The 107,453-nt window shown below is 41.0% G+C and overlaps 2 protein-coding genes across 2 annotated transcripts; both read left to right on the forward strand.

Annotated features, from left to right (window-relative positions):
- The first annotated feature begins 255 nt into the window (after positions 1-255).
- On the forward strand, positions 256-6,219 carry rpl13 (ribosomal protein L13). Its single transcript, XM_080425739.1, has 6 exons — positions 256-291; positions 1,193-1,310; positions 3,404-3,545; positions 4,234-4,407; positions 5,696-5,752; positions 5,995-6,219. Exons 2-6 carry the CDS (start codon positions 1,207-1,209, stop codon positions 6,151-6,153), a joined length of 636 nt encoding a protein of 211 aa, XP_080281865.1. The 5' UTR covers positions 256-291; positions 1,193-1,206; the 3' UTR covers positions 6,154-6,219.
- A 10,280-nt stretch (positions 6,220-16,499) lies between these two features.
- On the forward strand, positions 16,500-66,278 carry cpne7 (copine VII; the record flags this gene model as incomplete). The annotated part of the gene is made up of 15 exons (XM_080439038.1): positions 16,500-16,673; positions 32,589-32,771; positions 33,142-33,216; positions 36,992-37,066; positions 41,888-41,971; positions 42,060-42,149; positions 43,605-43,703; positions 43,898-43,984; positions 44,841-44,900; positions 47,191-47,324; positions 55,459-55,513; positions 56,798-56,849; positions 62,278-62,411; positions 64,263-64,499; positions 66,126-66,278. 15 exons carry the CDS (start codon positions 16,500-16,502, stop codon positions 66,276-66,278), a joined length of 1,692 nt encoding a protein of 563 aa, XP_080295164.1.
- Between the last annotated feature and the right edge of the window lie 41,175 nt (positions 66,279-107,453).

Genomic DNA, 107,453 nt, shown 5'->3' on the forward strand with positions numbered 1-107,453 from the left:
ATTCATAGGAACTTGCTTATTTAGGCTTGTTTTCAAAAGATGTTTCATTATTATTTAAACCCGTGGTTCTCAAATATTTTCATAAATATGTTGTGCCCATTTAAAGTGCTCATGTGGTGTGGTTGCTTCTTTTGGGCTTGTTTTCCTGGTTGCTTATTTCTCTCATAAAATATGGCAACACTGGAGGAAGGAGAACGAGTATTCTACCCTACCATTGGCTGGCTGACATATATCCCACAATGCACTTCTTTGACACTTCCTTTTTCGTTCGGCCATTTTCCGCCCCAGACGGTATGCCAAAATAATCTCTGCTGTTTTCAAACAAATCTATCCCAATCCTTCAATTTGTCAAAGTATATCACAGTTTTATTTACTCGTAACAAAAGTGTACTTTGTCATCTTTATAATGATGTGATTATTAACGCTGACAACTTAGAATTAATGTTGCTACGTTTCCCCTGAAATTGTGACGGTGTCTATTCGCGCAGCATTATCATGCGAGGTGTTTGCGTTGCCGTTTCAGAACAACGTGTGACATTAATGTATATTAAAATGTGCAAATATGTAATTGGCACGCGCTATTAATAATGAAGTCAAAACTTTGGCAGTTTTGTCCTTCTGTATCCTTGTTTGTAACTTAGCATTGGTTGCTAGTCCAGGTAGCTACTAGCTATCAAAGTGGCCGGCATGTTAAGTGACCAGTGTTGCCATGTGTGCTTATTATAAGAAACTTTGGGCTTGTTTTTCTGTAAAGATTCTTGTAAATATTGGTGGTTGCATTTTTTAGACTTGTTTCTGAAAGTAGTTGCTTATTTTGGCTTGCTATCTAAATGTTGTGTAAACCAGTGGATCTCAAACATTTTCATGTCAAGGACCCCCCCCCCCCCTCCACCCCAAATTGTATGTATTTGTCTGCGGACTGACAATATTTTGTGCCAGGGACCCGTGTATTGTATTTGTGTTTTTTTAAATCATTTTTACACCCCCCCCCCCCCCCCAATTTTGTCCCCAAGATTATTTTGAAAATGGCATATCTACAAGCGACGCGCATAGGTTTAAAGTACTCATGTGGCCTAAGTTGCTTCTGTTGGCCTTGTTTTCCTAGACCTGGTTATTTATTTCTCTCACAGAATCTGACAACTCTGATGTGAAGTGACCCATGCTTCTTCTTGTCTGCTGTTTACTCTTCCAGGAAAGTGAGCAGCCATGGCACCCAGCCGGAATGGAATGATACTGAACCCCCACTTCCACAAGGACTGGCAGAAGAGGGTGCGAACTTGGTTCAACCAGCCCGCCAGGAAGCTCCGCAGGTGAGGAACAGGGCTGTTGTTGGCCTGCTTGCTAGCGTGCGATGTTTGGAAAGCCACAATATTACATTATACTGAAATGTTAAATTTAGACTTGTAATTTTTATTTGATTGTTTGAAAATGTCTAGACTGGTGGTTCTCTAAAACGTAAAAATGTCAAGGACCTCCCCCTTAAAGGAGAATTCCGGACAAATTAAGTGTTATCTTTGATGTCTCGTTACTCACCTACCGATGTGAAAAGTAGCGTTCTTTTTTTTCATATATTCCCCTGTCGTCATTTTTTAAACCCCCTCCGTTGTCATAATGGGAGCGCGTGGCTAAGGGAAATTCGTCTATTATAACCGACGCAAAGTTGTTTTTTTCACTACTAGTATTCATAGTAGAGTCTCATGATAGTCAAACATGCGTTGAAACTATCTGCGAGGCTGCCGTCAATGGCGAACGATTTAACACTGGTTGCTTGTTTCCAGATTCTGGCAACACGAGTTGCCAGGTTCTGGAAGAACTACTATGAATACTAGTAGTGAAAAAAACAACTTTGCGTCGGTTATAATAGACGAATTTCCCTTAGCCACGCGCTCCCATTATGACAACGGAGGGGGTTTAAAAAATGACGACAGGGGAATATATGAAAAAAAAGAACGCTACTTTTCACATCGGTAGGTGAGTAACGAGACATCAAAGATAACACTTAATTTGTCCGGAATTCTCCTTTAACTCTTGACAGTGTCAAATGGAACCAAATGGACCCATTTGTATACTGTCAAAGTTACCCTTAACTCTTGACAGTGTCAAATGGAACCAAATGGACCCATTTGTACACTGTCAAAGTTACAGACCAGTAAGGGCCAATTTCGAACCCCATTAAAGAGCCCAGAGTCTCTGGACCCCACTTTGAGAATCACTGGTCCTGACGAGGGGTTTTTGAGGTAACTTAACACATTCACTGCGAAAGTTTTTTCATATTAAAATCACCCACTGCCAGGGTTTTAATCATTTTTTTTATAGAAACAATGTGAATTATTTATCAGTTTATTTTTTAACATTGAAGTGAATGGATTTTATTTTTATTTTTATTAATTCGTTAGGGTTAGGGTTATACATTTATACCCAAAAATTAGAGAAACTTTTTAGGAATTCAAAAACAATAAAAGAAAATAATTAAAAGGGGAGAATTCTCCCCTTTGGCGGTACAGACCATTGACTGAAAAGGGGAGAATTCTCCCCTTTGGCGGTGAGTGTGTTAAGCATATTAAACTAAATTAAGATTAAGTCTGACTGGGACATGTTCCGTTCTCCCATACATTGAATAGCACATATCTGTAGCATAATAGTCTGGTATCCTTATCTTGTCGCAGCAGTCAAATGATGACAATTCTCCGGAATCTCTGTACTTCCTTGATGAATACCTTGAACCTATTTTCTGATGACTGTCTGCTCTAATGATTCATTACAACTCAGAACTGTTTAGCTGATGGGCCTACTATTTAGAAGCATATTAAGTCTGCTTTAATGTTGGTTTTCACAATTATTCAAAGAGGGGCAAATGGTTAGCTAGCTAAGCTACTAGTTACGCTTACTAAAAAGTAAAGGGACACACTAAAAGCTCTTAAACTACATGTTACGACATTGAGTGATTGGATAAAGTACACAACTGTAAAAGCTACAGATGGATGGAGAGATGGACACTTATCTCTGATGTGATGGACAAAAGCCATCTGTTGTGCTGTTATGTTGACGTGCCACTAAATATGTAGCGATGTAGCTTTTTTTCAAGCTACCCAGCTTCATGATTAATAAGATGAAGCTTATTTCTTGTAAGCCACATCTAAAATTATTGATGTGAGCTGAGACTACACATCAAAAAGCAACATAATGTAATATAAAGCTAGGAGTAGCTTTGCTACTTATAGATATGCTACTGCCCAACATTGGCTTTAACTGTATGAGGTCATTTCGCTCGACATGGGTGGAAAGATGCCAGGGTACAGAATGAATCTGAGTCCTATTGGTGTGGTAGTATTAGTAGTATGTCTGTTGTAAGAAAATATTGCTTAGTAGTTGTGGGCTTATTATGAGAGGTCTTGTTTCACAGGCGAAAGGCCCGTCAGGCCAAGGCCCGTCGCATAGCTCCACGTCCTGTAAACGGACCCCTGAGGCCACAGGTTAGGTGTCCCACCATCCGGTACCACACCAAGGTTCGTGGTGGTCGTGGCTTCACTCTGGAGGAGCTCAAGGTAATGAGAACTTGATATCTTTATAAATAGATGGATTTGATTTGAAAGCATGAATAACTTAACTTAAAGGAACTTCTTATTTGTTTATCTCATGGCCATCCCAGTCCAAGAGTATGAATCTTGTTCTGTTCCACTCCCCAGTTAAGTCCAAGTTTTGGCCTCTGATTTAAAGTCCACATCTATGTAAATGGCTGTATGAATGAACTATCAAACTCATTATACAATATTTAATTTTAAGTACTGAAACATTCAATTGAAATTTTGTATTTGATTGTCTGGAAATGTAAGCTCTTGTCTTTACATTTCTTTTGCTTCAAAAGGCTCCTGAGTATATTTAACTAAATATATATGAATTCTGTGACTTGGACATTCTCTCCCATACATTGAATAGCACTTATCTGTAGCATAAAAGTCTGGTGTCCTTATTTTGAAGTTGTGTTTGACCTATTGCAGCAGTCAGATGATGACAATTCTCCGGAATCTCTGTACTTCCTTGATGAATACCTTGAACCTATTTTCTGATGACTGCCTGCTCTAATTACAAATCAGAACTGTTAAACTCATAGGCCTGCTTCTTAGAAGATTAAGTCTGCTTTAATGTTGGTTTTCACAATTACGGTGGGACATATAACACCATTATGTTGTGGGTTTATTTTCTAAAATGTCAATGTGCTGTTTGTTCCTGCAGGCAGCTGGCATTAACAAAAAGACAGCCCGTTCAATTGGTATTGCAGTTGACGCCCGCCGTCGTAACCGATCTACAGAGTCTCTGCAGGCCAATACTCAACGCCTGAAGGAGTATAAGTCTAAACTCATCCTGTTCCCCAGGAAGGCTGCTGCACCCAAGAAGGGCGACAGCTCTGTAAGTGTCTGTTTAAAATATGTTTGCTTACTAGGACAACAGGAGCTCCCACTTGTTTTTGTTTTGGGGATCAGTTTTGTGTGGACTTGGAGATTAGGTGAATTAAATCCACACTACCACATTACCACTGTCAGCCTGTTGAATGACAATCCAGGTAAATCACTGCATTGTGCTTAAACAGACTATGGCCTTACTCTGATAAGATGGCATTAACATTATATTTACTGTAGTAAAGTGTTCATGTGTAGAGCAATTTATTTTTTATAGTTTAGTATAAAGGGCTGTGTAATTGAGACATATTGCCATATTGGTGACATAATATAGTCACACCTAGCCAACATATGCTCGAAAGCAAGTTTTTGCATACTGGTAATTTGTTTAGAAGAACTGCCTGTCAAACCACAGATAGTGGAAAACTGGAACAGGATGCTCAGCACAGCAGGCTCTGGAAAAAAAGAGCGTGATTAGGTGGTACTCTGCTACAACCATTTTAATGAAATATAGCCTGCATGATGCTGAACAGTGTATCCAACAGTATGCATACATGTTAAGAAACTATCGAATCAGTCACAAAATGGTGCATTAGGTAAATGGTGCATTTATATAGGACCTTATCCAAAGCCCTACATTATTGTAGATTACATTCACATAACACATTCACACGCCAATGGGGAAGGAAACCATGCAAGACACCACCCTGCTCATCGGTTTTAGTTGGGGGTTAAGTGGTCTTGCTCAAGGTCTTACACAAAGCCAGGAGGAGCTGGGGATCGAATCGTGAACCTTCCGATAGCTCCCGAGCCAGTGCTCCCCTGCCCCCCACAAAAAACACCTTTCAACCGTGCAGGTTTTCCAGGTGTCATTAAACGTCATGAATTGCTATATAAATTCCCTTCTTGTAAACTGTCTATACAGGCAGTGCAACTTAAAACAAATGTCTACCCTTTTAAACCACGCATGTTTAAGCTGACAAAGCAACTAATTAGTTGGTAGTGTCATCATGACTCAATATTGCCTTCAAATATTTTTTTTTAATGCCCTGTGACTATCAACATAAACAATGTACCTTTTGATTAGACAGCATCTCCCGTGGGTATCAGATTTATGTGATGTTATTCAAGAGCAGTCAAGTGATGACAAATTCTCCGGAATCTCTGTACTTAATTGATGATTACCATTGAACCTATTATTCTGATGACTGCTAATGTTAAGTAGTGATTGCGACTGCTTTCATAATCATCTGCCATGCTGTTTAATATGTAACTTTCTTATATTTTCCCATCTCTAGGAGGAAGAACTCAAGATGGCCACTCAGCTCGGGGGTATCATTATGCCTATCAAAAATGTAAGTTGTCATTCATGTTTAAATGCCTAATGGTATGCTGTGGAATTGGTTTATCCTTAATAAAATCATTCGTTAAAATGTAAACCCAAGTGATCCAAAATAAGTTGCAGTGCGTACGCGACATATTTTGTGTTTACATTTCAGCTTACTGATAAAAATGATTGATAAATGCCTGGTTTATATTTTGTGCCACATGATGCGCCTGTTCTTATTGGTGAACTCCTTGTTCCCCTCTACTACAGGTACACAAGAAGGAGAAGGCCCGCGTCATCTCTGAGGATGAGAAGAAGTTCAAGGCCTTCGCCAGCCTGCGTATGGCCCGTGCCAATGCTCGTCTCTTTGGCATCCGTGCCAAGAGGGCAAAGGAGGCTGCCGATCAGGATGTGGAGAAGAAGAAATAAACCTTCAACACACTGTACACAACACAAATCCTATGGAACTTTGCAAAATAAAATGTACAAAACGATCACTCTGGTCACTTTTGTCATGACTTAATTGTTATAGTTTTTGTTGACCCAGTACTGGATTTATTTAAATAGTTTTCGTTGTCACTATTGGTGGATTTATATGGTTATAGTTTTCCTTGAAAGCATTGAATTTATTGGTTTTATACACAGTTATGTTAGATAAAATGGTTGGTTCATAGGATTCTGCCATTTGTCCGTAGTGGAACTAAACTATTTCTCCAATAAATACTATTGAACTGCAAAATAGGGCTGCACAATATTTTGTTTCGGCGTCGACACACAATGTTCAATGGTGACTTAGCTCAGGCAAATTGGGTAAGTTATTCTGAAACGCTTGATAGAATACAAACTAGGTTTCTCTTTTTTTAAAGCACTACATTCCCATAGTAATCATTGCTAAATTGCAATTTTCATTTTTCAACCAACCATTGAGAGTATCAATTTATCAGCTAAAAAAAAAAGCTTAAAGGAGTAGTTCACCCAAAAAATGACTTATTTTCTATCAATTACACACCCCATGAAGCTTTGATTTCATAGATTTATTTTTGTTTTTGTGGCATTCCAAAGACAATAATTTGATGACCGTGTGTATTTCCGGTAGGAGACACAAATAATCTATTTTGTGTCTCCTACCGGATACATTAGCCGGTAGGAGACGGGAATCAAATTATTAGCTTAGGAATGCGACAAAAACTAAAAAGAATCCATGGATTCAAGGCTTCATAGGGTGTGCAATTGATAGAAAATAAGTAATTTTTTGGGTGAACTCCTCCTTTAAATGTTATATTCTTTTTCCGATTTTGTTTGCTCATTTCTTTGTTATCACTTGTTTATCCTGTATGAGTTCTCTATCCTGATTGATAAAATTGGTATCCCGACCTGTTTCTGTTTACTAAAGAGATTGGGAAACTCTTGTTACTGATCAAACTAGCAATGATTACTATCAGAACATGTAGTTTCACAAAGTAATATCACTTGCTGAGTAATCTGGAAGAAAAACGGTACATTCCATCTGTTAACTTATTTAATGACTTCTTGGTAACTGGTCTTGTGTGCACACAAGTGTTCATAGAGGTGTCGTGTTTGAGTCAACGAAGGTATTGAACCACAGTGTTATTAATCCTCATCGCTATTGATTATTTCCAAACAGAGCTATTGAAGTTTAGTTTACTCCTATTTTATGTTGCGATACATATTGTAAACATTTTTAAAAATCACAATGTAATTCTTAACCGTATTGTTCAGCCCTACTGCAATTTGTATTTAAATCATTGGGACCAAGTCAAGTTTATTTATATAGCACATTTAAAAACAACAGCAGTTGACCCAAAGTGCTTTCCAAACAAAGAACAAATAGACCTTAATCTATTTACAAAGCAGAGTAAAAGGCATATAAAGACAAAGTGCAGTAGCAACAATAACAATAACGGAACAAAACAAAGAAAAACAAGGCACGGACAAAGAAACAACAGAAAATGACCTCAATCTATGTTAAAAGCAAGAGTGAAAAAGTGGGTCTTCAGTTTGGATTAAAAAATCTCAATGGTGGGACTTATTCCAGAGTATAGGTGCAGCCACGGAGAAAGCCCGGTCACCGTAATGAGGTTTGTTGGGGGAACTGAAAGGAGTTTCTGAGTGGATGATCTAAGTAACCTAGTGGTAGGAGGTTTATGTAGCAGATCAGAAATGTATGGAGGGGCTAGGCCATTGAGAGACCTATTTCAAGCACCATGACATGCAGTGGTTCCGAAAGTGGAGTCCGGGGACTCCCAGGGGTCAAATATAGCATAAACATTAGTTTAAACACTTTGAAATTGGTGTCTGCAGCCAAATATCAGTTGGGGACCCTTGTCATTAAAAAGTTTGAGAACCATTGACTTAATACATGAAATGGTCTTCAGACCTCAGTAAATAAAGTTACACTACATTTTACTGTCAGTAGGTGGTGCTATTGATACAAATTTCAGCTGCATTCATATAAGACTTTGAAAGAAGGATGGATTTATTGTAATGGTTCAGAAGCTTGAATGCAATATAACAAGTTTAGCAAAGTGGTATTTTGTTCAGCTTTGTATTTTAAAAGATGGCAGTGGTAGCATATCTCAGGTCATCAAGCAGTTTGTTCCCAAGTAGTCCACTAGATTTGTCTTCTAGGTACAATTAGGAGACCAGTGTCTGATCTGAGAAGTCTTGAGTGGTTTATAGGCAGCAAGCAGAAATCAATGAAGTGTAAGTATTCTAGAGAGGCAATTAGTAGTCTTGTACTACCGTATGTTGACAATTAAACAGTAAGAATTAACACTGCATGTCACAAACGGTACACTACACATAATACATCAATACAGAGAATACACAGCTAGGCTACTTTAATAAACAGGGTCCCCACGGTCATGAAATTTCTGGAAATATTTTGAAATTATAAAAAACTTTTTCCAGTCCTGGAAAAGGTTTGGAATTCACCAAGGGTCCTGGAATATCCTGGAAAAATATTTGGCTATTGATTTTGTTTATAAAAAACGTTTTCCAAAACATGTATATAACACGCAATATGTAAAAAAAATCGGCGAACGGGCTGCGTGATTGCAGCCTAATGTATACCGGACGTGACAAAAAAGAACAGATCTACAAGCTTACAACATGCTGCAGAGTGTTGCGTAGTAAATTTGGTACGAAATTTGGAATGGAATTATACCATTCTATATTCTATGCTTTATTTTTGCTACACTGCCTGTCTTTAGGCATTGCACATAGGAGTAAGAGATTCCTTTATTGCGCTGAATGATTGTTATTTAGGCCTGGAAATTTGGTTAAATATTCTGGAAAAGTTTTGGAGAAGTTTTGGAAAATCATTGGTAAAAATGTGTGGGAACCCTGAATAAATGAAGAGAGTAACTGCACAGTCCCGGCAGCCGTAGCTGAGTGGATACATACAGAGTCCTTGTGGTAAGCAGAAGGTCACAGGTTCGCCAACCAGCTAGCCAGCTGTGTCGAAGTGTATCTGAGGAGAAGACTCCCCCTCACCCCACTCCAATGCTCATCATAACCTCATCATAACCATGTGAGCAGCCGTCAGCTGGGTGAAGCTGAACTCTCCCGCCATTTTAACAAATGCCATTTGTTTTAGGTGTTTTTGTGCAACCATTGTGATTCAAGACACTGGTGTTGATGAGTATCACAACACTGAAATAATTTTGTTATAACTTTGATCCACACCATGTTCGTAGTTCACAAATAGACACGTGACGACAACGTCAGTGGAGAACCCTGGGAGATCATGTTTCTATCCACTGTGCCATAGTAAGAACATAATCCTACTGTAACCTAAGCACAATGGTTGATTGATTGCCATTAGTGGAGATGTGCCAGTGGAAAACACTTTATAATCGATAATGTATTGAGACTTTCCCCCTAAAAAAATACATTTAAATAAGTGTAGCCAAATATATCTCTCCTCCAGAGAATTGATGGTGGGAAATTACATATGAAATACCCCGGTCCCTGACACCTACATACTAACACTTAAGCCTGATATGATTTATACTTCATCGTAAGACGGAATTGCCGATCCACTGTACAAGCTTAACCAAACTAGCTGATCTACAAGCTCACAACGTGTCGCATAGAGACGTGTTGTGAGCTTGTAGATCTGTTATTTTCGGTGAATGACGTTGTACGATGGAGTATAAATTAAGCATCAGACTCATTTTCCTGCAATGCTCTAAGTGAACAATTAGGCTACTGTACATCCATTAAGAAGTAGTGCGCTAGACAAGTGGAAGCCAAGTCTTTTGGGGCTGATAAAAGCATTTTGCGTTTGATGGCAAACACATCACAGGGGCCTGTGATGTGCTGACTTAGGCCTTGTGCAGCAGATGGCTGTCATAATAGGGCTCAGGTGCATGCCCCAGAGCAGATGATTCCTACTCTGTCTGAATTCCCATGGGAGAAGGGTCATAAGGGTCATCTTGACTTTTGTCTTAGAATTAGATGTGTGTCTCACACACACACACACACACACACACACACACACACACACACACACACACACACACACACACACACACACACACACACACACACACACACACACACTATATCTCACCTGAATGAACTAGTATTTACTGTACTTACTACTTTTCTTTCCTCTTACATTTCATGAGACTAGAATGTATCTATGTTGGCCTACACTCTATATCAATGTACATACAGGCGGTAGCTACCGCCTGTATGTACATTGATAGGCGGTAGCTACCGCCTGTATGTACATTGATATAGTGGCTCAGGAGGTAGAGTGACTGTTTGGAAAGCGGAAGGTTCCAGGTTTGATCCCCAGCTCCCCTTGAGTTTGTGTCGAAGTGTCCTTGAGCAAGACGCTGAACCCCTATCCACTCCTGAGCAGATTGGTACCTTGCATGGGTTTCTCCGCCGCAGGCGTGTGAATGTGAAGCGCTTTGGATAAAGGTGCTATTTAGATGCACCGTTTACCACCGAATATTTGGATAAGCATAAAACAACATTAATATCCAATAGTTGACATTTCACGTTTGCACGGTTCTGGCAGAAACAGTAGCTTAAAAAAGATCACCAGCGCTCACTTGGTCCTTTTAGGATATCTTATTTATTGAGTAGCCCCAGCAGCAGATCACTCACGGACGCTTCGGCCAACGGCCTTCCTCAGCATGACTCATATGATAGCTCCTCATCATGTTGTTATAAACATCTTTCTTAGCTCAATGACTAACCTGCCTCTCTACATTGGCTCCTACCAGGGGCATTAGGCACCATCAAATTGTGCCTAATGTAAAAATAATAATGGCCATAGCTACTGTAACTGGTAAGGACTCCGGAGGTCCCAGGTATGATTCCAGCTCTCAGTAATGTGTTGAAGTGTCCCTGAGCAAGACACTTAACCCTGAACTTCTCCCCTCTCGGTGCTCCTCTGTGGGCAGCACTCAGCTGGGTGAAGCTGAAGTGAAACGGAAGTTCCCCCGTGGGATGTGATAGGTATAAAAAAATATAATAAAAATAAAGAAAATACTAGAAAGCTTCTTGACTTTCATTCTGAAACAGCTCCTATAAGAATTAAGTCACACATCCTCTTGAAACCAGCATCAGAGCCCTATTGCTGTGTGGGTCTGATGGTGTTATGTTTCTTCTATTTTGAAGAAAATGCATCAGTCATTTCTGTATTCAAAATTGTTGCAGCCTCAGGAATAAGATACAATCATAGCTTACTGTTTTGTTTTCATATAAAATTTGATATTGACCACAGATGGAGACAGAAAGTTGTTGGTGGATAAACATTCTGTTATTGACTCATTTATTAGTTTTTTGCCTTTTGTTACAGCCTTCCTGTTATGTGCTTTGCAGAAACCTCATACTTCTACTCCTAATGTTCCATTGAAGCTATAAATCTTATACAATGTCTAGAAAGGCATTTGTGAAACCTTTGTGGGTGTAAAGTAAAAATGCAGAAACAAAAACATGTTACTTGTGTATGTTACATAATGTTATGTAACACACATTGGTCTCGATCTACTGGTTGAAAATGTCTAGGTGAGCTGCAATTTAGATATTTAGTCATATTCCTTTAATTGATTCATGGTTTTGCATATGAGTGTCTGTGTTATGTCTATGTATAGAAGAGAGAGTGTGTGTGTGTGTGTGTGTGTGTGTGTGTGTGTGTGTGTGTGTGTGTGTGTGTGTGTGTGTGTGTGTGTGTGTGTGTGTGTGTGTGTGTGTGTGAGAGAGAGAGAGAGAGAGAGAGAGAGAGAGAGAGAGAGAGAGAGAGAGAGAGAGAGAGAGAGAGAGAGAGAGAGAGAGAGAGAGAGAGAGAGAGAGAGAGAGAGAGAGAGAGAGAGAGAGAGAGAGAGAGAGAGACCCACCAGCTCCCACACATACGTAGGTTATGTTTTGATGCTCTCACATAAGGTCTGTCTATTTTGCTTCCACTTGTTTGGCTGTGAGCTGCTTTTGTTTGTCCTTGGATTGGCATTATACAGTAGTTGTTTTCTTTAAAAAGAAGAAGACAAATGGCAATTACAGTCTGATTACACAAGTACAGTCTCATCTCAGCCTAGTATAAATTCTCAATTTCTCAAAGTTTATCATTGGGCAACTTCTTTCTCTTTCAATGTTCTCATGTAAATGGCATCTTTTCAAACGGTAACAGATTCATGACAACCGGGAACTGGAAAGGTTCTGGCGTACAGAGGACAGTGTCATCAACCCGAACCCATAACCCTATCATACAGTAGGTACTGTAGCTGAAATGAGGGGTAGAGCCATAGAGGTATAATATAACGGGTAGAGCCAATAGTCATTTAAAGGAACACTTTCACCCAATTTCCAACCTGGTCCTCTCTATTGCTCATGAGAAGATGACACCATTTCCATCTACTTGCTCTGTGACTCAGAGGTTGGCTGTGGACCACTTAGAAACCTGCCAAACGACATAAAGTAGTTAGTAGCCTCGGGAACCATGAGGCACGTAGCCCATAGGTCAGGAGCCTGTCTCCTGTTACTGTGGCGTGAGGCGGATTGATCCCCCGGCCATGATGTACTGTATTCCCCCTGGATATGATGCTAGTAATGTGCAGGGACTTACCCCCAATCCAACTCTTGATGCTGAGTGCCAAGCAGGGAGACATTGGGTACCATTATTATAGTCTTTGGTGTGACTCGGCTGGGGATTTAACCCCGACCTCCCAATCTCAGGGTCGACACTGCAACCACAAGGCCTCTGAGCTGGTCTCCCAGTGACATAATCAGGGCTAATTTCAAACAATGCGAGAACAATGGCAATTCTATTTTAGCATGCTAACTTTCCAGGAAGAGAAAGGCTGTAGATTCCATTAGCTTGGAAACTACTACTGATGATGTCATTGGTAGGCAGTTTTATGAACTGTCCAAAGCCCACCTCTGAGATGCAGACTGAGTAGATAGAAATGGGCCATGTAATAAGGAGCATTAGTGAGGACAATTATGAAAATACGGTTGAAATTGGGTTAAGTGCTCCTTTAATATTTTTCAGCGCTCCATTTGTTGTTACAGTGATGTTGCATAAGAAATCTGTTGACAATTGTTTTAATAGTCAACATATTAGGCTACTGCAACCCGATACAAATTATGCAGGTGCTGCACTGCATGTAGTGGAGTATTTAGAAACATATGTTGACATTTTGTTTTGTTTGTGGAAAGGAGTTGGCCACTAAAACCTTTCTAGAGCCAGGATAAAAAAGGCAAATGTGTGTTAAAACTTGAGTGCAGATATTTAAGGACACGCACACGAAGGCTAAGCCTATAATACTTTACTTTTTAGGTTTTATAGGCTAGCCCACTCTTGCCCATCTTTTCCATACCAGTTCAAACAAAACAGCTTGTACCAAACCACTTCAGTGTGTTTCTTTGCAGTATAAGTGAAGCTTGGTCACTAAGGAGAGCCACCAGGCTAATTGAAAATTTGTAGCATTTTATATTGTTATACTAAACCCATTGACATAGGCATAGCCTACCCTCCAAAGACCTACATATCTGTTGGCATGTCAAGATTCTTTATGCAGTACATATAGCCTAGGAAATAATTTTGTCCTAAATCCATTGATGGAGTTATGTGGGCTCCTGGTATCATTTTTATAGGTGAAATTCAGGACCCATAAAGTGTAGCCTATATAGCATTGGTTCGCAAAAGCTGTTAACATAGCGTCACATCACATTTATATGTTGGCTATTCAAAAATAACAGATCTACAAGCTCACAGTGCATCACTTCGTATATCTGCTATTTTTGAAAATATTTGAAAAATATCGAAAATGTTTGGAAGATTTTGAATAATTTTGATATTGTTTTTTTACACAAATCTTCTTGGGGTCCCTGGCACAAATCTTTTTCAGATGTGTGTCCGCGGCCATTTGGGAGTCCTTGATACGAAAAGGTTTGAGAACCACTGGCCTTTAGTGTGGAGTTTTTATACGTAACCTTCTGTATCATCCAGCCCTGTCTCTTCAAGCCCAGCCCACCTCCCTTTCTTTCCACAACCACTTTCCACCATGCCGTGACCCCCCAAATTAATCATCTATGAACTGGGGACCCCCGACCCTGACAAGCACTTGGAATGTAGGAGTTGAGACATGACATTTTGTTTGACTCGGTTCCACAGATATAGTGAAAATAGCCGATCTACAAGCTCACAATGCCTCACAACGCCAGGCATTGTGAGCTTGTAGATCGGCTATTTTCATTTATTTTTGCCTCTTTCTTATGCTATTTGACAATTTGGCCAATGTTTGACCAGTTAGTTTGTTTATTACTTAAGATGCAGTAATGGTCTTTTTCTTTTTCTTTCTTTCTTTTTTTTTGGTATTGAAAAGGTCTTATAAAGATCCTTAAAGTGTCACTTCACTGTCATCTGATCTGGGGACCCCCAAAAAATCATGTGGGGACCCACAGGTTGAGAACCACTGGCCAGTCTGGCCTACATAACCTTCTGTATCATCCACCCCCCATGTCTCTTCAAGCCATAGCCCACCTCCCTTTCCCTCCCCAAACACTTTCCACCGCCAATTTCCGAATAACCACGCAGTGTGCTGACTCTGAGTGACTGAGGGAGAGGATTAACACCAGTGTGTCAGTCTAAAGATCCACGCCAGGTAGGAAGAAGCTCTGATTTATCTCTTTTTGATCTGAGTTTTGCACATTTGGGGTTAGACTTTTAGATAATAACTCAAGGAATTGTGTGCGCTTGTATGCTTCTTTCCGAAATGGCCAATCGCAGGCTATAGATCAGAAGTGAGCAACAGTGACGCGCGATTCATAAAATGTAGTTTTTATTTCGACGCGATGGTTCATTTTGAGACTAATTTAGTCCTTAAACGCAAGTACAAATATACTGTAACATTCATTCAATTCGCAGAAAAACCTTTGACTCTCAGTCTCCATGACTTTTCTGATGTGATTCTCTCCGATAGAGCCTAGAAATAGCAACCAAGACGTGTTGCTTTAATTGTTTATAGCAGAAGTTTTTGCTTAATATTTGGTACTGATTGTGCGACATAATCTACTTGTGCTACATCGATTAGCATATTTAAAAAATGACTTAAATCAGTTAAGTTTAAAGTAGGGTAGGCTATCTATCTAATAGGCTACACGTGCGAGACCCTAGAGTCTCTAGTCAAAGGCGCTGTCCTTGGTTCTGAAAGCGCGGTGAGGATATTGCAGAATCAGAATCAGAATCAGCTTAATTGTCACATCACAGGTTTACAGAAGTAAAACAAAGTGGGAGAAATTCGTTTTCGTGCATAGTTCCCATCATATTGTTATTTCCATACGATGGGAACTATGCACGAAAACGAATTTCACCCACTTCTTTACTTCTGTAAACCTGTAATGTGACAATAAAGCTGATTCTGATTCTAATTCTGCAATATCCTCACCGCACTTTCAGAGCCATGGACAGCGCCTTGGTTCTGAAAGCGCGGTGAGGATATTGCATGCTGTCAACAACATCACTACAGGCTGTGCCTCAACATAATCAACCATTACATCATGTTACAATAGCTGTTTTCATCAGCATACGGTCCTGCTACTGTGTGCTACAGAAATAAATACATTATAAATAAATAAATAGAGGATGATTTTTTGCCTTTACTTTTAGTGATGGCCACAGGGTAAAAGGAAAACTACTCTAATAACACCTTGTGTTTCATTCATAATTCCATTAACCACACCCACTATTTTAAATGGGAAATTGGTTGTTGAGGTAGACAAAATGTGTATAGATAACTTTGATAATAGCAAGGAAATGGCTTGGTGCTAATCCTCTGGCATCTGCCATTTTGTTTTATAATGCATTTTTGGGTCATGGGTGGGATGGCCAACTAGGGCTTTGCTCTTTTTCACATTGGACTGGACAACATGTAAGGGTGGCCACAAATCCTGACTAACATTAAATGTCTTTTTTATTTATTTTTATCTTTCCAGTGATCTAATCAGGTGTCAACTTACAACCACACCATCTTTCCTGTAACTGTCAGTCATTTTTACCAAGATGAGATGATTATCTCCTCAAAGGGAGAGCTTTGACAGGCAGTTATAACTGTGTGGGTTTGTTCCCCATATACTCTCTTTTTTTGTGACATCTGGAAAGATCCAATCTACTGTGAGAGTGGCTTACTTGACTGTGATTTTCCAACCCTCCGACACATTGCCCATCCCCGTGAGTCATCAACTGCATCGCCTCTTATCGGTTATCTGGTTGGCAGCTCCTGTTATCCTGGGCTAGAATGAATGACATCCAGGAGGCCACCTCCCCAGCGTCCGGCCTCGCCGGTCCAGCTACCTGTGTCTCCAAAGTGGAACTACGTGTCTCTTGCAAAGCCCTTCTGGACAGAGACACGCTGAATAAGTCGGACCCCTGTGTCATCCTCATGGTGCAGACCCAAGGACAGTGGACAGAGGTAAGCCTCCTTCTTTTAAGTCATTGAGTCCACTGCTGGACCTTTTGGGCAATGCCTCAATATTTGTGTAAGCCACATTAATGCAGTGTGACAAAGCAGTCAGTCAAAGATCAATATTAGAGTAAACTGACTTCACACTCTGGAGTGAGCGAGTGAGTGCTAATGAGTGATGAACCTGATGATTTGAATTTATCGTTTAACAAAGCCAGTCCATTGTTCAAATGTTTTAAGCAGTGTCACTGTGTGTTGACTGTATCCTATGGATGATAATCCTGAGTAGAAGATCTTTTTCTTTATGTTTGGAATTTGTCTTACTATGACCAGCACTTCCCACTTTGGATTCACCAGTCTCTTCCATAGATCAATATAGTGTGTCAGTGTAGTAGCAGAAATTGTGACTCAAACATAAAAACATTAACCCATTCGTACACACATTCAAACACAGATGGCAGAGGTAATCGTACAAGGCATCAACTTGCTCATCGGGAGCAGTTGGTGTCTTGCTCAAGGACACTTTGACATGCAGCCAGGAGGAGCAGGGGATTGAACCGGGAGACTTTCGGGTTCCTATAGCCAGCAGCTCTACCTCCTGAGCCACTGCATTGAATTGTCACACAGCCAGACATAAAAAGCACAGTGGGAGGGACACGCCTATCTGTATTTTCTGACGTCAAGGCTGAATCACTTTGGAGCTGAAAAACGATTTATATGGAAAGGCTCTCGTTTATAGTAGTGTGCACTGGCAGCAATGGTGGACAGTAACTAAGTACATTTACTCAAGTATTATACTTAAAGGGATATTTCACTTTCAAAAGAAATTTGGGTCATTTTATCGTCTACTCAGGCTTTTGTGAGCCCCCAGACAGTTTTTAAGTTGCTTGATTCAGTATTTAGACATTTGATTTTTATTTGATCAGACACGCCCCCTTCCTATACAAACCCATTATAACTTCAAACTCAATTTTTGGCCGGTGTAGCCGCCCCTATAAGTGGGGTTGGGACACCTCATTAGTACACCCTTCGCTGTACTGTGATTGGCTCATAATTAGTACACCCCTAGCATTAGTACACCCCTAGCTGTACTGTGATTGGCTGACTCTATTGGCTGACTCTATTCAGCACTGTGATTGGCTAGCGAGACACATGATGACATTAATAACTTATAAATAGGACTATGCACTTAAAAAAAAACACTTTTTTTTAAAAGTGAGCTTCCATCACTGTGATGACCACTGTGATGACCACACCGCCCACTTCACACTGGGTGTGATTTTTAAGATGTTAGATTCATCAAAAACACCTGTCCTTGGTTCTGGTGACTCATCCTGCCCTCCAAATACGTGAGGGAATTGTGTTTTTTCTATTACTTTTTTAATTTTTTTTGTTTAGTTTTTTTCATTTTCCCCCAAAAATTTCAAAAATAAACGAAAAAAAGGACAATATCAGTCACCAGAACCAAGGACGGTGTTTCCGATTAGTTAAAATGGAGTTTGAAGTTACAATGGGTTTGTGGGGCGTGTCTGATAAAATGAATATCAAATATCTAAATACTGAATCAAGCAACTTCAAAATTGTCCGGGGTACTCCCAAAAGCCTGAGTAGACGATAAAATGACCAATTATTTTGTGAAAGTGAAATATCCCTTTAAGTACATTTTTTAGGTAGCCTACTTTTACTATACTTACTATACAATTACTTTTAAAGGGAGACTAGGTAACTTTGAGCCTAAATGAAATATATATATATATTTATTTAGTATTTTTCTGAAAAGTCTGTGGGGGGAGAGGGGGGGCTCGGCCGGAGCTCTTAATTGATCCCTTTGAACTTCAAAAGGGTTGTGCACTGAGTTGATTGATAGGGCCATAAAAATGACAACCTCGTTAGTGCTCTCTCTAATCAATGAATGCATCAAAGACAGCAATCACTTTGATACCTGTCAGAGAGGGGAGGGGGGAGTGTGTGTGTGTACAAACACAGATCTGCGAAGTTACCTAGTATCCCTTTAACAGAGTATTTCTACATTGTGGCATTACTACTTTTATTAAAGTAAAAAAGTGGAGTACTTCTTCCATCACTGACTGACTGGCAGTGTGAGAGAATGTCATACTAGAATCCCATTCCCATTATCACAACACCTGCATGTATGCAATGTTGAAGATCACACAGAACATAGTGGAGCCAAGCAAAGGTAGAAGATTGGAACTGTATTGGTAGACTTGCTTCCTCCGCCCCCTTCTTCTTCTTCTTCTTCTTCTTCTTCTTCTTCTTCTTCTTCTTCTTCTTCTTCTTCTTTAAAATAGAGCCCTGTTTACAGCTCCCTGAATAAAGGGTATAACTATATCATTCACCATTGTCTTAGTTATAGTTGTGGTGTGGACCTTGCCATTCACTTGAGTTAGAACAATTTTTAAAACTATATCTTTATAGTTATAGTGCTTGGTGTAACTGTGAACGTACCTTAAGAAAATAAAAAAAACATCTTCATAAAAGTCATATATTGTTCAAACCAGCAGTGTGAATAAGAACACACATTTAAAAAATCCTCCACAATTCAAATATAGCAATATGTTATGTATTGATATAGGTATGATAGCATAATCCACTTCTCTACAGGGACAAAGCTAGTTATTATGTATGATGATAAATCCAGTTTTTGTTATGCAGTGTTTCTTATTTGAGAGAAGTAGATTGCTTTCTCATACACAGTAAAGTCCTCAGTGTTAATGTAACTCTGAGAGTATACAAATGGAACCAACTTGGCTCCATTTGTATACTCTCAGAGTGAAATTAATGCTCAGGATTTGACAGTGCATCAGTCCCAGGCTGATCTGTGGTGTAAGCAGTAGGTCGCTTCTATCATTTTTAATTAAGTCACAAGGTACGTGGGGAACATGAAAAGCACATTTAGCAGTGAGTATGTCAACAAAATGGTATGAGAATATTACATTATATGCAATTCCTGCTGCAAACCTATCAAATCAAGCATATTCTCTTGTTTCAGGAAAAGGTTTTATTAACTGTGACGTTAGCAAAGTGAAGAGGCATTGGGAAACATTTGTTGAAGGTGCCCCTGTTTAGACCACTGGTTCCTAAACCTTTTAGCTCAAGACCCAAAAGAGAAATTAGACGTTTGCCCGGGACCCAAAATAGAAGAACTACAAGCTTGTAGATCTGCTATTTTCACTACTTCTAATTTGTTTAAATTTTTTTATGGATGGAAATTATTAGATTTATTAAATTTTATTTGTAAAATACTTTAGAAATATGTTGGAATTTTTGTAAGCTTTTTAAAATCTTTTGAAATAATATATATTTTTTGAAAATGGAAGACACAAAAAAGGGGATATTTACTCGCGACCCATAAAAATGTATCCGCGACCCAAATATGGGTCACGACCCACTGTTTGGGAACCAGTGGTTTAGGCTATGTGAATATCGTTGCTGTCGAGTGGAAACCTTGTACGTCCAAAAACAGCTTGGACGTACTTTTCAAGAAACTGACAACCTGTGTTCCAATGGATCCAATGTAGTTATTTAGTCACAAGTTCTCGTTAATACTTTTCATTGGTTGAATATTTATAAAACCAACAGACTGACTTAACCACTTCAACCTGGTGTCCCTATTTTGGGCATGTCATTATGTGTGGCAATTTAAAAAAAATGTCAAAAAAGTATTTTCTTTTTCAAATTGAGCAAATAATAGAAGATCTACAAGCTCACACCGTGTTGTATCGCGATGTGTTGTGAGCTTCTAGATCAGCTATTTTTGCTACTTTTGTGTGAGACACTGTCAATGAATTATAAATAGGGCATTCATTTATGAAAAAAACAACAACATAAGATTTCTGCTCCGACAGTGACGCAATGCTCTTGTTTCAGGAAAATATGGTATTAACGTGTGATGTTAGCAAACTGGAGAGACATGGAAACAAAATTAGTTGAATGTGCCTCAGTGATGTTTTTTAGGCTATAGAACATGAGACTTAATTGTCCTGTGTGTAATATGATGAGAACATTTACCTGGGCAGGAAGGGAGAATACATGAGCAGTTGTTTTTATAAATAAAGTCTATTATTTTTCATTCTATATCGTTGCTGTCGGTCGGAACCTTGTATGTCCAAGACTGTTATTAATGGAAAAAATTAACCTGTTCCAATGGATCCAGTGTAGTTTTTGTATTCATTTCTTCTTCAAAAATAGCAGATCTAAATGCTCACAACGTGTCGCAGTGTGACGTGTTGTGAGCATGTATTGAGCTTGTGAGCTATTTTTGCTGCTTTTGTGTAACACTGTAGTATGACTAAGGGTATTCATTTATGAAAAAACATAAAAAGTTGAAGTATGGAGATACTGTACAAGGTTTCTGCCCGTCAGCGACGAAAGCACACACGCATAAAGCAGACATACAGTACATTATAATTGACATCAGCTGTCTATTAGCAGATATTATGGCTATACTTAACCACCTTGCAGTGTAGCTCATCCTGTGCTGTTGGGGTCTTCTGTACAGTACATGTGTGGGTGGGGGTTGGATGCACACTATGTAAGCACAGTGAAGATCAATATATGCTGAACCCAATGACCTTAGCTCCGGATCCAAAGGAGAAATCTAAAAATAAATGTTCACCACTCCGTAAGGTACTTTACAACTGTTTGTTATGTTTGAATATTTGTTAATGGAAATGAAAGATGAATTACTGGTCTTGGTTTAGTGTGATTAGTCATAGATGGATAGATGGGTGGATGGATGGATGGATGGATACATGGGCGGATGGATGGATGAATGGATGGATGGATGGATACATGGGTGGATGGATAGATGGATGGATGGATCAATCGATCGATCATGGATTGATAGATCCTTCGAACCCTGTGGAGAAATTCAGGCGTCGGAGCAGCAACAGCAGTAAGCATGAAATGCTGCGACGCGTTTTCCGGCAGCATAGGCGGAAGCGAAAGTAAAAGTGCATGCGTGTTTAGAGAGAGAGAGAGAGAGAGAGAGAGAGAGAGAGAGAGAGAGAGAGAGAGAGAGAGTTTTTTTTGTTTCATGACACACTTACCGACAAGACAGCAGTAAACTAACTTTCATTTTATTTCATACTGTAGGATTAATGTACTGTAGGAATAAGTTTTGAAATGCCACCTAAATTTTAAATGAAACATGAGTCTTCCAGTTTGGATTGGATGGATTGATACAGAGTGAATAGGGCTCTGGCTGCCTATCATATGCATGTATGCGCTCTGTGCGCCCGCCGCTGCCCGACACTTGCTTTTCGCCCTATAGTGTTTGATAGAGGGCTAATAAAATCATAAATGTATACACCAAATTAGCATAGACACTTCACCGATTATAGAGAACTTTGAATTATAACAATCGCTTGAGAATTGGCCGAGTATGGCTTAGTTAAACTGCCGGTGTCCTACAACCAAATACATTTTTTTGCACTTAAGACGTGGTCCAGAGACGTCTTAGATACCGCATGGGTCCCTTAATTAACATATAAACACTCCCCAGGCACTAAATATGCTGACAAGTCTTCAGTCTAAAGTGTTAAAATAGTGATTACGCATAAGATGGTGGCGTTATTACTTAATTACAGTCTCAGACCTGGAATTAAGATAAGCAAAATAGGGCCCCCTGTGTCTAGGTGAGACATGACCTTTGACACGATCTAAATGTGTCAATAGAAGAGCAGGGAGACCAAATACAACCACCCCAATTGTAATTGGGCAAAATGTAAATGTATTAATTAAAAAAAGTTACATAGTGGCACTTTAACTTGAGTCTTAACTTATTTAGTTTTAAGCATGCGGCCACACACGCGCACAAGCACGCAGGTACACACACACAAACAAACAAAAACTCATTGTCTGGGACACATAGCTCTAGAAACAAGTGGCCCATGATAACGCCAGTCAATCATTTATTGTTTGTTCTGCAATGCATTTTATTGTGCAAAGTGTGTGTGTGTGTGTGTGTGTGTGTGTGTGTGTGTGTGTGTGTGTGTGTGTGTGTGTGTGTGTGTGTGTGTGTGTGTGTGTGAGTGTGTGTGTGTGTGTGTGTGTGTGTGTGTGTGTGTGTGTGTGTGTGTGTGTGTGTGTGTGTGTGTGTGTGTGTGTGTGTGTGTGTGTGTGTGTTTGTGTTTGGGGGGGCACTCCTCTGCTGTCAAATCGATCAGAACTGGGAGGCAAAATTGCTTTGCAAGTTGTTTACTGCTGCCAGCTATAAGCCCACACACTGTATAGTGTGTGTACCCCTCCTCTTTTCATAAGCTCTGAAGGCCTCAACAATTCTTTTTATAGCATTGTTTATTTGGACTTAAAGTACAGTACTAGCTGAATTATCCTGCTGCAATTCCTACACAGTAAAACCCATGTTTAAGCCCTATTTCAAAACGATCTGCAAACTCACAAGTCACAACGCATCATATCGCAATGGTAGTGTCTGCATTCTTTTAATTCAATGTATTTTTTATGTCTGTCATTTTTGACAGTCTTTTGGGGGGAAATGTAAATCTTTTGAACGTTTTTGCCTATATGCCCAAAATAGGGACAGCAGGGTGAAAGTGGTTAATGAAATGTTGCTCTGTATTCTTCAAAAGACAAACCTGTAGCTTGATTGAAATGACTTGACATATTTACCTACAGAAAATTTACTTCCTGTCTTTACAAATTGGACTTGGACTGCAATGTCCCATCATAATGAGTTTATGAAGAATCCCCTCTTTTGTTGTTACAGTAATGAGTTATAATTTGTTATGATTGAACTACAGAGACAATAACCCACCTGAAGTAACTGACTGGAAAGAGACTACGCTGATATCCCATGACAGTGGTGTTTCTAGTGTATAGCCTGACACCAGCAACAAACATTTAGGCTTAAATGCCCTCACGTCATTTTAATGTTTTTAAATTCTTGTGTAGCGTTGTCATGTTTTATACAAATATTAATCCCTTTGTAGCACTTTGAGATTTGTTTCAAATGTAAAGTGCATTATAAATAACATGTATTATTATTTTTATTAAACATTTTATTATTTTTAAAAACAGTATTACAATAATCAATATCGCTATCCTCCATAGCTCTGATTAACTGTTATAATACAGACTCTGCTCAAATGTGTTCAGCCAGATGGCACAAACAGAGCAAGCCAGTGTGAAAGACAGTTAAGAGTATAAAGGAGGCTTATGCAACCATGTTGTATCTGGGTTTGCTTTTGTTATGTTTTACACACCAATAATGAATAATAATAATAATACAAATGCAAAAGTAAATTAGTTTGAAGTCAGAATAACAAGGGTATGAGATATTTAAGCTGTGGTATATAGCAGAGTGACAACAGTGCAGAGGTGTTGTTAACTTGTTAGAATTTTGAGAGATTGGGGGCTTAGCACAGCCCAGAAAGTTATTTCAGAGTCAAATAAATATAACATTAGAGACACTCTGAGTGTAGCTGACTTTCACAACTTGAAATCAAAACAAAACTAGAAAAAGTGCTCCTCGGAGCACAGGTCTCCGCCAGGTCAGGTAGGTTATTGTGGCCTCCTGGTGGCGCTATAATAGGCCAATGTGAAAATGGTATCATTTCTTGACATGACAAGTATGACAAGGCCAAGGGAGGGATATGGCAGGGATTCAGGGTTCAAGGTTCAGGGGTTCTGGGACACATCAGGGGCCAGGCACAGCAAATTCAGTCCTCTATTTCCGAGTCAGTCAAGTCTGCTCTGTGATAATCAGGTCCTCTTTTTTCTATAGACATTAGGAACATGTTGGTTCTCAGCACATACTTTCAAATTGGGGATATTTGCAAGACTTATTTTCTAATTATTCGATTTGTGTGCAAAATCTTGCATTACTAAGCCATTTAAGCATATATGGAAGTATTGAATATGTAAAATAACGTTTTCCAATCAATTCCCCATACTTGTGCAGAAAAGTGTGCTCATAGCAAAAGTTGAGCTATATTTGCGTGTGATAATATAGGGGTCCACATATTCAATGCATGATAACTACCACTAAGCTACTAGTCTGCAATGGTTATCATGCCAAACTGTGAGTAGATATTTACAGCAAGTTTAAAACAAGACCAGGAGACCTGGTTCTACCAGACCCAGAATAAATTCCTTTTCCTTTTATGCCCATGTATGGACGAAAGGGGGACGAAATTGGCTGACTGTGATTGGCTAGCGAGACACATGATGACATTAATAACCTATAAATAGGATTATGCACTTCAAAAAATCAATTTTTTTTAAAGTGAGCTCCATCACTATGGGGGACGAAACTTGAACCCTCTTTTATGCACATGTATGGACGAAATAGGGACAAAGCCTCATGTAGGCCGACCCCTTGGGTCTGGCAAAAAAATCACACCTAGCTTTGCCCACCCATTTTATAACCATGGCTCAATTTTAGGGCCCTGGCTCATGTTATCACATTAACAAAATAGTGTTTCTGACTGTATCTCTATAGAGTTACAACCACATGTTACCACTCAAATTAAAGCTTAGAATGGTGAGCAGTTTTCTATAGCCATTAGGAACATGTTGGTTCTCAGCACAGACTTTCAAAATGGGATATTTACTAGCCTTATTTAAAATTATTATATTTGTGTGCGAAATCTTGCATTAAAAGGCCATTAAGCATATATGGAAGTTTTGAAGAAGTAAAATAACCATCCCAATCAATTCCCCATACTTGAGTTATGCAGGAAAGTGGGTTCATAGGTCTCTACACAAAATAAGGTTCAAAAGTTGTTCATACAATTTACATGTGACAAATATAAGGGTCCACATATTCAACACACGATAACTACCACTAAGCTGCTAGTCTGCAATGGTTATCATGCCAAACTGTAAACTAGAGATGTACAGCTAGTCAAAAAATCTAACCTGGATTTGCCCACCCATTTGATAATCATGGCTCAATTTTGGGGCTCTGGCTCATGGACTATATCTTTCTCTCTCTCTCTCTCTCTCTCTCTCTCTCTCTCTCTCTCTCTCTCTCTCTCTCTCTCTCTCTCTCTCTTTCTCTCTCGCGCTTTCCTTCCCTCTCGCTTTCCCTCCCTCCCTCCTTGGCTTTCTCTTTTGCTCACTCATACAATGTGCAAAGTAGCGTCTTTGATCTGGTACTTCAATGACAGGGAGGACCCACAAAAAAACATACTTTCTTGGTCAACAATATCACAATTATTTTGCGCTAATGCATGATTGACACGAGCATGCATCTAACAATATTTTTTATAGTAGATTAATGTGTTGATTGTTTTTATGTGTTATTAGTATCTGACTAATCTACACAACTAAAGCAACCATAATGGTAAAATGAGATAATAGAGTACAAAATAATGTAAAAAAATGTTTAATTTGTATATTATAAAGCAGTCAATGTTCCTTTTAGTATGGATTTTTTAAATATTCTTTGTTTAATATGGAACAAAGACAAGCATTCATATGTTCAACCAGCCTTGTTGGACTGCACTTGCATCCAGGCAGGAGAACAGAGGTGGATGACGTGGCATGTGATTTTGGGAAGTGAACTTGAGCGTTGAGAATTGTTTGGGTGATTGTGTGAGGGATTGTGTACTAGAAGGGGCATACACTGATAGGATAACTGCATTGAGAGGGTAGTTAAGTTGTGTATGATGTGCACACCGGTCAAATGAACAGTAATGGCACCATACCAGAATCTGTCCCCCAGAACTCCAAGTAATTTTTCAAAATAAATGAATGATTATCTTCTCAAACTGAATTGATAATCAATAATAAAGATGTCACAAGATAAGCTAATAACAAAATAAGATGTGTGTGTATGTAAATGTAATGTTCATGGTTTCATTGGCTTGCATATTTTGTGTGCAAGCAGCAGCCAAAGAGAAGGTAAACAGTGGGATTATCACATTCTAATGTGCAGCTGCTACATTGCTGGGAGACATCTCAATGGTGCACAATGTGTTCCTGCCAGGTGGTGACACTATAAGAGGTTTTGGAGACTTAAAGGGAAATCTTGCAGATTTTGAACCTAAATCCCATTGTTCAGATGTGAGATCATAGTGTGGTTTTAACCTCCGTTACCTTACTAATTGTATACCTAATTCATTTGTAAAAAAAAGAAAGAAAATGTTATGACAGTTTATCCTACACAGCTATGTTCAGATATGGACACCGTTACATTTTCTTAGCATTACAGTTGGTACTCGTTCTTTTTTTTAAACGGCCACTTAATTAATGCATTAAGTTCAGGTGGTACGGTCTCTCTCTCACTTTTAAAGCATGCTCGCTTTACCCACGGTCTCTGTCGCTCTACCTATTACCATCTCTCTCTCTCTCCCTCTCTCTCCCTGCAGCATAGGCTACTTGTACAATTGTAGAAGTTTTTACATGAACAAAGGAGTGTTCAACTGTTGAACACCCCTCCATCAATGTAATATATATATATATATATATATATATATATATATATATATATATATATATATATATTGAACATAAGTCACACATCATGATGCTGCCGGCACGGTGTTCAACCTTGCATTCGCTAAGACTTTGCCTGCAATGTTGAAGGTCCCAAACAGGCATGAATGCCGAAACAAGATGGCCACCGCTCAAAATTCTGAGCACGTTCACACATGACACCAAAATCAAATATGCCGACAAATTGCCTGCAAATCTTGTATATCTGAACGGGGCTGTGTCAGGACTTTCAAGTGAAGAAGTATTGATGCTTTGTTTGGCAGTCTCTGACAAAGTTAGGAACACGTTGGCCAAGTTTGCAATGACAATGAACTCAAAGTCTAACTTTGGAAACTGTGACAGATCTAGGTTGCCCAGGAATATGAGCACATTTGTGACGGAGCAGAGCCCTCACTTATTAAACCCTAACCAAAAACTAGAAAGGTGCTCTCAGTATATTTGTTGAGTTTCTTTCTTGTTTGCCTTTAACACCCAAAAGCCTCAAAATGTCCACCATAATTGCCAATTGCTTTGAGCAGTTGGTGAGGGACTACATTTGCTCCATGCTTCCTACCAGGCTGGAATCTGGACAATTTGCGTATCGTTAAAACGTATCCACCCCCGACGATACAATTGCCCTGGCTCTTCATGCCACCACCCTCTCTCACCTGAGAGAGGATGAGACGGCCCACAGGGATGAGGTCAACAACCTTACTCTCAATGTCAACAAGACCAAGGAGTTGATTGTGGACTTCAGGAGGCTAAGGAGATAGCATGCCCCATCTGCATCAACAAAGCTGCTTTCACTAGTAAGAGACCACACCTTCTGCTCAGGTTAAACAGCATTTATTGAACCAATGTACAATGAAATATATGTGTATTGCTGGGGAGCCCGAGGCGGGGCGAGACTCAGGGTGGGGGTATAGTCTCGGGAGCCAGGCGACCGCCGCGTTGCTCTGCTCAGGAGCGGTCTGTCTGCTCAGGAGCGGTCTGTCGCCTTCGCTCCGACACTGCCCCGCCCTAGGGCTCCTGGAGGATGGAGGAAAAAGTTAGATGAGCAAAATTGGTGAGAAAGGAGGTGGTTGGGGAGGAGGAGGGAATTTGGATTTGCGAGCAGCCAAATCAAACAGGTAGTTGAAACAGTTGCAGGTGTATTTATACTGTGGTGATTGCAGTGTGGATTGGCTGAGAGATAAGCAGCGCAGCTGAACTTGGTAAGGTGATTGCCTTATCAAGTTGAGCAGAGGTTGAGCAGAGGGAGGTCTCTACTCCTGAACATGCGTTGAATACAACTACATGTGGAGAGGGTCAGGGATGTCAGGTTGCATACACATCGCTGAGGACCTCAAATGGTCGCCTTTTTCACGTGATGAAAAAGGCTCAGTAATGCCTGTACTGCCTCCATCGCCTGAAGAAATTCAATGTGAGCCCCTGCATCCTCAGGTCGTTCTACAGCACCATCGAGAGCATCCTGATGAGTTGCATCACCACCTGGTAAGGGAGCCATATCGCCCTAGATGGCAAAGCACTACAGAGAGTGGTGCAGTCGGCCCAGCACATCGTCGGATGTGAGCTTCCCTCCCTCCTGGGAATATGTGAGAATCGGAGTGTAGCAAAGGCTGAGCGGATAGTAAAGGACATTCATCACCCCATGTCACAAACTGTGCACGGCCAAGCAAGCTATTACATGTATCAAAAGCTATTACACCAGACTTGTGCATAGCTTTCAGCTGCTTATCACTTGTGTATACACGACTATGTCTACACGACTATGTCTACACTCTCTGCTGCTGCACAACAATACACTGACAGTTGATATCATGCACAAGGGATTCAATATCTGCTACTTTACAATTGCTTTTCTTTCCCATGCCACTATTAAGTCACATCACATGATTGAGAGAGAGCCTATTTTAGACAGTTGGACTCTGGGTGAATTAGGCTCTCTCTCTCTCCATCTCTCACTCCCTTGGTCAATCTCTCTCTGCCTCTCCCTTCCTCCCCCTGCCTATCCCTCCCCCTCTCCCCCTCTCTCTCTCTCTCTCTTTGACCCCCCCCCCCCCAACCTCTCTGTCCCCCCCTCTCTCTCACTGATCAAGCTCTGGTCTGATGTCACAAACAACCACTCTCCAATTCTACAATGTATGGGTGACTGGGTGTGTGCACACAAACCCACAGACAACTTGATTGAATTAATATAGATTGATGTCTATTGTCTATGTATGGCAATAATGCCATTGTCTTGTGAAGACAATGTGCAAGCTAGCCGTACAGTTATTCAGTACCATCTGAAACAGTCGGAACTCCCACGTGACTTCAGGTGGGAACTGGCAGCCATGAAAGCAACAGATGACAACGGCAGAGAACAAGATCTAGGCAATAGAACAGGCGAAAGTGAGGAAAATGTGTGTGTGTGTGCGTGAGTATGTGTGTGCGTGCATGTGTGTGTCTGGGGGCGGCCATAGCTGAGTGGTTAGTGAGCCCGCCTAGGGAGCCAGAGGCCCTGGTTGCCCCAGGTACGATTCCAGGCCACGCCAGCATATGTGTCGATGAAATGAAATTTGTCCCTGAGCAAGACTCTTAACCCCTAATTGCTCACAGGCCCTCATTGGAAACAAGCCCGCAAGGACTTTCATGAACGTCCTGTTAAAAGGAATTATCCTATCCTTATCCTTGTTTTGTATTTTGACATTGATTGTGGCAGAGAGGTCCAGAGTGAGTATTTGTCATTTGAAAGTATTGGGTCTGCTGTACTAGAGGTGACCGGCCCTCTTCCATCTGATCTGAGTCACGGGGCGACACCCCTATAGTCACTGGTTTTGCAGGTTTTGTAGCGATGTGAAGCAATTGTAGAAATATCATGCCTCTCCGTCTGATGGATATTTTATGGCAAACAATATGGGTTTCTGAGATGCTTTTTTTCCAGTGAGTAGACCACCGCAGAGAAAAAGCTTTCAACACTTCAAAACTGCCTTTGTTTTATCAATATTGGTCAATGAGGAAATACATGATTAACTCCTACAATCATCCGGTGCATCCGGCTTTGTCGAGCGTCTACACAAACACAATTGGTTCTAGGGAGGGAAGCCGGGTAGCGTGATAATAGTCCCTGTCAGCAGGCTCTACGTCCTTAAGGCTCTGCGTCCTCCCGGTGGAGGCTCCTCACTGGTATGTGAGGCAGTAGGATACAACAGCAGTGACAACACAGAAATGTGTGTGGGGAGGAATCAATTGGCATTAAGACTACATTGGGGAGAAAAAGGGGTAAAAACAACAACAACACAAATGTATTCCTACAAACCCTAACCCTAAAAACAATAGAATATTAACGCTGAAATCAATGTCTGCGTTCGCTTGCTCCTTTGTTTTGTTTCATCGGTTTTGGTTTTGGTGCTGGTATTGTTTGACGATTGCGTCTTCTCGTTTTGTTTAGTTTTGCTTAGTATAGTATCGTACAGTTTAAATCAATGTTGTCTATTTTTTCTTCCTTTGTTGTGTTTCTGCTGTGGTTTGTCGCTTGTTTTTTCTGTCTTGGCATCTTAATCACATCAGTGTACTGTACTGCCGTTTGTGTTGTGTGCACCCATGCGCAGGCTTGCAATGGATGGGGGTGGGGAGTGGGCTCCCAGGCCTCCCAGGCCAAGGGGGAGTTGCCAAGTTACTCACGCCCTTGCTTGGGCATGCGATGGCTGGGGCGTGGCCTTCCATGGTTCCCAGGCCAAGGGGGCGTTGCCAAGTAACTCAGATCGGGTGGGAGAGGGCCGGTCGTGTACTAGGTCGCGTACTAGAGAATATCTGACATATTGATGTCAGTCTTGCCCAAATATGGAGTTCCACGCGGCTCCAGATTGGCCTTCCAAGTACAGCACTGCATCGGGAGCGGGATCCCGCGGTACCCGCAGGACCCAACACAAATCTTGCGGGCGCGGGCGGTATTTAAATACCCGCGGTCGGGAATAGGCGGTAAAGATAAAACCTACGGGACCCGCAAAATACCGCAATAAACCAGATATAGAGCTTATATATATACTTTAGCAAGATATAAATATGTCTACATGCAGAGGAGAACATAATTTCCCCTTCTGTGCTGCGGACAAGTTACAACGCAAGCAGAGTCTCTCTCTCTCCCCCCCTCTCTCTCTCTCTCTCTCTCTCTACCCCCTCTCTCTCTCTCGCTCGCTCTCTCTCTCTCTCTCTCTCATTCTCACGCTGTGCGTGTGCGCAGCTCGTCATGGTGTCACAATATAATATACCTATATAATATGTGTCCCGTCGCAATATAAACACTTTCTTTCTATCTGTGAGAAACTCCTCCTCACCAGTAAACAGAACCTCTCTCGCGCACGCCCGTGGGAGTGCCGCGGGCGCCGCAGGACTAAATGGCTTCTTCTTTTTTTTTGCGGGAGGGAGCGGCGGACAGAAATTAACTGCGGGCGGTCAGAAATTAAATCATTGCGGGAGCAGGCAGGAATGGCCAGAAATCCAACGGGAGCGGGCAGGAGCGGGATTAAGAAAATACTCCTGCGCAGGGCTCTACTTCCAAGTACTGGGATTGTAAATCTCGGCATGGTGGATCTGACATTATGAATGCGTGGGGGAACTTCTTTGGCCTACAGGCAATATACGGGCAATATACTGCTAGATTAGCACCAGGTAAACATACTGACAGACGGACACACCCAGACCGACCCTCTTATAGATGGCTATCTTCCTGCATAGTCGTGCCATATACAGTTATACAGTTGTTGGTGGAAAAATATGATTGAGTTCCTTGGCCTGCTGTCAGTGTGCACAAGACATTTGACACATCGGTATAGCTGTTTGCAAGATTAGATATAGGCCTACATACAGACACACAGACTGGGGTGAAAATATAATCTCCTCCCTACCTTCGGCCTCACAGAAATAACAAATGTATACTTGTTTGCAAAGTCAGTCTCCAGTTTATAGGCAATCGAACAATGCTAGATTCGTTTTAGAGACAGATTCTGCTCTTGGCTCTTTGATTAGAGAATTGTTTGCAACAACAAAACAATATTCTTACTGTCAAAGACCACATTTGTTTCTTTTTAATTCAGTATGTACTCATTCAGGTACCTACCAATGGAATATGTAATAATCTCTAAAGAATTAGTAGACTATGCTCAGTGATAATGTTTTGAAGATGAAGTCATGAAGCTGTGTTGGAGATACCTCATGGGTCCATAATAAACATTCAGATATCCCTTGTGTGTTATGAGCTAAGATATTGGAAATTAGGCAGAGGTTTGATATGTAAACTGTATAACAATGCTTGGTGTCCTACTGTACTGTGTTTGGCTTTGGTTAAGTTCTAGCACAGGCATGAATAACCTTATTTGTCTCAGAGCATACACAATCTACGTGCTATGTTATTATTATTTTCCATAAATACATATACAGTACAGTGTTTAATTCACTGTGTTCTCCCTTGTTTCAATTTAGATGGACAGGTCGGAGGTGATAAAGAGCAACCTGCACCCAGTTTTTGCCAAGGTCTTCATGTTAGACTATTACTTTGAAGAGGTTCAAAAGCTGCGGTTTGAGGTCTATGACATCCACGGCGCACATAGCATTGGAACTCGAGAGGATGACTTCCTGGGTGGAGTGGAGTGTACTCTTGGTCAGGTACGTACAGTGTTTTGACTGACCTCATTGGGGATTTTTAATAGCGGTATTTTTCAGAAATCTGGTTTGGGATCCAAATCCTCAGGAAGAGTGAATAATATACAGCCTATCATAGGAACAATGTTAGTTTTGTTACTTTGTACTATTTGTCTCAAGTATTGATCAAAGTAGAAACAAACCGAGCACAACTCAGTCCATTCAAACAGCAGTTGACCGGGTGCACGGCTCAACAAGAATAAATGTATAAAAAAAAGAATAGCCAGCACAATTACAATTAAGGCCGTCTTCAGCTTGAACAAGTATTGACTCACATCCATCTGCACTGGTCAAAGGCTCAAGGACAATCATGTGTTTATTCTGTTCCTTGCAGATTGTGGCCCAGAAGAAGATGGTCAAGCCTTTGCTGTTAAAGTACGGGAAATACGCAGGGAAATCCACCATCACGGTATGTCCCATACATCATGGTAGTGACCTTACTGCTCTGTGGAAGTAGAAGCAGAAGGGTGAGTCAAGTGCAGTTAATGTCATTGTTTCATCCAAGTAAATGATCTTGTGTGTTGTCAGAATGCAGGGCCTTATTGTGGCATTGTAGGAATTATGCAACAGAGTGAACTTAAGTCGTGGGTTGCAGTCATTGTGATTCAAGGAATCAGTGTGGTAAGAGTTTCCAATTTCCATGACATAGGTTTCAACTTGTCGTATTTGTGGCGCACTCTATGGCCAGAAGTGAAAAAATATCTGTATGGTGTTCAATGGAGAACACCATGGAGTCACCAGAGAGACTGAGCTATAGATTATTGAACGCACGATGAAGAGCTCGATGAAGACAACAACTGCTGTTATCTCTAGCCAGCTAGCCCAGCTAGCTGCTGAAATAAACTGTTGTGATGTCGGGCTCTTAACTCTTCGTATACCGAGATCTTTTCCCACTGCTGGGCCTCGGTCCTTTTTCACAACGCACACTTTCGTCTGTGTTTCGTCCGTTTGTGCATTAATATAGACCATATTCTGTATAATCTGAAATGGGCGTAGCCTATATGGGTAGATGCTTCATAATCTAGAGAATCCAGAATTATTTTTAATTAGATTCTATGTCTTACGGTCCGAGACCATAAAGTGGGCTGTTATAGCGCCACCATGAGGCCTCTGAAATTTAACGTCTCTACCAAGTGTGGAACTTAACATTTCTGAGATAAACATACCTTAATGGAAACTGTCACATTTCCCATACACACATGGGACCATGTAATACAATTCCACTAATAAATTAAATTATACCACTATAAATTATGCCATTAAAGTTTTTGTTTAATAAGTTACAAGCAAATAATTCCTGATGAACCCAGTTTTAACATATGATATAACTGCAGGAGGCGTGGTGAATCAAACTTGTGGATATATAAGAAGATGGAACATGTGCAATCACTATACTGTCTATACTGAAGTCTGACGTCATTTACACATCCTTTGTTTGTCTACCTGGTTTGCAGTTTTCCACCCCCGTTCTGAATCCCATAGACGTATTGAATATCGCGTCAAATAAGAACTGTGTTCCAAAAATAAACACATGACCCCGGCGGGTTGACTCTTATGGATATGAAGCATCAACTGACGGTGAGAAAACGATAATGTTACTTCCGCCGAATTAGTTACATTTTCGCCAGAAACAGACTGTATCAAACATAAGTGACTGACTATCATAAACGATATAGAACCTCCTCCCTGACAATAACGCCGACACGCGGTGTTTATTTTTGGACCACAATTCTTATATGAGACGATTCTAAGATGACCCAATGTTATTCTCCATAGAGAAATTACTTCCGCAAACCTGGGGATGAACGAGTGACGTCAGGACTTCGGTGCTCTATAGATAAACACAATAACACAGAAGTTATTTTCCACAGTGATCTGAGAATAGAGTCATAGCATAGCAGGCAACACTTTCTTCATCATACTGAAGAGGAGCAGAGAGAGTATGGCAAGAGAAGAAGGGTTTAAATCCTTGGGGGTGATTTACCTTTGGCCATGGTGATACGTATCTGTATTGATTTTACTCTAATTCAGTGTACACTGGCTGTACTGCTGAAGTGGAGAAGCCTCGAGCAGCACAGTAACTGTTGAATAGAAAATGACTTGTAATGATTGAGGATCAAGTGATAGAGATGGTTTATTCCTCCGGGCTTGTTCGTTTACCACTTAAACTCTATACTTCATTGTACATCAAATAGCCTATTTTTGCCTATCATGACACGCCCGATTAGGGACGCCAGGGTTCATGTGTAAAACATGTCTTCACATAGAGTAGTGTTGGTTGCATACTGTAAGCACCTTTGACACATGCAGTAACTCCATCTGCTACACTTATGGTTGATTAAATTTGAAACAAGAAAAAGAAAAAAAAGATGTTGCACCATGCACCCGCTGTGATTTTACTGTCAGCTCATCTCGATCGTTGCTTCAGTGCAGTGGAGCAGTGAAAAGAACAGAACAGCACCTTTACTCAGAACAACACCTTTACTCCCTGAAAGAGAGTAAAGGTGCAACGCTGTTATTTTCTTTTCCAGATCTGAATTATTCTTTACATTTTATAGAGTCGGTTAATAAGCCTGATCCAACTGAAACTGGCTCTTACTGCTACTATCCACGATTGACTGAAATATGTAACATGTAAAAAATGAAATATATCTATAAATCTATATAATAGCTTAATCTTAAGGTTTGAATATACAGTATCCACATAACATTATAATGTATTGACCCCAGCAGGTTGACTCATGCATGTGCTACTGTTCATATGTAGGCTATATCTTAAAATACACATTTCACGGCTTCAACATGAACTTGGTATAAAGATTTCACACATGAACGCAGACATCACTGGAGCTCTGCCGTAGCCAGTTTTGCATGATCCATATTTTCTGCATGGGCTCAATGTGAACCATAGTAATGAGTAGGGGGAGGAGGAGAGAGGTTATTCTTCTATGAGATAGATGGTCTAGATCAGCAGAGGGTGCTGTGTGGTTCTTTTTATTGTTATTCTTAAAGACAATCCTGACTCAAGTGACTTAAAAAGAGAGCCGACACACAAAACAAACAAGTAAACAGTGAAAACAAACAGCAGACATACTGTAGTTGCGAATTCACTAACCTTGCATACGGCCTCCTATCATGATGGTTTTGTGCGTTATGCGGCAACGTTTACTATACAACACCAGAAATGTAATTTGTGTTTCCAGATACCACCAGACACCACAATCAAAGTTAAGCCTGGCCCGAACCACTTGTCCCCGAGCATCTATTTCTGTCTTAATGCAAATTACTCTCTAATAAAGGAGTCTGTGAAAGCTTCTGGACACACAACTTTCTAAAAGCTTCTGTCAGGGTTGCATTTTCTATTTCAAGTTCAAATTGGAAATATGTATGTATAAATTGCTCTTTCAGTGAAGAGCTGAAATGCTGTATAAATCTTGACAAAGGGGTATTAAAAGCTGCTCACTGACATGTTCTTCCTTTGCGAGTACAGACACTCTGTAAAACTTAAGTCTCCAAGCTTCACTATAATCACATGGTGTGATGGAAAGCTAATCTGGAAACATGTGGCCTTCTTTGTTTGGGGGGGAAACCTTCTCTATTAATTTTAACCTAATGTCTGTTATGCCAGCATGTGTAGAGAGTAGTGTGGCATAATTTACACCCACTAACAACAACATGCATTATAATGGCTGGATTTCTTGTGTGTGGTGTCATCCACCTGGATGTAATAAAAAAAATGTAATAGGATTATAGCTAAATTAGGATTAACAGGATTATAGCTTCATGTTCAATCCCATGAAGAAATTACATAGACATATGTCAAAAGGAGTTGATGTGTAGAATCAGCTCTGAATTGCAGTGACAACATCAGCATTTCTGAGCTTCAGACTTTATATATCGTTGCTGTCGGGCAGAAACCAGCTAACTCAATTTCCCCCCATAAATCAGTGCTATTGAACACCCTTTAGGTCTGTGTGTTGATTAAACAAATAGTGAGCTTTACCCAAGCTGTGTCAGTAAAACTGTTGTCAGTATAGATATTGAAATGTTTCACCATAGTAAAATCCTCTGTGTTGATTCAACTCCAACTCTATGAGTCACAAATGGATACATTAACACTGAGAATGTTACTGAGTAACAGCCAGAGGAAGAAATGTCACTGATAAATGTAATTTCTTTCTCAGGTGCATGCAGAGGAAATTTCTGGCAACAATGGATATGTGGAGCTCTCCTTCTGTGCCAAGAAACTGGATGATAAGGTACAAATTATAGATTTATCATGATAGAAATACCAACATGGTTCATCCTCAGATGCCTTTTATTAAATATGGTTTGTGTTGCATTCACACTCCTACATAGATAACATGACAGCTGTGACAGGCTGAGGCAGGCTTTGCATGAATAAATGTCTGAATGAATGTGTACAGTACTGTACATGTGGGTACATCATATGGTGGCAACTATACCTTTCATGGAGATTAATGTAATGGACTGATGTTTTGTGAATGTTGAGAGGGAGATATTATGTAGCGATGTGATACTCTATGCCGTGACCAAGTATCCATAATGCATCACTTCCCCTGGAGCTCTGCAGGTATCATTATCTGTCTATAGCAGTAGCAATCCCTTCAAAAAAAAAATCTCTCTCTCTCTCTGTCTGCTTGTAGGTGGTATGGACCATATTGATCTATATGCACTATATCAAGGTGTAATCAATTCTTACATATTCTACAGCTGTACAAAATAAAGAAATCAATATGGCTGCAGGCACCGCACGGTAGAAGATACAGAAAACAACAACAATATTGGCTGAGATACAAGTGTCATAGAGATGATGACAGTATGAAACACCTTCTTTGAAGTAGTAATTTGGAGATTATTTTGAAAACTGGACGGATCGGATACGCAGTAGCCTACATTAAACAAACATGCAAGAAGGCTGCAACTCTATTGAGGGAAGAATTGAGATGGTTTATTTTTCTGCTGGTCTGGCATGCCTGAGACAGATACACATGGCGCTGTCCCTGGTACTGAATGGAGCGGAACACATCCCTTCCATTCAGCCTTGCTTGCTTTTTATGGTTATAAATAGAGCTTTTGGCTCTAATTCAGATGTTCTTTTCCAGTGTAGCAATCCACAGAATGGAAAAGACAGGGAAGTGAAGTTTTGGTCACAGAGAGAGAGAAAGAGAGAGAGAGAGAGAGAGAGAGAGAGAGAGAGAGAGAGAGAGAGAGAGAGAGAGAGAGAGAGAGAGAGAGAGAGAGAGATAAATGCATGGCATGAGCCACTTAATGACCCTGATGATGTTGTCTATTATTATTTTTTATTTCAGTAGTCATCTCTCAGTGGTTATAATTGTTCACAAATTCTATTATTTATATTTTATTATTTACATTCCGATTGCTCCGATTCCCTAAACTAGACCATACCCAGTGAAGTGCGCAGGCGAAAGTAGTTGCAAACGCGGGGTTATTGCACGTCCTGTCGCGCCTCCCCATCGTGCGTCCCGTCGCGACGTTGGTTGTGAAAGTGCAGGTGGGTGTGGGGACGCGTTGTGAGCTTGTAGATCGGCTGTTTTCCAAGAGGCAATGTATATGTGTAAAGGCGCTTCGTGTGGGCTTCTTTTCATAGACCTTGTTGCTTGTAGGGCTCGCTTCGTTTGGGCTTGTTTTCATAGACCTTGCTGCTTGTTTCTCGCACGAAACCTGGCAACCCTGCTCTCCCATTGTTTGACACATAAACGCTAATAATAAGCTGAGATTTGATGAAATAGAAAAAAGGGCTTCATGGAAAAAAGTTCAGATGGTAATGGTCAATGGCTGTGTGCAAATTCAGATCAATTGCTCCAGCCACTGAGGCGAACCGGGCACACATTTCTCAGAGATTTTTGTTCTCAGAGGTTTGTGAAATTATAGGAGGATTGTGCGAGGACAATTTTTTGCATTAGACCTACCATCAGGCCATTTTAGTTGGTGACATGGCAATCAGCCACTAATATTCCTATAAAATGTTATGGCCATTTCACAAACACATGGAAAAGGTATGGGAATTGTTTACATCTAATTAATACACCACTATATTTACAGTCACAGGATTACAAAAAATAAGAAATAGGCTGATAACCTACAGTTTAACTTCATAGAAAGATTTGCTTGCACACCTTTAACTGCCCCTTCAGTCATAGCATCGACTGCAAGGGGGACATTTATTATTATTTCTTTTTACCTTCAAATCTCTTTATTGGCTTTTTTATAGTTGTAGATAGAAGCAAGGGGGAAATTCTATAAGGCAAAGATCAGAAAGACAATTCAATAAAGTAGAACATGTTCAGTGGAAAGCAATATAGAGAGCATGCGGTGTGCTGCTGACCGTGGGGCTGTACCACAATGACCTTTTTTGGTGTGCATTTTCACACGTGGCTCGAGGCCAATACTTGACATTTCAGTCAACATTGCAACATGGCATCTCTGTACGAGCTGTGAACACAGATGTGACTTTAGGCTTTATTTTGTTTTATTTATCCCATTCAAACCGGGAACGCATCTCTGTCATTTTAGATTTCTCTGGCTATTCAAAAATAACCGCACTATGAGCTTGTAGATCTGCATTTTTGGGGAAAAATCGTGAAAATATGTGCAAATCTTTGAATATATATTTTTTAAAGAGAACATTTGTAAAATATTTTGTTCCAGGGACCTCCAGAAGCAAAGATTTTAGTGACAAACGTTCGCTTTAAAAAATATATATATATTCAAAGATTTGCACAAACTTTCACGATTTTCCAAAAATAGCAGATGTACAAGCTCATAGCACGGCACTCTGTGCCGCGCTATGAGCTTGTATATCTGCTATTTTTGAATAGCTAAAGAAATCTAAAAATGACACACAGGTGCGTTCCCGGTCTTAATGGGTTATTTTATTTACCCAAGCTGTGTCAGCAAGATTGTTGACAGTACTGTATAGATTGACATGTTTTGCTGCAGATTGGCTTGAGGTTCCTGTGTGTCAGTGCCAAGATTCCACAGTAAAATCCTCAGTGTTAATTAAAGTCAGAGAGTGTACAAATGTAACCAAAAGGACCCGAGGGTCCATTTGGTTACAGTTGCACACTTTCTGAGTTACAAATGGTGAAATTATATACTGAAAGTAACAGCTGTAATTACAGCTGTGATTTCAGCTGTGACTGCCAATGCCTGATGCCTCTTCGTGACCATGCCAAGCTTTAAATTTAATAACAAACAAAACTTAATTGTGATGATTACCACAAAAATGTCCACAAGCAGAGAGGGTGTCCTATATATTGGATTTATTACTGTTTACTTCCTGTCAATTGAAAATGTAATGCATGATTGCATCAGCAGGCCCTTATGAATAATTATACATTATGATTTCATTCACCTGTGTGATTCCCATAGCTCATGTTCCTCCACAGGCACCTGATCATTCATTATGGATACGTTATTTATATAACTCCAGATGACGGTGGGACGGTGCATTACTCGTTTTAAACTGAAACAGTTCACTAAAATATGTATCTGAAAACATTTGAGGTGAGAAATAGGCAATGCTGTAGTAACATAGCCTCGGCGCTGCCTCTCTCTGTCATGAGACACAAACAGCTGCATGTGTGGAGTCTATCGATCGCATTGACAGAGGGAACGGGACAGTCGGCTGAGATTGTGATTGGTTGAGGCATAACACGCCTCCGTTTCAGAAGTTAACTTCGAAATAAAGCTAGCAAAAATCCATTTCATGACGTCTTTTAAATAAAATGTCTAATCTTTGTCATTCTAATAGTCTTCAAACTTGTGTACTGTAGTGACGAGAGAGAGAGAGAGAGAGAGAGAGAGAGAGAGAGAGAGAGAGAGCAAAAAGAGCTGAGAAAAGGGCTGGAGAAATGGGGTGAGTGCTGAATTAGACATGCCGGATGTCAAGAGTTCAGGAAGATTAATTACTGGGCTACTATCAAAGGAATCTGTCTGGCATTAAGATGACTTTGCGGAGCCCATTTTAACGATCAGGCACATTATTTACACCACATAAATTCTGCCTTTCTTCATGATGGCAGTCAACACCGATCAACCTTTTGGTTAAGACAGCTTATCTAACATGGGCGACAGCAGCTGGGTGAATCTGCCAAACCCTTTCTTAAGGTCATGTCTATCACATGAAATGAACAACTGTTGAAGACAGTGCTCAGGAGTTTCTTCTTCTTCTTCTTCTTCTTCTTCTTCTTCTTCTTCTTCTTCTTCTTCTTCTTCTTCTTCTTCTTCTTCGTTGACATGCCCATAAGAGGCCAATGTGCCATGGTTGAAAGTGGTTATAAATGACTGCCGTGTATCATGTACTAGTGCATGGTGGGTAGATACCACAGGAAATGATTATAGTAATGGGAGTGATGAACATGTCATATTGTTAATGATGAAATGATGACAGATGTACTTGTGATACACATCAGTCCAAGCTGACACCTCTTGCTGGCTAGTGGTTGCCATGCCGACCGAAAGGGGGTTACTGTGACCTCACACTGTGCTCTAGTCCCTGTGGAGATGTATCTGGCTAATGTGGCGAGAAATGTGACATTAGCTGTATCATTCTCTGTCTCTAAAAGACACACACACACACACACACACACACACACACACACACACACACACACACACACACACACACACACACACACACACACACACACACACACACACACACACACACACACACACACACACACACACACACACACACACACACACACACACACACACACACACTCGGTAATCATGTATTTACTGCCTTGAAGAATCAATTGACCTGAACAAGCTGTGGCTTTTCTGAGCCACTACTTGAGACTCTGTGTCAAGATGACATCCCCTTCCTTATTTCATTTGTCACAGCAGTGAACAAAGATGCAAAATAGAGAGAGAGATCAGCCATGAATTAAACATATATTTTTTCAATCATTCCTATAAGAGACAATTCCTGTGTGCTACTGAGCGGACCCGAGTCCTACTCATGTGAAACACGCTGCGTGGCTTCAATAGACAATAATTTGATTTGACTGTCATCTCTGTTTCCATAGGATCTCTTCAGTAAGTCGGACCCCTTTTTGGAAATATACCGCGTTAACGATGACGAAACAGAACAGCTCGTGCACAGAACTGAGGTAAAGCCTCCACACACCGCCTCGTTTGTGTCTTCTAATCATTTTCCCCTTTTGCTGCAATCAGTGTTTGGTTTTCCTCCATCCACAGGTTATTAAAAACAACCTGAGCCCGGTGTGGGAGCCCTTTAAAGTCTCTCTCATTTCTCTGTGTAGCTGTGATGAGGACAGGAAGCTCAAGGTGAGTGAACCTGAAGACTGTTCTGGGCCTCTGGTGAGACCAGATCAGTCGGATCAAATGTCAAAAGGACAGCATCTGTCTGATCAGCACACTGTAAAATCCTCCACTAACAATTTTACTGTGTAGGAAGAAAACAAATCTGAGTATTCATGCTTTCCTACATGCATCCACACACGGCGTCCCTTCTTTTTTTTCTTTTTTACTCACAATTTTCTCCCCAATTTAGTCATTATGCCAATTGATTCCTCCCCACACACATTTCTGTGTATTGTCATTGCTGTTATATCCTGCTGGCTCACCTGCCAGTGAGGAGCCCCCACCGGGAGGACGTAGAGACTTCGTTCTACTCCTCCCACACAACACTCCCCCGCTGCCAGGTACCGCCCCAGCCCGTAGGTAGTGACATTTGTGTAGTGACAAATATCACCCTCCCTGCCCCCCTCCCCCAAACACGGGCTAATTGTGTTCATATAGATGCTCGACAAATGCACTGCGGTGAATTCGAACCCCCAGACTCTGTGGTGATGGGCAACTACTTTACCGCAGCGCCACACGCAATGCCTGTATCTCCATATTTAAACTTTTTATGTTTTTCGTTTATGTTTTTGTAAATTAATGCCCTACTTTGTCGTATCAAAGTGTTGCACAAAAGTTATAAAAATAGGTGAGCTTGTAGATCTACTATTTTCTCTAGATTTGAAACATTTGCAAATGTTCACCTCCAATGACATTCCCAACATAGGGATGCCAGTTTGAAAGTGGTTAAGTCTGTCTGTGAGTTTTGTAAATATTTAAAGACGGGGTGCCGTGATTTTCAGTGATTTTTACCCGCCCTAAAACATGATCATCAGGTATTATGGTTATATACTAGGAGGAAGATTTTTTTCAAAAAAGTGTACAGAAATTGTTAAAATTATGTTTTTATGTGGACACGCCTCCACTTCATTAAGTATACCTGGTTCTCACCTTAGAACCTCCTCCACCACCTTAGCACCACCCACCTGTCCTAGTCCCTCCTCCTCCTCATGCCCACACCTGTTGTGTTATGATAATGAGGGGGGGGGGTACAATTTTACTATGTCACTAAAGGGCTGTTTTTCTATTGGCACGTTTGACCCTCAAGGTTTCAGCCTCCAGGTAGAAACTCAAAATAGTCAGAGAAGACATAAAACACCATAAAAACACCACCAGGGGGCTTAATAAAGTTCTATCAACCTCATAGACACATGAAAAACAGAAAAAGTGCAAAACCATGGCACCACCTCTTTAACCAATTAAAAGTATTAACAATTGCTTGTGACTAAATAATAACTACATTGGATCCATTGGAACAGAGGTTATTTTTTTCCATTTCCTAAAAACTAACGGTTTTGGAGATACCGGTTTCCAACAGCGATGATATGTAAATGCAAACATGCAGAGAGTAATAAAGACATCTGTCTGTGTGTATTGCAGTGCCTAGTATGGGATTATGATTCCAGAGGGAAGCACGACTTCATTGGCGAGTTCTACGCCACCTTCAGGGAAATGCAGAAGCTCTCCAGCGGAAATAAGGTCAGTGAATAGATAGAGTTGCAGAGCAAGGGGAGAGACCCTACCCAGCCATGTGCATCACTAATGTGCCACTCGCTTTACTCTGGAGAACTCCATCACAGACCAGAGCAATGTCCTGCTGCTAGTGTGATATGAGGAAGATATATTGCCCGGTGCATATGGCATAATGACTTTTTCAAACTTGACTATTTCAGGTGTCATGGGATTGCATCAATCCAAAATATAAACAGAAGAAGAAAAACTACAAAAACTCTGGAGTTGTCATCCTGAATGACCTCAAGGTAATTCCCCTGTAATTCCCATGTCTATTAAAAAGGTCAGCTGTAGAGGAAGCTATACTAATCAATTATCTAGTTTGAACTTTTTTTTATTCCCCTGTCATCTGTGTATCCTTTACTGTGTTTTTTAGATATACTGTTCATTTTTTTAACAAGAAAAATGTTTTTGGTCATGCCACTGCTGTCTTGGCCTCTGCTCAATATCTTGAATTCTAAGTATTTGATTTGGATTCATTTGTGTTACTTTGTGACATAAATTGACATGGGCGCACTGACACATACTGTGCCATGATGCCCTTCAAAAGAATCCTTGGAATGATAGTCATTATCTTGAATCAAATACCACCGAAGTGGAAAAAGCGCCACTCCAAAATAAAGGATGCAAGACTGGCTCAGATACACATTCTCATTTATTGAGAACGGTTACGCATTTCGGCCTCAGCCTTCCTCAGAGCAGATTTTAAAAGTGATAATGGGGGTGTATGCTCTTTTAAGCATACACATCATCCCACCTGTGTAGGGGGAGGTCCATGCTTGGCAGTTGATCAGTAACACCATATCACAGTCACAATCAATAGTCATTAATCATTAATCATTACCAATATGTTTGCATGTGTAAATTTTGTTATTTGCAGATGTACAGTATCTAAACATTGTGCTTCAACAAATGCCTTTGTTTACAACCAAGGCATTTGTCGAACACCTGATAGAACAAGTGCACCATTTAGCTACCCTTCATAACAGTGATTTGTTCAGAACAACACTCCATTTTTACGACTTCATGCTTTTGAAACAGATTCAAAGTATGTACTTCCATCTGACGTCTTACCTTACAGAAGTATTATTTCTTGTCTTGCAGCTCCACAGAATGTATTCATTCCTTGACTACATCATGGGAGGGTGCCAGATCCACTTTACGGTACATTGAGCAGCCCATCAGTAACACATCAACTTCCCTCACCAGTTTGTAACAGTGGCCCTCAACGGGTATATGATTCATCCACCGCACTCCAATTCTCTGCGTATTAAAAGCTTTCCTCCGTGGTTAAGGTGTCATAGGAGATAACTGGCATAGTGGTGGAACCTGCCTGTTATAATTTAACTGGCTGGTCCATAAAAAGGCTTATGTGCTGTCATTCAGACCTGCATTGTGATTAAATGTTACATTCTCTAAATGTGAAAGATTACACATTGTTCAAATAGTTTTTCCTCTGTTGTACATTCCCCAGGCATTATATTAGGTAAATTAATGTTTCCATATGCACCATATGTACAGACAGTTTTATTAGCTGGAGGCTTCTTGGAATGAATTCAAATCTGTCTCCAACACTGGCCCTTTAGTTTGCCCTTCATGGTGCTGTATGCCTCTGTCTTAGTCCCTTGATAGATTACTGAGGCAATGAATATTAATGATGACATCTACATCTATTGTAGATTTAGTGCATTGCAGTAGCTTACATTTCTGTATATCTAACACTTGTTCGCTTCTGTCTCTCAGCAGAGGAATATTGTTTAACGCTTTCCTTTAAAAAAGAATTAATTTGCAAATTACTTATTTTTAGAAGTAATTTGCAAATTACCCTGGATGTTATTTTAATGTTGGAAGTTGGAACACATCAAAGAAATGCAAAATTGTTTACACTTTTTGATTCACACCGTGCAGCAAAGTTGTTCTCAAAAGTTTTTTCATCTCAGTCCTAATTTGACCTCATTCAAATTCAAGACCAACTGTTCTTAGAAAGTCAAACAAGAAAACATATAGGTCTTAACCGTATGCGTGGTAGCTTAAAATATTCTGTCTGATCTTTTTTCGTACGATCCCTCCTACTGTAAGTACACCCACATAGACCGCTACAGTATGAATATGCATTTCTTCAGAGGTCAGAATATATGGTGGCCTTCAGAGCTACATAATGTGGATTAGTTTGGCACTGCCTGAGGCCTCTTTATCCGTATTGTTATCTATCTCTAGGCCTCCAAAGCATCATGGGACTAAACGATTCTCTCATATCTTAGAAATATATGTATGCTCCAGTTTATGTGACCTATGATATGAGCATGCTGGAGGAAATTGAGAAACATTCTGTGAAAGGAGTTGAGTTGTTGGTGTCTGTCAGTATCTTGTTAGAATGGGCTAATGTGGATGACAAACACTTGTGTAAAGTGGGCTAAAACTAGACATCAAGTATAGAAAAAATATGAATTATAAAGGTAAACTGATATAAAGCCTATTATTATATTTATCATATGATTATATTTTATACAGTTAGTTAGGGCATACTAACGATTGTTAATATCTCCTGACAACAGCACTCTGTTGTTTGTACTGTATCTCTGTAAAAGTATCACTCTAACTTATTTACCTTACCTATGATACAGTACCAATGACCACCAGCTGTCAGAAACAACAGTAAGGTTAATCAGCATCACTTACTACTGTGTGAAAATGTATTACAGTTTAATGACTTTGGCAAATCTATTGGTTTCGAACAAATTCGTTTTATTACATTTTTGATGACAGTGAACTGATGAACAGCTTGCACCTAAAAATACGCCAAATGGGCCAAATCAATAGTTTATCAACTTACAAATGAGCGTCTGGATGTGCTAGAAAGGGAAAGGAATGAAGGAACTACTTTCAGAATAAGCTTGAGTCATCACAGTCTTGACATCCAACCATAAATATTGATTATGAAACTGTGGTATCATCGCATATTTGCACTGGAGCTGATAACACGGTCTATTTCATGGTACAGCACTTCTTTTTGTGTATTATTGCTTAATTGTATGTGAATAGCCAATCTATTAATTTTTTTTCAACAATATGTTTATTTATTTTTCCTTTCTTTTCACAAAATATTTCAACATTATATTAAGCCATCTATTAATTAATAGATTACACAGAAGCCATTTTAACCATTTAAGCCTATTTAAACATGTTCTAAAGTAGCCAATTTACAAGCTCACAACGCGGCGCAGTTCGCCTATACTGACATGCCCAAAATAGGGACATTAGGTTGAAAGTGGTTAACATTCAATCACATTGCAAGGGCGAAATTTGCCATTTTGTAGACATACAGTAGCCTAACCCGTATACATTCAGGCCCCAAAAGGTACAGTGGAGACAAGACAACAAAATGAAGTGAAGAGCTCACAATGGATGGACCTTTTCCCCTTGTTTTCATGTTTTCTTTGATCTTTCCTCTCAGGTGGCTATTGACTTCACAGCCTCCAATGGGGACCCCAGGAACAGCTGTTCGTTGCACTACATCAACCCCTACCAGCCCAATGAGTACCTGAAGGCTCTGATCGCAGTGGGGGAGATCTGTCAGGACTACGACAGGTTTGTCAACCTCTCATCTCATATTGTAATGTGTTTTTTTGTGTCAGCGACAGGGCTTGTCAGACTCTCCTGGATGGAGATTGAACTGTAGAGTACACTTTTCATTCCATTTTGTCAGAATATCTTCCTAATCCTAAAGATGAAGTTCACCTCCAAAATGACTTTTTTTCCCCTATCAATTGCTCACCCCAATCAGCCTTGAAATCATGGAGATTTTTAAGTTTTTGTCACATTCCTGATCCAATATTCCAATATTTAATTAGTTGACGTAAATAGGAGGCCAAGCTAAAAAGAGCAGTACTAGTCTCCGCCAGGCCGACGGCGTGGCTGAGACTATGTTTTTGCCCCATGTCCGTCCGTCCGTCCGTGCATGCGAGTGTGCCTGTGTGTCCGGCACTGTTGGCCCGATCAACGTTTTCACATCGGCCTGTTATAGCACCACCAGGAGGCCGATTTTTGCAAAAACATAAATTTAATTGCTCCTACAGATTTTCTCCAAACATCACGCAAATTGATACACATTATCTCTATAGTCATGTGATTAAGACGGATCTGTCGGATATTTCATATTCCATCCTGATTGGCTAAGATTGGCTTCCAAAGTTTGCAGGAGTGGCCCGTTTTGTACAAAATGCCTCAAATCATGAACGCTAGGCCAAGGAAGAATACTCAATACAAAATCGGCCTCATGGTGGCGCTATAACAGGCTGATTCAAGTTTTTTTGCAAAACTTTTAAAAATATATATTATTCCTACCGATTTTATCCAAACATCACCCAACGTGGTAGGCCTACACATTATCTCTGTAGACATGTGATCAAGATGTATCTATTACATTTTTCGGATTCTATTCGATTACGATTGGTTTTGCTGGAGGGGCCCGTTTTGCACGACATGCTAGAAGCACCGCTGGACCGATCGCCGGGAAACTTTGCACACACATTCCCAGTAGGCCAAGGAAGAATCTCCACCCAATTGGTTTTCAAATCGGCCAGTTATAGCGCCACCATGAGACAGATTTTTGCAAAACACATGTTTTGTTCCTACTCTTACAGATTTTGTCCAAAACTCACACAAATCAGTACACATGATCTCTGGGGTCATGAGATCAAGATGTATAAGTTAGATTTGTTCAGATCCCATTCCAAGTGGCTATGACCAAAGTTTGCAGGCCCTGGGTAGGCAACCCGGCCTGGCGGAGACCCGTGCTCCTTGGAGCACACGTTTCTAGTTAAAACGATCACTTATAAGCTCAACATTAGTAGTGCTCCCTGGATTGCACTGTGAGAGTTGTTTTGGAGTTCATAAATAATTGTTTATATGGTTTTGCCTTGGTCTCCTATTTATTTCAATTAATTAAATATTGGAATAGGCCTATTGGATCAGGAATGTAACAAAAGCAAAAATAATTCCATGAATTCAAGGCTTCATGGGGTGAGTAATAGGGAAAAAAGTCATTTTGGGGGTGAACTAGCCTGGATCGATACCATTTTCGGGTTTCTGAACTTTATCAGTCATCAGGCGGCCGGAACACATGACTGGAACCTCCGGCGCCGTGCACCTCCAAAATGATTCCCCTAGTTTAAAATTTGTTTAGTTTGGTATAATCGTTTAGTTTAATTTGGTATAATAATCGTTTGGTATGTCCATCTTTTATTAGCGCTCGTAGCGCGACTAGCGAGACTAAACTAATTGATTCGCATTATGCGGGTAACAAAAACAATGTGACACCAACCGGAACCAACCACCGGAACTCAATGCTTTTTTTCCTTTTTTCTAAACTGGATCACACGGCTCAGTTTTAGAATGAATACCAAGCTTTCCTCCGTGGTGGAAAGCCTGGTGACACGAGGTTAGGGGGTGAACTTCCCCTCTAAATAATTGCTGCATCTGAGCCCCACCAACAGGGGTGCAATAAGAAACAATGGAGCACTGAATCAGACCGTGAGGAAATTACATAAAGATGTGCTCTCTGATTTGTAGTGGAGCTGACTGAATTGAACTATTTAATATTAACCAAATCAATCAATCAAATGCAATTAAAACGTTTTAATGGAATAACAACGTTTCGGTCTGTTATCTTTTTTGATAAGTGTTGAAATTAGGCAATATACAAGCATACTATTCTCTTCATCTACACACATCATCTACACACGCTTTTTGTGACATCAATATATTCAATATAAATCTGAAGTTGTGGTGGGTGGTGTCTGTCTGTCTGTCTGTCTGTCTGTCTGTCTGTCTGTCTGTCTGTCTGTCTGTCTGTCTGTCTGTCTGTCTGTCTGTCTGTCTGCCTGCTTGCCTGCGAACCATACAATAGAATAAAAGGAAGCAAACAAATGCCTTTGCATCAACAACAAAACAAGAACAAAACAGAATACACAAGATGCAACTTTCTCACAGTATTGACAAATAGACCTATAGACAATTCTTCTGCAACCAGTTCTTTGTGATGGCTTTTTTGCTTGCTGCAAGTAGGATCTTAAGCAGATAGGAATCATCCTGACTGAGTCCATCCAGGGTTTCTCCAAGATACAAGGATTCAAATGTAGTACTGATACTGAAACCCAGAATTATTTAAATAATAATCCTTCCAGAAAGGTTGAATCACAGGACAAGACCAAAAGATATGTGCATGATCAACCATGGTATCATTCTCTCCAGCTGGCCAGCTGGTTACCAGTTTGTTTAGACTTCTGTTTGGGAGTGATAAAGAAGCACATCTGTTTTTTCCAACAAAAGTCTCTCCAGGTCAGGGAATTAGTGGTCGATGATTGTATTTCCCATGTATTCAACCACAAGTTTTCACTACAAGTAATATTCTTGAAGGTCCACGTCTCCCATTTTTTCGTAATTAGTCCTCACTAATGCTCATTATACGATGGTGCCATTTTTGACTACTCGGTCTGTGTCTCAGACGAGGGCTGTGGACAGTTCTGAAACCTGCCTACCAGTTACATCATCAGTAGACAGGTTTGGTCATTTAAAGAAGGCTATAGGCTATAGAGCGTAGAATCCCCATCGGTGATGTCATTGGTAGGCAGGTTTCTGAATTGTCGATAGCCCACCAATGGGACGCAGAGTAGAAATTATGCCATGTTATAATGAGCATTGTTGAGGACCAATTATATGAACATCATGCAGCTCTTGTAAGCCTGCAGTAGGATCTAATGGCTTGTGAATTAAGGAATATAAAAAGGAGGGAGTCTGTGAAGTAGACCAGTCCTACTCTGTTGAGAGCTTTATAAAGAAGTAGAATGACTCTGGAAGATACAGGCCAACTATAAATAACACCCATGTTGCCTGGTTCAGGGGTCACTCACTTTGATAAAGGGCACATAGATATGGGAAAAGAACATGTGTATCCACTCAACAGATTTCAAAGTCTCAGCTCACTGGTGCAGCTGTGAAAGCACTTGTATTCTGTCGTGTATTGCCTATACACAGTAAAATCATGGGTGTTAATTTCAGAGAGTGTAAAGACTGGCGATTTTCAGTGTTAATTAACACCTTCTTCTCACCTTACTAATTCAATGATAAACTGTTCCCTCGCAAACTCTGCTGCCAAATGGACGTGCAGCGATAGGGGCTAACAATGGCACACAAACAGAAATGAGTCACGTGACTTGAGAAATGTCAGTAGGCTGTAGAGTCAAAGTTGAAAGCGGAGGAGGGTGCAACTTTCAATGTGAGAAGAGAGAGGTGTTATTGTGTGATCACACCTTTTCTGTGAATTAAGATTCCTCTCACTCTCTAAATAGTGAAGATTAATTCATTCTGTGTTGCATTGCTATTTTTTGCTATTGTGTCTTGCAGTCATACACGTTTCTTAACATCACTGATTCTTATAAATATCTGGGTATTCTCATGTGTGTTAATTGGTCATGTTAATTAGTAGGACTTTTTTTTATAATGTTGTACTTTTCTGAGAGAAGATCCTGTCATCTGTAGAAACTACACCAAATGAGGATTAGCAGTCGGACTTGTAATTTATGCAGATCCCCGTTACAGGCAGTGTCTGCCTAATTATAGCGTTCCAACAGATAACAGTAGAAACACTGAGAAATAGTAGCTGGCCCATGGAGTTGCATCATCTTTTTGGTGTTTACGTAGGCACTCAAGCGCCTCTTACATCCAAACATGCCTCTGGGTGAACTGCTACAGCGAGCGTGGGAAGCCATCCCCTCATAAGCAGGGATTGTTATTCAGGTACCAACGTGGGCAAGCAAAGCTCTTACAGTATAGTGAATATCAGGTGATGTGGGATTCTAGAGTCCTTACGGGGCAGTGCGTTGTGGAGCTTGAGTGGGTACCTTTTGTCTGTGTGGGCAGAGGCTTATTTGTCCCGCTGAGAGGGATATTATATCGGGCACAACCCACAAGTGAAGCTCACTGGCTCATCCTTTGATGAGGAAGTGAGGAACTATGGGCCGTTCCATTGTGAATTCCTGGGGGTTAATTCTCAATATTTTCCTGTGTATTCACCTTACTGAAAAATTCACATGCAGCAATGGCCCTCTTATTAGCTGGATCAGGAGACTCGTACACTCTCTTCTTTTCGACAATGAATGCGTCACATTGAGTGGAAGTTCTGTATCTTACGAACCTCAGGCGGTAGAGGAAGTCATTAAATCCATATTTGGAAAAGAGCTCAGGGATAAAAGATAGCCCAACTTATTTATAATGATATGTATTTTTGAATACTGTATAATGTTCCCCGTTTTTGAGCTTCATCTCTTTGCATTCAAAGTAAGATGTAATGTGGCTGCCGTGTTGTTATGACAAACATGTATGGGGAGTGAATGACCGGTAAATAACAGCTGAGCTGGAGCATTACATTCTTGGATACTGTACCTCATAGTGTGTGAATTAGGTGACCTAAATCTGTTCTGCCTGTTAGATAATATGCTGTCCCACTACTTATCTGCATTGTGGAGTAGAGCGCTTAGTGTCGCCCCTGCATGGATTGACTGATTATTTTTAATTTGCTCTCAAAGGAAATGTATAATGTATTGAATTACTATTCACTTTTGCTCAACTTCATCTCCCCTGCTACTGCAGGCTATTTTAAGCATTTTCTGTGGGAAATCTGGGGATCCACCATGGGATTCATTAGAAGCTGGATTTACCATTAACAGCCACTCCGTGAATGCTCTGTAAAAAACCCACCTGGCCTACATGGGATCAGAGATTTAAAGCACTAGTAAAACAAAAGAGAACAAGCAAGTCCAGTCTGCTAGGATAAAATTATACAAAATATGCCTTTAATTATCTTAACAATATTGTGCTTGTAAAAACGCCCTGCTCTGTGTTGTTGGAATGATAATCACAACAATATCTTTGTTGTTTGCACATTAAGAAAGCAGAGTTACAAATTGCTTCGCAGAACATAAGATAATTCAACGATGGGGTTCTTTACTTTGACAAATGCCGGAACGTATTCATCCTAATTTGGAAAATTGCCTCGGTGTAACAGGGTGTAATAATAGTGTAGCTTTACCAATGGTGCCCTTGGTGTTTCTATGCTTTTGTTGTTCTTCTGTTTAGTTTTTCTCTTTTTACAGAGAGCCTCAGAGTAGGCAAGTGTAGTCCCATGGGAAAATACATGGAAACATGGACTATTAGAGCTCTACCTTCCAGCATTCATGAGATGAATTAGATCATTTTCATGCCAGGAATTAGTCCATGGGAAAAGGTCTTGAGAATAATAGTAGATTATTAGCCTCTCTATTGTGATCAATGGCCATGAATGAAGAAAACCAGTAACCACATATGCAGTGGAGAAGTCCCTTTTAGTGTAATACATGCAGAAATGGATTGTAAATGCAAAGTGTTGTTTAGAAAACTCTCATTATGGGATCTTTATTTTGTACAGTATGTTATGCTCTGGTTTAATTAATTACTTTACAGCACTCTTTGACTAATTGGGTAGTGCTAAACCAGCAAACACATTTTTAGATGAGATTCCACACCAGTCCCAACTTCACAGAGATCAGCATAATGACCTGATTGAACAAGCGACTGAACCCATACTGCTGCTTGTTTTGTGAGATGTTGGATGCTGTGGCAAATACATGAAAAGATTCAAATGCAGAATGAGCGAAAACAAATAATACTATAGATCGCGTTTCTACTAAGTTGCTACTGTCACCTTTCTTTCTTTTTTTTCTCCTTCGTTTTTTTTTTTTTAAATCTGTGAAGTAGACATGACCAACAGCCTCAGGTCAGGTCTTCAGTTTGTGCTGAAAGCTGTCCTTCCATAAATCACCTTATTCCTGGCCATGCCCAGGAAGGACAGCTTCCCTGCCATGCCCATATCAAGGGGTTTTCTGTTTACCAGCAGCGTTGCATAGACCTGGCCGCTTGTTTCTCTTGCAAAATATGGCAACACACTGATTACCTGCATTACACCTGTAGCCTACTAGGGAGGAAGTGGACAGATATTGAATGAAGCAGAAAAGGGCAGTGGCGCCGCCCGGAGAAGGGCGAAGAATAAGGTGACTTCATGAATTCCTCTTCTAGGTCTTACTTGTGTCTTCCAAATCCCCACTGCTTTGTTAAGATACTGTATGCTACAATAAGATAAAATACTATAGACTTTTACTGTCCCTGTGGGGAAAATTATTTCTGCACACAGTGCTGCTGTACAAGTGTATTACACAACCAATGACATCATACCTAGTGCATCACATAAACACAGAGCCAAAGATCATTACACACTATGACAGATAGGGACATTCACATGGAAAACACACCTGTTTCTTTGCTTTCAGAGCAGTAATTGCAAACAAGCCCTTACTGAGGCACACAAACTGATTTAGCTCCGTTCATAAACTATTTACTATTTCCTGCCATTTCAGCTGTTTTTGTTAGTCCGCGAGCGAAAGGGTTCAGTGCGGGGACGCTGGAGAGAGCAACCTGGTATAATATGACTGTGTCATATCTAGTTTTGTTCTTCTTTACATACTTTCTCCTCTATTAGATAGGATAGATGCCCCAGCTCATGTGGCCATTGGCAGAGCATGAGGTACCCATACACTGTTCTGTTGATGGTCATATATCGTACAGCAGTGGATCTCAAACCTTTTCTTGTCAATGACCACCAAATTAATATGTATTTGGCCGCAGACCCCCATCTGAAAATATTTTGTGCCAGGGACTCCCATACAAGATTTATATTGCTAAAATGTTTGAAAATTATTTAAAGATTTTTTTTTGGCTATGTATTGAAGAGTTTAAGTGGTAAAACTGCTGGGGACCCCCTGGAACCCCCTCAAGGTCCCCTGGGGGTCCCTGGACCCCCTTTGAGAACCACTGATATACAGAATGTAACAACATACATGTACAGTAAAGTTGGATGATATACATTTTAGTCAAAACTGCACTGATGTTGTAAAATACAGTAGATGTATTGTAGTTTGAAATACATTACATTGTTGCAACATCTGGTTGATTTTTTTGTTTGTTTGATAACAGTCATATGATATGAGTTTGTTAACAGTCATGAATATCCATAGATACTGCTGGTTGCTCATTCTTTATTCAACTGTAGATTGGCAAAAGTATGATGCATGCCAAAAAGACAAAATACACAGTCATCTTAATGTCATCAAGGTAATTTCAAAGTGCATTTTACTGTGTTCAACTCCCATTCTTCTCCTTGAGCTCACTGTGAGCTGCATGACCAGAATGTACAGTATGTACACTGCTTTCCGCATGCAGTGCTTTGATCTTTGGGCCGTACATCCACACCTCCCCCACTCGCCTTCCTTCCATCGCTGCTTGCAAAACCGCAGCACCACAAAGGATATATCTGGCATAACATAAACAACTGTAATATCAGCTAATCAGAGGGGCACTGTTACGTTAAATCACAAAATTAAAAATAGCACAAGAATCTCCATACACAGGTGCAAATAATGGCTTCAGGGAGAGTGAAGCAAATTTAAAATTGTAATGCGGTGAGTGTTTCAGCACATTTTAATGAATCATTAACAAGCTTGAAAAAGCAGGGGAGTTGGCCTAGGAAAGTCAATAGATGAGTATTCTCATCAATACTTTCCATTTGATCAGTGGGAAAAGTGTTAACTACAGCGACTGTACCATATGACTGCTTCATTTATTTACATTTCAGTGACAAGAGATTTTCGGCTTTGGGATTTGGTGCCAGAATTCCTCCCAATTATGAGGTATGTGTTATATTGGATAATTATTAGTTCATTCATATTCATGTATACACACATACTGCGCAGTACGCTCACATTTTAATATTTTAGAATTATGAACCATGTACACAGCACCTTCAAGCACCTCATAGTGTGCTATTGATTATAATTTATGTGTTGTTGTTGTTATTACTTCTGCTACACAGTTGAGGAACCTAAACCAAATAATTGTACTCTTGTGTAGTCATATACATATACAGTATAAGATAACATAAAAATCTTGAATCTAGCACTGGTATTTTCCAGTGCCCTGTGGACCATGCATGTTGGGATAGCTTGACCTATTTACTGACACAGTATGTCATTCTGTCAAAAATATTTAAAACTCCCAATTAGGTGTATTTATATTCATACACACACCGTCTATTTAAATATCACACTGCCTTGGAGAAATAACGTTTTGTGAGGAAATTACAATATTGGCTTCACGTGTTGATAGCCAGTAGTCATAAGAATTCATGAGGTAAAGGCAATAGTGTTTGTTTAAGAAAATTGGACATTGAAAACCAAGAGGCTACAGTAACAGTCAAACACACGCACGCACGCACGCACGCACGCACGCACGCACACACGCACGCACACACACACACACACACACACACACACACACACACACACACACACACACACACACACACACACAATCCCTCTACATTGTGATGACATTCCGTCTGCTTAGATACCTTCCATTAACTCTAACCGCTGTAATAGCATAGAAGGTGGTTGCTAACTGAAGGGGCAATTGATAATAATGCATTCAATAATTAATTGCATAACATTCACTTTGGCAGTGATTGCCATGGAGTGAAATTACCGTTGCCTTACTCTGAGCAATGGGGTGACAGCCAATTATTTATGCTAACCAAGTGTTGCATATTCAACATGGAGGTTAATGAATGTTAGCCCTTTGTGGATGTTCAAAGGGCCCCAACATATCGAAGATTGAACATGAAAAGCCATATTTCTCATCTACAAAGCACTGTTGGATTTAAAGGTGGTGAGAGGTGGTGCAAAGTTAGACTTTCTTGCAATACTGTATGTGAATAATACATTCAATGTGTTCAATAATCAATCCAAATTCATCACGGTGTGATGAAAGACCTTGATGGTACAGTTTGAAGGCTGCTGTGAACTTTAGAAAGGCAAAAAGTGCATTCAAAACAAGTGTCAAAGAGCCCAGAAACATTAGTGATTCTTGCCTATATTCAGCATAGCAGAATCTGATCATTTGTATTTGTCCACCCACAGGTGTCTCATGACTTTGCTATTAATTTCAACCCAGAGGATGATGAATGTGAAGGTAAGTGGGACATGGCTTCTCTTTATGGATATATCATGTGAATTCACATTTATTCATGTGCAATAGTTTATTCATGTGAAGGACATACTACAATTCAGTGATTTCATTAACTTGGCACACAACGGATCCCTATCTACTTTACTTAAATATTCAACGATGTCTCCCCATACTTGCATTCTGATAAATACTGTGCAAGTTAAAGCCCTGTATGTTGTAAAGCCCACTGTCTTAGGACAAGGCTTGAAAAGCTCTTGGAGAAGGCACAGCTGGCTTGGTCTCGTGTGTTCAGCACTAGGCTGAAGACACTCAGGTTGTGTTCAAGTCTTGTTAGTAACCACTTCCTTTTTTAGTAACCACAGTCCTATTTTATACTACTAGTCATATGTTTTTTTTTTTAATACTTAGTCAAAATTTTGTATGATGGTGTCGCACACAAAATGTTGTATGTACAGTATATATATATATATATATATATATATATATATATATATATATATATATATATATATATATATATATATATATATTAAAGAAAATAAAATTTTCTGAAAATGTTAAATGACATGCCCAAATTAGGGACACCAGGTTAAAAGTTAAAAGTAGTTAAGTATGAGGTTAAGAGTAGTTAAGTATCGGGTTTCCCCGTGGGAGGAGGTCAAAAGGGGGGTGAGTGTAACAGAGTGGTTCACAACCTCAGCCTGATGGCCTGAAAGTCTAATATCACCCCTGAGTCATAGGGAATTCCCTATGGCTTTCCACGTGGGAGACCGGGGTTCGAATCCCGGGCGTTACACAAGGGCAAAGATTGAAAAACTCTTTGAGAACACATATGAGAATATGAAGCAACAGTTAGTGCCGCGCTATGAGATTGTAGCTCTGCTATTTTTGAAAAATCAGGGAAATGTGTGGAAATCTTTGAATATATATATTCTAAAGCAAACATTTTAAACTCAAATCTTTGCTTCTGGGGGTCCCTAGAACAAAATATTTTGAGATGGGGGTCCGCGGCCAAATACATATCATTTTGGGGGTCCCTTGACATAAAAAGGTTTGAGAACCACTGACATAGAAACATGGGTTTTTCAGAAAACTGTTAGGATTTCGAAGACATTTGTAGAATCAGCCTCAGGTCTTGGGCTAATACTGCTGATAACACGACTTTCGAGCACAGCTTCTGTTGATAAGTTCAAATGTCACGGGCATCATTAAACCCTCCTTAGAAACACTCAGGACAAAGCACTCCTCCACGCTTTCTGTGGACACGGCCCCTAACAGAGGCCATCATTCAATAAGGCCCTTAAAATACACCTCTGCTGAGTCAGACTCACATTCCCTTCCAAATGGCCGCCCATTTTTATCTGTTTTGATCAGTTATTGTATTAATGCTGTCCTTAATTTTTTTTTCTTTTTTTTTCTGCCATGTGAGTGTTTAGGAAGTGCTCAGTAAGTGAAAAATATCACTCTACTCTGTCATAAAATAAATGCCATGTCATCCAAAATGTGTCTAAAAAGTGTCTTAAGAGAAATCGATAGATAGATAGATAGATAGATAGATAGATAGATAGATAGATAGATAGATAGATAGATAGATAGATAGATAGATACAGTAGATAGATAGATTAGATAGATAGATAGACAGACAGACAGACAGACAGACAGACAGACAGACAGACAGACAGACAGACAGACAGACAGACAGACAGAAAGACAGACAGACAGACAGACAGACAGACAGACAGACAGACAGACAGACAGACAGACAGACAGACAGACAGACAGACAGACAGATAGATAGATAGATAGATAGATAGTTAGATCCCTGTTGGAAAATTCAGGTGTTATGCATGAAGCACAGGAACTGTACTGGTAATAGTAAAGATATAATAATAATACATTTAAAAAAAGTAATAGTAATTACAGAGGGGGGAGGGGGCGGGACATGTTATGCCAGAACACCTCTCCAATTTCCACCACATTTTGCCCTCAAAATCTATGCCAAACTACCAGTGTTGCCAGATGTACGATAATTATCGTATTTGTACAATAATTTTACCCTCTGTACGATGTACGATCAATAATTCCCAAAAATGCCCAAATGGACGATAATTTCGCCATATCACAAAAAAGTGTGTGAATTTACTAAACTAGACCATACCCGGTGAAGTGCGCAGGCTAAAGTAGTTGCAAACATGGGGTTATTGCGTGTCCTCCCACGCGTCCCGTCCCGTCGCGCCGCCCCACCTACCCCCACCCACACTCACACACACACACACACACACACACACACACACACACACACACACACACACACACACACACACACACACATACACGCACACACGCACACACGCACACACACACACACACACAGACACACACAGGTCGTCATTGTGGCGGGAGGGATGTGGTGTTGGTCGGAGTAGTAGATAGATGGATGTCGTCGTGTCTCTGAAGTTGTTGTGTTGTGCTGTTGTTGTGCTGCGGTGAACGGAACGTAGTGAATGGAATGTGGTCCCCTGGCAGAGTGCAGAAGTTGGTGTTGCCATGTTTGCCTATTGTAAGCAGTTTAGGGGCAATATTGGTGGTAGTGTGTTTTGGCGTTGGTTGTGAAAGTGCAGGTGGTTGTGGGGACGCGTTGTGAGCTTGTAGATCGGCTGTTTTCCAAGAGGCAATGTATATGTGTGAAGGCGCTTCGTTTGGCCTTCTTTTCATAGACCTGGTTGCTTGTAGGGCTCGCTTCGTTTGGCGTTGTTTTCATAGACATTGCTGCTTGTTTCTCGCGCGAAACCTGCCACCTCCTACTTGGAGGCATTAAAAACACCGGTCGCGTCTTTCCAGTCTAGTTTCAGGCTTTTATTTGTGAAAGGTACAGGAAGTTGCCTGCTCCCACGCAGCATAAGTGTTTTCTTTTGTCAGGAGTCTCAAACAAGGTTGTTTATTACACTAAATACGCTTTTTTTATTTATTATTACATATTTACACCTGTGATTTATCTTTTTTGGCTGTGTACAATGTTTTCTTTCAATCCGGTAAGATTATTGAACATTTCCCATCTGGCAACACTGCAAACTACTAACCAGCTAATAGTGTTGCACTTACTTTCCTCCCTGGCAGTCAGTCGCGGTAATGTCCATATTATATACTCCATTCAGAGGTCGTGCTAGGATTTTAAACTGCCGGTCACCGTGTCCGGAATGATTACAATTTATCGGACATCTGATAAAAAATAACGGACATAATCAGTTTTTAATACATGAATGACAAGCAGGTGCGTAAAAGGAACCAATAATAACAGTTAAAGTATTATATTTGGGACTGAAAACTATTTGAATGTAAAGGAGCAGGATATAGGAAATAATTACAGCGCAGATTGTGTCCGTGGTGCGTGCGTAATAATGAGATTTTTCAACAAGCTGTTGCATCATTAGTTTCACGGTAAAGCATGTTCTTCAGAATAATGAGCAATAGTCTAAAAGTCGAGTCTGCGCAAATCATAATGTTGATTGCTTCATCTGGCCAGCAATGAATCAAACTATAGGCTACTCACCATATATGGTCATATAGTGACATAATTTAATCTACAGTCTCCTGACTCCTCATAAACTGTGCTTTCATGTGCTTTTTTCTGCAAACTTCTAAATAAAGTATTCAATCAATCAATCAATCAATCAAAGAATTTAAATTCAAGTGGTGTTGTTTGTTTTCGGGTTCGGACCGTGTGTGAATTCCATATTCCTGGTTTAACCACGCTACGAGACCTGACGCTGAAATGGACAGCTGTTGATCCCTGCTTCATCTTCAATGAAATGCGTGTGCATTGTTCTTGATTTGTGGTATAACATTACTTTGTGTATTCATTTAATTGTCTGTGGCAGTTCCACATGGAACTCCACAGTAGCTCCACAGAGCAGCTCTGAGTGAAAGTTCTCCAACGTCAGTGCACTGCGCAAGAGAGAGCGAGAGAGAGAGAGAGAGAGAGAGAGAGAGAGGGCGCGAGAGAGAGAGCGCGAGAGAGAGTGCGAGAGACAAAGAGAGAGACATATGGCCATAAAAGGGACAAGGACTGACAGACACACAGATCTCCATAATTGGCCATATCTGTCACATCGGCAGTATTTCTAGTAATGTACAATCTATCACCAGTAAATATGAACATATGAATATATGAACATACATCGCCTATGAATGGATATACAGTAAGACTGTGACTGATATGGAAATGGGGTATATGGATAATACAGTGTATGAACAGTGAATCTAATTATACAATGTATCAACACTGAAACGTTCACAGCCGTTATCAATAACAGGTATCTGTCATAGTGCTGAAGTGTACATCCTAGTAGCCATGTGCGAATGTGCCAGAGTCAAGCAGGATTCATTAATCCAAGATCAGAACAGAACAGAACAGAACAGAACAGATCATATGGAGGCTTGGTGGTGGAGCTTGATGGCTCCTGGCGCAAATGTCTGTATAGCCAAGGCAACCTGTACTTCAAGAGCTTGTCATGTCAAGCTTTCCTCTGGAAATTGGCTCCCACAGGTCACACATACTGTACATGGTTTGCACATGCAATCTTGAGTGCTTTTAGCCAAGTGCTGAACACACTAAAAGCCAGCAAATCGTCGCTGGAAATCTTGTCCAGTTACCGTTACTTTGCAGGAAATGGAAAATATATATATATTTTCTAATTGAACCAATTGTTAAAGTGTAGTCACAAGCTCTTGTTAATATGTTTCATTGGATACATTTATAAAACCCACAGTGACGATATTTCAGTCAGGGGGCTTGAAGTTGCAACCTGACACATTGATCCAATGATTGCATTTGATGTGGTCTTCAGACAGCTTTTAACTCTGTCCTCTGCATGTAGGCTTTCAAAATGTACTTAACTTGAACGCAAATTAAAATTTTCCCTGGTATTATCAAACATAAACATGAATATAAGCAAACAAATATTATTTACAGAAAGAAAATTACATAATTAAATCATAGTATTGAGTTCTCAGCCATAGTGTACTATAAAGGCAAACACTGTCTGCTACCTGTATACTAAGTCGGCAAAAAAGACGCCATACTGTACTGTCAACAAACATTTTTTATTTCAGTGGTACCCTGAGCAGGTAGTTCCATACACCCAAATAGTTACATGATTTATTGCACAAATAAATACTCTAAAATGATTCTGTATTTATAAAGCAACCAATTACACGCTTTTACTTCGAAGGCAACACCGACTAGCCTTCTTCATCTTGTTATCCTGTAACATCAAAGATGTCAAATTGACAATGACACTTTGTACCTACCCTTTAAGTTTTCTGAAATGAAAACGTTTTCAGATTTGCTCATTTGTTCAGTGACATGTGGTGTTTTAAGTTTTTTTTAACACGGTTTGTGAACTTTATCCTCCATGTTCTCTTTCATCAGAGATCCAAGGAGTGGTTGAGGCTTACCAGAATTGCCTTCCCAAGATCCAACTGTACGGCCCCACCAATGTGTCTCCCATCATCAGCAGGATAGCTAAGCTGGCAGCAGGGGATGGGACCATTAACGATGCCTCTGTGAGTCCCGTTATACTATTAATAGAGAGATGTAGATGTACATTACAAGGTTTGCTGCTGTTTCCACCGGTGACTGAGTTTCCTGGTTGAGCAACCTCTGCTTCATCTCAGTGTTTATAATTATCATACCCCACAGGAAACAAAAGGAATGAGAACATTGTAGAACAATCCCTTATTCGTTAATCTGTGGCTGGAAATATTTAATTAGTGATTATAATTCTCTATACTTTCTCATGTTTTAAGCTGGTTCCACATGAACACCTCAGAAATCCTTCAATGGAACTCAGTTTAAATTGAACAGAGGCTAATAGGCTTGGATTGGCTTTTAATTTCTTCCATGTAATTTCTGTCTTTCCTTCTGGCCGTGTGGACATTGCATTTTAAATGCTTCTCATACGTACATGGCCCTCAAACGTCATTGCTGTCAGCTCTTCCTTTGATCAGCAAATTCATTAGACCTTTTTGATGTGAGAATTAGTCATATAAATATCTCTGCTGACCCTGTATTCATATTCACTGAATTAGACTTTTAATTATGGTGATTGAGCGTGTTTTAAATTTCAATCGACATCCCAGGGGGGTGTCAAAATTGCACCCAGGAGACAAAAAGTTATATTTTTCTTTTCTTTTTTTCTGAAATGCAAAATGGTGAAATTTGTTCGCCTACCGACTCGCTCTCGAGCCTCACAAGCTACCTGCTATGTTGCTTACACTATACAGCTGGGCTGGAGGGAGGATTCGTCTAGGGATCCATACAAGCTAGAACCGGCCCTGTGTAAAATGCTTCATTGATTCATAGTGAAAAATGTGAAAGTGAAGGAGATGGTTGTTTATTGTTTATTGTTTATTACGGATCCCCATTAGTCCTCACCACAGGGAAGACTACTCTTCCTGGGGTCCAATCATTCACACTTCACAATCCAATTAAAACATAATACAATGGAATTCTACCATTACATAGTTAAAACAAAACTAAACATAACAAAAATGATTGAATGTCTTTACATATTCTATAAATGATTACATAGTATATTACTTTTTGGTTTACAAATCAAGAAATTACAAACAAAAAATTGTATATCCAATTACTTATAGTTCAAACATTAAACAAGCTAACTAAACATAACTTCACGGCTTCCTTCAATTTATTTTTTAAGCTTGATTTATTGTCCATCCTTATTATATCTGGCGGGAGCCCATTTCAAGGTGTTCCTACTCTATTACCGTTCTCTTAAGCACATTAGCTCTTGGTATTAAAGGCGGAGTAAAGTGACCACCCATAGCCTGTCTGGTGGCATAGCCATGGCTAGTATTGGTGGGTTGTATCTGTAACAATGTGCAGGTTTACCAGTATGACAGATGTTAAACAGAAATGTCACAAGGCTACAAGACAACCTTTGATCCACTCTCATCCAAGACAGAGCAGCATGCATCCACTCAACACTACTCCTGCCAGAGCAGCGTAGAGCGAGGCGTGCTGCCCTGTTCTGAGTGAGCTGAAGTTTGTCCAAATCCTTTTTTGAAGCACTGGACCATATTGTTGGGCAATAATCAAGACTGGACAAAACTAGTGATTGTAATACAAGTTTAACTGTTGAGCCAGTCAACAGATGTACTCCTCATTGAAATGTTGCAACTCATTTTACTCACCATTTTGTTCATTTGCATCGACCAAAAAAGTGTTTAATCAATAATCACGCCCAACAACTTGGCCTGAATGGAGCTGAATGGAGCACAACTGAATCAATCATTTGACATAGATACACCTGGAAGCACACTGATATGTTTACAGTATCACCACACACTGATGACAACAATATGACATGATAAAATACTCTTGTCCCCTCCCAGCGATACCATATACTGCTAATCCTCACGGACGGCGTGGTGACAGACATGGCAGACACACGTGAAGCTATCGTACGTGCCTCCTACCAGCCTCTGTCTATCATCATTGTTGGTGTGGGGAACGCCGACTTCACAGACATGCAGATCTTGGATGGCGATGATGGAGTCTTACGTTCACCGAAGGGAGAGCCGGTCCTCAGGGACATAGTGCAGTTTGTGCCCTTCAGAGACTTCAAAACAGTGAGTGGTATCTCTTTCTTCCTCACTCACACTTGAGTCACACCTCCACACCACCACCATCATTATCACATTCACTGGGCTCCCAAGCTGTGGAATGACCTCCTTCCATCAGTCAGGACCACCCTGTCACTTCCCATCTTCCACCACAGTCTGAAAACTGACCTCTTCAGCAGGGCAAGCTTGAGGTACCCCCAGCCCCATGTGGACTTCACAAAACACATGTGATAAAACACAGCATATTCCTGTCAGGTATTTAAAACCAGTGTGCAGTTAAAACGAACATTGTGTAGATATAGGTTTAGGTAATGTCCACACGCAATGAAACAATGGCAAATAAACAGGTTACATGCACTGTACGGATCATATACACACACTGCTCATTGGCAATGGCAGACGCAGTTATGCTTATCACTCTGAAACTGGCGAATTAGTTAAATCTTTCAGAATGGCATCCATTGGCCCTTCAATAATAGCTTTCACAACAGATGTGGTTAGAAAGAAGCTTCTGCTTGACTTGCCAGTGCTATGGACAGCTTGTCCTGGAGCATGGGGTGTTCAGAATATTAACTGCATGGAAATCAGTGGATGATGACCCATGGAGATGGTACCATACTATTTTAGAATAAAGACCTCTGTCCTACCTGCTGGGAATAGATTTTCATTTTCATTTTGCTGTCTTATCTTATCTTCATTTTATTATCATTTTGAGTCAAGCTGTTGACGCTGTATTTCCAAATAATGCAACAACAGCACAAATTCATCAATCCACTGACAAGTTCACAGTATAAAGATTAGCCCCTCCAGAGAATTCAGTGTCGATTGAATCACTTGCAAATTAGGCTGTGCATTGTTTTGGAATACATAAGCAGCTTAATTTAAATCAAACAAATATTTTGCTGTTTTCAGCAGTAGCTTCTGACTGTGGTGTAATGTCATGATGAAAATGCAAATGCTTAAGGCCACTTCTATACCGCATAATGACAAAGCAGATCTATATTTCCGAACTACATGCAGCAATATAATTGCTATGGTTTTGTAACACTGAAAACTTAACTTAAAATAAATAACGACATCACTCGTTGAACATAACAGGAAGAGGAATAATATGATAGCTATAACTGAATCTTCTCCATGACACCACCATAGAAAACATTAGCATATAAGAATAGTTTCAGCGTAGTCTGTACAGACCTTAGGCCAAACAACACTTCCAGTGCATTTCAATAAACCTTTATACAAAAAAAAGGTATATATATATATATGTGTGTGTGTGTGTGTATACAGTATATATATATATATATATATATATATATATACACACAAAAACACTATTATGTCTAATGCCAGCTGCGTCATCCCAAAGCCTATACCGCTTGTGCAAGGACGTTCTGTGATTGGCCAGTAGCCACTTTGAGTGGCAGTTGGGGCAAACGCTCACCCCAAAACATGAGTTACGATTCTGTGCCTATCAGTACATAACTCCGTTTTTGTAGGCTAGAGGCAGTTCCACGTGCGTCACAGAAGCGGGACGTGGTTATAGCACAAGCGGTATAGGCTTTGGTATATGTCACTGCCAGCTCGATGTTCTATGGTATGAAGTTAAGCTCTTCTCTGTCTCTGTCTCAGGCGTCACCCGCTGCCCTGGCCAAATGTGTCCTGGCGGAGGTACCCAAGCAGGTGGTGGAGTACTACATCCACAAGGCCATTCCTCCTATGTGTCCTATAACTGACTTGCCCACACCCACCACACCCCCAACTGCCAACACCCCAACAGAATAGCAACTCTGTATTGGGTACCAGGGTGTAACCACAATCAAGTCGATCAGAGAGATGGAGAGGAAATGTATAACTTGTTGTTTTGGACAAGAAGAAGAATTCTTTATACTGTACAAGTGTTGTCATTCATTTTATTCAATTCTCGCTCTTCACAAGGTGTTTACACAAAGACAAAAAACTGGAACCTTTGGGATGTTTTATTGTGCTCAGATTGGATCCACTCCTTCTGTCCGACTGTGTGTTATGATAATCCTACTGGTTGAACAGCATGAGTGGTCGAATGTCCTGCTATTTGACGATGCATGCAGGCCAGGCACGCAGTTTGATCCATCGAGAATGAAGGCTCACTTGATTTCACAGCCATTGCGACTTGGCGCATCAACTGTTTCTCAATGCCTTCCAAGACCGTTCAATGCTTCAGTCTGCCTTTCTTCTGTCCGATATCATCTGTAGTGTCGATTTTGCTCCTTTTTGTCACTATCTGTCAGAAACATGGCTTTGTGGCTGACAAGGAGAAGCCATCTAACAGGATTCAAATTTTAGAGACTTTCTGTGCGGTTAACTATTTGCTCAATGTTGCACCTTACCTTATAGCTTGGTATTTTGTTATCGGACAAATTGTGGGAAATGGTTCTTTTGTTACGATATGTTGTATTTATCTTCATGTCACACTTTTAAGACACATAATGACCATAAAGTAGTTTGATCAAAAGACTGCAGTTGAACTTAAAGAAACATTATGACCACAATTTGTAAAACAAGATCATTTATAAGTTTACCATGGCCTGGCTGTATATTTGCTTTGGGGGTTCAGTGTTCTCTAATCTTATCTTACTGTATCTTATCTTAAAAGATAAATCAAGCATAGGCTACTGCAGATCCAGAAAAACTGTTTAAGTCTAAGTTTGCTTTTGTTTCATTTCATTTGATAATCCCACAGGCAATATTAAACAAACAGTATATCATTAGATCATTGTTAGTTAGAAGTCAGCCAACATGGACTGCCAACAGCCAACTACAGTCATTGCAAAGTAGTTTGCTAAAAACAAATAAAATAATAATAATCTATGTTCCATGTTCCACATTGGAACAACGTGGCTCCCATTTGGATCTCAGACTTTGTGTGGCCACTGACCAGCCTGTGACGTCAGTCATATCTAGGACACATCTACAGTAGGACGTATGACTCCAAATTTGGGCAAGATTTCCGCCTGATCAGAGCACCATTGACTTCTATCATTAACTTTATAGTCAAATATTTCAGTATATGTATAAAACATGTGGGGAAAAAATAGATGAGGTACTAAGTTTGCCTAAGCACGAATAGTATGGCACTGATCGGTCCAGCAGTTTGCGAGTTAAGCTCCGGATACACAGACCAACCCTATTATAGATGACTAGACTCCTGCAGAGCCACACTGTAATAGTCTAAATGTATTTAAATAATTGAATCTTTTTCATTGAGGCCCAAAAAAGATTGCCAGTCTATGACTGAGACTGCACCCCAAAAAACAATGCAGAGCAAAGGAAGTACTAATACTGAACGTATGTGTTACAATGGACGTGTACATGAATGTGTCATAACTAATCTCACACTTTCTAAAGCCCACAGCCATTATTTTGTTTCTAAACTTTATAAGTTGTTAAAAAGACATCTGGCATGCACCATCTGGCTGTATGATTTAATTTGCAACTCCATTAACATTCATTGGCCTGAAAGTTGGCCTGTTCAAGAAGACATAACCTTTAGAAATTTCCTTTTTACTGTTCAAAGATGCTCATCTTTCGGAGTGGAAATGGTGATGAATACAACGTTGATTAGTATAACGCATGTGCTCACAAAGGTTGAGTCACAATTTACTGCTGGAAAAAAAGTGCACATTATGTGCTGTACATGAAGCTAGAGCTGTAAGTCATGCAGTTGAACTTCCTCTGTGCTTACTTTAAAATGTAAAATTATGTTTCCATAGATTATTATTATGTTAGTGTGGCTTAACTCTATCAGTTCATCATGTTCGACAGAAGCAAATTCTGGCTTTTCTAAAACATTAGACAAACATAGAATGAAAGTTTTGTGAAGATTTTTGCTTATAACATGCCCAAAATAGGGACTCCCAAGGAAAACAAGTAGTGAAAATTAACAAAAAAACTGCTATCAGAGGCCAGGCCATATTCAAAGAATCAATAGCCCTTGTATACTTTGTACTTCTTGTTGATATTTTAAATGATAACGCAACAGACCAAATACAATGCACCGGATAGGTCACGGGAGAGAATTGCAGACCATGTTGCAAGCCTATTTTTTTTTGCCCAAATTCAGTTCTACCATAGTAGGAAGCATGGTATGGGAGGGGAGAGAGAGCAAGGTGCCAACAGATCTGGGAAAACGTTATTTTTAGGCCTAGTGAATATCAAAGAAATTGCACAATGAAGCTTTAGGATTTGTTATACATAATTTGAAATTAGACTAATAGACCCACTTGACCAGAACCCAACCAAGCTGTCTTTCACAGTGATAGTAAATGGGGGGAAAACTATCCAGGCCTTGAAGACTCTGATGCCTCTTTCTGCCATTACTTATCTGTACTTTATGCTAGCTCTCATGTATTACAGGGACTTTGGTTTGTTCCTCAGAACTATGCTATCCTTCTCCAGATGCAGGGCAGACTGCTTTCTACTCGTACGCTGCTTTCAGAACTCCTTTGAAGAGCCTTTTCCCGCTGTCACTGTGGAGCACAAGCTGGGGCCGATTCAGCAGGCCCAGATCTGGAGCCATACTCAATTACCTGAATGTAAATGATCCCAGATAGACTTTGATCTCAGAACTGAAGCACAGCACCGCATGTGACATGGTGGGAAATCATTGCAGAACATTTGCAAATAGTCCACATAGCATTTTGACATTGGTTATTTATTATGTATTATTTTATGTGTGATGTGATCTGCTTTTTAACCACAACACACCACAATGTCTTATTTAGTTTTGAGTTTGAGTTTGAGGATTATTAATCTTCAGTTGCAGCATGCAACCAAGACAAGACCTGATATTATGCGTGCCATAATTGTGTATATGAAATCAACATAATGTTGTTCAACGATTGTTATTTTTCTTTTTTTTACATTCTTGCTGTAAATGTAACAGCTGACGCCAGCCAATATTTCTATTCCTTGGAGGTAAAAAAAATGGCTTACTTGCTGAAGGCAAAATGTTCTGCCTCATGGTGATTCACTCCTTATGTGTGCTCAGCTGTGATACCTTACTCTGTGTGCCCGCAGGCACAGGTCTTTGTCACCGATGGAACATCTTGCTGGATAATGATATTCACCAGCTCACTTGCATCAGTTTATTGCTCTGTAGAATTGATACGGCTACATCTACAGTATATAAGTGATTCAATGGCTGACCGCCAAATTTTGAACAGAAACTCTGTTGTTCCTTTCTCCATCATGTTAAAGGGGTATATCATGTCATTCCAGTTCATAATTTCATGGATTTCATGCATGGACTTGATCATTACTGTACATTACAGAAAATATTAACTAAATAGAAATAACGACTAAATAAACATAAATAAATGACTAGAAATAACTAGTCCAAAAATGACGGTCTCCTTGTGCATTAGAAGGACAATATCAGTCACCAGAACCAGGAATGTGTTTTTTCACTGAGTCAAACGTGATTAATGTGGAGTTCAATGGGCTTATATAGGAGGGGTAGTTTAAAGTTAATGAGTTTAAAGTTACTGAGTAACGTTCTTAGGGATGTTCTGATGATCTGATGAAATCAATATGAAATATCGAAATATTGAATCAAGCAACTTAAAAAAAAAAAAAAAGTCTGGAATGCACACAAAAGGCTGAGTAGCCTAGACATGAAAATTACCCACTAATTGTTTTAAATTGAAATAGCCCTTTAAGTAACACCTGTCAGATGGAGAAAAAAAGTGCATCCACTATTTCCAAATCAGGATTTTTTTTGTGTGGAGAAATATACAGTGATGATTTGAAATATGTTATACAGCGATTATTTGAAAAATAACTAGCTTTTAGTTGGTGTGAACATTTAATTAATTCAATATATTTTTTCAGTTGAGACACCCACACAATGAGCTGTGTGAATGTTTGATGTCATTGTCACTGGGTTTGCCTGAACAAAATTAAGTTATGGTAACAGATGAGGTAACAGTGGTGTGTGGTACTTTAATATCTTGATAGATCTGCCCCAATGTTTTTGATTTTCAATGCTCCATCTTCATGGTGTACAAGTTTGACACAAGGCTACGAGTGTACATGTACAGGTACAGGTGTTACACAGTATCATGGTTTACATAAATGGTCAGTGGAGAACAAGTCTCCATTATGAGTTGTAGGCTAAGAACGGTATAGACAAAATTGGTGTTAATGTCTCTATGAAACTTAATTTTATTATTTGTTCTATAGTGGTACAAACAATAATAACATATTGGAGGCAGACAAAAGTTTACCCAGCCATCCTGCAAGGGGGATTAAGAGAAACTTGATGAGTCATTGGTCTGCTCATTTCTCCATCCACTATGAGTTGTAATGAGTTTTCAGATCTTAATTTGCAATCTGCAGATACAGTATAACATTGTACGTCTACTAAAGGGAATTCATTGCATGCTTACTTTTGTTGTTAAACTGTTATTGTACAGCCATTTCTTTTTAATTCTATGATATGCTGATATGCAAGCCTGCATTTGCACAAACTTCTGTTCTTGTGGTGTACAGTACATTCTCAATATTGCATTTAGTTAAATAAACCCCATCATACATCTACAGTATGACAGTCTTTGTGATATTTTAATCTTGTGAATGCAGATATGACTTTCCCATAATAAACTGCCTTTTAAAGAAACAATTACATGGCAGAGCATAAAATAGAGTTACGTTGTGTTATATATTATGTGGATATTAAAAGCCTCTGCTTTTGATATCCCTCCTGCGCCCATTGGTCATCCCTGCTTCTGGTCAGACTGAAATAAATACATGCATTTCCTTTTGGGATGTAGTGTGATATATTTGATAATTATGTTTGATAATATCACAATTTGAAAACTAACAATTTAATTAAAAGTGTCTAATGTTTTCAAAAATAGCCAAATTACAAGCTCATAAGTTGTTGCAATGCAGAGTTTGTAAAGTGGCTATTTTCACTCTTTGTCATACAGGAATTGTAGGGCTTTTTGAGAAAATGTCGCCCAGGGCCTCCAGCGCTGTTTTCTTAATTAATTTTGATAAAACCCTGAATATTATTGATTCTTCAGGCTAGATAATTAATAGATCAGCAAACAATATTTTTTATTAATTTCTACATTTCTGTCTAAAGAGCAAGGGGAGGAGAAGCGGGATTGTGTGAGGAATGCTGAGGCCTGTATTTCCCTACAGTGGCTCGGTCATGGATGATGAGGCTCCATGCCATAGAAAGAGGGGTTGAGCACTCTTCACTTCCATCAGTAAGCTCCTTTTATTTAACAGCCATTGTTGAGAGCGCCAAATCATGGTTGTTTCCATGGTGACAACTACTTGTCGGGAATGCAGACCTTCATACTGTCAGGACCGGGGGCAGAGATGCAGGATGTGCTAGAGACGCTGTGTGAAGCGTTGTGAAGATGTCCATCAAAAGAGAATCTCGAACAAGACCAAAGCTTTGATTGTGATTGCTTTGCTGCCTTCCTCAAGGCCAGCGGATATCCAGCAGGTAAACAGCAGGGCGATATGAGCTTTATGTGGACTCTCTGTTGGATATGTATGGCTATTGTAGAAAACAACAGCATCTGTAATGAGAAAATACTGATCTGAGCACCGTCTATTTTCAATCTTTCACAACAGTGAACGACATCATGTGGCTTAAAAGGAACCATTCAAATCCACACTCTGTTTCCCAACCATCAGGTCTCTCTCTCTCTCTCTCTCTCTCTCTCTCTCTCTCTCTCTCTCTCTCTCTCTCTCTCTCTCTCTCTCTCTCTCTCTCTCTCTCTCTCGCACCAACAGACAACAATCCTTAGTCTTAATTTACAGTTTTTCACGATTGTTAACACACGTTTCTCAAAACAATAACGGCTTTCTCAAAACTGCACACACAAAACTGAAAACCTCACACACATGCTAAACCCTACACTCCCTTTGCAAGATGACTCTTTGCCATCAAATCTCTTAACTGTTCACAAAATGGAACTCGTGTTTTCATTTGGTAAACACAGCCATATTTTCAAATGACACACACATACCATTCATTACAGTACACACAACTAAGCATGTGCTGCACAATACAGCACATTGCAGGGCAAAATTGAAAACACAATCATAGAAATGGAACACACCATATGAATGACAATGACTCTGGAGAACGAGCCATTTCTCCTTTTGTAAAATGACTCAGTGTAGCCTACTTTTTTCATAGTCAAACAAAACAAAACACAAATATGCAGACAAAAAAGTTATTTCTCTACATGATTTAGGCATCAAGCCTCCGGTTCATGTCTGGCCAGAGGGCCTCATCTACATCACAAGCAATGTTCTCCCTGTCCAAGCAGCGTTGGAAGAAACGCCTCGAGTGGCGCATGAAGCCCTGACAGGCCTCAACAGTGACGTTGCCACAAGCCTCCTCCATGGCCTGGAGCAGTGGGACCCGGCTCTGTGGGTTCCGTTCATATACCTTCCACCTCCAAGCTGAAAATAACTCCTCAATGGGATTCAGGAAAGGAGAATAAGGTGGAAGGTACAGAACGGAAAAATGTGGGTGGTCCTGGAACCACTCACGCACCTGAGCAACCGGTAGAAACTCTACCGGTGCAACAACTGAACATTGTGTGTAGTGTTTGGACAACAAGGTGATAATGTAATTGACATCAGAGTGTAATGAAGGAAAGTGAAGGGTGTGCACATTGTTTTTGGTGTGTTAACAATTGTGAAAAACTGTGTACGAAAGGAACCAAATGGACCCACAATTTGTACACATTCAGAGTTTACCACTTAAAGGAGGAGTTCACCCAAAAAATGATTTATTTTCTATCAATTGCACACCCCATGAAGCCTTGAATACATGGATTTATTTTGGTTTTAGTCGCATTCCTAAGCCAATAATTTGATGCCCGGGTGTATTTCCGGTAGGAGACACAAATATTCTACTTTGTGTCTCCTACCAGATACATTAGCCGGTAGGAGACAGGAATCAAATTATTAGCTTAGGAATGCGACAAAAACACAAATAAATCCATGGATTCAAGGCTTCATGGGGTGTGCAATTGATAGAAAATAAGTCATTTTTTGGGTGAACTACTCCTTTAAGACCTACAGTATACTTGGCCAAAAATATATATATAAATATATATAAATTACTGTATATGCATGCACGAGGAACTTGAGTGCTGCTATAGTGGGTTTTGTTTCCGTCGCTGGTTGCCTAACGACCAGTCTCTAATGAGGAAACGACTAATAGAAGAAGGAGTCGGGAGATGCTCCGGTGTAATTAGCCATCTCCTCCTTCCCCCGAGGGGGAGACAATCCACCTTTGAAAGTCTTCCAGCTATACCGCCTCTGATGCTCTCTGAAACACGCCTTCTATACACAAGAACATCACTGACATTGGAGCTGGTATAGGGACACACACACATATTGCAATGTATTGAGGCGCTATAACAAGGGTGTCAAACTGACAGCCAGCTAGGGGTCCAATTTAGCCCGCGGGAGGATTTAGGTAACGCATTCTCACACCCCTTGCGTCAAACTGGTGACGAGTTGGTACAGGATTTGACTACCGGTATGCAGCACCCATTAGACGCAACTCCCCTGCGTCAGACGTTGACGCGCGAGACCTGTCCTATCATGTCGCATGTTGATGCGACACGATTTTCTGCCCATCGGTATGCAACTTGCATGTCCCTGAGTCGTCAGAGGGGGCACGGTGGCGCAGTTGGTGGCGCTGTCGCCTCACAGCTAGTAGGTCCTGGGTTCGATTCCCGCCGGGGACGCTGGGGGCACTGGGGGCGTGTTCTCTCCTCCGCATCATCAGTGCCCATACCCTAGGTGGGGTTGGCGAAAGGGCCTCTCTGTGTGGAGTTTGCATGTTCTCCCTATGTTTGCTAGGGTAGGTACCCTCACAAAAACATGCAGTATTCCTGGTCTCTATACTGCCTCCCCCTGGTTAGCCAGGCCGCCTGATGGAGGGTAAAGGAACTGGTTGCAATAACGTGTTCCTTCCACGCGCTACGTCTAACCAGGGAAACTCCCCCCTCTCAGGTGATAAGAAGCGGCTTGCTAGCTCTCATGCATTGAAGGAGGCATAAGCTCGGCTTTAGGCTCTCGGTAGGCTGGCAGAGGGAGTGTAGCGCCCAGGATTACTTAGACAATTGGCACTGGGTGAAAAAATGGGTTACAAAATCGTGGGATAAAAAATAAAGTATACTTGAGCCTCGTGTGTCACCCCCTTAAGAGCCGTTAGGCGAGTGAGTGGCCGTGCCGAGCAGGGCTCAAGCAGGGTCTCAAGTCTGCCTCTAATGACTTTTTGACTTTTTGCATACCGATAGGCAGAGAATCGTAAATCGTCCGTCCTCGTCAACATGCAGCGCCTGCCTTGTTTTAAATGTCTTAGTAGAAGCATCAACCTATTGAGATTTGGGACAATGGTAGTAACACATTCCAGTGTGGGCATTTATAGAGGGAAGATGCATGCATTTCTGTCACTTTTCACAAGTTGCAAAAGGGTTCCAAATAAATTGTAAATGTATCAAAAATTGTTGCCAGAGCTTTTGAAAAACGGAAAAAGAAAGTTGCCAGCGTAGTCTGAAAAGTGACTAAATCTAGCAGCAAAATGTCTAAGTTGGCATCACTGCTGAGGAGACAGACTTCCGTTTGTCAAGGGACTGTGTTGTGACTTCTAGCTGAGTCACATGCCAGCAGTTCTAAGCACTGCCAGGAAATGTCATCACTTCATTTCATTTCCCTTTCTCTTTTAAGTAGTATTTATTACTTATTTATCTTTCTTTATATCTCTCTCTCACACACACACACACACACACACACACACACACACACACACACACACACACACACACACACACACACACACACACACACACACACACACACACACACACACACACACACACACACATTTAATAATTTATTTATGTCAACATAAGAGATACAATACAAGGACATAAATATTTACAAGGTGCTGTACAAAATGTAAAGTCAGCAAATCTTGGACAATTACCCACAGACCCTTCAAGGGTACAAGTAACAGCGTCTTCGCTATATTTGGCGGCTACCGATAGTAGAAGAGATTGCACCGAATTTTGCAAGCAGTTTTAGTTTAACTTTTTTTGGCATCCCAAGTTGTTGGAAGCCTCTTACAAACAACCTATGTACATGTCCTAGGCTGCCAAAGATAAACACAAGTAGATTTTTCAGACACAAAATAGTTTTAAGTTAAAGTGCAAGAATAATAAAAATCTGCACATGGGATTAAGGCGCAGAGTGCCAGCGCGTGTCAGGTTCGACCGCATACAGTTAGTCCACATACTGTGTGTAAGGCAACTGTCAATGGCAATATCCACAGGTAGGTGCATGAGGAAGAGCAATGTCCAGCCTGACGACAGGCGGTGATCATCCGTTCAGCAGTCTAATGGTAGCCGGGTGGAAGCTGTTCATGAACCTGGTGATGCCCTTGATGGTAGGCCTCCTTGCCTGGCCGTGGGCGTTGTAGGGGTATGAACAGTTCCTGGAGAAAGTATATTATGAATTAACTACTTAAGCCCGGCTATGTCAAATGGTCAAACATAGTGAAAATAGCAGATCTACAAGCTCACAACGTGTTGCCTTGTGACACGTTGTGAGCTTGTAGATCTGGCATAGATATCACTTGCTATACTGTATGCACATGATTTGCATCTCCAAATATAGCTATAATACTGTATTTGACTTTCTTTACATGGATTTCACCAAATGTCAGATGCAGAATTCCTAATGCTTGAACATCACAACAGGTTTGGAGATGCAAATCATAACGCCTCGCAACATTATACAATTGTTTTAGCTGGCAGCTGGAACCTTTGGCCTCCAGGAAGTGCCATCTGCCACATATTTCATTTAGCCAGCCTGAAGAGAATTAGAAATGGCTCTAAAAGTGGGAAATTAAATCTCTCCCTGTCAACAACAAACAACTTGGCCAACTGCTGGTGGAAAATGTATATTATAGCTTTAGTTAGATTTTTACTTTATTAGTTGTGTGATTTTGTGTTGTATTTTCTATGGTTTGCATGTTGTATTTTGGTCGTGTTTTTCTTAATGATTTACTTTGTGTTTTGAGTTGCATGTTTTGTTTAGTTCCACCACTGACTAGGCAATTGATTGGCAAAGATCTGCAGCTGAGTGATTGCAGTGCACCTGGAGTGTGGGAGTGGCAGTACAATTTAGGTGCCTTTAAGAGGGACAAACGGGGGCAAGGTCATCAGACAGAGACAGGCAGACACATGGAGGAATGAGAGAGGTAAATGGAGAGAGGAGGAAGTGAGGTACAATGGACGGTGCTGAATGCTGGAGATGGCCTTGGAGCTTCGGTGTGAGAAGCTTCCCATGCCTGGCCTACCGAGGATGCACTAATACTGCCAACTGACGCAATTGTGAGGAGACCCAGCGTGGTGATGAGGGGATGGAGCCAGCGAACTAGATGTCTAAAGCCACCGAGCCCGGGAGTGAGGGACACGGAAGGTGTCGGTCAGTGCTGCGTACCCAATTACAGCAGAGGCGAGGGCATAGACTGGTGTGTAATACCGTTGAGCTGCACTTGGCCCCGTGTCGTTTTCAGTAGCTGGGAACAGGTCATTCTGGCACTTATTTGTGTTTCGCAGAGGCGTTGGTGATCACGTTTATATAATACTCCTACAAATGTTGTCCAAACATCAGGCAAATGGGTACACAGTAGCTCTATAGTCATTAAACCAAACTGGTCTGTCGGAGCACAGTGTGCGATTGCCGTGAAACTTTGCCACTAGGCCAAGGAAGAAATGCCACATTTTTCGGCCTTTTGGTGGTGCTATAACAGGCCGATTTGCATTTTTCCTATAACTGGACCGATCGACGTGAAACTTTGCACACTCCCTAGAGGCAAAGGTAAAAACCTCTGGCCACCAGGAGGTCGACTCATGTCAAACATTTTTTTAATACTACTCCTCCAATAGAAATAGTTTCTGAACTCTCAATGCCACCTTGAGTATAATGGGCAAGGTTCCAATGTAACAAGTTGGCCAGCATCACACAAGACCAGTGCTAATCAATATTTGTCAGACATGGATAAACCAACTAATGGCTTGTAGTCTCACATAGGATTGACCTCTAGTGGTATTGAGAATTGACATAATAGGTTTTGTTTTGTGGAGTATAGACATTACACAGATTATGTGTATGGTTGTGTCACATATAGGCCATCTTGTTTAAAACTGACATAATGGCCCAGTACGAAAAGTGGTGGTTCTCCTTATCTAGCTCATTTTTAATAGGGAGAGAAATGTACAAATCGTGAGCATGAAGTAAAGATAATGACGTGTTAATGTGCTGCGACCCATTTTGTATTTTCTTTTCTTTTTTTGTAGAGAGGTACCACATTAGAGTCCCAAATGGCTTACTGTCTCTGCGGGAGATAAATGAGCTTAATTTTGTCCAGCTCTTGGTCAGCATGGACTCAATTTGACGCCAACAAAAGCAATAAATAAATTATGGGAAATTAGAAGCCATTTTGCTCTAAATGATCACCTCAAATTCCTTCCCATGGTGGAAGAAATTGGAAATTCACTAGGCAAGACCAAGCCTTCAGCAAAATAGATTTACCGTTTATTGAAAGAAACATGGGAGTCTGGTCATTTATGGGCACGTCGCATGCGTGACATGAGACGTGCTGCATAAACAGTCAAAGATACAAAGTGCGAAATGGTCGTCTAAGCCTTAAGGGCGCACTCCACGCAAGCGTGGAGTGTGCTGCGGCTTAGACGGCCAAGGGCACGGGCATAGCATTTGGGGTGCCGACATGGTCATCTAAGGGCGCACTCCACGCGAGTGTGTGGCTTAGACAGCCAAGGGCACGAGTATGGCATTTGGCTATTGCCAGTCTGTGTTGTAAGATCTGTGGAGTTGCCACTTGCCACACAGTACAGGTGTCATGCCTTCATATTTAAAGTCATACTTTGTAACCTTTTCCAAACAAGTTCTTTTTGATATAATCTTTCACTGGTGTATTTTTCACAATACGCATTATTAACAACTTCTCTAAACATTATTTTTAGTTGTGTCTGCCATGAGCACCTACAAACTCCAGATCTTTGTTAACAGATGCCTAAGACACATCCTGAACATCAGATAAAATATAAAACGCCAGCCTATTGGAGAGAACCAACCAAAACTCCCATCAGCCAGGATGTGAAGAGGAAGTGGGGATGGATTGGACCCCCTCAGAAAACCAGCTGACATCACAAGGCAAGCACTGGACTGGAATCCACTGGGCAAAAGAAAAGTGGGGAGGCCAAAACAGACCTGGAGAAGATCAGTCGAGAGTGAGGCAAAGACAACTGGACTATCGTGGGCCCAGCTGAAGCAAACTTCCCAAAACAGAGTCCGATGGCGGGGTGTGATTGCGGCCCTATGCTCCATCTAGGAGCCTACAGGAATAAGTCAAGTAAGTCTGCCATGACATGAATGTATTTTAAAGTTAATACTTGCAATTTCTGAAAATGTTGTTGTTGCTTTCCTAAAGTGCTAGGATCCCGCAGCATTCAACGGTACTTGCAGGTTGTTGGGATTCCTGATTAATTTAATCACATGCATTAATGTAGAACAAGTGAATCACTATTTGAATAGTTCTTCCAATTTGAAAGGTAAGGCATAAGCAGGTGGTCAGCAACACCCACAGGCCACAACTAAAGTTACAGCATTCCCATCAAAGACAGCTACCACTGGTGACCTACAATAAACAGTTGCTGCCAGGTTGAGTGTACGGTTGGCACGTCCGCCACCAGTGGGACTAAAAGAAAAACTTGTGACTGCATGCAGGTAGATAATTCGAGCTATTTTAAAGTACATCGTCACTGCATGAGTCACCATACATTACAATCTTCATTATCCGTTTTCTGAAATGGTGATGTTTCAGTTTTATTAGATGCAGTGCAGACAGTTGAGAGGGGTGCAAGGAAGGGTGGCAAGGAACTCACTATGTCAAACATTGATGAAACTCAGCTGCCAATCATTGCTATGGATGGTTTGGTAAAATTCATGGCTGAGGAAACATGGAGTTTAATCGGGCACAGAGGAACCAAAATACAGAGTGGAAAACGGCAACCTTCAATGGTTCTTAGAATGCATAATGGTGCTGCAGTCAGCAGTGTTTTTAGCTGACTCTATCCCCACATTGTCAGGGAATCCTAGCAGGACTACCAGTACCTCTTTAATTACAGGACTGTCAAAAGCTATTTTCCCAGTGTCTTTGTTAATGAACAAGGCTATGTATGATTAACAAATTATTGCCCGGCATTTGCTGTTGCAATGACGAATGCTCTGGTGATAATATACAATAATTTACGGAATCTCTTTCTGTGTGTGTGTGTGTGTGTGTGTGTGTGTGTGTGTGTGTGTGTGTGTGTGTGTGTGTGTGTGTGTGTGTGTGTGTGTGTGTGTGTGTGTGTGTGTGTGTGTGTGTGTGTGTGTGTGTGTGTGTGTGTGTGTGTGTGTGTGTGTGTCACACAAAATTGTCCCTGGCATAACTCGAACAGTTGCCTTGAGATGGACCCCACCTGGAAAGAGGAAACAAGGGAGGCCAAAAACAACTTGGCGAAGAACTGTGACCTCAGAACTGAAGATGGCACACCTAACATGGGGTGATGCACAACATGCTGCACAGGATAGGACCAGATGGAAGCAGATAGTCACAGCCTTATGTTCCACAGGGAACGAAGAGGATTAAGTAAGTACAACTCGGACACCATCCGATCGTTCGGTCACAAACTTGGCGTGTGTGTGTCATAAAAAAATCATGAATATCTGTATAAATTAGGTTTGGTATGCGGTCAGGTTTAGGCCTGACTCAGGGAAGAGGACGCCCCTGCCACGCATAGTCCACCATGGGCACCGTTGGAGGTGTGACAGGCCCAAGGCCTAGCAGGATGACCATCCTTCTGCATTACTTTTTCGTCATTTAGGATAATCGTTTTTGTCTTTGGTATGTGTGTGAATGTGTATATTGTATTGGTTTTTGCTTGTAATTTATATATTTTTTTATTGCACTGTAATTGTTTTATTGTACTTTGACCCCAGGAAGAATGGTCACTGCTGAGGCAGTCACTAAGGGGATGTAAAATAAACAATGAACAATAAACCCGACCCGTCTGCTTAACTGATTGGCCGAGCTTCGCATAACATTTGTGCCGCATAGCAGTACAGTATAAATGGAATGGGGTCAACTAACCAAAGTAGTTCGGAGTGTGGATGAGGGTGAAGAGGAGAGTGCAGGCAGGGTGGAACGGATGGAGGAAAGTGTCAGGGGTTATTTTTGATCAGAAGGGTACCAGCAAGAGTGATAGGGAAGATGTATGGTGAGATCGGCCATGCTGTACGGCTTAGAAGCGGTGGTACTGATGAAAAGACAGGAGGCAGAGCTGGAGGTGGCAGAACTGAGGATGCTACGCCGTCCTAGTCTATATAATTTTACATATACTATACATATGTTTCTACTGTGTTGTCTACAGAAAAATCATACAGTTCTGATTCAACATGAGGAGCTAATTCCTCATGCATTGAGCTCAGTTCTGGGCTCTCCCTAGGCTGGCAGAGGGAGAGTAGGGCCCAGGATTACTATTAGGTAATTGGCACTGGGTGAAAAAAGGGGTTACAAAAATCGTGGGATAAAAAAATTGTTTAAAAAAAACGTGAGGAGCTAATTAATGCAGTCTGCATAAAGATTCTATGCAAGCTCCATTTCAGCACACACACAGAAAAGGTGTCCATTGAGAATCTGGTTATACGTAGGTGTAAATGGTCTAATTTAACATGGTAATGGACTGGGAAGAGGTACACCATTAGTTAATTGACCGTTGGAATGAAAAGTATAATCACATACTTTTTCACTGTCAGCTTTTGTTTGGGGTTGGTTGTAAGGGGAAGGTGGTATGCAGTAATCACACCTCTCGTCAATGGATAAGGGCTGGATGGTTCAGAAATGTGCCTACCGATGACATCAGTGGTAATTTCAAACTGTGTGGCACTTTTATTTTATTTTTATTACTGCAAGAATAATTTTATTTCAGCATGTTAACTTTCCAGGAAGAGAGAGGCTGTAGTTTCCATTAGCTTGAAATCCCCATGGATGATGTCACTGGTAGACAGGTTTCTGAACTGTCTCTGAGGCAGAGAGCAAGTAGATGGAAATTGCTTAATTTATAATGAGCATTAGTGAGTTGGACCAGTTATATGAAGATACGGTTGGAATTAGTGAAGAGAGATTTCACTTGCTGTTCTTTTATTATACGGTTGGAATTAGTGAAGAGAGATTTCACTTGCTGTTCTTTTATTTTATTTTATTTTTTTACCCCAGCTGCTTTTGCAATCATGACTTATTTCCCAAATTTTCATTTATACAAAATCATTCCACTCCCAGAAACTGCTTAGATTAAAACAGTTTTACCTCATCTGCTGCCAAGAAATCATGTAACACAAAGCAATTGCCAGGCATCTACTCTTTAAATTCAAGCTGTTGGCAAAACAAGATTAGACGTTGTGTATTTATGGAATAATGTTTTCCTGAGTAGATTGCCCTGTATCTGTTTGTTCAGTTTGTAGATTGAACCCCTTTTTACAGTCTATGAATGAACATCAGCCATACGGACACTTCCTGTCTTGCTTTGCAACCTATTGAATTTGCTTCAGGTTGCTGAGGCTGCAGTAGAACAGTAGCATAGGACATTCAGTACAGTAGATACACAACCTTTATTGATCCCGTGGGGGAAATTCAGTTGTCGGCAGTCCCACAGTTATGAAACACAGAAAAATAGATAATAATAATAGTATAATAAAAAGAGTAGACCGGTAGTAACGCATAGGAATAAAGTGCCAGAACACAAGGAGATATATAGGTTTACAGTATCACAGTATTCTTGCTTGGCCCTCTGCACTTGGACAACCCCAGATTTGAGTTTCATATGAGCTGTTAACCGATAAAATGCACACATGTTACTAATATTTAGTGTCAACTGGTTGAACGGTGAGATGCTGTACTCAATAAATTTATAGTGGACTACTACCACCTATAGCGTCCGTGCGTGAGTGAATGAATGAGTCATCATGATTTGCAACAGTCTGCCCTTGGTAGCAGTCTGCATTACTGTGGGAAACATTTTTTATTTTATCTTTAAGTTGTGCTTTATTGATGGCTGTGGAGAAATTCATCCTCAGCATTGACTCATCCTAACGGGTGATCACCAGTACAGGATACCGGAACGAGGCAGGCAGGTAGACGGACAGGTAGACAGGCAGGCAGGCAGGCAGGCAGATGGATGGACAGGCAGGCATGGATGAATATTATAAGTGAGCTTAACAGAGAGCAACCATTAAGCCCGATTATAGAAGAAATAAAAAAAATAGATAAATTAACCAGAAACTCTAAATTACAAAAAAAAAAAAAGTTTTTAAAATAGGGCTTTAGTGATTCATTTTTAATGTACTTTCGTACGTTTGGGTCCCAGGGAGACACCACATTTTTCTGTTAGGTCTTGAGCTGAAAGCTTTGGCAACCCCTATTAGTGTTATATTGGTTTATGTAAAGCAAACACATAGACCTGTTCTCTGGTGAATTATGATCTCCTATTTTGTACTCACCTGCATGAGTACACACACATAATCATGTCCTAGCATCAACTATTTGGGCCTGAGATGACTACATCTTATGAATGCCAAACAGAGAGAGGAAAAAAGCAGGATGAAGATAGAAAGAGAGAATGTTTTTTGTATGGCACAACTGTGTTCATTCATATACAAAGTCAATTAAAGGCATAACAATACAAATAAAGGACAGAAAAAATAAAATAGCATACAATCTAAAGTGCAATTGTAGCTTTACTTTTTCTGCGCAGTCATGTTGCACACAATAATAAATTCACCAGGCATAAAGAAAGAAAGGCATTTGTCAATGTCTTGTCTGTGGCATAGTTGTCAGTGCTGTACTTCCTAAAACGAACAAGTCAAATGAGCAGCAGTTCGATGTTTGCTTGACAAAATGTTCTTAATAGAACTCTCCTGATAATTACTCTGCACACACAACAAGATGAAGAGCCCTGTCATTACTAAGCACATTAAAGATGGAGTTATGCATACCAAATAATATTCACTACAGCTTCCCACAGTCAGCAATGGTTGATGTATGTGTTTGCTGCAGAAGACATTTAGTTTTAATGGCTACTGATGGTATCTGTCGGCCAATCCATAACAGCCATGGTGGCTGTATTTATCATCACCTGACAAGGGCAAAACCTAGTATATGACTAGACTATGTATGAAATGTTTACTTGTTTTATTTGCAGTGGAGGATGTTTAAAATATGTACTGATTACAGTGCCACTAGCAACCAAAACAGTTTTTAGGAATTACTTTATTCCAAGTTGCACAATATCTCCCCTGGCCATGCAGGGCTTCCATCTTGGATGAGCGGTAGATAAAGGTATTTTATATGGTCTTATGTGTTTCTTACGTCCCCCACGCCGAAGGAGCCGCATGGACGTTCCCAGGAGTTGGTTCTGGCGGAGGACGACCTGGACGCTCCTTGTCTGCGTCCAGCGACGGCGGTGGCGAGGAGGCCAGTGGTCGCCCCTCGCCTCTGCTGCTCCTCCGCCTGTGTCCTCCCGATCAGGTCCGTGCTGCTATTGAAGAGGTTGTGTGCCTGGAGGGGAAGGGCGAGAAGTCCTGTAGACACATCCGCCCCCGCAGTTGTGGCCAGGTCCAACCACTGGGCCCTCTCCAAGTCCGCGGTGAGGGCCATGGCCCGACCCGTCCACATCAGGCTCTGGCAGGTGCAGAGGATGGCTAGCTGCGTTAGCCTGTCCAGCTCCGCCGCATCCTCCACCCATTCTCTGTGGACCGCTGCCGCAGGCATCCCGTCCACCAGGGGTTTGGCCACCAGCTCTCTAAGCCTGACGGCGGCCGACCCCTGCAGCAACAAAACCACGTTGAGCGCCTCCGCAGCCGAGCCCGAGGCCTTGTAGAGGGCGTTGAGGGCCGCGGTAAGGTCCTGTCTGGCATGCTCGGCGAAGATGGGCCGATGTCCCGGTCCAATTCCCACCGAGCCTCTCCTCGCCCTCTCGATACGAGTCGCCAGAGCAGCGTTCATGGGGGGAAGGCCAATGACCCCCAGGTCTGCTCCGGAGATGATCTTGGTTGCGAAACCAAGTCGCTCCGGTTCCCCCCTACCTCGCCGCCAGGAGTGGTGCAGGGCCTCACGGACTCCCACCGCCTCGGGTAGGAGTTTTGAAGGGGCCTGCCGGGGAGCGAGGGGTGCCAGGCCCTGGAATCCTGCGATGGGGGCCCCGACTGAAGCCCTTGCTGCCTCCATTGGCTGCTCCAGGCCCCACATGGAGATAGCCCTTCGCAGCACTGCTGACACGGGCTCGGGAGGCTCCCTCACCACGCTAGGAGCCATCACCCACGGTGCTGCTGGCTCCGTCCAGGCAGCTGCTGCAGGCGCGAGGATCTCCGCTCGTGCCTATGTAGGTACGAGAGGCCCCGGACTGGACCTCGGGGCCTCTCGTGCCCGACGGGGGGAGGGTCAGGCCTCCACCTCATCTTGGGAAGCCTCACCTATCCCGGCGTCCTCCCCATCCGAGCCTCCTGGCGTCGGAGTGTCGCCCCAGGCGAGGACGGAGAAGGAGGGGGAGGAGGGAGGAACGCAGTCCCCGGTCGGTAGCCCACTGGCCTCGGATGAAACTGCGCGGTCCGGCTAAGGCGAAGGAGGAGCCTCTCTCCGGACTTTCCTCCTGGCTCCGATGGATCTTGGTGCATCCTGTGGTAGGCCTGGCCCGAGGCCCGTGCTTTCCACCGACGCCGTATGGCCCGTGGCTAGGCCAGCGTCGGTGTTAGCATTGCTGCTGGCGGCCGCCAGGCCCTGGGCCCTCCTGAGGCGGCACTCCAGCTGGTGGACCGTGAAGTCATCACAGGGCCTGCATGCGTCTTCGTCGCCCGCGTGGTTCAGGGCGAGCCACGCATGGTTGGGCCCCAGGCACAGGATGCACAGCCGATGGCGGTCGTCCGCTGCTACTGGTAGGCCGCAGCCCGTCAGACCGCAGACACGAGGCGCCTCCATCTTCTTTTCCTCCAGTCACCACGAGGCAGGTAAGCGCAGCTAGGCTAACCCAACCTAGCATACGCCTGTTAGCTTAACGCGGCCTGTAGACTGGCTAGCGGCGTTAGCTAACTTATTAGCTCGTGGAAAACTGAGAGGACAGGAAAAGTAACGTGGGAGCGTTTTTAATCTAACAATGATAAACTGTAGAAATAACGAAAACGCCCGTAGAGCGACACTGGGTGCCCTCGCTATGGGTTTAGTTGGGATTCGTCGAAGTTTATCGCGGTTGCTAGTCGTGTTGTCTTCAGGACACGTGCGCATTCGCTGCTAGCAGAGTGAAGGAAGAGGACGATCCTGGTGACGCAGGGGGTTTTATAACCAACCGGTTTCCGGTTTGCGTCACAGAACCCTGTCCAATCGAAGATTGTTTCCGGGAGCGTATGTGTTGTGTAAGTAAGTTTCTTACAGAAACGAAAGAATAACATTAGTTACTAGTTACTTTGCAGATATAAATTATTATATTATAAAACGTACATTAACCACTTTAGACCTGTTTTTAACGTGATGCGTTGTGAGCTTGTACTGTAGAGCTGCTATTTTCAAACATTTTAGTACTTTTACTTTTGGTACTTTAAGTATATTTTTATGGCTGTACTTTTACTCGAGTTACATTTTGAACACAGGCCTTTTACTTGTAACAGAGTATTTTTATACTGTGGAATTGGTACTTTTACTTGAGTAAAATACTTCTTCCACCACTGCTCCAATCCAGCATCAGGGTCCGGAGCTCTGCAGTTTTTGCTGGCCCCACTGTCACGCCGCAGTGTGTACATGTACTGTAGGTGGGGAGACCTCTTTCCCTCCTATAGCTGTGCGATGGGTTAACTCCCACAGTATCAGTGGGCTGGTCGTCAGTTCCTGGTGGCTGACTCAGTGCCCACCCAGCCTCATCCTTCTGTCTCTGACCTTGTCTGTGACCCGTGGGAGGCCCCTGTAGAGGTCCACGTTTCTGATGTGGTGTCAGCCTTGCATCTCATATTTTATCCTACCTGGACAGTCCAGGGCTAGCATTTTATTTTATTTTTTTAATTATTCAACTATCAATCAAACCTGGCAAAAGGATCACTATTCAAATTCTAATTGTGATAAGATGCTGAAAGGATATTAATGGATTGATATTCAACTATGATCCCTAAAACTGTCCTGTGTGCACTGGATGCACGTTGGCTTCTCCCCATCTCTCCTCTCTGCTTGACTGACTGCTCACCACAGCAGAGGCAGAAACCAGAGGACTGGGTCTGTACAAGTACAAAATCATATAGGCAAAAACTCGCAACAGGATCTATGCACACCATGGCGAATAAAATGATGTCCGTCACTTATCAAGCGTGATGGCCTTTCGCCAGAATTGAGTGCGTACCATGGACTGTGAAAAGTAAGTTTGTTTTTATTATGTACCTGCAAGTAGCACTTGCTCTCTCTCACTCACTCACTCTTTCTCTCTGTCTTTCTCTCTCTCTATTCTCACACACACACACACACACACACACACACACACACACACACACACACACACACACACACACACACACACACACACACACACACACACACACACACACACACTTTTTCTCCTCCTCTCGGGCGTGTTTACTTTGGATTGAAAAGATTACGGTAGGTTTGAATCTGTAGTTGCACACTGCGCTTGTAAATTACTTTTTCCTGTCTGCACATATCTATTTTTAGTGGCAAGTGAAATACTCGCACTATAGAGTCCTCATATATACTGTGCACCACCATGGACACCATGGAGTGCAAGCAACACCAGGCCCGGCACCTAATGATAAGAAAAGGTCAGTTATTAGGACCGACTACATCCCATAGCCTGGAAGGATGATTGATCTGCGATTGGCTAGTTTGTTGTTAGGCCAGTTAGGCCAACTGGCTGACCACTTCAGCTATGCAGGTCACATTTGGTCTACTAACACCTCCAAAGGACACCTTTTATGGGAATCTTTTTCATGGGGGTGTTTGAAATGATGGCATTTGTGCCACAATTACATTGGGCACAAGAACTGCATCTATAGTTACCATTAGTTAACGAGTTTACACTGTAGATAGAGAAGGGTGGTGAATCAGATTGCACCAAATAGTCTCTCATGTTCTGACCCAGAGAGAACACAACCAGGACCTGGTTTAATCCCTAGCTCCCCCTGTGTTGGTGTCCTTGAGCAATACACTGAACCCCTAACTGCTCCCGATAGGCAGGTTGGTGTCCTTCATGGTTTTCTCCACTGTCGGTGTGTGAATGTAATGCTTCACATTGTAAAGCGCTTTGGATAAAGTGGATAAATGCATTATTTAACCGTGGGGAGTTCAGAATAGCAGGTGAAAAAGATAATGGGGGATTGTCCTTAATTTTTTTTCAACTATTCTGACCTTGGTTTTGAGTTGATCTTAAGAACAACATTATTTATCTGAATATCATTATAACCACATTCCTTTAATTTCCATATCAGCCATGTTGCGGTTGCAATCAAAGGATTTCTTACAGATTATTTTAACTCTGGCTGTAGGGTATATACAGTTCTGTAACATGAGAGGAGGACAGTTATCTGCCTTAAGCATGCTATAGCAAGTACATTTCCTGAATAGATAAGTGTATAGCCCATTTTCATCACCCCAGATAATCATTAGATCCAAATAAATGCACTGCATGCATATCAAAGTTCATTGTAATTTTCAAATGATCTGAGCATTTACACAGGAGAAAAAGCTGCTGAGTCTACCAAGAAACAAAAGATATATAAAAAATATAATCTACAGTATGTATCCTTTTCAGAGAAGAATGTGTAGGGCAAAAAGTCACAAGTACGATTTAAAATCATAGTCTTCTCTAGATAAGCAACATACAGGCCTGCATGGAGCTGATTAATTCTGCCTCGTAATTTCATCAGTCAGTCCAGACAAAAATCAACCTTTCTGTATGGAATTTGTTTTTAACCAACCACTAATTGGTATCAAACAATTATTACAGCCACAAATCATTGTCCAATAAAAACATTTGAGCCAGTTATTACTTTACAGTATTTGTGTCATTAGTTGTGTTCTCAAAGTCCTAAATACCATGGGCTCCATGATAGTTTGGACACAGACATTATGATTTCAGTGTATGAGTAGCACGGCTTGGGTAAAAAAAAGACATGTGGTAAGTCCTGTGGTACTTAAAACAAGGCAGACATGCCGTCAGAGGCGGACTTGAACCCTGTGAGGCACCCCCAGCGAGTGGCCACGCCGCTCCAACGGTGCGAAGTCTGGATCTGACGACTCGGCGCCGTTTGAGTTGCATACGGATAGGCAGAGAATTGCAAATCATCATGTCCAACATGCGATGCAACGGGACGTCCCGTCGTGTCAAACATCTGATGGCTGATGCATGGTCAAATTCGTCCCAACTCGTCACCCGTTTGCTTATTAATGTATATTTTGGTGTTATTTTAACGTTGGCTTACTTACACTAGTTCCAGTACATCCCATAACACGGAGGGACAGGAGGTTTGGCTAGCCTGACGGGACGATTATCCCATAGCCTGGAGGGATGATTGCTCTGCGAGTATAACAAATGCATAAATGACATAGTTGGTTGTTGACCGATTTGAAATACCTTTGAGAAATGGGGTCCTTGACCTATCAGTGTGCACAAATGTACCCACTGTGTGTGAGATTACTGCAGCCAGATACACACACATGCGCAAGCACGCACACTTCATTTCTTTCTGCAGTGAATTGATGACGTAAATGTATGCGTAGGAGCCACTGGCATTGGGTTTCAGTTCCTGAATGTTTTGACCTGTTCTTCTACAGAGCATCATGAGGAGTCATTGACTGAAACTGTAGAGGCAATATCAGCATTCAGCAGTTGTCTCCTCAAAAATCGAAAGGGCAAGAGCCAAACTACGCTCTTGCCCTTTCGATTTATACAGTAGAATCTGACTAGATTCTCTCTTTATTATACTGCAGGGGAATGGAAATTACATTATGTTAAAGTATGTGAAAAGAGTATAATAAAAAGTATACATAGATGTATAATACATAGATTATTCACACACGTAGGATCACTTTGGTTCCTTTCAATATGATCCTATTTTCACCTCATGGTTGGTAACGCTCTCCTTTCACAGGGTAAACTGATATAGAACTCAAATTTAAATGGCCATAAATTATACGGATGCTGCAGAGAAACAAGGTTGAAAGAGCCCATTAAGAGCTGGATAAATGTTCTATTGGTCCATTAAAGGTCCACAGAGTTTTCCCATCGGCCACAGTCAGTGTGTATTTACTATGCAATTCTGCTTCACCTGAGACTGGATGTTCCCCATGATTCAATAACACTTTCCAGTATGCCATCTCGCATTTATCACTCACTGCCACAGTCTCATTCTGTAAATCTCGCAATTTCACAAACAGGAAATGATCTGTTTTGGTGTTGGCGCCTGGCGGGTGTGAGGGTCGGTAAACATTGCAATTACCGAAGGCAGAACCTGGTGGCTGGCCTGCATGGGAGGATAACAGAAGATGCTTTGCGCCAAGAAATATTACTTACTGTAGTCACATTACTCATTGTGTATGCCATGGACATAATTGTAACCACAGAAAATCAGGACGGTGTGCACACACACGCACACACACACACACACAATGGCAAACTTATTCAGTAGATTTAAGTAGTCAAGGGATTACTGTTTTAATCTCTAATGAGTGCCCTCCCTAAATGATATGTGGGACGGAAATACAGGCATTAGACCTGTTCCAACTATTTATCAGAAATGGGACACAGACTGTAGAACAGTGAAAAGTGCAATAAAAAACGATTACCTGCTTGTAATCCCCAACTTGTTATTCCAACACACAAATACACACACAATAGCCAGGCCCAATGACTGAGCAATTGGTGAACCTGAGCAAAGAGAGTTAACTGGCCAGGGATGTTGTCCAGTGAGTTACAATACGGCCAAATCTGTTTGTAAACACCTGGTGGGAGTTGATACAGGGTTCTTTCATTCAGAATATTGATATGACCATTCTAGAGACTCTAGAGAGCTCATTACCCGGCATGAACACATTGTATATTCAACTGACATTCCCCTCCTGAGTTCCAGCTGTCCCAATCTCTCACACATTCTGATCAGGAAATAATTAGTACATTGAACTCACAAATCTAAATGAATGTGCTCTTCCATTAGGTGACATTTGCTAGCTCCTGCATATAGAATGCCTTAGTATTAATCAATGTAGAGATGTCAATTTAATAGATTTGCCATTCAGCAATGCCTATGTTGAAAGAGTTTTTGCCTATTGCACCAAAATGGAAAAGAATATAAATTTAATTTCACTCTCTCTTTTCTTTCACTTGGGCTTCAATAAGTCTTCATACTTGGTCCCCCTCTGCAAAACCAATGTTGTTTAGTAGCTACATCAAACTTTCTAGCAAAATCTTTCCAACTGTAGTTTGCAAACAAATTTGATATCAGGTCTTTCTAATACATCTCGTATTCTCTTCCTTTCTCTTATCCTCTCTCTCTCTCTCTCTCTCTCTCTCTCTCTCTCTCTCTCTCTCTCTCTCTCTCTCTCTCTCTCTCTCTCTCTCTCTCTCTCTCTCTCTCAGAACACTTTAACTACAAGAGAACTTTGAGTTGAATATAACAAAGGTCAAAAAGAGGGCAAAGGTTTTTGAGCAACTGCGCATCAGCCAGAATTATTTAATCGAGGGCGTCAAAGTGAGAACAATTAGTGGAGCATTAGAGCGGATGATTCACTTCACTCTGCTAATTACTTTCACGCAAACGGCATAAAACCATTACTGCTTTTCCTCAGGGCACAAGACAAGCACAGCAACATAAATAAGAAGTGTATGGATTATGCAGTGGAGTTCGACAATCCTCAGCAATTTAAATCATATTGAAGAAAGGGAACAGTAGGAAGAATCCAAAAGCCTGGTTATTATGCTTCTGTGACAAAAATAATGTATTTAAAAAATTTCAACAAACAAAATGGCACCAGTTTCCAGCTGAAAAATACAAAATATGTTTTGTCAATGGTAACGTTGTTCAACATTTTGTTGTATAGTACTGTATATACAATACAAACAGCAATAGTACTGTATATACAAACTATCCCCATGCAGTACAAAATAATCAAATAATCTGCATTTTATTCACAGTCTTGTAACATCTCTGCCCAGTTAATGATTCTGCTTATCCTTTCCACTCCGTACAACAATGTGTGATCAATGGCATTGATTCTCTACAGGTCTGCTGTGACGCATGAATGAGATGAGCTGGTTCAATACATCTCTTCCTGTCTGTCACTCGTATCACTTTTCCGACACTGCATTGACCAGTCCACAGATTAGCAGATAAGGTGTCATTTTTAGTAGACAGGCAGGCAATTCCTTGCTAGTGTGAGGGTGTAAATGTCTTTAGAGCCTTTATCCAAAGCACTTCAAAATGTGCATTATATTCACCCATTCACACTAACTCCTCTGTCCAGTAGAGGTACCATAAATGCTCATCAAACTGCTTAGGGAGTTCAGTTTTTCCCAGCCGCTCTAAGCCACTGCCACCCTCGATGTAATTGTCACCGCTAGGCCGAAAGGCATGGCGAGAGAGTATGTTTTGCACCCTGTCCGTCCGTACGTCCGTCCGTGTGTGTGTGTGTGTGTCCGTGTGTGTGTCCGTCTGTGAACAGCTAATCTCCGACACCGTTGGCTTGATCGCAGCGAAACTGTGCACACACACTCCCTGGATGCCAATTCAGAACCTTAGCCCCAAATATTTCACATGGGCCTGTACTTGGTCCTCTCTCTGCAAAACCAATGTTGTTTAGTAGCTACATCAAACTTTCTAGCAAAATCTTTCCAACTGTAGTTTGCTAACACATTTGATATCAGGTCTTTCTAATACATCTCGTATTCTCTTCCTTTCTCTTATCTTCTCTCTCTCTCTCTCTCTCGCTCACATGGGCCTGTTATAGCGCCACCAGGAGGCCGCTTTTTCCAAAACACATTTGACAGTACTCCTACAGATTTTGTCCAAACATCATGCAAATCGGTACACAGTATCTCTATAGTCATTAAACGAAACCTGTATTTCAGATTTTTCATATTCCATCCTGATTGGCTAAAAATGGCTTCCAAAATTTGCAGGAGTGCTCCGTTTTGAACAAAATGCCTCAAATCATGATCACAGCATGCAATTTCCCTGAAATTCTGCACGCGCATTCCCACTATGCCGAGGAAGAAATGCCACTTCGAAATTTTCAAATCAGCCTCATGGTGGAGCTATAACAGGCCGATTCGTGTTTTTACCTATAACTGCACCGATCTGTATAAAACTTTGTATGCGCACTCCAGTGTCTGATTGCGGTGAAACTTTCCACGCACATTCACACTATGTTGAGGAACAAATGCCACCCTTTTAACATTGGCCTGTTGTAGCGCCACCAGCAGGTCAAATTTAGCAAAACACATTTTTAGCACAAAATGCCTCAAATCATGAATGCTGTGTCCGAAGAAATGCCACCTTTTTCACATTGGCCTATTATAGTGCCACCAGGAGGCCAAAATAACCTACCTGACCTGGCGGAGACCTGTGCTCCGAGGAGCACTTTTTCTAGTTCCATGTTCATTTTGTGTTCATCTCAATATGCAAATCTGGCTAAACAGATTTTTGTCTTTTGCCTTGTTTATTGAGATATTTATCGTGGCATAGCTGCATCAACTGTGAAGTGAAATGAAAAGAGGAAGAAAAAACTGCATGAATTCACACCCCAAAACCCCCAAACAGTACAAAAATGAACCATTATTGACAAATCCTGGGCAGCTATTCAACCCTGTCAGTCTCCAAGCAACGCTACACTGGGGGGGAATATTCACCACAGGTAAAGACACTGATTTACTGAAGTGGACCAGAGAGAGAAAGGGTCATATGGCTTAATGGAGGTAACAAGCCTGTAAACAGGTGATTTAGAGCTAGAGAGCTTTGAGATTGCTCCAGGCCCTGTAATCCACCAGCACCCATGCAGAGCTGGTATCTCCAGGGGTCCAGCTATTGTCACCAATGAATGGCAGGATTTATTATAACAATACCTAAGGTATTATTTACTTTGATTACAGCCATGATGCTGATGCAGTAATTACAAGACACAGCCCAGTAGGGAATTTTGTGTTTTACTTACCAGTGCTGTGTATATAAGATTGACAGTGACAGTTTTTCTTGCGTCAAAACAGTCCTTGAAAGAAATTGTGTCTAAGGGACCTTTTCGATTGCAATGGTACCAGAGGTTTTTGTTCTGTTTGGTACCAAAAAATCTGAACTTTGATTTTCCTATTTGCAAAATGGATTTTCCAGTTCTGCAGAGTTCTCATTGATTTTGGTATCTATTTGTTATGTGGGACCATACCAAACAGGCCTTGGAGGCAAGACTAAAACCACTGATTGATTGGGTCACTCAAGGGTAGGGCAGACATTAAATTTACATACTGTAGCAGTTTAGCTTTTTATTTGCATTACTAATTCATGAATGTGCACTCTGCAGCTACAGTACAACATGTGAGAATGGGTAGGGGTCATGGGGAGGTCTAGGGTGAAGGGGTGGAAGGGTCAGCGGAGAAAACGTAGAAACGCCCAAAGGGTACTTTGCTCTAGTCAACATAATGAAGAAAATCACATTGTTAAAGGGCATGAAAACATATAACATATTTAAATATTTAGTTTGAGGGAACTGGACTACCATTGTAATTCTGAACGATTTTCATAATAAAGAAAGAGGACTACAAAAAACGCACAGACCTTCTGGATGCTGTTCTTGGCCACAGGCCAATGAACTGTGGGAGGTCTGCCACACAGAATTTGACTACAGTGACGTTGGAGTCCTATCGCCACTACAACTGTAACCAGGCGAGTGGAAACAAAAACAGTAACTAGAACTCGATCTAGTACCAGTTCCTGTTAGTTCCCATTTGGACTACAGTAGTTAATATTTTCATAGCTTGGCAACAAGCTGTCAATAAACAGACGCTGCAGTCGTCACTTTCTCCCTTTTCTCCATATTGGCTAAAGGCCAGCCAATGAGGGGTCGCCAATGGCTTCCCATACTCTGAACCAAGCCATAGAACCGTGGTAGAACCCAAGGGGCCAGCTTGAGATTTTTACATTAACTCCAATACGGAGACAGTTCATATGAATGACCTGTAGTTTAGCTCTTTTACCCGTGCTGGTGTCAGAAAGAATTTATCTTAACGCAAGCGGATGGGTTTTAGACAAACTTTAGACTAGATTTTCTTACCTTAGTAAAAAATTGTCATAAATACTATATGCTTCCAGTCGCTAGTTTAAAGTCTCCTTTCAATCATCATGATATGCGTTTTGCTAAATTATGGTCCCATTTATTTTAAAATTGACTGAGTATGTTCTAACCGGCGTGTTGTTTGGCATATATTAAGATGGCAGATTTGAAATGGCTGAACAATCGGCTTCATTTACGGTCTAGAGTCTAGGGGCGTAACGCTATCCATTCTTTTTACAGTCTATGGGTAGAACAGTGAAGCTGCCGCCGCCTGGTGGGATTGCAACAATTCCACATTTAAAACGCTACTGCGCATGCTTCTATCGTCGTGTCTGAAACCCTAGTGCGCCTGAGACAGACACAGATGCACTTGTTTTCTTTATATTGGTAGACAAGCTGTAAATTACATTTCATGTCAGTCTTGTTTCTTCTGCAATCAAAAAGGACACTAAGCCAGCAGGCCTGGATGATCTGTTCTCAACAATTACAAGAGGCATTCATCTCTCTTTGCAGCCACAATATGACTTAATTGGAAAAAATACACTGTAAATGTGTAATATTTAGTCTATTTTTGGGACACCATTTTATGATCTGTCAATGCCCAATCACATAGATTAAAATTGCACCCTCAGGATTTTGTTGACATTAGGTTACTCTCCCAGGACTGGCAAAACAATTTAAGGGGGAACAAGAATGTCTGAAAAGAGACATTTGTAATTGATGGAAATAGCACTGTCATCAGATGTAAAGTTCTGTGACCTCTTCTTTCATTGGTACTGAAGCGCTCCATGTAGGTTGTTTTGTGATAGGCATGTTGTGTGGGGTCAGGGAAGGGGTGACTATAAAAGCAGCAGCCAGCTGGGACAAGGTTGACCTGATGTCTGAAACAGCAGCGGTACCAGAAAGCCTCTGCCGCCATCTGTGAAAAACAACGTTTGCTAAAGACTATTTCTCCTAGTTGATTTTCCATAACACAATATATTCAGTTTGGAGGCCATCAGAATTTCTAATTTGTTAATGAATGTAACACATCGGGTGCCAAACACGGTCTGAACCGTGTTTGCGCAGAGTAGCGGTCCGGTGCCGAACACGGTCCAGACCGTGAAATATGTCTTTTTGTTTTTTTCGTTTTTCTCCACACGGGCGGGGCTAGAGCAGCTCTGGGAGTACCCATTGTGATCTTGAGAAGGATAGGCCAGATAGATCACCGGGAAAAAAAACATGGCTGCCATCCACTTCCTGTCTATTTCCTTCTTTAAAACACCTATATCTCCGAATCTGTTTCCGGTGGGGAAAACCGGTCATGCGCGATGCGCGATCCCCCCCCATTGTAACTCGCGAGTGAAATGTTATCGTTCCAGGCTGTAGCCAGGGTCATCGCGCAACATGAATGGATGTTTTTTTTTACATGGATTTGCTCCTCGTGGAGTCTAGAGCTTTAAACAGCAAAGCGCAGTCAATGGGGAGAATGCTGGCACCCAACGTAAGTTGTTATGAAAAAATGCTGGCACCTGATGTGGTAATAGAAAAGGTAGTACAATACTCCACAGTGACATTATCATCAAGCCAGCAAAGTGCTTTGCACTCTTGGCATAAGTAGTGTATATGTTACAGGGAAATTGGAAAACCAGGGAAATTGAAAAAGGTGCGCTCGTTTTCACCCCCCCCCCCCCCCAGGCTATTCTGTAGAACCAACACTAGAGGGCAATGCAAGCCACACTAGACTAGAGCCCCCCACCACACACGCGTGCACGCACGCATGCACACGCGCGCACACACGCACACATGTGTGTCGTGGATAGTAACCCATGAAAAGCTCTATTCTCCCCCTATCGGTTTACAACTCGGACGGCGCTGATTCGACTAGCATACCATCGGCCGGTCGGCGCGGGCACTCGCGCCTCCTCGGCCTCAAGCTCTGCTGAGTCGGCGCGCCTCCATCATGGACAATAACTATTATAACGTGTACGTGTGAACGAGTGTTCAGCGTTCCCCTAGTGTAGCTTCCTGGTTGCTATGTGGGGGGGAACAACAAAAGCCAGGTCCGCCTCGCATCAAAGCCCCGCCTCGCGTCGCCTCCTCCTCCGCCTCCTCCTCCTCCTCCTCCTCGCGGCCTCGCATCAAAGCCCCGCCTCGCGCCTCCTCCTCCTCGCGAGGAGGAGCGCCTCGCGTAAAAAACCCTGTCTCGAAAAGCCCCGCCTCGCGCCTAAAAACGAGCATACCTTTCCAATTTCCCAACGAATGCCAATTTCCCTGTCATATATATATCCTTGAAGTTAAACACAATCAATTGCAGAAAACAATATTTAAGTATTTAAACTTAATATTGTATTTTTTATTTTCACTTTGGCAGGGAATGCTGACAAACTGTAATATTTGCAGAGAGAACAGAATTGCAAAATAAGGAGCTCATAGAAAGACACACGATAAGACACAATATAAATCACATTGGGATGCCTGGTGGCTGAGCCATTTAGTGAAGACCATTATGCTCGTTGTGAGTTTTAAAATTTGTCTTGATCTGTCAACATAATCTATATGAACAGATCATAATGAAATAATTGTAGTAATTGAATCCACAATTGAAATGAACAATAAAATCAATGCAATGATTCTGTGCAATCATTTATGAAAACATGTTACTAATGCTCCCTCTGGCACAAACTAAACGAACTTCACTGACACCTAGACTGATATTGATGTGCCTGACATTTTAGAATGTTTGACTGATGCTCTCTGAGTTATCTCTTTTTAAATCAATATTTATAAACGACTGCATGGTACACTGGGCAGGAAAATGCAGAATCCAACTTTTGTTTTGAGGATGTTTCTATATTTATTCTATATACCTGGGTGAAAGAATTCCACAGATATTGTAGGATAATGTTTCTTTCCAAGATCAGTTTTATTGTCATATTTATTTTCTTCTTGTAAACCCATTTGCCTGAATTGCACAAATAAAGAGTCAGGCTACAGACTAGCAGTCTACTAAATGTTTGAGTAAACAACAAAAGCAAGAAATAATAACAAAAGCTTTAGATGCACTACATGGAACATTTCTTCCCATATAGTCTTGAGTTGAGCCCTTTGTAAGGCAAATTGAGGCAACATTCATGTAAGGTAATCGGCAATTTATCATTTCAATTTATCATTTCATGGGTTTTTCAGAGGAAAATGGCAGCTGGATTATGCTAAATATTACCATAATGCAGCTGCCATTATCTGAAAAACCCTAGCATGGAATTGCTTATCTTTTTCAAGCTGTACACTACATTCATTTCCATATTACTGTTATGATAAAACAACTAAAGTAAGACATTTATCTTCAGGACAATTCAATAATTAAATATTCTGTGTTTTGATTATGTCTGAAGGCAACCATCAATATTGAACTGAATCAGCATGCAATCTCACAAAGGATTTTAATTTCAAATATGACGGGTCGTCAAACAGGAAGTAGTAAAGCTAGGCCATGGCAAAGCTCTCAATTAAGTTTTCTGAAACATGACGTGCTGTGGCATTTGAATGACTGACAATGTGTACTGAAATATAACTGGTAACTAAATTAAAACTAAATGTCATCATACACCAAGTCAATATTCAAAGTAGAGTGAAAATAAAATGACTTGCATGACTTATTTACTGCTAATAAAACGTGTGTGTGCATGCATGCACATACACATACCCTGATCTTTATCTGTCGTCACAGTTTTCCCCCATTGTACAGTACAAACTTTAAAAATGTCCCCCAGATTGACGTCTGTGTTTGAAGTGAATAAAATGTGTGTGTGTGTGTGTGTGTGTGTGTGTGTGTGTGTGTGTGTGTGTGTGTGTGTGTGTGTGTGTGTGTGTGTGTGTGTGTGTGTGTGTGTGTGTGTGTGTGTGTGTGTGTGTGTGTGTGTGTGTGTGTGTGTGTGTGTGTGTGTGTGTGTGTGTGTGTGTCATGCCATGACAACACATTGAGGCTAGACAACACACTCTATAATTGGACGTAGCTGCATGGGAACTCAATTGGTTATGGCTGAGTCCTGGTGGCATTTTGTAAAAGGTCAGAGGTCCTTAAGCCAATTTTAATGTATGATGCCAAAAAAGTGACAGTGTTCACAGTGCAATCAGTGCAATAACCATACCCTATAAAAGTGCCATTAGAGGTCAGAGTCCTTGATACATCTATTATTCCAAGTTATGTTACAGTTGATGGGACAGCCTACTGAACATTTACATCAAGTTAAATGAAAACCAGCCCATCCATCCATTTTGTCCTTAACCTTAATTGTGACCTTTACCTTTGACCTTGTGTTACCCGAAAGTCAATCGTTCCTTTAATAATAATAATAATAATAAACTTTATTTGTATAGCACCTTTCATGACATGAAATGCAGCTCAAAGTGCTTTACAGAGCAATAATACAATTACAGTTAGAACCAATTTAACAATAAAGCAAACAAAGATAAAATAAAATAAAATAAAAGCAAGCAAAAGCAAAGGCATAAAACAACATTAAAATAGGGAATACAGTGAGGAATTAAAAATCAACCAAAGAATCAGCTAAAAGCAAGAGTGAAGTAATAGGTCTTGAGCTGTGCTTTAAAGCTATCGACAGAGGCTGCCTGTCTTAGGTGTAATGGGAGTTTATTCCACACTGTCGGTCCGTAAAAGCAGAATGCTGCTTCACCGTATTTTTTATATGTCATTGTAGGCACCTCGAGCAGGTCAGCACTTGAAGACCTGAGGGCCCGGTTTGGAACATATCTCTCTAGGCAGTCAGAGAGGTAGGTAGGTGCCAGACCATTTAGAGCTTTATAAACTATTAAAAGAATTTTAAAATCAATCCTAAAAACAACCGGGAGCCAGTGTAGTGAAGCAAGAACTGGAGTGATATGTTCTCTCATCCTGGTTTTAGTTAAAATTCTGGCTGCCGCATTTTGAACAAGTTGTAATCTGTCAGTTGTTTTCTTTGGCAGGCCAGAGTAGAGTGCGTTGCAGTAATCAAGCCGAGAGAAAACAAAAGCGTGGATCAGCGTCTTTAGGCAGCCTACTGATCATTCCTGAAAATCTGTCCATCCTTTCTTAAGTTCTTTTGATAACAAACAGATGGCCAGAACAGGGCAAAAACATAATGGAAGTGTGGGTGTGATAAAAATCACACCCAGTGTGAAGTGGGCGGTGTGGTCACAGTGGTCATCACAGTGATGGAAGAAGTGATGGAAGAAGTGATGGAAGAAACCATAACTTAAAAAAAACAAATTTATGGGTTTTTTAAAGTTATGGTTTCTTATATAGGGCTATGCACATGTGTCATGTTTCCCTAGCCAATCACAGTCCTGAATAGACTGTGATTGGCCAATCACGGTGCAGGGTTAGGGGGGTACATTTGTGGCCAATCACAGCGCAGGATTTGGTGTGCAAATATCCAAACAATATCCAAAAAAAGTTAATGCTTTTTTGGGCGGTGAAACCGCCCAAAAAAGCATTAACTTTTTTCTTATTTGTATGAGATCATTCTTCATGAATGCAACTTGATTATTACCCATTACGTTAATTGAAGTCTCTTGAGATTATTTTCAGCTATACGGTGAGTGACCAGATGTCCCGGTTTGTCCGGGATTGTCTTGGTTTCAAGCTGGGTGTCCCGAGTTCTGACAAATAATGAAATGTCCTGGTTTTCAACATTCACTACAAATTGTCTCAGTAATAATATTTCATTTAATACAAATCTTGGTCACCCTATTTACAACCAATGTCAATATCGGTGCACAAGCAGGTTTTATTCCATATGTCTATGAATCTATCCATCCTCATTTTATAAATGGAAATGTGAAAATGTTATACTAGTTCTTAGGCAGCTTTGAATACCACTCATCAAAGCTTAACTGTCAGCTAAAAATGTAGGAGCATTACAGATACTACTCATTTATCTTTCTAAAAAGGCTATTCAATGGAGCTTGGTTAAAGAGAAGATTGTTATCCTCAAAAACAGGTGATGTTTTACATAACTATCAGGGGAAAAGCTACACATACGAAATGTGCAGAACTCTGATGATAAATGAAGCAAAAAGTACCCAAAAAGTATGTTTACGAAATAATCAACATTTCTAATCTTGTAAATGCATTTCTTCTCGAACGCAAACTGGTGCCTTGTGGATTAATTCCTCTACTAACAACATCACTTAGCTCATGTATTCATAAACAAGATGAGGACAGGGCCAGAACTGTCATATGCAAACTGTCTCTAAATCCGACACGGCATCACTGTCACCACTTAATTTAAGTGGCATTGGGGTCTTAAGCCTCGGATATGTTACACCAAGCCCTGATCTATATAAAAAAGATCATCTGAAATGTTCCCTTCCCAGATATTCAGCAAAGAGTGAATCAAATATTGCCGATACTGGGATTATGAGTGATGTGGTATTTTATTTAGTCTGAAAACAAGATCAAAGCCGCTCTGTGCTCTTGTTTTTGACTGGTACTGTAAATTGGCAGAGCACTCGCCTGTGAACCATAAGGTTCTGTGTTCAATCCTGGGCCCTGCCAACTCAGCGTATGTACAGCTTGGGTAACTTATAACCTTACAAGGAGTACTGGGAGCAGCCATACTGTAGCTGTGGTGCTCCACCTCAGCAACCAATCTCGCAGGGGTCTAGCCCATTGTAAATGGGATAGACAACCTCATCGCTTGGCTGCTGCCGACAATAATCCACTCTCTGACCGACCTACTTACTTTCCAAACACCACCACACCCCAAATGTACAGCTTGATTTATTGGCTGGGGATTATGCTCACCAGAATTGTTTAGTATTCAATTTGGAGCACCCACCCTCGATATCTAATAAATAATAATGCATTCCAGTTAATCCCACTCATAATATAACTTAAAAATGGACAGTAGTTTTTTCTCCATGAAACATGAAAATCAGCTTTAGTTACTCACGGAGAGCATCAGATTTATGAATTTAACACATGAAATTGAGAAACATTCGCTTTTTGCTAGGAGGACCTGGACTGGACCCCCCCTAGGGTCTAAGCCTCTCATCTTAATCAATGCTAGAAATGCCCCTGGTGTCCACCCAGAGTGAAAATCCGCCATGGCCTGCTTGGCATTGAGCGCGAGACCCAGGGTGAAAGTTTCACTTTGGAGAATGTAGTAGCAAAACTTTTTTTGTCAGGTCAGCAGTGTCTGTCAGCAGAATGCCATGCTTGATTACACAGATACAGTTAGAGAAGGGAAAGGGTGCTCAAGGGAAAGTGAAAGATAGTGGACACTAAAAGATAGATAATGGCTGTGCTAGCACAGAAGAGAGATCACAGCTAAATCCTGAGTGTAATTTAACTGTAAATGGTAAAATGGACCTGTACAAATTGTCAATTTTGGTCAACTCTGGATTCTGCTGTGTACAATGCAATAGTAGTGTAAGTGTACAGTGTGAAAGTGCCTATAATGTCAGGGACCTGAGAGAGAAGACGTGGGAGAGCCTTGTTCAATTTCAGATATATGATTGAGCCATCACATGCTGTATAGGAAGAAGATTAATTCTTCCATCAAGTGGTTTTACCCTTTGAGAAAAAATGTCAGTTTCAAGACAGTTCGGAGAGTCATCAGTCGATCGCTGTCAAGTAACCGAGGAAATCATCCAGAACCCATACAGCATGTTTTATGGGTTTTAATCTCATATTCTCTTTCTGATGCTAAAGTTCTGATTAGCATGGGTGCTGTGAAAGAGGAAATTAAAATAAATGGAGGAGATGAAAGAGAGTTATTATGGGTGTGACAGGGATGTCGCAGACGTGACAAACACATTTCTCCCCCCAGTGCCTGCATGTCCATACTGAAGCCTCCACATGACAGCAGTGATGCTGCCAACATCCATGTTCCCTACTGCCATGCCTGCCTGCCAGGGTAGAAATACATTGAGTCATTAATGAGAATGTAAGCTTGCATAAGACCAGTTGATTGTTTTATGTCCCCTTGGCCGGCAATATGCCACAGAGGAAAAACTCATTTTTCTTTTTCAGTGGATAGACGGGGATTAACTGATTAATAGGTTGATACTGTATGTGGACAGTAAAGTGAGAGGCATGAATTTAGTTGATACCTGTGTGTGTGGTTGATGTGTGGACGGTAAAGTGAGAGGCATGATTTTAGCAGAAGATATTGTACCGCAGAATGCTGTATCCCTTTTCTCTCTTTATCAGGCAGATAATAGAGAGAAAACTGAAAGGATGCTCCAGGGAAGGTGGCGGAACTCTAGAAGATAGATAATGCAACAAGGAGAGTAAAAGCCAGTGTGACAGACCAAGGGAAGTGCAGTATGTTGTATAGCAGTGGTTCTCAACTGGTGGGTCGGGTACCCACATGATTTCTTTTGTGGGGGGGGGGGGGGGGCTTTTTAATATCTAGAAAAAAAAGAAAGAAAGAAAAGAAAGTAATCAAACCACTATAAAAACTGGTCAAACATTGGCAAAATTGTCAAATTTATAAGAAAGAGGCAAAAAAAATAACCGATCTAGAAGCTCACAACGCCTCGCAACACGCAAGGGCGTTGTGAGCTTGTAGATCTGCTATTTTCACAATATTTATCTGTGGAAGCGAGTCAAACTAAATTGTAATGCCAAATATGTTCAAATATGATTATTATATGGCCTGAAAAGGTTGAGAACCACTGCTGTAGGGAAGGAAATATAATCAGGTGGTAGTCAACGTACAGTATGCACACAGCAAATTCCTTAACTTTGCAATTTAGTTTAACTCTCAGGGCTAAATGAATACTCAGGATTTTAATGCATAGGGTTCAGTGCTCTGGGGTCCAGCTCCTCTGGTCCATCCTTCATTGGTCATCTTCCTGGACAGAACATTTAAACGATGTTATTAAATTTTAACCTTAATCCTATCGTTAGGCGTGTCACAACTATTACATAAGCGTCTAATCGCAATTATTTGAGATCATCGCAATTATTTGAGATCATCGCAATTATTTTTGTCTCCACAGATATTATCCGCAAATATCATGTCGTCTCCATGTTACTCTGTATAAACTTATTGAAATGCACCATGCATTAAGAAAAGTATAGTTTTCGTACTTTCAAATCAATACAATCTTTATTAAGGCAAATGAATACAAGAAACAGTGTCTCCAAAAAAAAAGTGTAAAAATAGAACAGTAGAATAACAAAAACTATGGTGGGGATTAGTCTGAAGAGGTGGATTTGAGGGCAGGGTTAAAAGTTTAATGAGGATTTGAAGTGGGTTCTACAGAGAGGAGGAAGCAACTAGGCCCTATTGCCCCAGTTTCAGCACATGGTTCTGGGGGTTTGCAGGAAGTTAGCGTCTTCCCATAATAGGATAAAAAGCGTAACACATTATTAAGGGGGACATGCAGTGCACAATAGAGAATGATGACAGCAATCACATGCATGCACATACTCGCTCGCAAGCATAGACACAGAACAGCACAGTTCTCAAAATAAAATGATTGTGTTCAGGTAATTTGGCAAAGTCTCCCTTTAATTTGTAGATGAGGCCAGGGCCATGCCATCAGGAAAAAAAAGGAAATTTATCGCAATAATGGCAACGTTTTCAACTCGAAACCAACTAACCTTTCAAAACCAGAAGAATGACCAATGTGGAAGCAGAGTTTTTCAAGGTACTCATAGCAATTTAGTTGAATGATGATGGCACAGATGTTCAAGTGAGTGACTTGAACGGGCTTGGAGGCAGAACATAATCTTTGAGTCATTTTGGTGCATGACACTTTTTTCAAAATGTACTCAAGGCTGACACATTGATCATGATGATAATTCAAGGAGAAAACCAAAACTGAGACAAGTGACAAGTCATGGTGAGTCCAGATGGTGAAGTAGCTAGAAAATTGCAGTTTATAATAGAATACAAATGAAAAAAAGGCAAGAAAACACTGGACTGTCACTTCAGGATCATAGCTGAAGTCAAGCGGTGGTCATTTCCTGGGCAGGGAAGCCGGAGTTTGCCGTAAGCTGATACAGCATGTGGGGTAAGTGAAGGCTTATGGAGAATGTGGACTAATCCAAGGAGATGCCAGTGAAGACAGAACTCAAAGACAATGCTCAGCCATACAGCATCACCACTCCTCACTGACCCATCACTCACCCTAAAAGTAGGGGAGGAGTTATAAAACGCATGGAAAACCTTAGTACCGTTACATGTGTGAGCCAACTGAGTGGGTGATGCTGCCAGTGGTGAAGCCATTACATTTGAATCTATATAATTCTCCCATCTCCTTCCAGGGTCCCCACACATTTTTAGCAATGAATTTCCAAAACTTTTCCAAAACTTTTCCAGAATATTTAGCCCAATTTCCAGGCCTATAAAACAATCATTCAGCGCAATAATGTGTCTCTTACTCCTATGTACAATGCCCAAAGATAGGCAGTGTAGCAAAAATAAAGCATAGAATATAAAATAGTACAATTTCATTCAACATTTCGTGCAAAATTAGGGCATAGTGACCCTGCGAGCGAAAATAGGAGGGGTGGACGACGACGTTGCACGGTTCGTTGTCGCTCGCGGTAGGTCAGGACGGTCTCATTCAAAAACATGTATTTTAATGCGATTTCATCGCCCGCTCGCTTCGCATCACGTCGCATCGCTGGCAGTGCGGATGGGGTGTTACACAGCCCGTTTGGCGAAAAACTACTTATGTTACATATTTTGTGTAATGTTATACATGTTTATGAAAATGTTTTGTATTAAAAAAAATCAATAGCCAAAAACAATGTATAGCCAAATATTTTTCCAGGACCCTTGATAAATTGCAGGACCTTTGATCAATTCCAAACCTTTTCCAGTACTGGATTTTTAAATTTTTTATTTCAAAATATTTCCAGGAATTTCATGACCGTGGGGACCCTGTCCTTCTAGCCAGGATGCAAGTGGATTCTGGCATATCCAAAAAGAATGTGACCAACGCTGCCCTCTTTGCAGAGTTTGCATTTTCAGGCTCCATGCGAGAGCTGGGAGACTGCGACAGTTTTTTCTTGAATTTCAACACTTTCAGAGATTGGCCTTGTGCCTCTTGTAAATACCTACTGTAAGTGGCTGTGAATGTGATCAGGTTGGTACACCTTCACCGCACAGTGCCGTCGTTGGGGCACATTTCAGTGAACGTAGCAATAACTCCTCCGTAATGTGCCAGCTTCATCACTTCAGCACTACATTTTTGAAAGTCCTAATAGGGATCAGCTCATCTAACTGCAGATCTTTCTGCAATTGGTACCAAGCTGTAAAGGTTGCACACATAAAGGCCTGTGTGCAGAGTTCAGTATGAATCTCAGCAACAGACAGTAAGAGGGTGTAATTTGAACACATAGCTAGCGGTCAAGAGGTGCACGCACATCCAAACATTTCGACGGGTGCTGGATCAAAATAGATAAACTGTAAAAAAGAGAAGGTCTGCACAACGTCTTAATACTCCCAAAATAATGTATTAATAGAGTGGTAAAATTTGAACATTTGCATTTGAACGCAAACAACACTTACTGGTTTTGAATGAGTTATACTCACAAAGATAAGAAGGACGCAGACCAAGGATATATGTAATGTATGTATGTACAGTATATATATACTTGAGTACGTACATAAATTAAATGTAATAACTCATAAATGAGTGAGTCTGCGCAAGGCCAATGAAGGCCACCCAACTCTATAGGGTGAAATGGTGAGTGAGAGCTTTGCAGCCCGTGATAAACCTCAGAGCATTGTGGTACACTGTATCCAGCCAACGATAAACCTCAGTGGTACACAGTATGCAGCCTGTGCAAGCATCTGGCAGAGCCCTCCATGTACAGCAGATCAACATAGACAAGGGAGTAACGTAGCCTCAACCAGTTTTTCCCTGGCAATAAAGGGTGTTTAAATGCCACTTCTCTGGCTGTCGTACTGCAGTGCCCTTGCTTCAAAAGAACACGTGAAGCCTGTGGTAAGTGAGGATTGGCAGGTCCTTGCCCGGATTGGATGCCAGGATAGATGTGCCAACTGGCTGACCAGCTTTTAATCATGTCCTCCGGCATATTGGCTCTCACAATACAGGAATTATTCTGATAAACTGTCTATACAGTATAGGTTCCGTTCAGACACCAGTTATATAAACAGTTACTCAACATTTAGCCAAGCTCCAGCCCGAGCAATAAGAGAGGGAGAGTCTTTATAGTCTGAATATAATTATAATATACACAGACCTGCTTTGTAGAAGTGAGGAGGACAGAGGGTTTAAAATTATTTGTGATTGGTCAATGCATTCCTCAAACATTCAATTGCACACATATAATTTCCACTTGCAGATTACGTCGTTTTTTTGTTCGAATGCAATTCAATCAGTTCTTTCAAATTAAAAATATATTTTGCCAAAGTTTTTGTATCCATATTCCACCAATGCATCATTATTTAGATCAAGCAGATCTCTCTCTCTCTCTCTCTCTCTCTCTCTCTCTCTCTCTCTCTCTCTCTCTCTCTCTCTCTCTCTCTCTC

This window comes from Gymnoscopelus braueri (genome assembly GCF_963280865.1).
Source record: "Gymnoscopelus braueri genome assembly, chromosome: 1".
NCBI classification, from domain to species: Eukaryota; Metazoa; Chordata; class Actinopteri; order Myctophiformes; family Myctophidae; genus Gymnoscopelus; species Gymnoscopelus braueri.

Excerpts from the sequence above, each read along its gene's own strand:
- rpl13 (XM_080425739.1), top strand. The coding sequence starts at position 1,207 with ATGGCACCCAGCCGGAATGGAATGATACTGAACCCCCACTTCCACAAG. Across the intron at positions 3,546-4,233 it reads TCACTCTGGAGGAGCTCAAG|GCAGCTGGCATTAACAAAAA; the intron begins GTAATGAGAACT and ends TTGTTCCTGCAG. Across the intron at positions 5,753-5,994 it reads TCATTATGCCTATCAAAAAT|GTACACAAGAAGGAGAAGGC; the intron begins GTAAGTTGTCAT and ends CCTCTACTACAG.